Source organism: Nelumbo nucifera, chromosome 4 (genome assembly GCF_055504915.1).
Source record: "Nelumbo nucifera cultivar China Antique chromosome 4, China Antique-T2T, whole genome shotgun sequence".
Taxonomy (NCBI): domain Eukaryota; kingdom Viridiplantae; phylum Streptophyta; class Magnoliopsida; order Proteales; family Nelumbonaceae; genus Nelumbo; species Nelumbo nucifera.
Window position 1 is genome coordinate 1,244,973 of NC_142652.1, and position 128,621 is coordinate 1,373,593.

The 128,621-nt window shown below is 41.7% G+C and overlaps 2 protein-coding genes across 6 annotated transcripts; both read right to left on the reverse strand.

Annotated features, from left to right (window-relative positions):
• Positions 1-20,241: 20,241 nt before the first annotated feature.
• LOC104591922 (xyloglucan endotransglucosylase protein 34) lies at positions 20,242-22,774 on the reverse strand. 2 transcript variants are annotated; one of them, XM_010251073.3, is made up of 5 exons: positions 22,642-22,774; positions 22,323-22,513; positions 22,074-22,174; positions 21,750-21,943; positions 20,242-20,946 (listed from the first exon to the last, which is right to left on the reverse strand). In XM_010251073.3, exons 2-5 carry the CDS (start codon positions 22,507-22,509, stop codon positions 20,547-20,549), a joined length of 882 nt encoding a protein of 293 aa, XP_010249375.1. In that variant the 5' UTR covers positions 22,510-22,513; positions 22,642-22,774; the 3' UTR covers positions 20,242-20,546. The 2 variants fall into 2 exon arrangements, with proteins under 2 accessions (XP_010249375.1, XP_088758983.1); XM_088902857.1 differs by having other exon boundaries at positions 22,637-22,717.
• A 14,855-nt stretch (positions 22,775-37,629) lies between these two features.
• LOC104591921 (Cysteine proteinases superfamily protein) lies at positions 37,630-99,316 on the reverse strand. Of its 4 annotated transcripts, none has more exons than XM_010251070.3 (10): positions 98,945-99,311; positions 97,892-98,106; positions 66,720-66,793; positions 60,732-60,786; positions 60,570-60,644; positions 49,579-49,652; positions 49,206-49,254; positions 38,785-38,869; positions 37,977-38,033; positions 37,630-37,876 (listed from the first exon to the last, which is right to left on the reverse strand). In XM_010251070.3, the coding sequence occupies exons 2-10, from the start codon at positions 98,042-98,044 to the stop codon at positions 37,830-37,832; spliced, it is 669 nt and encodes a 222-aa protein (XP_010249372.1). In that variant the 5' UTR covers positions 98,045-98,106; positions 98,945-99,311; the 3' UTR covers positions 37,630-37,829. The 4 variants fall into 4 exon arrangements, with proteins under 4 accessions (XP_010249372.1, XP_010249373.1, XP_010249374.1 ...); XM_010251071.3 differs by lacking the exon at positions 98,945-99,311 and adding an exon at positions 98,762-98,931; XM_010251072.3 differs by lacking the exon at positions 98,945-99,311 and adding an exon at positions 98,238-98,755.
• Between the last annotated feature and the right edge of the window lie 29,305 nt (positions 99,317-128,621).

Genomic DNA, 128,621 nt, shown 5'->3' on the forward strand with positions numbered 1-128,621 from the left:
CTGATTAATCTTTCTTTTGTTTGCAAATTTTAACAGAAATGGATAATAAATTGCGAAAACATATAAATCAAGGATATAACAGACATATTTTACCTTGTACATGAATAAAAAGGTAAAAGGAAAAAGCTCTTAAATAATTGTGAACCTCTCTATACATGGATTAAGAGAGAGAGAAATTAAAAAATTTTAGGAGTGTAAGAGAAGCGTATCATATTTTGATCTGGATATGTTTTTATCGGATTTTTAAATTGGATCGGATCGGATCGGATAATAGACTTTGAATCTGCCCTATAAAAAGGAGAAAGTAAAAAACAAAAAGGCACGCATGTGAATGTGGATGTGTATTTATGGTTGGGTAAAGAATAAATACAACGGAGGGGCCACGACCACTACTTTCCAGTTTCTAGTGGCGACTGACGAGTGAGACTGAGACGACTCGTCACATTTGGTGGTGAGTACTGAGTACTGAGTAGTATGGTTCTACTCTACCGGCAAGAGCCAGAGGAGACAAAACTTTGGATTGGGGGTCCACACCTGAAACTGATGAAATAACTAGCTAAGCCCAATGAACACGAATTTTAAGTTGATTCCCCCTTTTTCTCTCTCTCTATTTTTAATTCCGGTGGCTTTAGCCTTTACGTATAAAGGCTGTTTACGGAAAAGTACGCCAATAAAAAGGGTAAATTACAAAAGCCCCATTGTACTATTAGGCCAGTGACAACGACCTTATATTTTAATTCGCAATAAAAGACCTCCTAGGCCCGACCGTTATAAATTGGGTTTATTCATAATTTTAAGCCCGTAGGCTCGGGCTTGGGTTTAAAATACTAGGCCTGACTTTTTTTTGATCGGGTTTAAGCTTTTTCAAAAAATTCTGATTGGAGTTTGAGTTCAATTTAATATTATATATTAAATAGTAAAAATATATTTTATTTAATAAAAATATATATACAATATATTTTTTTTTGTTTTCCTTCTATTTTTTTCAAGTAATAGTAAGATATTTATTGTTTTTGAGTTTTGAAGGTTTTTAATATAAATAAAATACTTTTTTATTGAATAAAAAAAGAAAAAAAATTCTGTTTTTAAACTTCTGGCCAGGCTCGGGCTCGGGCTTGGGCTTGGGCCTAAGTATATTCTGTTGATACATATACAAAGCCCAATCCAACCCATAAATAGGTCTATATAGCAGTTTAGTCAGATGATAAAAAACATTAAATTATCAAAATACCCCACTAACCTTTCTTTATTTTCTACCATACTTCTCATAAAACAATCTCTTCATTACTTATCACCGGATGTCATCTCACTGGTGCGTTTAAAAGATTATTCCTTTAAGAGACAATAAAACGAAACTAAGAAAACAGAGTTGGGTAGTTCGTATTCTCGTATTCCCCCCTTTTGTCATACGATCTTGGAATAGTTGAATGAATCGGACCTGCCCAAATGGTTCTATCAGAACCTGAAGGCTGCCCAAATGGAGTTGAGTCGGACCTACCCTTATATAATGCTTACGAGGACTATTATCTGAACATTCTCTCCGATGAGGAGGAGTATGGGAATTGCTACTACGAGAATATCTGAACCTTTTTACTCTTCAAGACTACCAATAAAGTCTATTATAGGGATATTTCGGTCCACAGGCAACCCGACCTTTTGCTTGAAGTGCTACCTCCTTTAGAAGAAGTTTTGCATCCAAAACCTGGAAATGGCAATTTCAGTATATCAGTCCTTGCAACAAGAAACTGTCAACTAAATGGGAGAAGGGGTGGTTTGAAAGTTCCTTATATTACAGTTGGTCTATGATTGGGTTCCACTTCTGAACATCTATGCCATTCACATGCAATACCAGTAATGCTAGTCTTCCGAATTATGTCATCGGCCATCGCCATGGCAAAGTCCCGGCGGAACAAGGCGCTATCGGTTGTGCAGGCATGATCCACCACCATCTGGTTCCATCATCGGTCATCAGTTGCTGGTTGGCATGAAGGATCCCCTCCTCTGCACAATTGTTCCGAATCATTGTCCTGTTCCTTCATACAGAAGCTTTGCTCTTCCCGGTGTTATGACAATTGCCCCAACATTGTTCATCTCTACTTCAATCTGGTTGCCAGAGAAGGCAAAGAACTAAAGATGACGTGTTTAATACTGTAAATTTCAAATATCTAATCAACTACTTTTTTTAAGTTCTAACCCCTTGGCCCATACTCCACATTTAACTCAAGTTGACTGTGAAATCCTTTTAAACGTAGTTGATAGGATCAAGTGATTGTAGTCACATCACATGATCAGTTAGCTTCTGTTCAAGTTAAAATGTGTATGTCTTTTCCCTGAAAAATTAAGGGATTTATAACTGATAAAACGCAACTTTTGAGCTTTAATATCAATAAAAAACAATACTTTTAATATAATTTCTTAATTTTTTAAAGAATAGGGCAAAAATACTATTCATCTTTTTTCTTCTACAAATTTTTCATCAGCACAGCCACCTCCTCCGACAACGCTGCTGCGCTCCACTAGTGGATTTGTCAATATTTTGATTTCTCTTGTGTTGGTGTTTCGTATGGTTGGCAATGCAACTAATTATTTGAGTCACATGATTTCTCTAGCGTTGGTGTTTCTAGTAGTGTAAATTATAAATAAAATTGCGAGAAATATAGAGTTATATAGGAGCAATTTGACATTGTAATTGTTTGAGTCATCACACGATAATTGATGGGATTTTTGGTTTTCTCAGTATTGTTCATTTGATTTTGTTTTGCAAAAACAAATTAAGCCATTCATATTGTTGAACACCGCTGCTAGCTGATATTTGGTAGCCGTTGGCAATGATGTGTAATTCACCTTCAAGTAAAAAGGATTTTTACAAAACATGCATGCACTACTTAACGAGCGGATGAAATTTTGGAATTAGTGCCATTAATTAATGCTGATCGGAAACTTTGATGTCTTATGGCTACATTCTGCAAATAATCACAATTTAATATTTATCATTCAAATTTGCCATGCATGATTCACCTCTGGACCATCTGCTTCCTTGTATTTGGACCATAAACCCTAATTTTATCAAACTACTGATCAGGATAAGGCTGTGTTGTTGGCTTTGAAACAAGTGTGCCTTAATTTCTTGGTTTTCTCTATAAGTTCCAACTGCGGTAGTTTTCACTGTAAACTCCATACCCAATTCCTATTTCCATCCACAAATTCAACAAGAAACTTAATAATTTAGTAGGGGACTAATTAGTAATAAAAATAATCCAAAATTGGATGACCTAAACGATCGAAATTTAGGTTAGAAGCAAATTAGTAATGAAGAAGAGCAAGAGTAGAGCATTGCTGATGGTGATGGTGATGGTCCCATCCATAATGTCTATCATGACCGATCTAAATTTGAATTTTACATGTACAAATTAAATTTTAGGTGGTAAATTATAAATAATTAAAAGAAAGGATGTCTGATGTCTAGAGTTTAAGCCCAACAACAATGTGGTCCAAATAATCCAGCGAATGGGGTGGGGGCATGTTCGAATTGTCCGTCATTAAAAAAATATGTAATTAATATATAGGATAGGATTCCTTATCCATCCTTTCTACTTTGACTCCATCACCACAGTCCACAGGCACAGGCACAGGTACAGGCACAGACCAGACAGAGCACAGGAGTTACGACGATTCACGAGTCATCATTCATTCCTGATGCTGACAAAGACCACTACCAATTTCCAACCCAGCTGCGACTTGCGAGCTTCCTTTGCAAAACAGGCGCAGAATTGAAGATGTGGCCTTTTCTTTTCTCAAGTTTTATTAAATGAATTGAAGTATTTACTCAACTCAAAACAGGCGCAGAAAGGATTAATTAGATGCCTTAACAAACAACCAAATATTATAGATTGTTGGACACATGCATGCAACTGATCAATCTGAATCATCTCACGTACGGTACGGGCAAAGAGGCAACGCCACCGCCACCGCCACGCCACTTGAAATACGGAACTACTGCTCCACCACTCCCACCCCCCGGTTCTTACTGTAATTTTGGGGTTTTAACTGTGCAGTTTATTTCCGGAAATCTTAGCTTTACCTTAAAGGTGGAATAAATCCTAACCGTAGTTTAACTGTAAATTCAGATTTTGAGGGGAAATACATCCCTACTCTTTTTTTAAAGCAATTAATTTACCCTAAAGATAAAAGACAGGCATGCCCCCTAGTTGGGGTTAAGTAGTACGTCTTTGGGTTGCCTCCCAGTACCACTACCAGTAGCACAGACGGTAGCAGTTCCCTACTAAAACCCAATACAAATAAAGACAGAAACAACAAAAGTTGAGGTCCCAATTACAAAAACAACCATAACCAACCATAGACAGAATTCAGACTTTCTCTTTAATTTACACCCACTTTACGGCTTTGTACGTGTATATTTTTATTCGTATTCATGTCACTGCTGCTTTTAAGTGACGACCCATTTCATTTTCCTAATGATAAATCAGTTCTGCAGGTTTGAAAATTTTGGTTTAGCAGATCAGTCAATGGAACTGACCACTCATTAAAATAAATAAGGAAAGAAAGAAAAAGGGATATCATCGATCGATCGCCGATCGGGTAGAGTAGTTTTTCATCCACAACTTTAATTGAGAAATTGAGTTTTAATGATATGATCTTATTAATAAAGAGAGAATTCAAGTAATGTAAAATTGGTCATAAATCATCCTGGGCATGCAAAGGAATCATCGTTTACATATGAACCTAATAAGCTTTATGTCTTCATCCTTTCACATTTCAAATCGTCACTTCGGTCCCAACTGCAGATGCATTAGATTGCTATTTTCTCTCTCAATCATTTTGCTTGATTTGGTAGGTCTATTTTTGGATCCATCAGCCTTTAATTTCAACTAGTCATTCCTCCAAACTCTACTGTCTAAGACGGGACAAAGGACGTCCATCGGTCCATGTCATTGTGTATGAGAGAGAGAGAGAGAGAGAGAGAGAGAGTACCCTACTCTATTCTATTGGTTGCTCCATCTAAAATTTGTGAGTATAAAGGATCTTCCGATTCATTCTGCAAGCAGGATTCATGATTTTCCATGTCCAGATGGTGTGGATGACTTTTGGGGTTTGTCAGGAAGGACATCTCGTCGTCTCAAGGCTGAACCCAGCTCACACCAACCATGGAAATTACTGAGAGTTCATGTTTGGCATGCTCTCTCCATTATTATCACACCTTGTTATTATTCCCATTCCCATTCCCATTCCAATTCCAATTCCAATTCCAATTCTTGTACCAACTGAAATCCTAATATCTTTCCCATGTTTGAGTGTTTTTCTCTTCTCTCCCAAACCCAGCACTAAACGCATCCTCTTTTTCATGCACACCCGCCTTTGGCATGGCAGCCCTAGTTGATTTTTAAATCTTGAAATGGAAAGTACTTCATGACCGACCTAACTAGGTTTTTGCAATAAAAATTGTTGTAGTTGTTTTTACAAGGTATCTTCCAGCATTCATTTTCTGTTTTCAGTTCCCTCAACAGCTCCGCTTATATCACCCTCAAATTAATAATTTGTGGGGGAACCACATCCATGACCAGTGGGCAGTGGCCATGATCCCGCGTTGCACCATTTAATTTCTTTTGGTGCCCACCAAGGCATGCAGCCTATGTGTGGCTTTCGGTTTGAAAGGTTGGATTGATGACCAAATAATACAAATCACTAAACAAAAGAGACTTTTTGTGGATGCATGTTAGGAGAGAAAGAAGGGAGACTTGCATGCATTTTTGTGGGTTTCAGACTTTCAGTAATAATTGATGCATTTAAGTTACTTTTTAAAAAAAAGAAAATTGTTTAGGAGACTAATAAAATGGTTTGATTTACAATTAAGCAACACAAATTATTTAATAGGATGGGATTCAAGCATATATATATATATATATATATATATATATATATATATATATCTTTCGTATATAAAACAAACTAGCTCACCTCTATGAAAAATAGAAAGATATCATGTTCTAGACTATTCTGATGTACAAACTTTGAATTGTTAATAAAACAAGAAATTTGACTAAAAGAAAGATTTTTCACTAAATGGGTTTTTTATTAGGATAAAAAACTGAAAGCATACCCAAGTACCAGAAAAAAGGGACATAAAACATACACATTAACAAAAATCAAAATGTATTCACTTTGTTGCTGATGCTGAACACCACCTTGTAAGACATTGGATTTATATAAATGCATCAATCCGACTGGCCCCACATAAACTTGAGTAAGACCAGACCAATTCAAACAATAGTTGATCGTTTAAACAAAGTTATTTGTATAAATAGTAGAACATTCAGGAATAATAATATAAAATTTCAATCCAAATGTTATAAATAGGAACCCATACGAGACATTCAGATTTTCTCTCTTTCTACTCTCTCTCTCTCATCACCGGCACTGCAACTACCGATTGATCCGACTGCCATTCTCCTCCAAACTTGGAGCCAATTGGCTTATACACCTAAATTTGATTTCATTTGCATTTAAAAGATGTCAACTTTCTGGTTTGAATATCGATCACGATTTTAGAATTAGTGTGGTACTCAACATTACTCTACATGTTTCTTTTTTTTTGAATTAAGATTGATCACCTAAATCCTTTGTTTTGAGTGGGAGGCTTAGCTACTTGATTAAAGAAGGAGCTCCTCCTATCTGAGTTTGCTTTGATATGTAACATATTAGATGAGTTGAACATACATGGGTTATGATGAAGGAAGATTGGGCCCGACCTCGTAATCACTCAATACGTGGCAAAGGCAACAGTTCGGCACAATAACTCGCTAAGGCGCGAGCTCTGAGAGGAGAAACCAGTGGTCCGAACTCCCTGCAAGGAGCCCGAACTCCTAGTAAGGAGCCCGAGGTCTCCCTTAGGTCCCGAGCCTTCTGAACACAAAGGGCAACAACCCGAACTGGCCTGCCCCACGGTAGTTCATACCACACTTCTATCCGAACTCAAGACTTAACCTCGCACACCACTCCAGCACTTCACCCCCGGAACACCGAACTGAACAAACCGTACCTGACACCGAAGGAGTCCGTATCCAGGGGCGGCGCATCTGACTGACTTGGGATCTGACGCTTGATAGCCGCATTCCAACGGCTACCTGCCACTGCCATCTCCAGTTACAGAGACGGCTCCAACAAGGAGCAGTGGCGGTTCTGTCCCAGCAGAGGTGATGACACCCGAACTAGCAGAAGCACAAAAGTAATCATACCCGACCTGACAGAGGCCTCGGAGTGAGTGCGCGAGGTGGTCATAAAAAGGCTCTCTACCCCCCGAGGACGAGGTATGTAAACTTTGCGCCATCTGGTTTTATCTTGCCTTTGAGAGAATACTAACTTGAGCTTCGGAGTAATTTCGCCGGATTCCTCCCCGGAGATTCCCCACTTTCTTCTCCGTTTCAGCCCCCCCCCCCCCCCCCCCCCCCGTTGCTCCAATCAGAGGCAAGATCGTTGACAGCTAGGATCGGCCGGATTGCGCACCATCAATTGGCGCCGTCTGTGGGAATGCTTCTAAAAGCCTCCCTCTAAAACTCTCATAACCTCTTTTCTCCAAAAACCCCAACACTCATGGCTTCTTCCAGTAATGCCGGACGTGGCACGGAGATGAACACCACCGGGGAACAACTTCAAGTCCCCGTGGTGTGCGTCGAACAGTTCACCATTCCCCTTCCGGTGGAAGGGATCCCCAGCTTGAATGCGCCACAAGCAGTGGCGCCCATAAACCTTCCTGCCATGAGCATCCCTTTTCCTCTCCCTATCGAAACAACCTTTACTGAACCAACTGCTGTCCCCCTGGCAACCAGCCAGAACCAGTTGGACGACCTGATGCAATGCATGCGGGCAATGCAAGCCCAAATGCAACAATTCCAGCAAGATCAGCTCCAGCAGCACCAAGTACTGCACCACATCTCCCAGTATCACTATCAGCAGCAGTTCCCTCAACTGCCTCTGAACCAACCACTGCTTCCACCTCGGCACCCTGCTCCAAAGCCGGTTAAGCCCTCCCCTCAGGGTGGACGTCGTCACCGAGGAGAGGCCTCCCAACCTCAGAACCCCCACAAGAGCCTGGTCTCATCCCCGGGCTGAGGGAAAAGAAAAATCACCCCCACCTTGCAGCTCGCCGGCGGGTCGGGCACCTCGCCCGCCAAGTCAATATCCCGACACTCCAAGTTTGAGCTCTCGCAGACAGAGAATCAGTTCAGTGTCCTGGCGGCAGACTACCAACAGTCCGGGCCCATCGAGCTCGGAAACACAGAGGTTAGCAGCGCTAGCACCAGGCCCACTCAACAACGAAGGCACCGACGAAGTTGCCGAACTGCCACCCGTGTCCTGCCCGAGCTCATAGGTAAAGAAGAGACGAGTTCGGACGAAGTAAAAGCTGCCTCAATTCTCTCAGTTCCTTCCCCCCTCGCATCAGAACTCCTGGTAGTCCCCATGCCCAGAGACTTCAAGCTCCCGCCTTTGGACAAGTACGATGGGTCGTTCGACCCCCACGACCACGTCGATGCTTTCCAATTCCAAATGCACCTCGCCAGGGCCAGTGAATCGTGCATGTACATGGCATTCACCACCACCTTCAGGGGGGTAGCCCGCACTTGGTACAGGAATTTGGCCCCTGGGTCAATAAGATGCTGGGCCCAGTTCGTGCAGGTCTTCACCACACACTTTGTCACCAGCAAGTGGTGCCCCAGAACCGAGGAAAGCATCTTCGGAGTAGTCCAGAGAGGAGAATCCATCCGGGGCTACACCAAGCGGTTCAATGAAGCGTGCTTGCAGATACCGCGATTAGACCCCGCGGTGCAGCTCGCGGTGGCCAAGAGAGGAGTAACGAACAAAGAGTTCAAATGGCACATGGTAGCTAACCAGCCCGCAACCGTGGCTGAATTCCTCAAGCTCGCGGATAAGTTCATGAGAATAGAGGAAAAATCAACCAACGGACCGAAAGCAGGAATGAGAAAAGAAAGAGGGAAGGCGAGTCCTCCAACCTAGTCGACAGAAAAAACCCAGCCCGGGAGCCGAAGCCGAACCAGCCATTCCGAGCTCCCTTAGCAGTTCGGACGGATTACACACCGTTAAACACGAGGCGGACCGAGATCTTGATGACGATCAAAGACGCCCCATACGTAAAGTGGCCACCTCACCTAAAGGGGAATTCGAAAGAGAGAAATAAAAATTTGTACTGTAGTTTCCATAGAGACCACGAACATAGTACCGAACAGTGTAATAATCTCCAGGACGAGATAGAGGGACTCATCCATCACGGATACTTGAGGAATTTTGTACAACATGATAATAATAATAACAATAAGGCAGGTCGGCAAGGGGAGCACGGAAAGGATGCCCCCGAATCCAACAGTAGGCCAGCCGAACCGTTGCAGCGACAGCCTCCGGAAGAGATGCCAGTTCGGGGAACCATCCATGTCATAGTGGGAGGTTCGGTGGTAGCAGGGTGTACTTCGGCAGCGGCCCGGATGTCAGTTCGCGAAGTAGCCCGAGTGGAACAGAACCCTCCAAAGAGACCGAAGACTGAATAACCGATCTTCTTCACGGAAGACGATGCGCGAGGGGTCCACTACCCCCACGATGATGTGCTTCTCATAAAACTGAGGATCAACGACTTCGAGGTCAGGCGCGTACTCATGGATTCGGGCAGCACGGTAGACATCCTCTTCAAGTCAACATTTGACCAGCTACAGTTGCAGAAGAGCGAGCTGAAGCCCGCGAACACTCCTCTGGCGGGCTTCAGCGGACAGGAAGTCAGGCCCCTCGGAAAAATAACAGTACCTGTGGAAGTCGGCACATGGCCTTGTGCGGTCAGACTCAACCACGATTTCCTGGTGGTCGCGACCCCCTCCACATACAATGCCATAATAGGGCGGCCAATTACGCATATCCTACGGGCAATGGTCTCCACATACTATTTGGCAATGAAGTTCCCTACAGACTTCGGTGTGGGGGTAGCGCGGGGCGACCAGCTTGAGTCCCGTAAGTGTTTTGTTGCCACCCTGAAGGGAAAAACCAAGGCGGCTGACGACCTTGAACTGGAGCGGCCTACGGAGCAAGGCGATGAATGAGCTTCGCCCACAGAGGAAACGGTCGCAATCCTGACTTCGGCTACAGACCCAACTCGCACGCTACAGATCGGTGCTTCCATCGAGGAACCACTACGAACCGAACTGGTGAGTTTTTTACTTCAAAATTTAGATATTTTTGCCTGGTCCGCGGCCGACATGCCCGGTATTGACCCCAGCCTTATAACTCACAAACTTAATACTGACCTGTAGTCAGACCCGTTAGACAGAAGAAACACAACTTAGCCCCAGAGCACTGGAGGGCGGTCGACGAGGAGGTCGAAAAGCTCCTCGCAGCAGACTTCATAAGAGAAGCTCATTACCCGATCTGGGTAGCCAACCCAGTGTTGGTGAAAAAGGCAAACGGCAAGTGATGCATGTGCGTCGACTACACCGACCTGAACCGAGCTTGCCCGAAAGATTGCTTCCCCCTCCCCAGAATTGACCACCTAGTGGACGCGACCTCGGGACATGAGTTGCTAAGCTTCCTGGACGCCTACGGGCTACAACCAAATCAGGATGGACCAGTCCGATGAGGAAAAAACCAGCTTCATAACCGAGTTCGGCCTGTACTGCTACAAGGTCATGCCCTTCGGATTAAAAAATGCCGAGGCAACCTTCCAATGACTTGTAAATAGGCTGTTTCGGCCCTTAATTGGCACGGAAATAGAATGTTATGTAGACGACATGGTCGTCAAGACGCAGTTTTCACAGGAATTAATACAAGACTTAGATTTTGTCTTCCAAATTCTGCGTCAATTTAGCATGAAACTGAACCCTAACAAGTGTGTCTTCGGTGTCACATCAGGTAAGTTCCTAGGGTACATTGTCAACCGGCGCGGTATTGAGGCCAACCCGGACAAGATAAAGGCCATCCTAGATATGAGACCACCCCAAAAAGTAAAAGAGGTTCAGAGCCTAAACGGTCGCATAGCCGCTCTGAGCCGCTTCATGTCCAAATCAGTAGACCGTTGCCTACCTTTCTTCAAAGCAATCAAAGGCAAAGGGTTTGAGTGGACCCGAGACTGCCAGCTGCGTTCGACGAGCTAAAAAACTACCTCGCTAGTGTGTCGACCTTAGCCCAGCCCGAGGAGGGTGAGGTCTTGGAACTGTACCTGTCGGCAAGCGTCGAGGTGGTCAGTTCGGTACTAATAAAAGAAGTAGATCGGGTCCAATGACCCATCCATTATGTTAGTAAAATTTTGTAGGGAGCAGAGACAAGGTACCCGCAGATAGAAAAGCTAGCATACGCACTGGTGATAGCAGCTCGGAAACTCCGCCCATACTTCCAGGCTCACACTGTCATCGTCTTGACTGACATACCTCTGAGGCAAGTCTTACTCAAGCCTGAGGTTTCCGGTCGACTGACGAAATGGGCCGTCGAACTCAGCGAGTACGACCTCCAATACAAGCCACAAACTGCTATTAAGACCCAAGCCTTAGCAGATTTTATCGCCGAATGCACGTTCATCCTCGAAGTCCCCAGGCCAGTCGAGCCCAAGGTCCCTAGTTCGGGTGAGCACGGAGCCCCCAAGCCAACAGAGTCTGAACCCCGTGAAGTAGCAGCCAGTGTGGCATCTCTCCTGGTTAGGACAAACGCGAACTGGGATGAGGAGCCCTGGATCCTTCACGTAGATGGCTCCTCGAACCATCAGGGACGTGGGGCTGGAATAGTACTACGCGGCCCAGATGACACGAAACTGGAATACGCACTACGCTTTGAGTTCGCGACATCCAACAACGAGGCGGAGTACGAGGCACTGATAGACGGACTGAACCTAGCGCAAAGAGTAAGGGCAAATCAAATAGTTATCTGCAGCGATTCCCAGCTTGTAGTCAACCAAGTTACGGGTGAATACGAAGCACGCGAGCTGACTATGATTGCCTACTTGGCAAAGGTAAAGGAGGCTCTGCTCAACTTCCAGTCACATTTCATCAGGCAAATACCGAGGTCAAAGAACACTGAGGCCGACTCCCTGTCCCGGTTAGCCAGCACGAGTCACAACACCATGAGAACCGTGTACATAGAGGACTTACCTCGGCCTAGTATTCTCGGTGGGGCAGAGGAGGTCGCTCCCGTCCTTGAAGCAGAGCCGAGCTGGATCGACCCACTCGCGAGCTTCTTGCTAGATGGAACCCTCCCTGCGGACCGCAATACAGTCAAGAGGGTGCAGTGCCAGGCAGCCAAATACGTCATAATAGACGAACGGCTGTACCGGCGGTCCTACACGCTGCCCTACCTGCATTGCTTGCGACCTACTGAAGCCGAGCTCGTGCTCTACGACACTCATCAAGGTCTGTGTGGCGGACACTTGGGAGGCAGAGCCCTCGCTCAAAAGGCACTTCAACAAGGATACTATTGGCCAACGATGAAGGCAGAGGCCATCGAGCTCATCAGAAAATGCGACAAGTGTCAGAAGCATGCCAACATCCACCATCAGCCTGCTGCCGACCTCAAGTACCTCACCAGTCCATGGCCCTTTGCGCAATGGGGCATCGACCTCTTGGGGCCATTCCCTCCAGCAACAGGTGGGAGGAAATTCTTAATGGTGGCGGTAGATTACTTTACAAAGTGGATAGAAGCTGAACCTCTGGCAACAGTTACAGCCCGAAACATACAAAACTTCTTTTGGAAGAACATAGTATGTCGCTTCGGTCTATCTCGGGTACTGATCTCCGACAACGACAAGCAGTTCGAGGATATCAAGTTCCAAGAATGGTGCCAAGATATGGGAATTCGTCAGAACTTCACATCGGTCGCACACCTGCAAGCAAACGGTCAGACAGAAGTAATGAACAGAGCCATCCTTCGCGGTCTGAAAGCACGACTAGACCGAGCTAAAGGGCTGTGGGTGGACGAGCTACCAAGTGTTCTATGGGCTCACCGAACTACGGAAAAAACCGCTACGGGAGAGACCCCCTTTAACCTCACTTATGGCACTGAAGCGGTAATCCCGGCGGAGATCGAAATACCCACACTACGACAAGAAGCATATGACGATCAGACAAACGGAGACGAGTTACGTACCAACCTCGACCTATTGGATGAGGTAAGAGACCTCGCGCACATCCGGACAGCAGCCTACCGGCAAAAAGTAGCTCGGTACTACAATACCAGAGTAAAGAAGCGGAGCTTCCGCGTCGGTGACCTGGTTCTCCGTAAGATCATGGTACCCGAATCTGGCATGGGCAAACTTGGACCAAATTGGGAAGGGCCATACACAGTAAAGAGAGTGCTCGGGGGGGCATACGAGCTCGAAACCTTAGAGGGCAAACAAGTACCCCAAGCGTGGAACATCGTCAACTTAAGGCGATACTACCTATAACCACCAAGCGAAGTGGACAACGAACTAATAAGGACATCGGCATCTCAGAGACTAAGTATTAGCACCAAAACAGGCCGCGCGTGTGTAGTAACCCGAGCAAGAAACAGATCAGGCATATGGTCAATTCGACAAATACGGTCAGTTCGGGAGAAAAAACAACCAACACTTAACCAAAAGAGATTCCATTCCAAAATAAGGGAGTGTACATTTCGAACAAAAAAAAATACATATCGAGCTCACAGGCCCGGAGGTGGTTATTCTTCATCAGAAGGCACTTCGACAACACCCGAAGGTCCTGCCTCGCCCTCGGAATCCAGCTCACCATTAGCGGCATCGGCCATCTCCCGAGTAATGCGCGAGGTGGATATCACACTAATATCAAGCTCGGGGTATGTATTCCGGATCATCCACCGGCTTAGTTTAAAGCCCTTTTTGTACGAGTCCACCATCAGGTCATCAAAGCGCGGCGAAGCATTGTACTCATCAACAACCTTCTTCTTGGCGTCCTCAATGCCTTGGGAAAAAATCTGCGTCCTCTCCCTAATATCCTCCTGAAGATATTCAACCTGATGCTGCAAGTCCAGCCTCAGGCTTGCCATATGCTTTACCACAACTCCCATGGCCTCAGCATCTCTTTGAGACCTCGCCTGCCTGGCCTGTGCAGCGTGAGCAGCCGCCTCGGCAGCACGGAAGGCCTCTTCGGCAGCTCGCGCCTGCCTCGAGCTCCTTTCCACCTGGGTCGCCAAGGCATGGATTGAAGAATTCACCTACCAAAAGGGGAAGAACAAAATGATCAAAGGAACGACAGAAGGATAAAAGCAAAGAGCCAGACAAGAAATTTGACTTACCACCATGGCATGAGTGGCAGCACGACAAGCTACTTGGTTCAAAGGAAGCTCGGACCATGCCGCGACCTCTTGAGGATAGATGGCCTCCCTACTCTTCTGCAGAGCGTGGCTCGGTGACAACACGCTCCTGAACTCACCTTGGGCCCCCGAGCCTGAGGGCCCAGCTCGCGTGTAAGCGGATTCAGAGTAAGCAGGAGCCCCCGTATAAGTAGCTTCGGCATAAGGAGCCCCTGCCGCCTCATGGACTGGAGGTGCCATCTCGGGCTCCCTAGGCGGATCCACAGTCGGGTAGTCTGGTACTTCGGGCTCCGCGTCTCGTGGCACCTCGGCACGAGTTCATTTGGCAACCCGCTTCCTCCTCTTCATGCCGTGAAACAAGTGCCCACCACAAGTCCTCTCTAAGTCCATCACACCTGCAAAATGAGTTCGGCATCAGGAAAAAGCGAAAGAACAAAGCAAAACAAAAGACAAACCTAAGTAAGGAACCTACCCGAACTCAAACCGGCCTCAATGAGCTTGGCCTCCGACAGATAAAGATGGCATTTTAGCCCAAGCCGTGCCCATTGCCGGAGGCCCTTCGCCGTCTCTTTATCAAGCGTAACACCGGAGTCAGGGGCAGCCATTCCCCACCCGGTTTGAAACGGCCACTCCAATACACTTCGCACCCCAAAATAGTCTCGCTTCCACGCCGGGACCTTGTTGGGAAGTTCGTGTAAAATCTTAAAACCCGGGCGGGGATACAGGTAATACGCCCGCCTACGCCCGGGAAGGGGACCCGCTTGCTTCTTAAGCATTGAGATGGAAGAGAAGATCTCCAAGTCTAAAGGGAAGCCCTGTTCGCAAAATAGGGAGATTGTCCCCACCAAGTTACGAATGGAGTTCGGGTGAAGCTGGCCGACAGTAACGCCAAAGTGGTTCATGACCTCGACAAGGAGGGGATGAAAAGACAGTCGCAGCCCCGCAGCGAGCTGCTCCCGGAATATCACGATCTCTTCAGGACCGTGTTCCCAAGGAAAGCTACCCGAAGGTATGAAGTAGGCGTACTCCCCAGGCAAGTTGTAATAGTTAATAAGGGATTGGAGCCCCTCAGGCGTCATGGTCGAGGGACCGAACTTGCTAACGTCCAACCTCGACGAGAGGTGGACGCCAAGCTACCCGAGGCGGCTCGACCTACGGGTTCGAACTCTTCCTCGAGCTCTACCTCCGGTTCGCTAGGACCATTAGAGGATGCAACTCGGTTTGTAGAACCTGCATCGGACCCCCTTGAAGAACCGTCTGAGCTATCCGAGTTAGACATCGGGGAGAGAAGATGGATCCCAGGAAAGTACTCACCCAAAAAAATGCTTGAACAAACTACGGGAACTTGAACACGAGCAGAAGACCTTGAAGGCGAACTAAAGGCTTGGACGCGAGCTGAAACTTGGACTCGAGCTCAAGAAGCAAAGCGCTGAAGTGACAAGGAACTAGGGTCCCCCCACTATTTATACCCACAGTAACCAAGAATCAACGTCTCAGATCAAAGCCAATCCGACGGCGCGCAGTCGCGCTGACCGCACGTCTCCTGAGACCAAGACGTGATTGGCCACACGTCTCTCGAAACTGACTGCACGTCTCCTCACATTAAAGGCGGCAGCAGCACGTTTTCAAATTTGAAAAGACGCCCGCTGTCGCATCTCCCAGCGGCGCGCTTTTTTGAATTTTGAAATAAAGCGCGCGCTGTCACGTCTCCCAGCGGCGCGCTTTTTGAATTTTGAAATACGGCGCGCGTTGTCACGTCTGTCAGCATTTGTAGGCAGATCGACGCGTTTCCCGTCTTTTGGGCGCTTGAGAAACCCAAAAAATCATGACGGCGCACCTCGCGCTATCAATCAAACCGAAATATAGGACAAATCCACCCGCCACCTCGCGAACTCCCCGCGCTAGGGCAAGACCCTTAGCACAAGGAGTGGGGTTAATTGATGAAGGAAGATTTGGCCCGACCTCGTAACCACTCAACACGTGGCAAAGGCAATAGTTCGGCACAACAGCTTGCCAAGGCACGAGCTCCAAGAGGAGGAACCAGTGGTCCGAACTCCCCGCAAGGAGCCCGAACTCCCAGTAAGGAGCCCGAACTCTCCCTTAGGCCCCGAGCCTTACGAACACAAAGGGCAACAACCCGAACTGGCTTGCCCCACGGCAGTTCGGGCCACACTTCTATCCGAACTCAAGACTTAACCTCGCATACCACTCCAGCACTTCACCCCCGGAACACCGAACTGAACAAACCGTACCTGACATCGAAGGTGTCTGTATCCAGGGGCGGTGCACCTGACTGACTTGGGATCTGACGCTTGACAGCCGCATTTCAACGGCCACCTGCCACCGCCATCTCCAGTTACAGAGATGGCTCCGACAAGGAGCAGTGGCGGTTCTATCCCAACAGAGGTGATGACACCTGAACTGGCAGAAGCACAGAAGTAATCATACCCGACCTGAAAGAGGCCTCAGAGTGAGTGCGCGAGGTGGTTATAAAAAGGCTCTCTACCCCCCGAGGACGAGGTATGGAAACTTTGCGCCATCTGGTTTTATCTTGCCTTTGAGAGAATACTAAATTGAGCTTCGGAGTGATCTCGCTGGGTTCCTCCCCGGAGATTCCCCACTTTCTTCTCCGTTTCAGGCCCCCCATTGCTCCAATCAGAGGCAAGGTCATTGACAGATAGGATCCGCCGGGTTGCACACCATCAAGTTACTTGTGCATTCTGTCACAAAAAAAATGTAGGAATATACCGGATATTCAACAATGGTGCTCAGCATTACAGACTCAAAGGTGGATTCTTTTTCTTTAAAAGAAAAATAATAATAATAAATGGATATCCAGCAATGGCTCCAAATCGCAGGTAAGCAGCAGACCCGGCCAGGCTCCACAGATACATTAAGGTTGCTTCTTAAGTTAAGAGTTGTTCCGAAAACCCAATGCAGAAAAAATATAGTAATGATGCGTGAACATGCCTTACTCCAATTACTATTTGCGCAGAAAAACAGGGGATTAACGAGAGGGAGCTTCCCATGAATGGTCCCACCAGCTATGATCAAGCCACTAGATTGATCTCATGCTCGATTCCACAACCCAATCGGTTAGAAAATTACTTTTCATAAATATATAAACAGTGGTGAGAGATGAATTGAAAGACAACTTTTTAAGTCCAAACTGTACATGTAAGATTCATGGATCATGTAGAAAAACCACTAAAAGACTTAAGTTGCAAATCCACTTCTACCTAGTGGTGCATCTTCGGTCGTGATATTGTTAAATTTTGGATGGGCCTGATTCCCAAGTTGAAATTATTCAAATCAGGCAACCCAATTTGCATTCCCTACTTTGTTTTTTTTTTTTCATCTTAAATACTGTGTTTTCATTTGAATATTATAGTTACATATATTATGCGTCTTTAGGCTCTGTTTGGTTCGTGGGATGGGGATGAGAAAAAGGAAATATTTCAAAAATATTCATTTTTTTTATTTGTTTTGAGGGAAATAGAGGGATGGGATGAGAAAAGGGTAGGATGCGAGATCCCAAAATCGTAGAATTGGGGTCGCACTTGGAAAAACTCGAGAAACCACTGTTCATTGCCTTTCAGCGACGATGACGAACAACGGCAAACAACGACAATGAACAGTGCGGCCCGACCTATTCTCCACTATTTTCTTCACCAATTATTGGCAAGGAACCACTATTCATTGCCTTCCCCGTTCGAACAGAGGAGGCAGCGATGGCAAGAGAACCAGGCAGCAGCGATCTGCTACCATTGAACAGAAGAGGTGGCGGCGGCAAGAGAACCAGGCAACAGCGATCTGCTACTATCGATCTACTACCTTCTTTATTCTCTATTTCTCCCTCCATCTTCCTCTTCTCTCCTCTCCCACACCTTCTTCTTCTTCCTATTCTTCTCGTCTTCCTCCCTCACCTTCTTCTTCTTCTTCTGGCGAAGAACCAAGCCATCGTGATAATACTTTTCCTATTAGTTTCCTATATATAAAACCAAATATTAGAAAGTTAAAATTTTATATTTTTCCATTCCATCTTATCCCACCCAAATCTTCCCACAAATCAAATGGAGCCTTAAAAGGTTGAGAAATAGGAGAAAGAATTACAGGAAAGAAGAACAGATATGGTATGAAAGAGAATTAGTGGGAAAGATGGATCCTCTACTGGCCCAATGATATATCATCAGGCCAACTCATTTAAGTCTACCCTTAATTTGCTTGGTCTTTAGTGTTGTTACCTTTAGTGTTGTTACCTCATACACAGCTTCCTCCCACCTGACTCCTGTAAGGCTGTAAGTCTGTAACAGAACAACTTATCTTTTATCCCTCAAACTCAAACTTGCTCTTACAATTTTAATTATTGAAAGTAGAAATGTAGAATACCTCCTTTTGAAACTAATCGGGACCTCTTGTGTAACGAAATTGAAGCCAGAAAAGTCTGATGGCATTTCCAACTGGGCCAAGTTGGTTCAAATCCAACCCAAGCATCATTTTTTAATATAAACTCCATTAATTCTCATTATTTAATAATTTTCATAAAAATATTTATGATTTTTATTATATTTATAAACTCCATTAATTTTCACATCTTTAGCCTTGTATAGGTGTCATCCTTTTACCAAACACACACACACGGGAAAAAATCAACTCATGCAATTTAGAAAGTTGCCTACTCTATTTTTTTGCCAGATGGAGAAATCCTGTGGCGGCCAAATATATAAACTAAAACTGTCCATTGGATCGATATTGTCACATGCATTCAGCATATGCCTACTTTGAATATCTATATCTAGTTATGTGGTCCAATCACGTGAATATGATAATCATAATATAGAAGGACAGAAGGCTTTCAGTGTGGCCAAGCAGGGAGTTAAGCTTAGCTCCCTGACCCGACCTGCCATGGAGAGATGACGGCTGGGGTCAATCAGATACGGGTATCAAACAAATAATATTGGCCATTTAAGCTTTTAACTTACAAAAAATAATAAGGCCCATTTGGTTTAATTTGGTTTCAATGGTTTGGTTGGATTGAATCTGAATTTTATTTTTATTCTTGTTGAAATGGTATTCCCTTATTTGAGGGAATAGTTATTTTCTGTCTCTGTCCCTCTTTTGAAAATGAAATTTCATTCTTACTGATTTTAATTTCCATTCCCATTTCCATTCCTATCTAACTAAATAGATTATGAGAATAGACCATTCCAAAAAATTTCGATTCTTATTCTGATTGCAAACCAAACGGACCCTAAGAATTCATTCAGACCAAACGACAAGGGTTCTCAGGCTCCGATTTAACCTATAAATAAGGGGACGATAGTAAATTAAACGATCGAGACTCGCAATAACCTGCAGAGCCATTTGAGTTACCAATTAAAATATGCAAACCACCTACTTTGCCATGTTCCTAGGTTGTTCGGAGTCCTGTCTTCTTCCATAAAACAATTAACTAACTAATTAATCATCCCTACCACCAGCACGGCAGCACCCCTACCCCTACTCTACTCAATCATACTTTTATCAAATTGTAAACTGGGGGCAAAACACTTTGCCAAAACGAATCAAAAACCCCCCAAGTTGGAAGAAAATTAACAAATGTTGATGTCGGCAATATGAAGACTAATATTATTAGTGGCAAGCTCAACACTGATGGCTTCACAACACCAGAGCTATGTCCTATATAATAATTTTTTGGTCTAATATGCAAGCTTTCATTGATGTTCATGGATATTATTCTCATTATACCCACTTTCCTTATGCCTGCCAAATTAAGAAGGTCCATTTTGATTTTTGAACAGCCATCATCATGTTCATTGTTCAGTTAATCTGAATTCCCAAGAGAACCCACTCCCATTATCATTTACGCCCACACACTCAACAAGTCAAGAACAAATATTGCTTAATGCCATCAGGGCCCAGGCCCATCAAATTTAATTTATAAAGACAAATTTCTCTATTTTTTTTTCCATTACAAGAAACAATAATAATAATAACAGTAAGAAGAGAAAGTCATCAAACAGGGTCTGCCACCTTCCCATCTTGCATCCAAGATGGAATCCCATTTTCTATAATACAAGTTGTTACTCCACTCACCATATTGGACCCAACATAACAAAAACAATTACAACATAATTATAATTAATGGAGCTGGTGATGATGATGATGATGAAAACAGAGAATAATTAAAGAAGAAACCCCACAATGCATATCCATATATAGTACCAAAACCTAAATTTATTTTAAACATCTCTGTCCCTTTGGCATTCAGGCGGCATTGAAGGGTACCTCGCTCTATCGGTGCAGTAGTTGTAGATGGTGTATTTGTCACGGACCCACTTAAGCCTTCTGTACTGAAACCCATCAAGATCTTGGAAGTCCCTCTGGTCCCACCATCTCTTGCCTTGGGTGTCACAATACTTTGCATATACAGACGCCTCACAGCCGTCGATGTGAAAGCTCCTGTAGGAGGCCACAAATGGGGCCTTGGACCAGTCAGTCTTCTCTAAACCACCCCTTGTGGCCCAGTCATCTGCGTTCCACAGACTTGAATATATCTTCATGGGTTGGTTGAAAGGGAACCTCACTCCCAGATCCTTGCAGTTCTTGAATACTCTGATTGGAACGTCGTCCACAAAGAATCTGCTCACATCATCATCATCATCATCAAACTGGATTTCAATCATTCTGCTCTGGTCTTAAGTCTTAAGTCTTAACAATACAAAAGATGCCCACCATTACACGTTGTGACCTTGATGAAACAAATTAAATTGAGGTAAACAAAAAAGAAAATAAACAGTGGGAATGGTGCGTTTCTGTTTGGCCCCTTTTTATTTCAAATTGTCACGTGTTTACGCTTTCAACATTGGTGCTGATGATACGAAATACACGGGACAAAAGTTGATTCAGTACATTATGATATTTGATTTAATTATTACAAAGTTCAAGTTCAAGATGAACTAGCTTGATAATCTTAAAGCATCAAGTAGTATCAAGTATCCAAAGAGTATTCATTCTGCAAAGAATTAACAAACTCTTATTCTTAGTAGCCGGGCCCTCTCCTTTGTTGATTAACTCGCCAATATTTTGGTTCAAACTGGTGCCCAAGGAAAACATACTTCTTAGTTCTTGTATCTTATGGTGTATTAGTTATTTGGTGTTAGGGAAGACTGGTGACAATAAGTATTAAGCTCGATCAGACACAGAGACCGACCGGAGTTATTAAAGTGAAATGGGTTTAAGGAAAATATCTCAGCTCAGCTCAGTCTTTGTTTTTATTTTATCGTTTTCTTCTAAAGCTAAAAGCTAAAGCTTTCATAGTGTGTGTGTGTGTGTGTGACTCTAGAAGACTTGAGTAGCTTTGATTGGGTTTGGTTTGGGTGGTCATTGTAATTACCCGATCGATTTGCCAAAAACTGACAAGCAAGTGAGAAAGAGGAACGTACACTATCTGATACATGTTCCATAGAACCGAGTAGGAATGGTACTCTGTGGTTGGATCAAACCAGAGATAGATCCTCTGTTCTCTGTCTCCTTTTCCACCTGTGAAGACATTTGTCTGTAAAATGTAGGGCTGCCCTGTCCTGTTTCCCAGGAACTCGAAGTCTATCTCATCATGCTCTGAGTTTTGAGAAGATAACTGAGGAGAAGCCATAAAATACCCAAGAAATTAAATATTACAATCAGAAGAATAAAATGGATATTGCTGGAAGGAATGAATGAATTAATGGTTTACACTTGACAGTGGAGACGAAAGGGAAGCCACTTACATAGAAGGCAGTTACGGTTCCAGCAGAGTCCCCTGGAACCAACTTTATGTCCATGCTGAAGTGACCAAACAAGTAAGAGCCCTTGGATTGAAAGCCAGTACCTTCACGGAAAAAAGATTCAAAGAACTAAGAACCCTCCCGATGATCAGATTGAGATTGTTGCGAATCCTACTTAACTAGAGTGTAAAGTAAAGAATGAAATTAAAAAATTAGATGGGGGGGGGGGGGGGGGATGTATTAACTATTTACCTGTGTATTTATCCAAAACGAGCTGAACCTCATTACCGCCATTGAAGTATTTGATGTGATCAAAAGCCCATGTAGGCACATAGTTGCGATAAAATGGTACATTCACAGGCCTCCTTGGCGGAGCAGCCAGTGTGGCATGGGTCAGAAACAAGAAAGCAAAACATAGAGTCCAGAGTAATGAAGCCATATTTCTGCAAAACAAAAAGAAAAATCTATTCAAAAACGAGGTTGTGACTGGCTGAACTGAGAAACAAGGTTAGGGGATGCAAATGAAAGAAAGATGATGGGTCTTCTTCTAGTCTCTCGGCACACACATTACCCCGAGCGAGAACGAGAGCGAGAGAGCGAGAGAGAGAGAGAGAGGTTCTCTGATTACTCTGCAGTAAAGTGAGGCAGTGTGCAAATCCTTTTGTAGGCAAAAAATATATATTTAAATATTTATATGTACACTGGAATAATTATTTTTGGACGTTTTCGACTTTTCGTTTTGGGCTGTACAACCACTTTATCTGCGTCTTTGTTTTGTTTTTGAGCTCAAAACAAATTAATAAAGAAGCGTAATTTAATATAGATAGCGTATAGATATATAGTAGTATTACAGCTATACATCTCTACTGGTAGTCTGGTAGAGGTAGAGAGGGAGAGGACTAGAGGATTAATAATCGTTAATGTGTGTCAATAATTTATTTTACGCATTGACATGTTTGGAAGGTATTGATTGGTAAGGGTTGGTTCAGTTGGGGCCGGGAACAATATTGAAATTAATCCAAAGGATGTATTTGATGAAATTAATCCAAAGGGTTGGTTCTGCTGTTGTCTGAATTTTTTCAACGGCCACACGACTGACGCATGGAATTAGTATTTGATGAAACGGGCAAACAAGAGTCCTGCTGGTGAGTGGTGAAATGAAAGCGCTAGCTCTTATCATGTCTTGTTTGGTCGATCACATTCATTTCATTTAATTGCGGCTTGAAAATAAGATTAATGAGTGGTAAACACTAATTAAACAAAGTGGGGTTACGCTAATACTGATATTATTGAACCACAGGGTTGTCTATTGAATCACCATCGGTTTTATTCTTTATTATCATAATTTATGATATTGCACATTATGATTCTGATATGCATATAATAATATTAGTTGAATGGCCTATATAACCTGTGCCGCATCAGAAGAGAGAGATATATATTCGTAGCCTTCTTGATTTGTTTTGTGCTGTATTTATAAGTTATAATTAACCAAAATTAATAATAATAATAATAATAATAGTGAATATATATTTAATTATACGAAACAGCTGTCAATTGGTAACTGTACAACTCAACTCTCAAATTGAAACATCTGTCACACTTTGCTGCAAGAAAAAGAAATTGGAAGTTAAAACATCATCTCATGGTCATGGACATCCAAAATAAAGAGCTTGTTAATTTAGAACTTGGAATTTGCACATGTTTAAATTAAATATTTTTTTAATACTGCATTTAATTTTGTAGTACCAATATTAATATTAAGCCTCGGCCAAGTAACTAACTAATTCAATGTAATTGTGTATGAATTGCCAATCAGCCATATTCATGAGGTACTTAATTAATTGTTACCAAAGAATGAATAAGAGAATAAGGCCATCACTCTTAGGCTGTGTTTAATTTGAAGGAAAAAGTAGGAAAAGAAAAGGGAAGGTAAGAAAATTCATACAAGGTTTGTAAAAATTTTCCTACCTTTATCTTCTTTTTCCTATTTCCTTTAAACTAAACATTAACTTAGGAATAGAAAGGGAAAACCGGTAGAAGGTGCCTGGTCTCGATTCAACTTTGGATTTCAAGTTTCAAGTACGTTGGCATTACTACTCTCTACTGCTCCTCATTTGCTTTAATTTGCTTAGAAATGGCAGGCGCATACACACATACACACAAGTAGATCCTTCCACCACAACTTTTAATAATAGAATAACCATTTGAATCTTCTTTTTATTTTGATTGATCATATCTCTCTCTCTCTCTCTCCATATCTCATCACTTGAAAGGGCCAGTTGGAATATGATGTTTGGTGGAATCATCAGTCATGTGTTGTGCTTTATGGTTGTACCCCCCACCACCAACAGGTGGGCAACCCAGCATGCTACTGTTTGTACTTTGGATAAAGCCTTACTCAAAACTGTTACATTATGGGCATGGGTATAGGTACAGATATGGGCCCCCTTATGAATTATCCACCCACCATCATCTGATTTAGGGATGTTCTATTTCTAATAAACCATCTCATCCAAGATCCAACTGTTAATCAGTAATTATCAAGCGGTTCCCCAGTTCCCACTTTCCACCACTAGGGCCATATATATATATATATATATATATATATATATATATATGTAATTCGAGTTTGGATTAGATAGGTACATCATTGTATTGTAAACAAGTTAAATGAGCACTTTTGAATTTTTTTACATCTGTTCCTTTAAATACCCTAAGCTACCCTTGAAAAAGATTAAATATAACTTATAATGATTGTCAGAATGTTTATAAAGTATTCACTGAATGTATGCTACTGGATCCGATCTCATATTATTCATCAAAGTTCATACCATAAAATCAAGCCAAAGTCTCAACTCATGCGTGTTTTAAGAAAACGAGAAACATGAAAAATCATATCCACAGGAGAAGGTATGTGGAAATAGTGTTTTTTTGTTATGGCATGGGGTCCGTCTTTCTAAGTTGCTGGGGACGGTTTCTTACTTTTTAGGATTATTTGGTCGTTTTCAAAAACAAAACCAAATACATCTCAATATATATATATATAGAGGAAAATAAGCTTGCTTTTGTATCTCTAATTATATTAGCTGTGCATGAGATGAGACACTTGGTAAGACCTACATCATACATGGGATGGGTTCTCCTTTTCCAGTTGTAATAGTAATTAATATACTTGCCAATTATACAAATATGATGAAATCTGTAAGCAGTAGAGCTGTTAATATAATGGCGCCAAATTGAATAAAGAAAATGTAAAAGCATTCAAGTTGACTTACAAATGGACTTTCATTCATTGTTTTTAATTAATGAAACCTATTCATTATATTCCACATGGTGTACCGTGTACGTATGAGTATAATATGTTTAGTCGTTTTTAATTTATAACTCTTTCCCTAATTAAACAACATTAAGGATAACACGTGACTGACAGATTCTCATTCTTGCATTTCACACGCACAGTTAGACTAAGAATCAGTTTATTATTTCTTTTTCTAGTCATTTGTCTGTTAAATTTAGTGGAGATTATAAATAAATAAATGCCCCCCAGCCCCAGCAGCAGCAGGCCAGCTCCACCTTCTTCAATTTTTTTAAAAGAGGGTTTTTTTTTTCTGTTCATTAATGTTTGACGAAATCAGTCCCATCTTTCATTTTACAAACTAAAACAGGTACGTAGAGTGGGCATAATTAAATGGATTATCCAAAACAATATAATTAATATTATGCCATGGATATATAATTAAATAATAAAATTCAATTCAACATCTCAAAATCAAATTTATCAACTTATGAAATTATAATTATATAATAAAATTTTAACAAAGATAAAACACAAAAATATCTAAATATATTTTTATATTTATAGACATGAAAATATAATTATATAGTAAAACATTTGGACATATCTCTATGACCAATAAAAATAATTTTTATAAACATAAAATATAAATTTTGAAAACATATTATAATCATCATCATCATCATCATAAAGTTTGTTACAAACAAAGTATATATATATATATATATATATATATATATATACATACCAATACATATAAATATTATATAATATCAAATTTGGATGGATAATAATTATAATTGAAGTGCTGAGTTAAAATGTGCGTCTGGGGTGGGACTCCTCGATATATTCATCTCTTTTACCGAAAAAGGAAAGCCCAGATATATTTCATATCACACCAGAAAAATAAATAAAATGGAAAGATAAAAGACTTGGTTTGACCACCTCTCAATAAATCTGAAATTAATGTAAGTAGGCCACATGAATGAAATTGAAGGAGAAGAAACTGAGACGGACGGACGCTGACCCTACATTCCATGATTTCCATCCGCATGCACGAAGCATAATATGCTCTACCATATCAAATATATTATGAGGGTAGAGGAAGGAAAAGCCCTTTTAAGATAAAAATAAATTCTCAAATCCCAAGATGTTACGTTCCCTCAACCACACTACAATTGCATTAAATCTCTACATGGGTTGTCTTGTCGTCATTGGGTTCGTGCGAGTCTGCCCATGTTATTGATCAATGACATGAATTGATATGACTGTGTGTTAGTGTTAAATTAAAGGGAAATCACACCCCCCAACCCTAAAGTCCAATGAAACACTACATCAACCCTTGTGAATTCATTCAATCCCATTCCCTATCGAATGCAACCAATAAGTAAAAAAGTTGCAACTTGGAAAGTGGAATAATTCCATTTTAGCTATGTATCCTTCGCCTGCCACTGCTTCTTCAATTCCTTCCTATATTTTGTTTTCTTTTTATCTATATTTGATCACTTTTCATTTTCATTGCACACATATTATCCTGGGAAGGAGGAGACAAACGTTTAGGACGTAGAATATTTTAGGGAAACCCAAATTGAATATTGTTTGGTTGAAATTCGTAACAACTGAGATATCATAAATGTTGCATGCGCCACATCCTCCATGTCATGCAATCTTGTCACATCTTTTCCTTAGCTGTGGAATTTTGGAATTTTGTGGAAAGCTGATGTGGAACACCTATTTAAGTAGTTATGACGTCTATTCTTCCCACAACTTCATCGTCAATCTCGGCGGCATGCTTCTTAGCTGTATGGACCACTCTTTTCAAAACCGGACTGGATCGGAAAAACCGGGAATCATTATCTGATCGGTTTTGTTTTTTTCCAAAACTGTTGATTTTGGTCAATAAACTGCTAAATCAGTTGGTTAATCATTCGAACCATTCTAACCGTTTTGACTGCTTTTCAATTTTTTAATTTTTTTGGTTAAAATGGGCTGGCCATTCAGGTCGAATGATCGGACCATTCGAACCGATAACCAAACCCCTAACCGGTTTGATCATTGTTCGTTTTTAAAAACCATGATCTGAACTGGAGGAGTGATCTCTTGCTCTAAACTGGCCACGTGCCCATTATATTTTATCTATGATATATTGAATGAATGGATACCATAGTCCATGGACATGCATCTATCCATGGGAATGGGATTATATCAAAGTGACGACAGACCAGCAGATCCATATGATCCAAGAATATAATCAGGCGGTCAAAAAGGTTGTAAAAATTGTATCGGATTAATTATTATATATTAAAGACAAAAACTAAAACGGATCACAGCACAGCAGCAAGCACAGAAAGAACAACCTCGATCGATGGCTTCATCATCCTATTATCAATTCTCTGCCATCACAAATCTTCAAACCTAATAGAGCCCACCAATCTCAACCCCATGTCTATTCCAACAAACATCAACAAAAAAAGCCAGAAATCTCATTCTGGCATCGTAACATACAGATAGATGCATGCATGTTTCAGGGGGAGCCTTTACCCATTATACATTTACAACATTAGGGAATGGGAAGAGGTTCAGAGTAGGGACTTGGGAGGGACCAGCACCAGGGGGCCAGGGGCCAGGGGCCAGCTGGGGGTGGTGGGTGACAGACAAATCACATGGGCCAATTTTGGTTTTAGACCTCTCTACCTAGCTAGCTTAGCTTCCACCTCCCAGCTTTCTAACTAGATTATTAGATAAATTGGTAGATAGATGATTATCCAAAAATAATAAAAAAAAAGAAATTAAATTAAGGGAAATTATTTAAAACTCACCATGAGTTTTTAGTATTTCTCTTATACTCACCATATAACTTTTCAAAATGTTTAAAACTCATCATGTCACTAACTTGACGTTAAACAGACTAATGGGTGTTAATATATTACCATTTTAATTTTCATAGAAAAATATAAAATGTATAAAAAATAAATTAACGGGTGTTAATATATTACCATTTTAATATTTAGACATGAGAAAAGGAAAAGTTCAAAAAATAATTTTCAAATATAAAATACATAAAAACATAGAAATTACAAAAAATATAAAAAATTATAGAAATTGCAAACAAAATAAAAATTTATTTTCAAATTATAGAAACTATAGAAATTGAAAAAAAAAATCAGAATATAAAAATTGTAGAAAAATCACCAAAAATTTATAGATTGTAGAAAATAGAAAAATGTAAAAAAAACAAAAATATTAAAAATGCAAAAAAAAAAACAAGAAAATTGAAAACTGAAAAAGACCATTTTTCCTCTAACTCACTATTCAAGGGTAATTTGATCATGAAAATTGATATTTATGTTGACATGGACACCTCTGTTAAGAAATACTAACGGTGCATTAATGGAAAATAAAAAGTTATTAACATGATGAGTTTACATTTTAAAAAGTTATAATGAGTTTAAGAGAAATATAAAAAACTCATAGTGAGTTTTAGACAATTTTCCTTAAATTAATTTGATGAATTTGGTGGGCCTTCTCATGGTATTATTGACTAATTAATTATGAAAGCATCAGAATTGATCAGAAGCCATATAACTTACAGCCGCATCAGAATTAAGTCAGTGCCGTTCAACCAACTGGAAATTAAAATGGAATTTAAATAATTAATATGGCCCACCTCCCAAGTTAATTAACAAGGTCAAAGACTCACTCCAAAACTTAAAAATAAAATAAGACGTACAAACTATAAAATTATTAGAGTGAATGAATGTTGGTTTGGAATTAATCAACAAACATGTTGAGCCTAGTGATGAATTAATTATTACTTTCCAAACCTCCTTTTCCTCTCTTTCATGTTTATGTTTGTGTAGCATCGAAAGGTAGAAAAATTTATATAAGGTTTGTAAAAGTTTTCAACATTTTTCTTCCTTTCCCTATTTTTACTTTCAAACCGAATACAGCCTAATGTAAAATCTCCATGTTTCATTGTATCCCACCTATGGGACAATTCAGTCAATTTATATCACCTCACAGAGCAATTTTGTAACTTTTGTTAGACAACCCGAATGTAACGTGCAGAAATATAACGTTCGACCGTTACACACGGACGGACCTAACGGATCATTGGCACCACACTTAATGCAGGCTAAACCACATGGGCCTGAATCACCTGCCAAGACCATTGCATGCGGAGGAAACAAACCAACCTCATATCCATTAGAGGATCCATTACCCCCATGACTATGATTCCTTCCATAAATAGCATGGTTTTAAATATCAGACAGGAAATGGAATCGTTTTAGCCACCGGTTTTCATGTCAAATGGTCTAATAGTTCAATCCAACCTTAGGTTAAATGATTTTGGGTCCAAAATCGAATCCAGACCCATGACCAGTTCTCAGCTCAACCACATTTCCAGCTCAGTATTAACTTGATTGTCTAAGATTAGAAGTGTAAATTGGGCCGTGCCACCCACGACCCGACACGCCAGCACGCAAGTTGTGCCAGGCCTGGCACAGTCGTGTAGGCTGTGTTGGGCCTGGGGTTTTAGGTCCACGGGCCAGACCGGCATGGCACGACCCATATAGATTATATATATATATATATATATATATATAATATAGTATATTTATATAAATTATAATTATATAATAATATAGTATATAATATATTAATAAAATTAATAATTATTTTCAATTTTATTATATTAATTTATTTAATTATTGTATATATAAGCAATTGTATACATCAAAATTCATATAAAATTAAAATTTTAAGTTTTTTTTTCAATTTTTTAAATAAATAACTTTGGCCCTGTCTACGGCCCGACCTGACCTAAGGCTTGGCCCACAATCCAGCCCGGCCCGTGTAATAGTACGGACTTAGGCCGTGGACTATACCAGGCCGACTCCCTAAATTATCCCAAGGGAAAACAGCACAGCCCGTTTTACACCTCTATCTAAGACTCCACTCATGGGGAAGAACTCCTAGGCCCTTGTAACCTGTTTCTATGACCATAACTAACCTCACAGCTGTGATCTTCGGATAATTTTCCATCTCTAACTGAGCAGCATCATCAATTGTAACCAATATTGCAACAACCCTATGAATCTATTAGTGTCAGCATTATTAATTTTAGATGTTTTCTTTTATATTTCATCATAGATCCCTCCACATGGTAAAAAAATAAAGTTCCATTTACCTTTGTAAGCTGGAAAATTTCCTGGCGGCGAAACTGCAACCCGTACTGGAGATCTAGTAGGCCATGGAAGCCAAGCAAATGAAAAGGCCATCGCCATGGTTTTGTAAACTAGATTGGATCAAACGGTCGGAACGGTTGATTTGGACACTGGTTATAAGTTCAAGTCCGGTTTTGGACCCCAAAACTGTTCAACTCATATTTGGATTAAATGGTCGGATCGTTTGACCCAGAAACATGTGACTAAAACGGTTTCATTTTTGGTCCGATTTTGAAAACTATGGTCATCGCCCAGTGGTTCAAAATGTATCGATATTCACTACTTCCGTTTTTGGTATGAAGATCAAGGTTCAAAGGATCTAGATACTCCCGCAAATGGCTTCTTCAAAATTCAAAAAATCAGCTTGGCTAAAACAAGTCGGCTTAAGTCGTCCTCCCTGTTCCCAAATGAAGCCTGAATCAAGTTTAGTATTTAAAGTTAAACTATTTATGGTAAGGCAAATGCTAGCAAGCAACCCTTGGTGCAGGTTTACCACACCTCCTCAATTCTACGCCCTACTGACATAGTTTGGTACTCTCTCGTGTACCTTTGTTTTCTCATGTGATTTTTTGGTGAACATCACTGTTTGTAGGGTGTACTAGTCGAGACCGGATCTGCTCCTCACGCAGGGTGCCTCACACCGACCTCACAGGCACATTCCACGGTGCATTGGAAATATTTTCCGTACTTATGTGTTATTATTTAGGAGAGAGATGTTCCCAATGCACAATGGGATGTGCTTGTAAGGTTGTGAGGTGCCCTGTGTGAGGAGCAGATCCCAATTCGTACTAGTTGGGATCAGCAATGATAGACCGAGTGTAGCATTCCTCGACCCAATCTGGTATAAAAAAAAAAAGAAAGAAAAGTACCTTTTACTCCTGTCCCCATCCCCTTTCGCACTAGCTGTTGTCCCCGTCCCCTTTAATGTCCCTCCATTAATTTAGCAAGCTGCTACTGCTATTCCGCCAAAGACTAGTATCCCTCCCTTGATGGCCGAAGCCTCACAAGTTCCAGAGCCAAAGCTTGTCTCCTACTAATCAGCAAATTTCTGATTTAGGAAAGGAGTTGGAACAATGTGCCACCATAGTTGGTTCCTGATGATGCCCTATCTGCTCACTCCCTCGTGTTCTATGACTAGGCTCAAACAAGGTCCTGATTTGGCCACACTGAGCTGCATAGCTGAGTTGGTATCTGTGCGTCCGAGCTAGAAAGGGCTATAAAGAAAGAAGAATTAGAGTGCCTAGGTAAGTTTTACCTAGGAGAACACTCCAATGCTCAAGTCAGTATGGGGATTTCGTGAGAATGTGTGAGAGAGCTTGAGCGTTTCAGTGCGCATACCTTTTTGGGATGGATTTGGAGTCATTTTGTAGTCATCTGAGGTTCAGGTGCCTCAGGCAACGTCTCTGAGTCTTTAGTGGAGTTGTTTCTGCAATATGAGGCGTGTTGGCATGTCAGTTGCTAGATTCGCGTGGCGGTTACAGGTCGACCACGGGTCTTGTGGCACACGGTTTGGCAAGTTGCTCCTATGGTCACAGTAATGGCTCCCACGTGGAGGGACCAAAATGCCCCTCATCAGTTCCCATCGAGAAATAAATGTGGAGCCAATACAAGAAGCTGCGAAAGTAGTAAGTAAAACAATAAGAGGAAGAATCTTCCCCTGTATTAAAGTTTCAATAGAGAATGTTCAAGCATTTATTAGGAATGCATGGAATCCAAGTAGCCTGGTAGACGTCGGTCACGATGACAACAAGGACTGGTTCTTCATCTTCGGGAACAAGGAAGATCTTTTGCTTGTTCTTAATGGAGGTCTGTGGTTTATTAGAGGTAGTTGGATGCTCGTGGCTGCTTGGCAGCACGATAGCGCGGGAGAGAAAATAAAACTTCAGCACCAAAAAATCTGGGTGCAATTCATAATATACCACGCAACTACATTTCTGACCATCATTGCAAGCTCTTTGCCTCAGCTACTGGGAAGGTTTTGGAAGATAACACTGTGGTGGAGCCAGGCAAGCCTACGAGAGGTTGTATGGTGCGCATGCATGTCGAGATTGATCCGAGGAAGCCCTTGTTTTGGGTTTCTTCCTCAATAACAACAACAATCCTGTTTGGATAAGATTTACCTATGAAAGTTTAACGAAGCTTTGTATCTACTGTGGTGGAGCCACGTGCAAATCTACTCGACTGCAACGGGTGGATTTGGCATAATTAATCTAGCTACAGGTTCGAAAAGGAGAGGGAGACCTTTTCGGTATGAATCAACTTTAAAAGATCATTTAGACTCCCAATCCTTGTCAGATAATTCTCTAAATGGTTTCAAGGGCGGTCCAACTTTCAAGGCACCTTTTAACTCTCAATTAGCTGACTTTCTAAGGAGATGGATCCACGAAATGAAGAAACCTCTGCTGGCTACTTCGGGTGATAATTCTATCACTAACTCCAGCTCCATTAATCACATACCTATTACTCTAGAGCTCTTGAGCTTGCAAAACCAACCACCAGACTATCTACTAAAGGACTTGGACACGTTCTCCAAACTTGAGGAGTCCTCCTAGATTGAAACATGGGATGGTCTCTCAGTAGAATAACAACAACATGTTGCTTCTTTAACAACTTTTGTATTCCAGGTATTTAATTATCTTTATTCCCTGTTATTTAGTATATTCAGTCAAATAAATTTGTATTTCTCTACTTCGGATTACTTGGTTTGTTATCTTGGCTTGCTCATCATCATTATGATAATCTTGGCTTGGAATGTAGGGGGGGGGGGGGGGGGGAAGCAAGGAGTTCCAACGAACCACCAGGAAGGTGGCGTAAAACTCAGAACCCATACATACTTTTTCTCTCAGAAACAAAAATGTCTGATGAAAAAGCTTCAAAATACTCAAAATCCTTAGGATGCTATAATTATAAATCTGTAGGCTCAATTGGCTTAAGTGGGGGTCTTCTTTGTGTCTAGAAGGATAATTTGGATATTGTAGTAGTAGATCCAGCACAAAGGTTTATAGAGTTATCAGTTAATGCTAGCTCCCCAACTGCTAGTTGGACCATCCTCCTTTATGGTAGCCCAAGTCGTGGAGATAGGGCAGCTATATGGGAAAGCATCATCGCCTCAAAATCCTATCTCAGAGGTGCTCCTTGGCTTCTCCTTGGAGACCTAAATGACTTAGTGCACCTTGACGACTATGTGGGGCTCAATCATCGTGCTAGGTGATCTCAAGACCTCAAGAATTTAATTGACTTCTTTGCTCTCTCGAATCTGGGACACTCAAGACCTTTCTACACTTGGTCAAATAAGCAATCGGGTAAGAGAGGTGTGCGTGAAAGACTGGACAGAGGGCTAGCTAGCTTGGAGTAGCTCAACTGGTTTCCTAAAGTCAAATTGTCTATCCTACCAGCCATCAACTCAGATCATTCCCCAATTATGCTTAATACTAACCCTAATCCCATAGTGGGGAAAAAGCAATTTCATTTTCTTCCCATGTGGGTTCATCATAGAGATTGTGATAAATTGGTAGCTGACAATTGGAATGCTCCAACCGGATCCAAAGCTTTCTCAATTGCAAGGTAATTGAAGTCCCTGAAAAGCCAACTCAAATATTGGAACAAGAACACTTATTGTAACATAAATAACACAATAGTGGAGTTGGAAAAAAATTTCTCTTAGCTCAATCTGATCCAAGTGGAATCAACAACTTAGTAGACCTAGAAGCTCAGTACAATAGATGGCTCCTTGTAGAAGAGCAATTTTGGAGGCTAAAATCCAGAGAGTTATGGATTTCAAAGGGTGATAAGAATAACAAATTCTTTCACCATCAAACAAATTTTAGGAGATGGCTCTCAATTAACTATCTAAAAGGCAACCAAAACAACTGGACCTTTGACCCCCTTACCATAGGAAACCTCCTCAAAAGCCAATTCCTAAACAGTCCAAACCTAGAAGAAAATTTTGACCCTTCACTCCTAGATGGCCTGCAGTTCAACAAAATTTCTCCTGAAGAAAGCCAAAATCTCCTTATCCCCCCTCAAAAAGAAGAGGTCAAGCAAACTGTCTTCCAGATGCATCCCCACAAAGCCCCGGGTCTAGATGGTTTTACTGCTTTCTTCTTCCAGCATTACTGGAATCTTGTGGGTGATGACATTACCTCTATGATTCAAAGCTTTTTTAGAACCAAAAGACTTCTCAAACAAATAAACCATACCAACCTTATCTTTGTTCCAAAAAAGAGGGGTGCAGAAAAGGCTGAACATTTCAAGCCCATTAGTTTAAGCAATGTCCTCTACAAAATCATAGCCAAAGTCCTGGCCAATAGATTAAAACCTCTTCTCCATTCTCTAATTCAACAAAATCAAGCAACCTTCATCAAAGGCAAAAGTATCACATACAATATTATCTTAGCGAAGTAAATTATCCATAAGTTAAGAACCCAAAGAGGGAAAGGGAAATGGGTTGCTCTCAAGATTGATATGGCCAAAGATTTTGATAGAATGGGCTGGAGATTTCTTATAAAAACCATGAAAAGAATGGGATTCCTGATTGGCTAGTGTGAGTTAATTCGGTAGTGTATCTCTACTCCCTCATTCTCAGTAAAATTCAATGGGTCTTCTTTTGATTTATTTACAACTAAAAGAAGTTTGAGGCAAGGTGATCCCCTCTCGCCCTACCTCTTCATTATTGGAATGCAAACTCTCTCAGCTTTGTTGAATAAAGAAGAAAATTCGTCAAAGCTTCAAGGAATCAAGCTTGCAAAGGATGCAGACCCAATCACTCATCTTTTATTTGCTGATGACTGCTTCATTTTTTGTAAGGCAGATCCAGAGTCTTTCCTCCACACTAAAGCCACTCTCCGGTTGTTTGAGCAAATCTCAGGGAAACATATTAACTTTGCTAAATCAGGAGTTTTGTTTAGCAGGAACACTTATAGAATACACCAAAAGTTGCTAAGCAAAACTCTAAGAATGAAAACCATTAATTTCAGTACCAAATACCTTAGGACTTGGTTGGTAGACAGAGAAGGGGGAAAGATGAGTACTCATAAGCAACTTGCAGAAAACATTTCACACATGATAGAACTATGGCAAACTAAAACTCTCTCCCAAGCTGGTCGTACCATACTCATCAAAGCAGTTATTCAAAGTATTCCCTTGTACACCATGCAAACAAGCTCCCTTCCAACTGGCCTCTACAAGAGAATGGATAGACTGCAAAAGAACTTCTGGTGGTCTGGTAGATCGAGCAATGTTGCTAACTGCAACCTGAAATGGAGCATCATGTGTTCACTCAAAGCCCTTGGTGGTTTAGGGATAAGGAAATTCTCCTTTATGAACACAACTCTCCTCCTGAAATCAGTATGGAGGCTACTAAATCACAGTGGTAGTCGCTGGGCTCAGCAAATAGAAGCCAAGTATGTAAAAGGCAAATGTTTCTTCAACTTGAAAGCAAAAGCTTCGGACTCGGGGTGGTGCAAGAGAATTATCAAGTTAAAAAATGAGCTGAAACCTCACTTCTTCAGGAAGCTCAGGGATGGGAAAAAAATCTCAACTTTCTTGGATCCTTGGATTCCCCAGCTAGAGAATAACACCCCTACGAGAACAACTGCAAGCAATGGACCCTCTCAATTGAAGGCCTGCGATCTAATCACTGAGAGCCTTACTTGGGACATAGAATATCTCTACCATTTGTTTGATGATAGCAGTGTAGAAGCCATTCTTAATATCCCCTCTTAGGCCTTTACAACAAAGTGACCATTTGCTATAGAAAAATTCCAAGAATGGTGAATTTTCGGTGAGATCAACTTATCATACTCTCATTAACTCCACGACCCAAAATCAAGCAAATGTAGCAAGATGGTCCATAATTTGGGCAACCCCATACTTGCATAGATGCCAGATTTTTATGTGGAAATTTCTACATAAGGTGATTAGAACAAAAACAATCGTCTGAATTTGCAGAAGAAAAGATGACACCTGGTGCACTTTTTGTTAGTCATCCCCTAAAACTCAAAACCATCTCTTCCTAGAATGTCCTCTAGCTAGGGTTGTTTGGATTCAAGATCAAGTTGGGCTCATGCCAGAGGCTTTTTCTAAATTCAGGTCAAAGTGACTTGTTGGAATGGTGGTGGCAGTATAATAATCATATCAAAGCCCTAAAGTATAATTACCTCGCAAAAATCTTTGCCATCTTCAGAAGCCTTTGGGATGCAAGGAACGATAGTATCTTCAATAATGGTAAACCAGACCCTCCTGTGGAAGGCTGGTAACTACTCTAATTTTAAAGTTTCTAAGCCACAATGCTCATCTCATCCACACCCAAACATTGAATGAGAATCGCAAGATGCTCTACACACAGAACTCCCGATCATCATGGTGGATAGATCATGGAATACTATCACACACAATACATCTATTGGGTTCTTTATGTTCTCACATGGATCTCCTCTTCTCCTTGAAGAAGGACAACATTGCATGGCAAGATCATCATCAACAACTAAGCTCTGGGCAATAATAAGAGGCCTGCACAATTTTTTTTTTTGTATGGGCTACAAAAAAAGGTTTTCTACTATGAGATGCCAAGGATGTTTTGTTGAAGTTAAAAGGAACTGATAAAAATATCACATGGGAAGCTCAAGCGTTATATGATCACATCTTTGACCTATATTCATTTTTTGTTGATGTAAAGTAATTATATGTAAATAGGACGGTGGTTAAGCCGGCCCATGAACTTGCAAAACAAGCTAGGCTTAAAAACACTTTTGTTAGTAGGTCCAACCCCCTACGTACTTACATGCATGTTTTTTTCTGAAAGCTGTAAAAGGGGACTTTTAATGTACCCTTGCTGTTTATATGGTTCCTTTTTTGCCAAAAAAAAAAAAAGAATAAAAATTCCATCTAGCCTGTAAATAAAAAAAAAAGTATCTTCTAGAAATTAGTTGGGGGAACAGCACGGAACCATTAATTTAATCGGACATGTTAGTTGCAAAAGATTTTGGTAATTCATCTCACCAAGATCCTCCAAGAATTCAACAAAACAGAAGATTCACATAAATTTCTTTAAAAAAATAAAATAATTAATGATATAAATGCACTTAATATTGATAGTATAGCTTTATACATAGGTCAGGTTAGGTATATATGGACAACAAAAGATCCCGAATGCCATAATTAGGACTATAATTATGCACAATGACAGGTCTTGACAATCTCTTGAATGCCATAAAGCTACAAACCACCCCATCCTTAGAATAACCAGTGTTTCCTCTTGGGCTTGTTATCAATTGGAACATCTGTAAGAAAGGTACAGCAATTTCTCAGACTTCTCAGATATGAATGTTCTTATCCTCCATTGAGATTACAGAAATACCTTGAAAGAATTTCACAACTGACCTCGGATTTCATATAGTGAATTGTAATGTACCTCAGACCAAAAACTTAACCAAAGCTCTGCACAAAGCCAAAATTAGTTGGTATTCTACCAGTATAATTTCCAATACAAGTCCATAGCCTATGCACAAGTAAATAAATGTTTCAACACTCCCAAGAGCAAACAACACTTGGGGGAGTAATACAAACTAAATGAAGATATACATGTATCCTAACCAATTTTTAGCAGAGTTTTGATTCAAAGCCAAGTTCATTAATAGGTCTTTTTATCCAGCATTTTCCATAAACCTGCAATTCCTAACTCCCATTACTAGTCTGGAGGCATTGACGAACATTATAATGTATCTTGGCCTCTTGCTATATGAGTGTTTATTATGGGAGTATGGGACTTGTGAAAATTGGTTATGTTAAATGGAGAAATCAATACAATCTCAAGTAAAAGCAAATCATATCTACCAAGGAAGATGCATCCTTTAAGTTAGATTAGTCAAAAGGGAGAAAATGTATTCAGCAGCATAATAATATAATCATGATCTAGCAACTGGACCATGAGAACTCCAAATAAAAGAAATGTACCAAAAACAAGGCTTGGCTCAAGAGGCATATATGGTGGATGTTGCATAGAATCAATTTCTAATTCTAACTACTAAAATTTTCCAAAACACGCTTCTGTGGGATAAGGTAGTTGCTGATTCTGATGATGCAAAAAATTATATGTTGAAAATAAACGCATCCATCATCCACACAAGGATAGTGTATAAAATTGAAAAGTATAACATATCACAGCAAAAATTATGTCTGTTGGTTTTACCTCGCTGAGGAGTCTGATGTAGTGGCAAAATTTCAATAAAGCATGTATTTATGAATGAAGTTAGAAGACATATCTTCGCTGCAAACTGCAGACAACCACAAGTCTTAGACTTGATGTCAGGTTAAGTGTGAGATGTTATATCAATATCACAGCAAGACTAAATGTAGAATCACAAATGGAACTAAATGAAAATGCGAAAGTATCTGTTCATTTATGAAGATGATCAAGACTGCTATCAGTCTTGGACACTAAGGAATTTCAGGTTCGAACAGAAGAGAAAGTGAAGAAGAAAGAGGAGAAAGATTAGTGAGAGAGCAGTAGAACATAGGTTTGAAAGGAAGGACAGATTCTGAATAATCTGCCGCCGCCACTTCAATTTAATATTTATATGTTATGCTAGTTACATGAAAGGACATATTTGCCCTTGGTGTTTACATCATAACACTTAACAATATAAAAAACTGAAAAGTAAATAACAGAACTAGAATAACAGAATAACATAACAGATAGACTAGGTATATTCTACCCTACGGACAGAGTGGCCCCACAGCTGTGGGGCCCACATCAGTTTCTCTACACTCCCCCTCAAGTTGGGAGTAAATATTTATCATTCCCAACTTGGATAGATCCGCTTCTAGCTTCTTTCTTGATACAGCTTTAGTGAGGATATCTGCTAGTTGCATACTGGATGTGATGTAAGGGAGGCATATTTCTTGAGATGAGACCCTCTCTCGTACAAAATGTCGGTCAACTTCAATGTGTTTGGTTCTGTCATGCTGCAATGGATTATGTGCTATATTAATGGCTGCTTGATTATCACAATACAGCATCAGAGGCTTCTCATACTCAATACCCAACTCCTCAAGTAGAGATCTTAGCCATAGGATTTCAGCCACTCCGTTGGCCATGGTATTCTGCTTCAGCACAAGACAGGGAGACAACACTTTGTTTCTTACTTCTCCAGGAGACAATGTTTCCTCCCACAAGGGCACAATATCCTGGGGTAGACCGTCTGTCATCAACACTCCCAGCCCAATCCGCATCTGTATAGACCTCCACCTTCATGTGGTTATTGTTCTTGAACAGTATATCCCTACCCGGGCATCTCTTCAAGTAGGCTAAAATTCTTTCTGCCGCAAGAAGATGTGTGGTTCTAGGAGAATGCATGTACTGGCTGACAACACTAACAGCATAAGTAATATCCGGCCGAGTGAGGCAAAGATATAGGAGCTTTCCTACCAACCGCTGGAACATAACTTTGTCTTCAAGCAGCTCCCCACTCTTTGCACTAATCCTGTGGTTCTGTTCAATGGGTGTATCTACAGGTTTGACACCCAGCTTTCCAGTTTCAGCCAATAGATCTAAAACATATTTCCTCTGAGAGACAAAGATCCCCTGTTTAGATCTAGCAACCTCAATGCCCAAAAAATACCGTAGTGTACCCAGATCTTTCACCTCAAACTCTTGATGAAGGAGCTGTTTGAGGGACTCAATCTCATGGCTGTCATTTCCTGTCACCACAATATCATCAACATATACTGCAAGTAGTGTCAGTGAAGACTCCACCCTCTTGATGAACAGTGTATGATCTGACTGGGCCTGTACATAACTGAACTTTCCAAGAGCTAGTCTGAATCTGTCGAACCAAGCTCTAGGTGACTGCTTCAAACCTCTTCTTACCTGTCTCTGTATCATAGTATCCAGGAGGCAACTGCATGTAAACCTCTTCCTGCAAGTCCCCATTCAGGAAGGCATTTTTAACATCCATTTGGTACAAAGGCCAAGTGTGGCTTGCTGCAAGAGATAATAGAACCCGAATGGTGGTCATCTTGGCTACCGGGGCAAATGTCTCCAAGTAATCTATACCATAAGTCTGAGTGAACCCTTTTGCAACTAGCCGAGCTTTGTACCTCTCAATGGATCCATCCGCATTGTGCTTCATAGTAAATATCCATCTGCATCCAACTAGTTTCTTTCCTTTGGGCAAGTCAACTAGCTCCCAGGTATTATTTTTCAACAGGGCATCCATTTCAACTTGCATTGCACCTCTCCACTCCGGGACTGATAGGGCCTCTTGTACTGTTCTTGGAATAGGGACATTGGAAATGGAACTAAGGTAGGACCTGTAGGTAGGAGATAGGTGATCATAGGATAAAAAATGGGAAATACAGTGGGCTGTAGATGTGGTACATGTTGTTTCCCTTTACGGACTGCAATCGGAAGATCAAGTTCATCTGTAGGAGGTGAAATGGCAACAATAGAAGTCTCTGTGGGTCCTGGGACTGTAATGTCTGGACCTGGAGCCGTAGATGAGATTGGAGCTGGCCTGGACTATTGATGATCGGGATCAACCTGCCTGCACCGCCTGTGATAGACCCTCAACTCCTGATCCCTCTGACCACCCTCACCATTGCAGCTCCCCCTCAACTTCTGATCCTTCTGGCCACCCTCACCATTGCAGCTCCCATCACCCAATGGAATAGGTAAAGGAACTACCCCACTCTCACTGCTCTCCCCCTGAAGACAAGGACTTAAACCCCTACTCTCACTGCTCTCCCCCTGAGGAGAAACCCGAGGATAATAGGGTGTCTCTTCAAAGAAAGTGACATCCATGGAGACGAACTTCCTCCCTGTGACAGGATCATAGCAACAATACCCCTTTTGAGTTTGTGCATAACCAAGGAAAATGCATTTGGAGGCCTTGGGTTCAAACTTGGAGTGATGGGGTCCGAGAAGCTGAACAAAGCAGGTACAACCGAATGTTTTAAGGGGAATAGAAAACAACTCCTCATGTGGATATAGAAGGGAAAAAGGAGATCGAAAATCAAGAACCTGGGAAGGAATCCGATTAATAAGATATACCGCCGTGAGGATAGCATCACCCCAGAAGCGAATAGGGACATTGGAGGTAAACATAAGACTTCTAGCCACCTCCAAGATGTGCCTATTCTTCCTTTCTGCAACCCCATTCTGCTGAGGTGTATGAAGGCAAGAGCTCTGATGGATAACCCCATGAGTAAGAAGATAAGATGCCAATGACTTAGCAAAGTATTCCTTTGCATTATCAGATCTAAGAACTTTAATCTTGACATCAAACTGGGTTATGATCATTTGGTGAAAGTTTTGGGTCAGGGCGGGAACCTCATCTCGTGAACGCATAAGATAAACTCAAGAAAACCGGGTATGGTCATCAACAAATAACAAAAAATATCTGTACCCACCCATAGAAGGAATGTGATATGGCCCCCAAACATCCGTATGCACAAGATCAAAAGGACGATTACTCCTTTTATTACTCAATGAATAAGAGTTTCTACAATGTTTAGCAAACTCACAGCTTTCACATTGCAACTGGGACAACTCAACAGACTCAAACAAAGTAGGAAACAAACTCTTTAAGGACCGAAAAGACAGATGACCCAATCGGTTATGCCAAAGCATAACCGAACTCACACTCTGGGAAACAAGTGACCTCTTACCCACTGACTCTTCCCGACGAGAACTCTCCCCGAGCAGATAGATCCCATTTGTCTCACGGCCAGTCCCAATCACCTTCTTCGTCTCCAGGTCCTGAAAAACACACCAGTCAGGGAAGAAAGTTACTGAACAGTTCATGTGTTTGGTAATACTACTGACTGAAAGGAGGTTAGTATCAAGCTTAGGAACATGTAAGACAGAAGACAACTAGATCGTATCTGATAACTTAATGTCCCCCTTCCTAGAAATAGGAACCAGGGAGCCATCAGCAATAGATACTTTATCCCTACCAGATGACAAATGGTAAGAGGTAAACAGTGAAGGCAAGCTAGTCATGTGGTCGGATGCACCTGAATCTATTACCCAACAAGGTTCAGTAGTACCTGGAGCTGAGGCATGGTAGGCTGAAGCTAGAGTACCTGAATTTACGGTTGTAATCTGACCACCCATCTCAGAAACACTGCCATAACTGATGCTTCCAAAGCTACCTTCTGCCTGATTTTTAAACTCCATCTCGGTCAAGTCTTAAAACAGCACTTGGACTACCAATCACAATCAAAAACAATATAGGCCTGATCTGTATTCACAGTGTATGTGCACAAAACTGGGATAACTCTGATCTGAAATCAACTAACAAACACAACAGTGGCTGTCCGTAGAGCTCTAACCCCTTTAAGAGAGTTCGAAAACCCCAAAAAACTCTGAAAAACAGCTTAGAAGGAGGTCTGATTTGCCTTTGCAGAATTAGGGTTTTAATCAGTCCTTAAAGTGATCAATTCAGTTGCACAATCTAATCAGTACAGTATAGATAGACTTGCAGTAGGGTTAATATGAAACCCTAGAATCTGATCAATGCTAACAATAAGTTTGAGGACAGCTCTAGATAGATCACAAGATTCAGTCCAGCACTAGGGCTTGCCGCAAGATCACTTTCAGACTCTAGTGCAGAAAGAAACAAGGCTGAGACAGTTCGGTGTAAAACAGTAGGGTTTTAATCACAGCAGAACAGTAGGGTTTGCTGTAAAACCCTAGTGAATCGAAGTGTAAAACAGTAGGGTTTTAATCACAGCAGAACAGTAGGGTTTGCTGTAAAACCCTAGTGAATCGAAGAGATGAAAACCTAGAACGGTTCAGCCTTCCTCACCAGATAGGTCCAACCTATCTTTTCTTAGAAAAGTAGATGACTTACAAGAAAAGAATTGTTCGCTGCCTTCTAGGGTTACCCGAACCCTAGTCTTCTCTGATCCTTCCTGACCACATAACAAAACTTCCAATAGCTGCTAGCACTTCTGGCGATCTCCAAGAATCAGTCTACGAACTCCACCTTTTCAGCTTCTAGTCCTAGGAGATTCTCATGTGGTCGGCTGGTATTAGACTCACATAAGAAACCCTAACTTGGCTCTGATACCATGAAGATGATCAAGACTGCTATCAGTCTTGGACACTAAGGAATTTCCGGTTCGAACAGAAGAGAAAGTGAAGAAGAAAGAGGAGAAAGATTAGTGAGAGAGCAGTAGAACACAGGTTTGAAAGGAAGGACAGATTCTGAATAATCTGCCGCCGCCACTTCAATTTAATATTTATATGTTATGCTAGTTACATGAAATGACATATTTGCCCTTGGTGTTTACATCATAACACTTAACAATATAAAAAACTAAAAAGTAAATAACAGAACTAGAATAACAGAATAACATAACAAATAGACTAGGTATATTCTACCCTACGGATAGAGTGGCCCCACAGCCATCAGTTTCTCTACAATTTATATGCATTAGCATCTATCTACCTCAAAAGATCTAAATTCCAAGCATGCAGTGATGTTCAAAAATATTTTTTTTTAAAGATTCATCATATACTGATTGAAAGATCAAATCACTTGAAGTAGGACAACATCAAAGGTATTGTACCAATATGAAAGATAAGAGCTGTAAGGGGGAAAGGACAAGAACTTCCATGCATCAAACAATCATTGTTGATTTATGGATATTCCTCCAGTATCCATCTTAGAGAGCATCTATATAATGGACAATGTTGTAATGTAATTGGAAGACATCTTTCAAGATTCCTCAATATAATAGTTGATGTATCAATTAAAATTGAATGGAAAAAGTAGAAATCTGCTGAACTCAAAAAATATGAACAGAAAGTGGTTTCTTGGAGAGAGAAGGAGAAGAAGAGAAGAAGAGATCTTGAAAGAAAAGAGAGCAATAATCTGGCCGCCCCCTTCACTTATTATTTATACTAAAAATAATAGAGCAGTACAAAGACAACTATGCCCTTATAGGGCGGCAAAACATAAAACAACATATATAACACTCAAAAACATAATAAAATTTGGACTCACATAACTCCTGTGGTCCCCACCTCTTATCTAACAACTAACATAAAACATCTACTTAGAAAAACAACATAAAACTGATTAATCTTCAACACTCCCCCTCAAGTTGGGAGTAAATGTCACACATTCCCAACTTGCGTAGATCATGTTCAAGCTTGTTCTTTGCCACTCCTTTAGTGAGAACATCAGCCAACTGCAACTCTGAAGAGACGTAAGGCAAACAGATTTCTCCGGTTGTTACCCTTTCTCTTATGAAGTGTCTATCAACTCCAATGTGTTTTGTCCTGTCATGCTGAATTGGATTGTGGGCAATATTGATTGCAGCCTGATTGTCACAGTACAACATCATAGGTTCCTCTTCTTTTACCCCAATCTCACTCAAAAGAGATCTAACCCAAAGAAGTTCTGAGACACCATGAACCATGGATCTATACTCAGCCTCTGCACTTGACCTTGCCACAACCGCTTGCTTCTTACTCTTCCAGGAGATCAAGTTTCCACCTACAAAGGTACACACTCCTGATGTGGATCTCATGTCATCTAAGCATCCTGCCCAGTCTGCATCTATATAGGATTCTAGCTTCAAATTCTCATGATTTAAGAAAAGAATGCTGTCAGGGTGCTTTTTCAAATATGCAAGTATTCTCTCAATAGCTTCCTAGTGCTGAACCCGAGGTGCATGCATGTACTGACTCACAAACTGACAGCATAAGAAATATCTGATCGTGCCATACACAAATATAATAGTCGACCCACCATTCTTTGATATCTCCCCACATCTTTTATCAACTCACCATCCACAACATTAATTCTGTGATGTGGATCGATAGGAGTGTTTGTCGGCGCTGATATTTCTGAGGCTGCCCGTAGTGGCTCAGGTAATGAAACTAATGGAGGTGTTGGCTGAACTGATGATGGAATTGATGGAGGTGCTGGCTGAACGGATGATGGAACTGATGGAGGTGTTAACTGAACTGATGATGGAACTAATGGAGGCACAAAAGAAACAAGAAGAGGAACAAATTGTAAGTTCTTCTCCCCAAAACTCTCCCCCTGAGGAGAACCACTTGAGAAGAAGAAGGTGGATTCAAAAAAGGTAACATCCATAGTCACAAATCTACTCCTCGACACTAGATCATAACAGCAATACCCCTTTTAGTTTTGAACATACCCAAGAAAAACACATTTCTTGGCCTTAGGATCCAATTTCTTGCAATGGGGGCTGAGAATGTGAACAAAGGAAACACAACCAAAAACCCTCAAAGGTATGTGAAATATCTCCCCATCTGGAAAAAGAAGACTAAATGGCACCTTAAACCTCAAAGTTCGTGAAGGAACATGGTTAATCAAATGCACGGCTGTAAGAACTGCATCTCCCCAGAAATGAACAGGAACTGAAGCACACACCATAAGACTCCTTGCCACCTTCATAATGTGTCTATTCTTCCTCTCAGCAACTTAATTTTGTTGCGGTATATATGCACAACTACTTTGATGAACTACACCATGTTCTAAGAGATACGTGGCCAGGTCCTTCTCAAAGTACTCTCTGGCATTATCTGATCTAAAAGCCTTAGTTCTCACTCCAAATTGTGTGAGAACCATCTGGTGGAATTGTCGTACTAAGTTAGAAACCTCACCACATGATCTCATCAAATATATCCAAGAATATCGTGTATAATCATCCACAAACAAGAGAAAGTAACGGAATCCTCCCATGGAAGGGATTTGATATGGCCCCCATACATCGGTGTGAACAATATTAAAAGCAGAAGTACTTCTTTTATTACTTGGTTTAAAAGACTGTCTACAATGCTTTCCTAACTGACAACTCTCACACTCCAAAGTAGATAATTGAACAGACTCAAATAACTTTGGGAAAAGACATTTTAAAGAACTAAAAGAAAGATGTCCCAAGCGATTGTGCCAAAGCATAATCTGGTTCATTGACTCTGACCCACTACTATTGCTGCTGCTAACATGATGGCCCTAATGTCTCGGAATCTCATCCAGAAGGTAGACTCTGACCCACTACTACTGCTGCTACTAACATGATGGCCCTAATGTCTCGGAATCTCATCCAGAAGGTAGACTCCATTCACCTCACGACCACTCCCAATCATCTTCTTTGACTCCATATCCTGCAAAATACAATTACCAAGAAGAAAGGTCACGGAACAATTCAAATTTTTTGTTAAAGAACTAACATAAAGTAGGTTGGTATGAAGTTTAGGACATGTAAAACAAAAGATAAAGTTATATCAGCGGTCACTCTAACTGTCCCTTTCCCAGCAATGGGAATATGTAAACCATCTGCTATAGAGACTCTGCCTCTACCAGAGCACAACTGATAGGAACTAAAAAGGGTAGGGGCATTAGTCTTGTGCTCAAATACTCCTGAGTCTATAATCCAGGGAGATCCCTCCTTACCTGAAGTGGATGCAAGATTTGTAATTGCATATGAACTACCTGTATGTGCAAAAGAAGTGGTGTAGTTGGCTCCTGCATTCTACTGTCCATCTGGAAGGCCACAACTAAGTGAATCTTTTTTACTCATAAGCTGTCCAAACCTTTCCAATTCTATTCTCACTGCTGCTACTACAATGGATTCCCAATCAGTTTGGGAAAGAGGGGCCAAAGAGTCTCTTGTAGTGGCCACATTTGCATTTCCCTTTCTGTTCCTTATCTGAGCAGGCATCAGATTTGGATGAAGCTTTCAACAAGTGTCCCTGGTATGCTTAGGCTTCTTACAATAATCACACACCAAGTCCTTCTAATCTTCCCTTCTAGTCTCACTACTTCCCCTGTCTCCATTCGACTTAGGTTTGGTTGTACTAACCATAGCCGACTGGTCAATCCTAGGCTGTCTCAGCATTACATTCCTCCTACTCTCCTCTCCAGAGACAAAAGGCATAGGCTTGAGAGAGTCACACCCTCCCTAGAAAGAATATGCTGCCTAGCAATGTCAAATTCAGGGTTCAGCCCTGCCAAGGGTTTTTAGCATGGAGAAATACACAGCAAGGGTTTTTTTTCCCTGTTTCATACTTATCACCTGATTCCTTAATTGATAGGCTCTGGCTTCATTTTGCTTTTGAGAGTAGGTTTTAGTCACTCCATCCCAAATCTCCTTAGCAGTATTAGCCCATAGGAAATTTTTTGCAATATGAGGTAACACAGAATTAAACAACCAGGACATTACCATGTAATTCTCCTGCACCCATCGAGAAGAGTCTATATCAGGTTTCTTCTCCTCCCTAGTGATGTACCCTAATTTTCCACGGGCACCAATAGCCATCTTGGCTGATTGTACCCACTCTAAATAATTTGTACCATCAAGTTTTACTGTAGTAATGATTCCAGACCCAAAAATATAACTACTACCTCCAACACCCATTCCCACAATACCGGTGGATTTCACCTCGGTATTCCAACTCTCCATCTTACTTCAAACAATTCAACAGTAAGAAAAAATAGATTGGAGACCTTCCAAAAACAATTTAATATCACACACACAGAAACCAACCCTTCTAAAAGAAGAAAACCCTATCAGGAGAGAAATCTCTCTCCTCCCCACACCTCCCAATAGAGAGGAGTGAATCGATCACTCCAGGAGGCTCAGAAAAATTCTAGAAACTTAACCACCCTCTTCAGAATATCAAAAGAAAACTAACAATACCTGGGTGCCCAAGATCAGATAAAAAACAAAGAGCCCAACTTTTCTAGGACTCTTCGTCGTATTCCAGTTCTTCTTGATTTTGATGCCGAACAGTAGATCACCTTCCTAATGACTAGATCCCACCAAAAAATCCAAGAACTGGGCAATATATAGTAGATCGATCAGCCCTTTGTTACTTCATGCAGTCGGCCGATCTAGGGCTACATGAGAATACTTCAAGAACCCTAACCTGGCTTTGATACCAAGTAGAATTTTACTGAACTCAAAAAATAGGAACAAAAAGTGGTTTCTTGAAGAGAGAAGGAGAAGAGATCTTGAAAGAAAAGAGAGCAATAATCTAGCCGCCCCCTTCACTTATTATTTATACTAAAAATAATAGAGCAGTACAAAGACAACTATGCCCTTATAGGGCGGCAAAACATAAAAAAGCATATATAAGACTCAAAAACATAATAAAATTTGGACTCACATAACTATTGTGGTCCCCACCTCTTATCTAACAACTAACATAAAACATCTACTCAGAAAAACAACATAAAACTGATTAATCTTCAACAGAAAGTATTCTTTTATCAATGAAGAAGGTTCTGCCTCAAAAAGCAACATTTTGAGCAATCATCGCTATTCGTTATATGATGCATCAGTTAAAGATCAAGGCCTTGGGACAGGAAATTGCTCATGTACCATCTAATAATGTTCAGTATCCATGAGGATCATGACATTGTTTTAATAGATAGCCTAGGTGATACTTGTTAAGAAAGTACGCATATCATGACAAATAAAACTCCTATATATATATATATATATATATATATATATATGTTATGTATGCATTGACCCATCTACTAAATGTATATGTATGTATGTATGTATGTATGTATGTATACGTATGTATGGATAGAATTGTTGTGCCAGAGAAGACTACACCTTGTCAGCTGCTGCTTGTAAGGTGACATGGTCTCCCCATTCCCCAGATCTGCATGATGAAAAAAGGAGCCAGAAACAGAAGTCATTTTTCTTCACATTGATGAAGTACAAATTATTTGACCTATAGCATCAACACCTAAAATGGATTGATTCAGGTTATTAAGAATCTGGAAATGAGCCCATTTTCAGAAAATCAGAATGATCTTGATCAAATACTTTGCTAACAACCTGGAGAGGGTCATTTTAGATGGGTAAAATTCTATAGTAAAATGTAATGGATGACCATAATGAAATATTCCTTTTGGGATGACTTCCAAACAGGGAATAATTGCATGAAAATGATTAAGTAGAAGCCCTCAAGGAGACATCCTACCTGGCCATTTTCTTGCAATAGCTTTTATACTTCATGGGAACATAGCCTTCATACAAAGAACGGTAGTCTTTAAGCTGCAGCAAGCCAGCAACAAGAGGTTAGAGAATGTAGAAAACTTAAAACTAACATCTTCGGGAACCTTAAATAAATGAAGATAGATATAGATATAGATAGAGAGGTTGTATGTGTGAGAGAGAATATTTTGATGCAACATTAACACAAAATAGAGAGAATACGAGGTCCAAGTAATCCCCAAACTCATGATGATTGTTACCTAGGTATGTGGAATAGATACCAAACACTCAGGTGTTAAAGTTTATGGGAAACCAACCTCACAAAATCTTGGAATAGCAACATAGACACAAATAAATGTCAAGTTAAATTAAAAAAAAAAAATATTGACTTGTTCTATCAACAAGGCTTCAAATGATATCCATTTAGTTATTGGGCCGATTTCTAGTTATTGGGCCCAATTATTTATCTTCTATTTTTAAGTTGTTAAGTTAGGAAGTTATTGGGCTTTAGGCCCATTAGTTTATGTTTTTTAAGCTGTGACTGTTCAGCTACGTAGCCGCCCTACTAAGGGCATTCTTGTAATCTCTTATTCTTTTAATTTGAGTATATAATACAAAGAGGAGTTGGTGGCCAGAACTAATTCAGTTCTGGTTGACATCCCACTCCTTTTCTTCTCTTTTCTCTCTACTGCTGAAACTCTCCATCTTCTTCTTCTTTCTCTTCACAAGGAATTCATCTAAAACTGCAATCAGTGATTTCTACTTGGTATCAGAGCTAGGTTTGAAGGTTCCTTGAGCTATTCTGTCATGCAGCCCCAGATCGGCCGACTGCATGGTGATTTGAGAGGCTGATCGAAGATCTCAGGTAAGCCCAGTTTTTGGATTTCTTGTTGGATCTGTTTTGCCTTGTAGCTGGTCTAGGGTTTCCCATCAAATTCAGGAAAAACTGGAGAAAGGGGGAGTCCTGCTTCTGTTGTTCTCTTCAATTTTGACCTAGGAAGTGGTGCCCTAATTTTTTAGGGTTCCTTGGAGTTTTCTGAAGGGGGCGGTTCAAGTCCTGCCTGTTTTGGAAGTCTTTGGAGAGAGCGGCTGCCTCTTCTCTCTTTTCTTCCATCCCGCAGAAAAGGAATCTTTTGTGGAAAGGTCATCTAGGGCACCAGAAGGGTGTCAGTGGTACCAAAAGTGATTTATTTGATATTCTTTCATCCTACAATAACCTTCTAACCCCTTTTTGAGAATTATGGAGGATAACGGAGTTGAAAACAAACCCGGGAGTGAAATGAGACCAGTGGGAGGTGTCAGAGACCTTTTCGGGGTTGGGACCATTAGTACAATTAAGTTTGATAGTTCAAATTACTTAGAATGGTCACAATCTGCAAAGATGGCCATTGGTGCTCGCGGGAAGTTAGGGTATATCACTGGTGAGGAAGTGAAACCCCGAACTAGCAGCTCCCGATGGGTACAGGAAAATTATATGGTGATGACTTAATTGTGTAATTCGATGCTGCCCCATATAAGTAAGAATTTTTTGTCGGCAAATACAGCTAAGGAAATATGGGATGGGGTTGCAGAAACCTACTCACAGAGTGATAATGTTGCTAGTACCTATCAATTGAGGAATCAAATTATTGCTACAAGGCAGGGAGATAGACCTATTGTTGTTTACTTTTCAGCCCTTAAAACCTCGTGGCAGGAGATTGACCATTTGGAGACAGTTGTTTGGGAAACCACTAAGGATGCAGCTGCCTGCCAGAAGCTCCTAGAGAAGTATAGGGTTTTTGAATTTCTTGTTGGCCTTAATCCTGAATATGATATTGCAAGACAGCATATTCTTTCCAGGGACAGTGTTACTCTCCCAGGCATATGCCTTTGTATCAGGGGAAGAGAGCAGGAGAAATGTGATGATGAAAAATTCTGGTTTTGATAAATCAGCCATGGTTAGCACTGTGAAACCTAAACAAGGTGGAGACCGGGGTGGTAGTGAAATTAGGAAGGAAGACAAAAAGAATTTGATTTGTGACTACTGTAAGAAGCCTAAACACACAAGAGATACCTGCTGGAAACTTCTTCCTCATCTTGTGCCGGATAGACTCAAAAACAAGAAGGGAAATGCTCACATGGCAGTCACTGGTGACATACCAGCCCCTCCTACTACATCTACTCTGCAATCTGTTGCAGTTGTCGCAGTGAGGGCCGAACTTGAGAGATATGGGCAGTTCCTGAATCAACAGGATACAGTTAGTCCTAATTCAGTAATAGGTGGACAGCTAGGTACAGGTGGTTCTGGTGGAGCACACTCTACTTCCTTTGCTCACACAGGTAGTTCACATGCCACTGCAAATTATGTTTCTACTACAGGTAAGGAGGAACCTCCTTGGATTATAGATTCTAGAGCCTCAGAGCACATGACCCATAGTTTCACTATTTTTTCTTCTTACCAGCTCTGTTCTGGCAAAGACAGAGTCTCCACAGCTGATGGATCTCATGTTCCCATTGCTGGGAAGGGGTCTGTCAAGATTAATGATTCCATTTCCCTTCCCTCTGTCCTTCATGTTCCCAGATTAAGTACTAGCCTGTTATCTGTTAATAGTTTGACTAAGAACCTGAATTGCTCAGTAATTTTTTCTCTTGGTCATTGTGTCTTGCAGGATCTGGATAAAGAGGACGATTGGGAGTGGTCGTGAAGTGAATGGAATCTACCTCCTGGATGTGCTTCCTCATCATCAGGGTCATCATGTCAACAGGGATAGTGAGTCGGGGTTTGTGAGTCAGATTATGCTTTGGCATAATCGTTTGGGTCATTTGTCTTTTTCTTCATTGAGTTTCTTATTTTCAAGGCTTTTTGAGTCTGTTAATTTGTCCAATCTGGAGTTTGAAGGTTATCAACTTGGAAAACATTGTAGATATTCCTTTAAAGCTAGTAATAAAAGATGTTCATCTCCTTTTAGTGTTATTCATTCTGATGTGTGGGGACCATATCATGCTCCTTCTATGGGTGGCTATCGATATTTTCTCTTATTTATGGATGATTTTTCTCGATATTCTAGGATTTACTTAATGAGATCTTGAGATGAGGTACCATCCTTGGTAAGGCAATTTCATCAGATGGTGCTAACACAGTTTGGAACACGAATAAAGGTGTTCAGATCAGACAATGCCAGGGAATATTTTGAAAAACACCTTGTTTCATATCTGTTAGAATATGGTGTTGTCCATCAGAGCAGCTATTCCTACAGTCCACAACAGAATGGTGTTGCAGAGAGGAAGAACAGACACAATGTTGAGATTGCAAGAAGCATGATGATTGCAGCTACTGTTTCAGTTCGGTTTTGGGGTGATGCAGTTCTCACAGCAATCTTTTTGATTGATAGGGTGCCCTCCCGTATACTTGGATTCAGCACACCATTCAATCTCCTTTTTCTTGAGGGGGAGATGTTCCATATTCCTCTCAAGGTGTTTGAGTGTGTTTGCTTTGCACATATTCTTGGTCTTCACCGCTCGAAGCTTGATTCGAAGGCAGAGAAGTGTGTCTTCCTTGGATATGCAAAAAATCAAAAAGGGTACTGCTGCTATGATCCAGTTTCTGGGAGTCGATATGTTACTATGGATGTCACCTTTTTTGAGTCCACATCCTTCTTCTCGATGAATCCTTCTCAAGGGGAGTGTTTGGGGGAAGTGAGTGAACAGTCTATTCCTCTTCCAGTTCCAGTTCCTGTGTCCACTCCTATGTCTAATCCTCTATGTCACCTACCATACCACCTCCTTGTTAGACAGTGTATGCCCTTAGCTCCAATCAGATTGATGTGCTTGATGACATTTATTGTAAATGAATAAAAGTACATAATTGATTCATGTGTTTTGCTATGTTTCTGTGTAATACCCTTAAACTGGACACCTATGAAACTCGTGTTAGTTTAGAATCTTCACAGACGTTGGATAGATCTGTGGAGATTTATCCTGCCAAGGCTGACACTGATGTGCCGCCAAGTTGGTTGGGGTGGCTTGTCTCAGCTGCCAGGGTGAGACCTGAGGTGCATGCAGTGTGGGTTTTCTTGAAACCTTGAACCGGACCAAAATTCCAGTATTGCCCTAGACCTTAGAGAAAGATGGGCAAAACTGGATTGTTACACCTGACCCCTAGACTCGATTATGGTACTGCACTAGGTGTCGGATTGGGTTGTCTTTGATATGCCAATCAGTGAGATCCTTAAAGGGGGTCAAAACCTGGGTATGTTGGGACAGTCCGAGAATTCATCTGAGTGGATGATCATAGTGACAGGATCAGCCCCTTTGTCGAACAAAGTGAATGATCGGGGATGCACTCTCTCTGATGGAAACCTAAATTGCCGGCAGTTGATTTCAAACGTTGAAATTTATTTTTTGCAAAATATATTTATATAGAGATACACACACACACACACATACACACACACACACACACACACACACACAATGTTTGCAAAATATATTTATGGTTTCAAAATGTTTGCAAAAGGTTTTAATTCCCGGGATCCATGTAAGTAGAGAGTGCAGCACTGTTCCTTGCAGGCGAGGGAGAGGTCCTCTCTTGTCGAGTAGTGTTTGATCATTATGGGCTGAGAGGTTAAGTGTAAGACCATTGAGGGTAATACCTAATGGGCTAATCTTGCATCTGCCCGCAGTCCTTGGGTTTTCATAAGGTGGCTGGACCCAAGGACAATTTAGTGTAAATGTTGGGCCCATTAAGAGCCCATGGTGATAGACTCAGGGGGTCACTGTCTCCTACAGTGAATTCGGCCAGGCCTTATAACAAAGGCTAAGCTAAACCCATGTGGCTGATGTGTAGATCGATGTAAGGGTCCCACACCATACAAAGAGAACCAACTAGGTAGCAGGTTAAAGGTGTAAGTGAGCACATAGGCTTAATGGGCCTAAAGCCCAATTCGAACTAGGCTTAAATTGGTTAATTAAAAGGAGGCAAGAACTTATTTATAATCTGATTAGGATTAGCTGAAAGGATAAGATAAGTCTTATCCATTTAAGAGTCCAGATCCAAATATCAGATTTGGATCAAGAAACTCTCTCCTAATTAGATTAGGAGGCTGATCCAAAGAAGACTATAAATAGGGGGCGAATTCCTCAGTTTTACACACAGCAATCTGTAGAATTCTCTCCTTATTCTTGCTATACCTACCCAATTCGATCTCCACTTGTGGAACTGATCAAGAACAACTCTTGATATTGTTTCTTGGCTGAAGAAACAATCTGAAGTCGTGCTCACCAGCCTTTTACTCCATTCTTGCTGAAGAAGTCGGTTCTTGCTAAAGAGTCATCCTGCTGATCCTGCTTCACTATGCACTGTATCATCTTCAGTGGAAGTGGATTTTGGTTTTCTCCTTGGGCGTGAACACCTTCATTGGGAGTTACTGCTACTTTGTATCAGGTATATCCCTCTCCTCCCTTTGGTTTCAGATCTGGTCCGATTTTGTTTCAAGAATGATCCTTGAAAATGCAGTTTTCTAAAATAGGGAATGCGATTCCCAGACGACGGGAGAGAGAAATTTTTGAAATTTCGCCCAACCTTCCTGTAGGGTTCGGCCATCCATATGATGGATCTCTCATCCCTTCACTCGTTTGCGTCCTGCTTCTCAGTGTTACTCACGACAAAGACTTCACATGGAGGTTGATTCCATTGCAGAAGAACAACTCACATCACTTCTTGTCGGTTCCTTGGAGACTCCAGATTTTGCTGACACGGATTCAGGTATTCCTCTTGATCCCTCTACTGTTTCGGTTCCCATTGATTCTACTAATCCCATTACAGATAACCTGGACCTTCCTATTGCTCTTAGAAAAGGGAAGAGAAAGTGTACTACTCATTGTATTTCACAGTATCTATCCTACATTGGACTTTCTCCTTCCTACCACGCCTTCCTTTCCTCTATACCCAAGGATGTCAGAGAGGCTCTCTCCAAACCTAAGTGGAAGACAGCTATGCAGGAAGAGATGGAAGCCTTAATTAATAACCAGACATGGGAGATTGTGGATCTACCAGAGGGCAAGGAGGTTGTTGGATGCAGATGGGTTTACACAGTCAAAAATAAGGCAGATGAAAGTATAGAAAAGTATAAGGTCAGACTTGTTGCAAAAGGGTACACACAGACCTATGGCATTGATTATTAGAGACCTTTGCACCAGTTGCAAAGATGACTTTTGTCCGGATACTTCTTTCTCTTGCTGCCATATACTCTTGGCCCCGATTTCAACTTGATGTGAAAAATGCTTTTCTAAATGGAGATCTGCAAGAGGAAGTGTATATGGAACTTCCTGTTGGTTTCTATAGTGATGTTGAAAAGGGGAAGGCATGCAAACTTAAGAAATCATTTTATGGTTTAAAGCAGTCTCCCAGAGCATGGTTTGACAAGTTCAGGAAGGCCTTGGTTGCTTTTGGCTACACTCAAACTCAATCTGACCATACCTTGTTTGTGAAGCGGAGGGGATCCTTGGTGACAGTCCTAATTGTTTATGTGGATGATACTGTTGTCACAAGAAATGACCTGAGTGAGATTCACAGTTTGAAGAATAATCTACACAGGGAATTTGAAATTAAGGATCTTGGAGAGCTTAGGTACTTCTTGGGCATTCAAGTTACAAGATCAAAACATGGAATCTTTATTTCTCAAAGGAAGTATGTTCTGGATCTTCTACAAGAAATAGGGAAGCTTGGAACAAAGGCAATTAGTACTCCTACTGATCAGAATCATAGAATTAATGCATAAGAAGGTGAGCTGGTAAAGGACATTGGGAGATATCAGAGACTTGTGGGGTGGCTGTTGTATTTGTGTATAACAAGACCAGACATCTCCTATGTAGTGAGTGTGGTGAGTCAATACATGCATGCCCCACGAGTCTAGCATTGGGAGGACAGGATTCTTGCTTATCTAAAGGGACACCCAAGCAAAGGCATACAAATTTCCTAATCATGGACAGTTGAAGCTAGAGGCTCATACAGATGCTGATTAGGCAGGATGCCTTGATGACAGGAGATCTACTTCAAGAGTCTGCACCCTTGTTGGGAGTAACCTAGTCTCATGGAAAAGTAGGGCCATGGCACATGGAGTTTCAGAACTTCTCTGGATCCGTTCCTTGTTAGGAGAGATTGGTGTAAAGGCAAAAAAACCTATGATGCTGTAATATGATAATCAGGTAGCAATTAACATTGCCCATAACCCAGTTCAGCATGACCGAAAAGCACATTGAAGTGGATAGACATTTCATCAGAGAAATGGTGACTTCTGGGGAAGTTTGTCTCCCATACATTGCTTCTGATTTGCAGTTTGCTGATGTTCTCACAAAAGGTGTTACAAGGAACAAACTAGAGCATGACCTACGCAAGTTGGGAATGTGTGACATTTACTCCCAACTTGAGGGGGAGTGTTGAGTTGGGCCGATCTCTAGTTATTGGGCCCAGTTATTTATCCTTTATTTTTAAGTTGTTAAGTTAGGAAGTTATTGGGCTTTAGGCCCATTAGTTTATGTTTTTTAAGTTGTGACTGTTCAGCTACTTAAGTAGCCGCCCTACTAAGGGCATTCTTGTAATCTCTTATTCTTTTAATTTGAGTATATAATACAAAGAGGGGTTGGCGTCCAGAACTAATTTAATTCTGGTTGGCATCCCACTCCTTTTCTTCTCCTCTCTTCTCTCTACTGCTGAAACTCTTCATCTTCTTTCACAAGGAATTCATCTAAAACTACAATCAATGGTTTCTACTATACTTAAGATTTATATTATATCTATTACTAAAGTTGGTTTGAAAGGCATTGGTTCAAGTCTCAAAAATTTATTTTCAATATATTTGGTTAATGATATACAATATCAAAGTCATTTTTAGTTTATTTTAGTAAAAATATATAACATTTTGATCATTTTTAGTTTAATTTATTAATGCTATTCAATATTTAATTACAATCTGAATTCGATTCAAATCCGAATATAAATGAATCAAACTTGGAACTACCCTATATCTGATCTGATCCAATCCTTCTGCAGCCCTACCTGTCAATTAGTAAGTTGTGGACCACACGAACTGTATCATTACCCATGATGTGGTCACCTACTAGGCTGACTATAACTAATCAACCAAAATATTATTATATATGCATATTTTATATGAACATGTGTTGGTTTAAGTGTTTGTGATGGCATGTGGGTGGATGGAGGCATATAAAATAGAAAGAAGGCATGAAATAGAGGGAAAAATATCAGAGGTCACTATCTTCTTCCAACCTGTGGCATGCTTTTGTAGAGAAGTTTTTATATTGGCTTTATTAAACCAGGGGACTAGACTAGCCAAGCAAGATCTCTCACTCTAGTACACAACCATCCCAGCCCTATCTCAGCCCATTTGGTCTTTGTTTTTAGATAGAAAGTGGTGCATATCCATTGCACAGGGAGGGAAAGACACTAGTGATTGCCTCACATACTGACAATACTGTATATCAGTTCAGTAAAAATAAGAAAACCAAATAAAAACTTTGAAAATATAAGTGTTGGCATCAATAGATCTGTCATCTTTCCTGACATCTTGTTTAAGGGTGCTAAATGCCAATGCTTCTTTTTGATTTATCATGGTATCATCAGCAATTCAGCATTTTGCAATAAGTTTCATGCCAGTAGCCAGAATGGTGTCCAAGGTATAGGGGTTAATGTGATTATGTAACCACCTTATCTATAAGTGAATGAAACCTGGCATCGCACTGAAAGATAAGGGGAGCCGGGCAAAGGATAGTGCTTTAGTTGCCTAAATAGGCTCTTTAGTTAGCCCCAGCCTTCTTTCATAGATGTGGTCAACAATGCACTTAATTGGGTTTTAAATGGGCCTTATCATATCGGTTCATAATAAAGTCCATTCCTTTACTTGATGAAAATAATATTATAAATTTCATTTTCAACAGATATGTATAAACATGTCAAGCAACTGAAAGATAGGTCGGCTTACTCCCACCTAACCCTATTAGTTTAAATTCTACAAGTAGGCCCAAAACAGTTGTTTAGCCAATTTATGAGCCAAACTGTTTGCAGATCTTGGAATCCAACAAAAAATTGATTCTAACCCACCACCACATTGGAATCACCTTCTACTTTCTTAGATTTAATAATTTTCCCATTCTGAGACCTTGTAGGACTGCTAGCAATTCTGCACTTGTAGGGTCTTATCTTTATGTATACTTCTTATTAATCATAAAAAGGGGGCAACTTCATATACAGCACCAATGCACACAAGAGAGCACAATTAAGAAAAACTTTTAAGAATTTGGATCTTCTAACAATTCAAAATACCAAATTACACCCAATTTAGTCATTTGATGAGAGGGTGACGTAGGGTGGCCTTGCAGATGATTCAATCTCTCAAATAGAATTAAATGAAAAATAAGAGAAGATAGATGGTGGATATACATCCCTAATCAAGTATTGAACCACACTGAACTCAATATGGGGCCTTTAATTAAGTCACGTCAAAGAAGGAAACAAAAATCAATATTTTATTCTAAATTTTGCAATCTCTATATACTAAACAACATAGCATATTTCAACCAAAGAATATCATCCAGGCCTTGTAGGGGATAATGGCATCAAAATTTTGGAAGATAAGCAGACAGGACAACAACCTTTTAAAGGCACCTACCCAAATACGCTTAATTTAGTAACTAACAAGGATGCCACTATTCTCCAAAACAAAAACCAATGCTAACTTAAACTATCAAAAAAAAAAAAAAAAAAACACTGAACAATATAAAGATCTCATCTAGACTTCTCTGCTATTTGTAAACTGGCCATCATTAAATCCATATGCAAATTGTGTAACCAATACTAGGCTCGTTGTATATAGGTAACTGAATAACCTATCTAATTATAACAAAACACCAAACAAGCAAGTTTTGTCTCCTCATCTTTAAGTCTCAACTTGAGTGAAAGATTTAAGATGGATCTCTCTCACGTTTATGAGTTTAGGCTCAGTTAATTCACAATAACTTGAGATATTAACTTCTTTGCTTCCTGCATCATAGGCTCTGGTAAACTTCTAGTAAATAAAACATCCTTGATTAGAACAGCATGTAATGACCAAAATACCCCATGATCAAATATCTGCATGTATTATGGGATTTTGAACTCAACTTCAGACCCAATAATTGTATTATGAGATTAAAAAAAAGCAGATTAACTGCTAGCATAGGCAATGGAGTCCCAATGATCAAATATCTGCATGTAAAATTTCTAGTATTTCTTATTATTCCTAACTACATCTGGAGGCTTTTTGTCTTCATTTATGGAATACCCTCAGTGTCCCTTGGACTAATGGTAGTTATTTATTTTCTTTTTACTTAAAAGAATAATAGACTAGCATCATCCAACAGCCTCTATCACCATGCAAAGCCTACACCTATGTCCCAGCAGGTGCTTGTTTTTATGGTAGGCAGCAACCTAGAACCCAATGTCATAATTGGGTGTCTCATCTGGGCAAAAATAAGGAAAATTATTGCCATCATTATACTGTTCAGCTAGAGGACTCAAACTCAAGTAGGGCGTTACAAAGGCCCATTTCCAACTGGATCAAAAATTCAAAGAAATCGGATAAAATATTCTAAACTAATGACACAGTCAAAGTATCTTAACTCAATCTCTTGCTTTAATCATTCTCAGCTTTCAAGCAGTTGGTTAAGTTTCTCCAAGTACTTGGCTAGGTTTTTCAGAAACCCATATAACTCCTTGGTTCAATAAGATTCTTAATCTCATTTAACTAAGAGGTGAGATGCTATAACACAATTTGAATCCAACATAGTAAAGTACTTAATTTAAAAGTACCATTCAAATATGTAAAGGTGCACAGACATGTATCTCTAAAATTTGATCAGAGAGTAGCGCTTGAACATCTAATGGAAGAGAGAAACACAAGAATATGTAATATTGGCACCTTAATGATATTCAGATAAAAATACCTGCTTTGCAATCTCCTTGCGAACAAACTTGTGATGTTCAGGTGACTTGTACAACTGGTCTGAAAGCGCACGGAACTGCAAAACAGGGAAATAAAAACAAAAATACTTAAAGGAATGCAAATTGATTTCATAAAACACCCTTTAGTGATAAAGGACAAGGACCTGACAATTTCCATCCCCAGAGACCTTCACTTCATATAAGCCATAAACATTTAGCCTGTAATGAGAAAATAATGGCTTAGCACATTACCTATCACAGAAAATCAACAAAATAAAATATTAATCAAGGAAGCTAGCATCTTTACAAATAATGAATAATAGAAATGAATTGAACAGTTGCAGCATGTTACTTGAAATGCTTCTGTATATGCCTATAATGCATTAGACAAATGAAGATTGCACATTGAGCAAAAGTTCATTTAGATCATGTAAACTTAAGAATTCCCATTTTATAAAGGTCTATACTTATTGAAACAATTAGACTTAAAAATCTTGATATTTGGAAAAATTGAAAGATGGTTATCTTGCTAACATTAAGATTCAAATCCCACGGAGCATATCTGATCTTCCAACAAGTACAGTGAAAATCTTTCAGTTACCCTCTGAAACCAAAGGGCCTAATAGAGCAAGGGGAAGAGCAAACAAAATGATCTGAGGAGTTACAATTTGACAGAAAGCATAGCTCTCAATGGAGCACAATGGCAGAATGGGATTCATGTAGCCAACCCCAAACAATTAAGATTAGTGTTGAGTTGAGTACTGAAATATTTATCATGTTACTAGAGTGACAATTATTTCTTTGACAATTACAGAGTAAAAATGATACTGATGTTAGATTAAACTTGAAACAAATACATCTTAACACATATAGGGGCTTTACATTTAAATTTTAAACAAAATGTACAGAATGACAGTACATGTAAAGCAGAGAAACATATTTAATAAAAGAAGTAAACTCACTGGAACATTGAACCCCTATGCATCTGTAAAATTGATTTAAACGCAATGCCAATTAAATATTCTTATTTTCATCATTGACACAAATAATGGTTGTTGCTATAAGCCAAACAGTCTTTTGACCGAAAAGGTGAACTTTAAAAAGGCATAAATATTACTTTTAATTTCAAAAGTTGTGTACATAAAAGATTAACAGTCCATGGCTTTTGTTGAAGATTAATTAGTTTTATGATGTTTTTCTGAGTGGATGTTTTATGTTAGCTGTTAGATAGGAGGTGGGGACCACAGTAGTTATGTGAGTCCAAATTTTATTATGTATTTGAGTGTTATATATGCGGTTTTATGTTTTGCCGCCCTATAAGGGCATAGTTGTCTTTGTACTGTTCTATTATTTTAGTATAAATAATAAGTGAAGGGGGCAGCTAGATTATTGCTCTCTTTTCTTTTCAACTTCTCTTCTTCTCCTTCTCTCTTCAAGAAACTACTTTCTTTCATATTTTTTAATTCAGCAGATTCCTACTTGGTATCAGAGCATCGGCTAGGGTTTCTTGAAGCATTCTCATGCAGCCCTAGACCAGCCGACTGCACGAAGTAGTAAAGGGCTGATCGATCTGCTATAGATTGCCCAGTTCTTGGAGTTTTTGGTGGGATCTAGACATCAGGAAGGTGATCTACTGTTCGGCATCAAAATCATGAAGAACTGGAGTACGAGGAAGAGTCCCAGAAAAGTTGGACTCTTTGTTTTTTATCTGATCTTGGGCGCCCAGGTATTGTTAGTTTTCTTTTGATTTTCTGAAGAGGGTGGTTTGGTTTCTGGAATTTTCTAGGCCTCCTGGAGTGATCGATTCACTTTTCTCTCTGTTGGGAGGTGTGGAAAGGAGAGAGATTTCCCTCCAGCTAGGGTTTTCTTCTTCCAGAAGGGTTGGTTTTTGTGTGTGATATTAAATTATTTTTTGAAGGTCTCCAATCTATTTTTTTTCTTACTATTGAACTATTTGAAGTAAAATGGAAAGTTGGAATACCGAGATGAAATCTACCGATACTGTGGGACTGGGTGTTGGAGGTAGTAGTGATATTTTTGGGTCTAGAATCATTACTACAGTAAAACTTGATGGTACAAATTATTTGGAGTGGGCACAATCAGCTAACATGGCTATTGGTGCCCATGGAAAATTAGGGTATCTCACTAGGGAGAAGAAACCTGACACAGACTCTTCCCGATGGGTGCAAGAGAGTTACATGGTAATGTCTTGGCTGTGTAATTCTATGTTACCTCATATTGCAAAAAATTTCCTAAGGGTTAATACTGTTAAGGAAATTTGCGATGGAGTGACTGAAACCTACTCTCAGAAGCAAAATGAAGGCAAAGCCTATTAGTTGAGAAATCAGGTGATAAGTATGAAACAGGGAGAAAAACCTCTTGTTGTGTATTTCTCCATGCTGAAACCCTATGGTAGTAAATAGATCACTTAGAAACTGTGGTATGGGAAAGTGTAAATGATGCAGCAACTTATCACAGACTGGTAGAGAGGAATAAGGTTTTTGAGTTCTTGGTAGGGCTGAACCCTGAATTTGACATTGCTAGGCAGCATATTCTTTCTAGGGAGGGTGTGACACTCTCTCAGGCCTATGCTTTTGTCTCTGGAGAGGAGAGTAGGAGGAATGTAATGCTGAGACAGCCTGGGATTGACCAGTCGGCTATGGTTGGTACAACAAAACCTAAGCCGAATGGAGACAGGAGAGTTGTGAGACTAGAAGGGAAGATAAGAAGGACTTGGTGTGTGATTATTGCAAGAAGCCTAAGCATACCAGGGACACTTGTTGGAAGCTTCATCCAAATCTTATGCCTACTCGGATAAGAAACAAGAAGGGGAATGCAAATATAGCTACTACGGGAGACTCTTCAGCCCCTCTCTCCCAAACTGATTGGAAACCCATTGCAGTAGCAGCAGTGATAACAGAATTGGAGAGGTTTGGACAGCTTATGAGTAAGAAAGATTCACCCAGCTCTAGCCTTCTAGATGGACAGCAAAATGCAGGAGCCAACTATACCACTTCCTTTGCACATACAAGTAGTTCATATGCAACTGCAAATCTTGCATCCACTTCAGGTAAGGAGGGACCTCCTTGGATATATTTGATGAGATCACGTGTTGAGGTTCCTAACTTAGTACGACAATTCCACCAGATGGTTCTCACACATTTGGAGTGAGAACTAAGGCTTTTAGATCAGATAATGCCAGAGAGTACTTTGAGAAGGACCTGACCACGTATCTCTTAGAACATGGTGTAGTTCATCAGAGCAGTTGTGCATATACACCGCAACAAAATGGAGTTGCTGAGAGGAAGAACAGACACATTGTGGAGGTGGCAAAGAGTCTTATGGTGTGTGCTTCAGTTCTTGTGCAGTTCTTACAGCTGTGCATTTGATTAACTGTGTTCCTTCACGGACTTTAGGGTTTAAGGTGCCATTTAGCCTTCTTTTTCCAGATGGAGAGATATTTCATATACCCCTGAGGGTTTTTGGTTGTGTTTCTTTTGTTCACATTCTTGGCCCTCATCGCAAGAAATTGGATCCTAAGGCCAACAAATATGTTTTTCTTGGGTATGCTCAAAACCAAAAGGGGTATTGCTGTTATGACCCAGTGTCGATAAGCAGATTTTCCACTATAGATGTTACCTTTTTTGAATCCACATTCTTCTTCTCGAGTGGTTCTCCTCAGGAGAAGAGTTTTGGGAAGAACTCACAATCTGTTCCTCTTCCTGTTTCTGTGGTGCCTCCATCAGTTCAGCCAGCATCTACATCAGTTCAGCCAACACCTGCACCTCCAGTTTCATTACCTGAGCCACTACCGGCAGCCTCACAACAATATCAACGCTGGAAGATGATGGTTGACTCCACACATCCTCAACCTACACCACTCTCTATCAGTCCTTCTGAAACTCCAGATTCGGCAGATACAGTTCCAAGTATTCCTCTTGAGCCTGAACCTTTGCACTAGTAGCTAAGATGAGTTCAATTCGTATCATTTTATCTCTAGTGCCCACCTATTCATGGCCCTTGTTCCAGCTTGATGTCAAAAATGCTTTCCTCAATGGTGACTTACAGGAGGAGGTATATATGGACATTCCAGTAGGCTTTTATGAAAATGTTGGTAAAGAAAAGGTGTGCAAACTCAGAAAATCTCTGTATGGACTGAAACAATCACCTAGGGCTTGGTTTGACAGGTTCAGAGGGGCACTCATCCGTTTTGGATACACACAAACACAATCTGATCACACCCACTTTGTGAAGAGGAGATATGCTCTGGTGTCAATTCTGATTGTGTATGTGGATGATATAGTGGTGACAGGAAATGATCTGGAGGATATTGATGATCTCAAAAAATCATTGCAGCAAGAATTTGAGATCAAAGATCTTAGTGAGCTCAAATACTTCTTAGGGATTGAAGTTGCAAGATCTAAGCATGGGATCTTAATTTCACAGAGAAAGTATGTACTTGACCTATTGCGAGAGACTAGGAAGCTGGGGATCAAACCAGCAGACACTCCTATTGATCCAAATCATAGAATTAATGGTGTGGATGGTGAATTGGTAAAGGATGTGAGGAGATATCAAAGATTGGTGGGCTGACTGTTGTATTTGTGTATGACACGACCAGATATTTCTTATGTTGTTAGTGTTGTGAGCCAGTACATGCATGCACCTCGGGTTCAGCACTGGGAAGCTATTGAGAGAATACTTGCATATCTGAAAAAGCACCCTGGCAGAGACATTCTTTTCTCAAATCATGAGAATCTAAAGCTAGAATCCTATATAGATGCAGACTGGGCAAGATGCTTAGATGACAGAAGGTCTACATCAGGAGTGTGTACCTTTGTAGGTGGAAACTTGATCTCCTGGAAGAGTAAGAAGCAAGTGGTTGTGGCAAGGTCAAGTGCAGAGGCTGAGTATAGATCCATGGCTCATGGTGTCTCAGAACTTCTTTGGGTTAGATCTCTTTTGAGTGAGATTGGGGTGAAAGCAGAGGAACCTATGATGTTATACTGTAACAATCAGGCTGCAATCAATATTGCCCACAATCCAATTCAGCATGATAGGACAAAACGCATTGAAGTTGATAGACACTTTATAAGAGAAAGGGTAACAATCGGAGAAGTTTGTTTGCCTTATGTCTCTTCAGAGTTGCAGCTGGCTGATGCTCTCACTAAAGGGGTGACAAAGAACAAGCTTGAACATGATCTACGCAAGTTGGGAATGTGTGACATTTACTCCCAACTTGAGGGGAAGTGTTGAAGATTAATTAGTTTTATGATGTTTTTCTGAGTAGATGTTTTATGTTAGTTGTTAGATAGGAGGTGGTGACCACAGTAGTTATGTGAGTCCAAATTTTATTATGTTTTTGAGTGTTATATATGTTGTTTTATGTTTTTCCGCCCTATAAGGGCATAGTTGTCTTTGTACTGTTCTATTATTTTAGTATAAATAATAAGTGAAGGGGGCGGCCAGATTATTGCTCTATTTTCTTTTCAGCTTCTCTTCTTCTCTTCTTCTCTTCTTCTCTCTTCAAGAAACTACTTTCTTTCATATTTTTTAATTCAGCAGATTCCTATTACTTTCTATCCAACATATATGTTTGGATCATCAATATCCAACACCAAAAATGGTGAATTACATAACTTTTAACAATCTTATTTGCAAAATACTTTTTGGAAAATTTGGGAGTATATACAACCATTCAAATTGTTTCATCATCAACAACAAAAGAACCCTCCTTACCCAACCTAACTGAGGTCAGAAGGAAATTTCCTATTTACCAGCCAAGCAAGTTCAGTAAAATATATGGCTTTTTTTGGTAACTAAAATATTTGGCTTCAATCATTTACTAATCTCTCTTTGAAAGGACCCCCACTCATCAAATGGTGGGTCCAGCCCTCCAAACAGAAGATATGTCAAGTTATGGGACCCCTAGACCATTCTATTGGTTCTATTTGTTTACATGCATTCATGTGTATGTATATGCATATGCATATTCTGTGTGCATGTATGGTTGATAAATGGATGCCATAACCTTTTTTTATATTTTGATTAATTTATGTTCACAAGATTTCCATGGGTGGAAACAGAAAACAAAGAAGACACCGTTTATGTTCCCAAGCAATTCCCTAAAAAGAAAATTATAGATGAAATACCTTTGCAGCAGCCTTTGATGATCCAGACCGGCATCATTTAAATTTGGGATATAAGAATTTATCCGTGGAACATGCTGAAATTTTCAAAGTTGGATGTTAGGATTCAGAACGGCTATTCTTTATTTAAGATCATATACTTTAAACTAATGAAAGCTGAAGAAAATTCAAGAATAGGAAGTGGTTTGCCATTCAACTAACAAAATGTTGGAACGAATGCACGGCATCTTAATATGTCAAGAACTCTTAATTGACTACTTAGTTACTCTTTAGGCTGCATTTGGTATCGGTGTAAATCAAGAACGATGTAAAAGTTTACACCAGCTCGGTTTTGTCAGTGTTTGGACGGAGTGTAAATGAAGATCAATGTAAAACTCCACTCCGGTTTAGATTTATTGGCATTTGAATGGAGTGGAGTTTTACATCGTGAATCGATGTAAAACCTCATCAAACATAAAATTTACATCGATTATATCGATGTAAATACTACATCGATTTTATCGATGTAAAACTTTACACTTTTTATCACAATTTACAAAGTGTTAACAGTCACTTGCTACGGTTCGGTGTAAAATGTCATCGGTATACTTTTACACCGATGACGTTTTAAACCAAATCCAAATGCAGCCGTAGTAAATAATGTTGAAAAGGAGATAATCATGCACAAAATGAAATATGCAGCACGGAGGTTGTTTGCCTGAGAGGGGATCTGCAGCTCCATCAAAAGTGAAGTTGATTGCTTGGGTGATAACTTGGGAGAAATGCCTCGTGAAAGAAATGTGGTTGACGAAGGGCTTAAATATTCCAGATTTGATGTGTTCTCTATGCATTTCATCAAGGCAACTTTTTGTTTATTCACTGCAATTTTAGTACAACTTTTTGGCAACATTTCATCAAGGCACAATGTTTTGAAAATCGTAATCGTATTGTAAATCGTGGAGAAAGTTGAATCGAATCGAATCGTGAATCGTGTCATAAATTGTAAGATTATTTCTATTTTTTGCAAACTTGTCAAAAAATTAAATAGATATATTAAAAGGCTAAATATATATAGAAAAATGACCTTACCCTATTTTTAATCTATGTCTACCATATATGTACTTATAAGGCTATGGCGATATAATCAAGTTTGACTTGAAAATCAAACAAATCTACATACAGTGACCCTTTAACTTGCATATGATACACAATAAACTCAATTTCAAGTATTGAATATTGTAAATAAATCATTTTCTAGTAAGGGCTTTAAAAAAAAGTCTCCCATGGCAAAACTAAACATACACAATAAAAAACAAGTAGAGAACTAATTCTTAATTGAATTTATTTGAATCGTAAAAAAGCATATAAATCGTAAGATTTATGAATCAAATCATATGATTCAAACAAAAATCATAAGATTTTTGCAGAAAAATGGTTCAGACATAAGATTCAAATTGAAACCCTTGGGATTCATGATTCAAATTGTGAATCGTATTGTAAATCGTAAGATTTTGACAACATTGTCAAGGCACAAAACCTAAAATGGTGTTTTTTAAGCTCAGTGAAAGCACTTTTACAAGAATGGCAAGTCCTAGGTATGTCTAAAGGAAAAATACTATTGGTCAACCATTCCAATAGCAGTTTTGTGGGCCATTTGGCATGAGAAGAACAATAGAATTGTTTAGCATGAGTAACTCAGAAACTGGTTGCCTATACACAATGTATTTAAACATGATACTATTTTTGCTTCTTTTTTGAGGGATGGTTTTTTTTTTTTTTGTGAAGTCCTCAAGTGGAATATATATGTACAACAACTCATAGTATAATATACACATTTACTTTTAATGCAATTTATATTACCTTTCTCAAAGAAAGAAGAAATTGTAAATGTTAGAAGAATTGGAGATAGAATAATTTTAACTAGACTTGTTTTAAGTGAGGAAATCATTAACATAATTAGTGCTTCTACACTTCAAATGGATTTACAAGAAAACATTAAAAAAACAATTTTGGAAAACTTAGAACAATTAATCAAGAAATACCAAATCAAGAGAAGAGACCTTGTTAGTGTTGAGTATGTAGGGATAATTCTGTCTTTGTGCTTGTGTTTAGGTGCTGATGTGTAAGTTTATGTTAGATTTAATGTCCCTAACTTAAGTAGGGGCATATGTGACTTTTCCACATTATTTTAGTAATATAAAATACATTTGGCCGAATGGGAGAGTGAACTTTTTCTCTCATTCGAACCAGAATCTTTTCTCGTTTCTCTTCTACTCTTCTCCTCTCTCTTTCTCTCTTCTCTTCTCTCTCTCTTCCTTGACTGTTATCAGTCTAACAAGCAGACCGAACACTAACATGGTATCAGAGCTGAACTGGGCAAATCGGATCGGCCCAGAATTCTGTTATCTGCGCACCGAGCCTAGGGTTTTCTCTTATTTTCTTCGCCATCAGCTAGAGATAAGGGACAGGGCTGAAAATGAGTGATTTCCCTCTTCCCTTGGAGGTTTCTATGCCTCCAGTTGTGGTGTTTGTGGTCGGTTGTTGAAGTTTCTAAGAAGCCCTCCCCTAACCGATGAAGAGAAGAGAGCTGATTCATGTAGTGCAGTGGGTGTCTTGTGTGGTCTGATTTTCGGTGATCAAGTAAGAGGTTTTATGCATTTTTTTTGTGTGAATTAAATGAGAAGTCTATTTCAGACTGTATGGTGGGATTTCAGATTGTAGTGTGCTAGGGTTTGTGCACCCTTCAGTGTGATTTGAAGGGGGGGTGTTCCTCAAATAGTGTTGGAAAGTTTCAGGCAGTCGTGGAGTTGAATTTGTGGTGTAAAGAGTGCAATTTGCAGCAGTAGTAAGTGCTGAAATCAGGATGTAGTATGATCTAGTGTGCAGTTTGCCGAATTCAGCAATATCAGAATTCAGCAATGGGAGACAACAGTGATAGCAAGACTAGTGTGACGGTCCCTACTGACTACTTAAACGTTCAAATGACCTCCATTAAGCTGAATGGAAAAAATTATGTACCTTGGGCCAAATCTGTAGAAGTCTTTCTTAAGGCAAAGAAGAAGGTGAAGCACATAAAGGATGAAAAACCTTCCACCGATTCTCCTGAGTATGATGATTGCGAGCAAGCAGATGCACAGATCATCACATGGTTATGGAATAGTATGGAACCCAAGATTAGTGTAAATTTCATGTTCCTTGATACTGCCAAAGAAGTGTGGGACCATGCTAAGAAGTTGTATTCGGGTCAATACAACACAACCAGAGTATATCAGTTGTACCAGGAATACTTTAATCTACAACAGAGTAATCAGTGTCTTGAGTACTATGCTAGTATGAGAAACATTCGTAATGAATTGAATGTTTATCACCCCCTCACTTCTAATGTCAAAATTCAGCAATAACAGAGAGAACTTGATGTGACTCAGTTTTTGGTGGGGCTGAAATCTGAATATGAACCAATGCGGGCTCAGATACTAGAAGGGTCAGCTCTCCCTTCCTTAGAAGAGGTGTTTGCTCAACTCAAGAGGACTTCCATTGGATCTACCGAGAACCCTAATATCTCCGATAGATCAGCCCTAGCAGTATCCAGAGGTCGTGGTGTTAGAGGTGGAGCTCGGGGAGCTCAGTCTGGCCGTAGTGGTAGTAGTGGACCGGCATGTGGCCGGAGTGGTGGTAGTGGACCTACATATAACCGTGGTGGTGGTCGTACTGGAGGTCGAGATTCAGGGGGAGCCCAGGGCAGAGGACGTAGTTCGGGTCCAAGGAGGTGTACACACTGTGGTATGGATGGACATACCATCAATTATTGCTATGACTTGCATGGTCCACATTCAACTTGGGCCAATCATGCTGTGACCAGTGACAGTAGCTTCAGACAGGAGAGCCATTTAACCGATCAGGTACCTCCTACATCCACAGATGTTGCTGGAAGGAGATGATGAGTATTCCCCGTGATGAGTATGAGAGGTTAGTACAGGCCACATCTCAAGAGAACACGACCACTCTCGCACACTCAGGTATGGCTTGTCTGGCATCCACACCCCATCCCTGGATTATTGATTTTGGAGCCTCCGATCACATGACTGGAACTCCAGTGTGTTTTCTTCCCTCTCTCATTGCTCAACATCACAATTTGTTACCCTTGCTAATGGTTCCACATCCTCCATTTGTGGTGTTGGTAATGTTGACCTGGACCCTGTATCCCTATCCTCAGTTTTGTATATCCCTAAATTTCCTTTAAATCTTATGTCTATTAGTAAGTTAACCAAGTCTCTTAATTGCTCCATTACCTTTTACCCCTCTTCGTGTGTTTTTCAGGATCTCAAGACAGTGATGAAGATTGGTGGAGGGCATGAAGCTGGTTGATTGTATTATCTTGATGGTGATGGAAGTACATCAACAGCTCTCCAATAGTTCCTCTCTCCTCTCCAGTGGCACCGTCACTTTGGTCATCCTTCACTGAAAGTTTTGAAGTCTTTGGTTCCTTCATTGAGTCATCTTTCTGTTTTGGATTGTGAGTCGTGTTAGTTGGGGAAACATCATCGTGGTCCATTTAGTCCTAGAGTTGATAATCATGTACTGAGTCATTTTTCTTTGGTTCATCCAGATGTTTGGGGTCCTTATAAAGTGATGTCATACAATGGATATAAATATTTTGTCATTTTTGTTGATGATTATTCAAGGATGGCGTGGCTCTATTTAATAAAAGAAAGAAGTGAATTGTTTACCATTTCCCAAAAATTTTATGCTGAGATTCGCAACCAATTTGGTGTTCACATTAAAATTTTTCGTTCTGATAATGGCCGTCAATATCTCTCTTCATCATTTCAGGACTACCTAGACCAACATGGCATTATCCATCAGACTTCATGTACCTACACCCCACAACAAAATGGGGTGGCTGAGAGAAAGAATCATCACCTCTTGGAAATAGCTCGGTCCCTCATGCATCACATGAATGTTCCCAAATCCTTTTGGAGTGATGCAGTGCTTACTTCCTACTTCTTGGTTAACCGGATGCCCACGTCTATCCTTGATGGTCATTCCACATTCACCACATTGTTTCCTACCTTGTCTCCATTTCCTCTCTCTCCTCAAGTTTTTGGATGTGTTTGTTTTGCTCATAATCTGGGGCCAGGAATGGACAAGTTAGATGCACGGTCTATTAAGTGCATCTTCCTTGGCTATTCCTGGACTCAAAAAGGGTATAAGTGTTATCACCCTAGCTCTCGACGTTCCTTTGTATGTGTTGATGTTACTTTCTTTGAGTCTACTCCATTCTTCTTGGGGTCCAGTGATGTTTCTTCCTCCTCATCACCTCCTCCCCTTCCTCTTCCAATTGTGGACTTTGTTCCTCTTGTTCTCGCAGTGACCAAGTCTTTGCCTCTGGTGCCACCACCTGTCGAACGACCACCGATCCATCATGTGTATACACATCATCACCCACATGTACCGGCGCCTCCTCCAACTTCATCATCGTTGACAGATCCGGCAGCTATTACCACACCAACCCCCACCCCAGTATCTAATCTTAATCTTCCCATTGCCTTGCGGAAAGGTAAGCGTAGTTGTACCCTTCATCCTATTTCTAATTATGTTTCACTAACTCACCTTTCCACTTCCCATCACCAGTTTATCTCTTTGTTATACCTAAGGATGTCCAGGAAGCCCTTGCCTCTCCAGGATGGTGTCGTGCAATGGAAGAAGAACTCTCAGCTCTAGCTCATAATCATACATGGGAACTCACCACTCTTCCTCCTAGTAAGCAGGTTGTTGGCTGTAAGTGGGTTTATATGGTTAAGTACTTACCTGATGGTAGTGTAGAGCGGTTGAAAGCTAGATTGGTTGCCAAATGGTATTCCCAAACCTATGGTATTGATTACACAGAGACTTTCTCCCCGATTGCTAAGATTGGTTCAGTTCGTGTTGTGATTTCTCTTGCTGTGATGTATGATTGGCCCCCCTATCAGCTTGATATCAAGAATACCTTCTTGCATGGTGATCTGCTCAAGGAGGTCTATATGGAGCAACCACCGAGGTTTGTTGCTCAGGGGGAGGATGGTAAGGTGTGCTGGCTACTGAAGGCCATTTATGGGCTTAAACAGTCTCCTCAAGCATGGTTTGGCAGATTTAGTGAGGTAGTAAAGAAGTTTGGTATGAAACAGTGTCAAGTTGACCATTCCGTCTTCAGTCATGACTCTCAGGCAGGGAAGGTCCTATTAGTGGTGTATGTAGATGATATTGTCATTACCGGGAATGATAAAATGGGCATTGACAGGTTGATGATCTTTCTACAAGATCATTTTCAGACAAAGGACCTTGGTAAATTGAAGTATTTCTTGGGGATAGAAGTAGCAAGGTCCAAACATGGTATTAACTTGTGTCAGAGGAAATATTCTCTTGATTTGCTTGAAGAAACAAGTTTGTTAGGTGCTAAACCAACTGAAACTCCTATGGAAACAAACACTAAGCTGAGCAGTGATATGGGTGCAGTGTTTGAAGACCCTAGCAGATACCGGTGGCTGGTAGGTAAACTGAACTACCTAACCATCACTCGGCCAAACATTTCATTCGCAGCTAGTGTGGTAAGTCAGTTCATGCAGAAACCTCTAGTTCCACATTGGGATGCGGTTATAAGGATTGTGAGGTATTTAAAGGGGGCTTCTGGTCGCGGTTTGATATACAAAAGTGGTGGAAATTTTGAAATATAAGGATATACTGATGCTGATTGGGCCGGTTCTGTATCTGATAGGAGATCTACCACAGGCTATTGCACTTTTCTTGGGGGTAATCTAGTGACAAGGAAAAGCAAGAAGTAGACAGTTGTGGCAAGAAGCAATGCAGAAGTAGAATATAGAGCTATGGCACATACTACTTGTGAATTAGTGTGGCTAAAGAACCTTCTACAGGAGATGGGATACACTGTTGATACTCCAATGAAGCTCTATTGTGACTGTTAGTGTAGGGGTATTTCTATCTTTATACCTTGATTGATGTTGCTGATCTGTAATGTTGTGTTGAAACATGTGCTCTTAACTTAAGTAAGGGCACATAGGTCTTTTCAGTCATGTTTTAATAATAATATAAATACTTACTGGCCGACTGGGAGAAGCCAAGTTGACTCTTTCAGTTCGAATCAGAATTCTCTCTTCTCTCTTTCTCTCTCTCTCTTTCTTTATCACTTTTTCTTCTTCTACATAACTGAACTCAGTCAGGCCGAACTCTAAGGCAGACCTGAATTATAACATGGTATCAGAGCTAGGTTAAATCTGCCTAGATTTCTACTTGCCTAGGGTTCATTCTCTGCGCACCCTATCTAGGGTTTTCCTCTTTTTTTCTGTGTTCGATTGGAGATAAGGGAAAGGGCTGAAAAGGAGTGATCGCCCTCTTCCCTTGGGAGTCTCTATGCCTCCAGTCAGGTCGTATGTGGTCGGTTGCTGTGATTTCTGAGATCGCCCTCTCCTAGTAGAGGAAGAATAGAGGGCCGAACTGTGTGGGCAGTGGCTGTTGTGTGTGAAGCGTCTGTTGTGTGTGGACTGCTCTCCTGCTCACATGGGTGTTACTTCAGCGATAAGGTAAGAGATTTCAGTGCATGATATCTGTTATGGATTAAATAGGAGGTGTGTTTCAGACCATTTGCTAGGGTTTCGGCTAGTAAGTGCTAGGGTTTATGCTGGTTTCTTTGTGCATTTTGAAGGAAGAGATATGATCATATAGTGGTGAGATTTCAGGTAGTTGTAGGAGTAGGGTTTGTGGTGTGAGCACACTTTTCAGCAACAACAAGTGCTGAAATCAGTGTGACAGGTGTGATCTAGGGTTTGTGGTGTAAAGAGCACACATTCCATCAACAATTAGTGCTGCAATCAGTGTGACAGGTGTGACCTAGTGGTGTGTACTGTGCAGATCTTAGTGATAATAGAATTCAATTGTGCAGAATTGGTGATAACATAATGGGAGACAATAATGATTATAAACCTAGTGTGATGGTGCCTACAGACTACCTGAATGTTCAGATGACCTCCATTAAGTTAAATGGAGAGAATTATGTGCCTTGGGCTAAATCCGTTGAAGTCTTTCTGAAGGCAAAGAAGAAGGTAAAACACATCAGAGAGGAGAAACCCTCCTCTGACTCTCACGAGTATGAAGACTGGGAGCAAGAGGATGCTCAGATCATCACATGGTTGTGGAACAGTATGGAACCCAGGATTAGTGTGAACTTCATGTTCCTTGATACTGCCAAAGATGTGTGGGACCATGCGAAGAAATTGTATTCGGGGCAGGACAATACAACCAGAGTTTATTAGCTTTATCAAGAGTACTTTAATCTGCAACAGGGCAATCAGAGTCTTGAGGAGTACTATGCCAACATGAGAAACATACGTAATGAGTTGAATGTCTATCATCCTCTCACTTCTGATGTCAAGATTCAGCAACAACAGAGAGAGAAGCTTGATGTGACCAGATTTTTGGTGGGACTAAAGTCTGAATATGAACCAGTACGGGCTCAGATATTAGGGGGATCAGCTCTTCCGTCCCTAGAAGAGGTATTTGCTCGACTTCGGAGGATTTCTATCGGATCTACTGAGAACTCTAATATCTCAGATAGATCTGCCTTTGCTGCATCGAGAGGCCGTGGTGGTAGAGGTGGAGCTTGGGGAGCTCAGTCTGGCCGTGGTGGTGGTAGTGGTTCTGCATATGGCCGAAGTGGCAATGGTGGGTCTACTTATAATCGTGGTGGTGGTCGTACTGGGAGCAGAGATTCAGGGGGAGCCCGTGGTAGAGAACGTAGCTCAGGCCCGAGGAAGTGCACTCATTGTGGTATGGATGGACATACCATCAACTATTGTTATGATTTACATGGTCCTCCCTCAACCTGGGCCAATGATGCCGCGGCCGGTGACTCAAGTTCCAGCTTTAGACTGGAGAATCATTCATCTGACCAGTTGCCTCCTACATCCATAGATGGTTCCATAAAGGAGATGGTGAGTGTTCCCCGTGATGAATATGAGAGGTTTATCCAATCATAGCAGAACACGGCGACTTTTGCTCACTCAGGCATGGCTTGTCTGGCATCTACACCCAATCCCTAGATCATTGACTCTGGAGCCTCCGATCACATGACTGGAACTCCAGGTATGTTTTCCTCCTTATCTCATTGCTCAACATCACAATCTGTCACCCTTGCTAATGGTTCCACATCCTCAATTTGTGGTGTTGGTAATGTTGACCTAGATCCTGTATCCCTCTCATCAGTTCTGTATGTTCCTAAATTGCCTTTTAACCTTATGTCTGTTAGTAAGCTGACCAAATCACTTAACTGCTCCATTACCTTTTATCCTTCTATGTGTGTCTTTCAGGATCTCAAGACGGGGATGAAGATTGGTGGAGGGCATGAAGCAGGTGGACTGTATTATCTTGACGGTGGTGGTGGTAGAACTTCAACAGCTCTTCATTCATCTCTTTCTCCTCTCCAGTGGCACTGCCGATTTGGTCATCCGTCGCTCAAAGTCTTGAAGTCCTTGGTTCCATCCTTGAGTCAGCTTTCTGTTTTGGATTGTGAGTCGTGTCAGTTTGGGAAACACCATCGTGTTCCCTTTAGTTCTAGGGTTGATAACCGTGTGTCGAGTCCTTTTTCTTTAATTCATTCAGATATTTGGGGTCCCTATAAAGTAATGTCATATAATGGATACAGATATTTTGTCATTTTTGTGGATGATTTTTCAAGGATGACATGGCTCTATTTAATGAAAGAAAGAAGTGAATTGTTTACCATTTTTCAAAAATTTTATGCTGAAATTCGTAACCAATTTGGTACCCACATCAAAGTTTTTCGTTCTGATAATGGCCGCGAATATTTATCCTCATCATTTCAGGAATACCTGGACCACCACGGCATTATACATCAGACCTCATGTACCTACACCCCACAACAAAACGGGGTGGCTGAGAGAAAGAATCGCCATCTCCTTGAAACAGCAAGATCCCTAATGCATCACATGCATGTTCCCAAACCTTTTTGGAGTGATGCAGTGCTTACCTCTTGTTTTCTGATTAATCAGATGCCCACGTTCATCCTTGATGGTCAGTCTCCGTTTCAGGTCTTGTTTCCCACTTTGTCTTCGTTCCCTCTTACGCCGAGAGTTTTTGGGTGTGTCTGTTTTGTCCATAATCTGGGTCCCGGGAACGACAAGTTTGATGTCCGTTCTCTCAAGTGCATCTTCCTTGGCTATTCTCGGACCCAGAAAGGGTATAGGTGTTACCATCCTGGTTCTCGACGGTCCTTTGTGTGTGCTGATGTCAGTTTCTTTGAGTCTACTCCGTTCTTTTTGGGGTCTGGTGATGCTTCTTCCTCCTCATCACCTCCTCCTCTTCCACTTCCCGTTGTCGATCCTCCTCCCTTTGTTCCAGTCGTGACCAAATCCTTGCCTCCGGTGCCACCACCTGTTGAACGCCCACCTATCCGTCATGTGTATACACATCGCCCACGTGCACCAGCTACATCTCCGTCGACGGATCCGGCACCAGACCCCCACTTAGCATCTGAGATTGATCTACCCATTGCTTTGCGAAAAGGTAAACGTACTTGCACCCTTCATCCCATTTCTAATTATGTTTCTCTTACTCACCTTTCCGCTTCCCATCGCCAGTTTGTTACCTTGTTATCATCAGTTATTGTTCCTAAAGATGTCCAGGAAGCCCTTGCCTCTCCAGGGTGGTGCCGTGCCATGGAAAAAGAACTCTCAGCCCTTCATCATAATCATACTTGGGACCTCACTACTCTTCCTCCTGGGAAGCAAGCTGTTGGTTGTAAGTGGGTTTATACGGTTAAGTATTTGCCTGATGGTAGTGTTGAACGCTTGAAAGCGCGATTAGTTGCAAAAGGGTACTCCCAAACCTATGGCATTGACTACACAGAGACTTTCTCACCAGTTGCTAAGATAGGGTCAGTTCGTGTTGTGATCTCTCTTGCAGCCATGTATGAGTGGGCACTATATCAGCTTGATATCAAGAATGCCTTTTTGCATGGTGACTTACTCGAGGAGGTCTACATGGAGCAACCTCCAGGGTTTGTTGCTCAGGGGGAGGATGGTAAGGTGTGCAGACTAAGGAAGGCTATATATGGGCTTAAACAGTCTCCTCGAGCATGGTTTGGTAGGTTCAGTGAGGTGGTAAAGAAGTTTGGCATGAAACAGTGCAAAGTTGACCATTCTGTATTTAGTCATGACTCTCCGGGAGGAAAAATACTGTTGGTGGTGTATGTAGATGATATTGTTATTACTGGGAATGGTAACATTGGTATTGACAGGCTGAGGACTTATCTATAGGATCACTTTCAGACAAAGGATCTGGGTAAACTAAAATACTTCTTGGGGATAGAGGTAGCGAGATCCAAGTATGGGATTAACCTGTGCCAGAGGAAGTATGTGCTTGATTTGCTGGAAGAAACAGGCTTGTTGGGTGCCAAACCAGCTGAAACACCCATGGACACAAATACCAAGCTAAGCAGTGATATGGGTGAAGTATTTGAAGACCCTGGTAGATACCGACGACTTGTGGGCAAACTGAACTACCTAACCATTACCAGACTAGACATCTCATTTGCAGTTAGTGTGGTAAGCCAGTTCATGCAAAAACCTCTGATTCCTCATTGGAATGCGGTTCTGAGAATTGTGAAGTATCTAAAAGGGGCCCCGGGTCGCGGTCTGATATACAAGAGTGGGGGAAAACTTGAAATAGAAGGGTATTTTGATGCTGATTAGGCCGGTTCTATGTCTGATAGGCGGTCTACTACAAGCTATTGCACGTTTCTGGGAGGTAACCTGGTGACATGGAAAAGTAAGAAGCAGACGGTTGTGGCAAGAAGCAGTGCAGAAGCAAAATATAGGGCTATGGCGCATACCGCTTGTGAATTAGTGTGGCTAAGGAACCTTCTACAGGAAATAGGGTACAACATTAACACTCCAATGAAGCTCTATTGTAATAATTAGGCTGCAGTTCATATCTCCTCTAATCCAGTGTTTCATGAAAGAACCAAGCACATTGAGGTTGACTGTCACTTTGTGAGGGAGAAGGTGCTGAATGGAGAGCTAGACACTACACATGTTAATACAGGAAATCAGTGGGCTGACTTATTTACAAAAGGCTTGAGTCGGGGAAGAGTGGACTACATATGTAACAAGTTGGGAGTATATGATATATACTCACCAGCTTGAGGGGAAGTGTTAGCGTCGAGTATGTAGGGGTAATTTTGTCTTTGTGCTTGTGTTTAGGTGTTGATGTGTAAGTTTATGTTAGATTTAATGTCCCTAACTTAAGTAGGGGCATATGTGACTTTTCCACATTATTTTAGTAATATAAAATACATCTGGCCAAATGGGAGAGTGAATTTTTTCTCTCATTCGAACCAAAATCTTTTCTCCTTGTTTCTCTTCTGCTCTTCTCCTCTCTCTCCTCTCTTCTCTCTCTCTTCCTTGACTGTTATCAATCTAACAGGTAGACCGAACACTAACAGACCTAAATGAGCATGTAGGGAAAAGAAGTGTAGGATACGATATGGTGCATGAAGATTTGAATTTGGGGAGAGGAATGAAATGGGAGATACAATCTTAGAATTTCTAGTAGCTTAGGATATAAGTCAAATAGATTTTTTCCTTGGGCTCAATTTGGGAAGAGTGCAAATACAAATATGTTCAATGCAAAACCTTGTTTCTAAACCTTGTATTTGCACTGTACATATTTGTATTTGTACTCTTCCCAAACTAAGCCTTACTAGGAGAGCAAAACAAATTATGTATAAGGATTGCAAAGTTATTCCAAATGGAAAGTCTAACCAACGACATAGATTAGTAGCGATAAATGTGTGCATTAAAGAGACGGAAGAGAAATAGGGAAGAAAATAGGTATCCAAGAATTAGGTGAGAAAATATAAAAGGAGAAAAATTAGCACAATTTAGAGATAAGTTGATGGTAGAAGAAAAATGAAATTTAGATGGAGAGGCTAATGATATAAAGGGCATCCCAGTGCAGAAGGCTCCCGCCAATGTGGGGTCTAGGGAGGGACAGATGCACACAACCTTACCCTTGGACATACAAAGAAGTTGTTTCCAACATTTGAACCCTGGTCACCTAAGTCACAATAGAGCAACACAACTATTGCGCCAAGACCCACCCTCATGCAAAGACCAATGATATGTGACTTGAAATGGCAAACTGCATAAAGAAAGTAGCAAAGATAGGGGTGATCATTCTTATCCCAGCCCAACCCTCAAATTTCGAAGCCCTATCCCAAGTTTTTGTGTTTAGGACTGACCAGCTTAGGCCCACAAACTTTTAGTCTAGGCTTGGGCCCAATACTTCAAGCCTGGCCCACAATATTTATATATTAAATATATTTGCTATTATATACATATACAACATTTCATTCCATTTTAGGGTATGTTATATGTATGAATATTATATATAATATTTTATATTTATACACATTATAACATTTATTTTATAAATATAATATATGTATTATAATATACAACATTATGCATATTAGATATAGTATAAGTTTATTTAAAGGCATATGTCCAATGCCTAGCTTGGCCCATGATTACCCCCAAGGACATTTTAGGAGAACCTAAAGGGAAAGAAAAAGAGCTAAAGAAATTTGATGATGGAATAAATAAGTTTAAAATATAATTAAATTAAAATGAGCATGTTATAAAGATTGGCAAAATACTAAAAATGGAGAAAACTTCGAAAAATATAAAACCATAAGAATGGAAGTTAAAAATAAGGTAAACGAAGTTAAGTTTAAGGCATATATTGATCTCTAGGGGGTTCATTGATAGAGGAGTTTACAAGTTACAACATGAAACAAGTATATCTAAGAACCAATTTGGGTTTATGCCAAGGAAACCAAACATGGAACAATCTTTCTTTTGAGACAATTGATAGAAAAGTTTAGAAAGAAAAGAGGAGATCTTCATATGGTGTTCATTTATCTAGAGAAAGCATATGATAGAGTTCTTAGAGAGATGAATCTTGGGAATGAAAGGAGTTCCAAATAGGTATATAGACCTAATTAAGGATATGTACGAAGGTGCAACAACCAATGTTAGAACACCTATGGGAGAGACATCAGATTTTATAGTTGCAATGGGTCATCACCAAGGCTTAGTACTAAGTAGTGTTTTAAAAGGCGTGGGAGGTGTAAACACCCTAAGGTGATGCCAGAGGCACTGACACCTCTGAGGGATACACCTAATAAGCTTTTTTCATGAGGCGTGCTAGAGGTGTATGCCTCATGCACATCTTATATAAAAAGATAGAAAAAAAAAAGAAAAAAGAAAAAATAAGGAAAGGAAAGGAAAAGAAAGGGAAGGGAAAGAAAAAGAAAGAGAAGAAAAAAAAAAAGAGAGAGAAAAGGAAAGAAAAGAAAAGGAAAGGGAAGGGAAGGGAAGAAAAGTTAAGGGGAAAGAAAGTGGTTTGCCCCCTGCCCCTTCGACAAGACCCCCCCTTTCAACTAATGTTATGCATCTTTATTCTTCTTAACATAAAAGATTTTTATTAAAAATAAAGAAAATATGAGATCCCCCCTTCCTTCTTCCTCTTAACCCCACTCCTCTTAAGGAGGCGAGGCTTACGCCTCTTGAATTCTGAATTACACCTCAGGCCTCTAGGTAATGGAACGCCTCGCGTCACACCTCCGCATTTTAAAACATTGGTATTGAGTCCTTATTTCTTTGCACTAATCATAGATGAATTGACTAAAAATATTTTGGAGGTCCCATGTATGTTGTTTGCTGATGACATTGTTTTAATTGATGAAACTAATTAAGGATTAAATGCAAAATTAAGTTTATAGATGAATACCTTAGAAACAAAAGGTTTTAAGATAAGTAGAAATTAAACAGAATATATGATATATAATTTTGATAATAATAATAATAATAATAATAATAATAACAGTGCAAATCAAGGTGCACCTAGGATTGGAGAGCAAGATATAACTCAATGTGAACTTTTCCGGTACATTGGTTCGATAATTTATAACAAGAGAGAGATTGAGAAGGATGTCCTTTTTTTTTTTTGCTGCTTTGAATTCACCTCCAATATCCATTTTCCCTTTGATGATGACGAATAAGATAACAAAATAGAGGGAAAGTTTAGAGGAGGATGTCACCCATAGAATTAGAGCTAAATGGGAAAATGGAGGGGTGCACCCAGAATCTTATGTGATAGGCAAATAATACTTGTATTAAAAGGAAAATTCCATAAAATAGTTGTAAAGCCAGCTAGGCTGTGTGGGGCAGAGTGTCAGGAAGCCAAGAAACAAAATGTCCAAAAAATGAAATGTGGTAGAAATGTTTATGTTGAGATGGATGGTTGGGGAAACTATAATGGATAGGGTTAGAAATAAAGTCATTCAAAGGAACCTAGGAGTGGCCCCACTAAGTGATAAAATGAGAGTAAGTAAGCTAAGATTGTTTGTTTACATGAATACTCAAAAAAAAAGGATTGTTTGTTTACATGCATAGACAACCTTTCATACCACCCATAGGACATGGATCAAAGAAGTAAGAAATGATTTAAGTGCTAATAATTTAACAATGGATATGACATTAAATAGAATGAAATGGTGAACAGGATTCATGTAGTTGAAGACAAGTCTAGAAGACATTTACCAAAAAAAAAATAGTGTAAAAAACAATGTGGCAGGAAAAGGGGAGTGTAATCCTAGTCAAAGAAAAATAAAAAGAAATAGCATGCATACTAGACAGAGTTGAGACCATATTTAACAGTTCTAATCTCTGTTTTATCTAAATGTGTTCAAGCTTGGCATGAGAAATTTCCTAGGAGAGATGTATTAAAATTATGTTTACCTTACTCTGCAATTAGACCACTACCCGTATTTATTCTCACAAGTTATGGGCCTTCAGGCTCTAAAAATGACATAACCAGAGGAGTAACCTAAGAAAAACCTAGAAGCTTGGCTGTTAGTTCCCAGTTCTTTAAGAATAAAATTTGATACATGAAAAACCTTGTGGTCCTGAGAACACATTTCCCGAGGGGAGAAACAAACAGGATCCATCTCCAGGCACTATTTGAATTATGGAATACTTTGGAATTCTTGCTTCATGCATGTAACCTTGCTCCCTTCTATAAATAGGGAAACCACCCTCTATGAAGGGGATCTAGTTTTCATTCCACTTGGAGCTAAGTCATGTTCCCTATTCTCCCTAGTGACATCTTCCTTCTTGCTTCCAAGACTCTAAGTCCATCCTTATTTCTGTTGGCTTACAACTAGGAAGGGTGGGACTTGTTGCTTATAAACTTGAATTACCAGAATACAAAGCTTCATCTTGTTTTTCATGTTTCCCTTCTGATGCCTTGCCGAGTAGGAACAATTACCGCCAGCCAGAACTTAATGGCAAGACGGTAGCAGTTGCAAGAGAAGGGTTCGAGGGTTTCTCACCGGCCGGTAAGTGGAGAGAAGCTATGAGAATAGAAAGAAAAGTTATTCTGCTGGAGGAGTTATTCTACCAAAAAGACTTCATGGTTAAGATTAGAGAAGGAAAGAGAGGAACGGTGCTGTTAGTGGGAGATGCTGTTCCTTGGTTTCAAAGCTTCTTGGATGGAGCTGCTCAGGTTTTCTGGAGGAAAGTTTGGAGAGGTACATTCAGGCAAGTAAGGAGAGAATATGAAGCCGAGAGAAGAAAGAACGACGGGGGTTGGTATGTTACTCTGGAAGAAAAATTCGATAAAAAGAAAAAGCAAACAGTAGTTATTCCTTAAGGCATTCGGCTGCAGGGTTGATCAGGGGTGGCTAATGCTCTTCACCGGAGATTAGTCATTAAGGAGTCTGTAACAGTGAAGGTACAAGCTGAGGAAGTCGTTGGCGGACAGAGTAAAAAAGAGGTGATGACAGAAAGAAGAAAGAGATTGGAGAAGTTGGGCTTAGAAGAAACAGTAGAAGACCAAGAAAATCCAACAGTGGCATTCACAAATCTAGAACCAAAAATTGCCTTGGTTGGGGAAAAGGGCGCATGGGAGAAGAAATCCATTGTAACTGCGAGGGAGGAGGTGAAAGACTGGAAAGGACTGCTAGAGGAGGTGACAAGGAAGCTCAGGTTGAACCAGACAGTCATCCTCATTCCATTCACTGATAGAAAAGCAGTCCTTGATGCGGGGGAGGTTTCAATAGATTTCACCTTGCTGGCAACGTCTGTAGGACCTGTAAGAATCGAAAAATGGTGTCCTCTTTCAAATGAAGTGGCGGGTGTAGACGGCAGCTTCAAACTGAAGATGTTGGGTTTACCCTTTCACCTCTGGCAAAAAACAACACTGGAGAGAATGGTGCAGGCGATGGGCAGTGTTCTCCTGTCGTGTAAAACTACAGATTTGAGAGCAGTTCAACTGAGAGTAGCCGGAGTTAAGCCTGAAGAAGTCCCAAGAGTTTTTCACCTTTGCACAGAAGGTAGTTGGTACAAGATTTGGGTGAGTTCGGAAGTTGAAGCGTCGCACTGGATGGGGAAGTCGAAGCTTGAAGAAGATGACGACGTGGAAAGATGGGTTCCAGTTGGTGGGCTAGAACGAAGGAAGTCTGGACACGTGGTCGTGGCTGGGGGAAAGAGTTCTCCTATTATGGAAGCTGAAAAGTCGGTTGCTAAAAGCAAAGGTGTTTTTTTTGGAAATATTTTCAAATGCTTTTGAAAACAAAAACTCTTTTCCCACCGGTTGGTCTTATGCGGATATGGTCAAAGGTGAGTCCCGGTCAGACCAAGGGGTGTTCGTATCAGGTCTAAGATAGAGTTACCTGCCACTCGATCTGAACCGGCCAACTCAAGGTGGGATCGGTTTGTTCATGTTAAGCCAAAGGTCCAAGACTTTTCGTTGGACTCATGTGACCACACGTGAGTCGAACCTCTTTGCATCCGACGATAGACAAATTCAAGCGTCTATCTTCTTCCTCACACGGCCCAAGTGTTGGGGTCAAAAATCATTCTCAGGTAGCCAGATTTCCCCGAAGATGCCCCTGCGCTGGATTCCGGTGGCGAAGCATGGAGATGGCGACCAGAACGGGGCGGAAGGGGATAAGCCAAATCCTAGATATTCTAAGGGGAGTAGAGAAGATGGTGAGGATGAGGACGAAGGTTGGGTTAATTGTGACAGCTCGGAGGAGGCGTCAGATTCTGGCGGCGAAGATGAAACCCAGTGTGATGAACATCCAGGAATGGTGGAAAACACTTTCAACACAGAGATATTGTTCTCAGAGAGTGTAGAAGAGGACTTTTTCTTGCACAAATCCTCCGCTGGGTGTGGAGAACTGAATGGAGCCGAGCATGCTTTGGAAGACAAGGGGGGAAATCGACATCCAAGTAGAGAAGAACCAAACCAGGAGAGTAACTTAAGACAAGGAATCTGTAAATGGTTTTCGGCTGCCCACCAGTTTTCGGGCAGAAAGTGCGCAGGCGGGGATGAACAACAGAGCCTCGGAAGTACAAACAAGGGTGAAGTAAGTCTAGGTAGCGATCAGATAAGCCCTATCCAGCGAGTGAAAGGCCTAACCCATTCGGTTGCCATGTCTCCATTTGCCTCTATCCCAGGTATGGCTGTGTTTTCGGTTTTTGATACTAATGTCTGCTTTGCCTGTGGTGTTTGTCCTTCAGATTCCAGCTGTGCCCCAGTGCTGTGTATAAAGGGTTAGAGGACAATATTGGGGAGATCGAGGAGTTACAGATGGGGGGTGAGAAGGAGTTGAGGGTGGGGGAAGCAGTTCCAATTGCTGTGGTTAAGAACCTGGCTAGGGTGGAATCTAGGGAGAATAGTGGTAAGACGGAGAAGGAAAAGGAGGGGAAGAGGAGCAGTGAGATAGGGGGGAAATGTTTGTCATGGGAGTGGATGAAGAGGAGTCCATAGCTGAATTTGTGGCAAAGCTAGGTTGCAAGGCTAGAGACTTGAATGAGCTGAAAGGATATTTACAGACTGAGAGAGAAGGTGGGACTAGGAGGAATAGAAAGTTAAGTGAAGCGGAGAAATTGAAGCTGGAAGTGATGGGGGTAAGGAGGCTAGAGAAATGAGAGGGAGGGGGAGAAAAGGAGGATCCTAGGAAGAAAGGGAGTGGGGCTAAGCAGAGGTGTTGAAGAAATGAAGATAGTAAGTTGGAATGTTAGATGGTTGGGGAGTGCTAGGAAGAGAGCTTTAGTAAAGGAGGTATTAAAGAAAGAAAATCCAGACATTGTTCTAATTCAGGAATCTAAGCTTATGACATTTTATAAAAAGTGGGCTAGGAGTGTGTGGAGAGTGAATGGTCTAAGTTGGGCTATGAGTCCATCTTGGGGCTCATCTGGTGGCCTAATTATTTTGTGGAAGGATGAAGTAGTGGAGAGAGTGGAAGAATTAGTGGGAAGGTTCTCAATCTCGGTTAAATTTAAGCATGTGTCAGATGGTTTTGAATGGGCCCTTACCAATGTATATGGCCCCAATAGTTATAAACAGAGGAATGAGTTGTGGGAGGAACTAGAAGATGTTAGAGGACTGTGGGAGGGGACTTTAATGTGATTAGATTCATTGAAGAGAGTAACAAAGAAAGACAAAGGAGTACTACCAGCATGAAGAAGTTCAATGAGTTCATTAATGCTTTTGAGCTAAAGGAACTAAATCTCCAACACAATAGCTCCACTTGGTCCAATCTCCAAGCTGAACCTATTTGCTCAAAACTAGACAGGTTCTTGTTCACCACAGACTGGGAGGAGCATTGGGGAGATTTGGTGTCAAGGACCTTACCCAAAGTTACTTCCAACCATAGGCCAATAATGATTTGTAAGTCTGATTTTAGTGGTAGTGGACCCTCCCCCTTTAGGTTTGAAAACATGTGGTTACTTCACCCGGACATCAAAAACAAGGTGAAAAGTTGGTGGAATGAAAGTAACCCGAAAGTTAATTGGGCAGGGATGAAATTCCATTGGAAGCTAAAAGAACTGAAAGTCAAAATTAAGGAATGGAATATTCTCCACTTTGGTAGGTTAGAGGAGAGGAAGCAACAATTGATAAGCTAGATAGAGGAGTTAGATGCTAAGAAAGGGGTTGTTTTGGGGAAAGTGATAAAGAACAGAGGTGGGAGTTAAGGAAGAGCCTGGAGGACACAATTTTCCAAGAAGAGATCAGTTGGAGGCAGAAATCTAGACATAAATGGGTGAAGGAAGGAGATAGGAACACAAAATTTTTCCATGCAATTGCCAATAGCAGAAGAAAGAAAAACACCATATCTAAGTTGGTAATTGATGGGACAATTTTGACTCAACAGCATGAGATTGCCAAGGCTTTTGTGGAGCACTTTAAATCCATCTTCAATAAGCCTCTGTTTAAGAGATTAAGGATTGATGGACTGGATTGGCCTAAGCTCCCTGATGAGTTGATTGTGTGGTTGGAAAGAGAGTTTGACCTGGAAGAAATCAGGGATGCCATTTTTTCCATGGATAGATCTAAAGCCCCGAGCCCTGATAGTTTCACGTTGGATTTTTATCAGGATTGTTGGGAGATAATTAAGGATGATATTCAAGTTGTGTTCTCTGAATTCTTCGAAAGAGGTGTGATAAACCCGGGCCTGAACTCTACTTTTATAGCTTTAATTCCAAAGACTGAAGGAGCCTGTCACCCTAAAGAATTCAGACCCATCAGTTTGACTAATAGCCTCTACAAGATTATTGCTAAGGTGCTTTCTAGAAGAATTAGAGAGGTGCTCCCCTCAATTATTTCCCACAATCAAGGTGCTTTTGTGATGAATCGACAAATTGTGGACCAAATCTTGATTGCCGATGAGAGCGTGGAAGACTATAGAAGTAGAGGTGAGAAGGGGTTGGTGTGTAAGCTAGATTTGGAGAAGGCATACGACATGGTGGATTGGTCTTTGCTATTGGAGGTTTTAGAGTCTTTTCGGATTTGGGAAAAGATGGTGCAAGTGGATAAAAGGGTGCATTAGGACTTATCATTATTCTGTGTTAGTGAATGGCAGGGTGGTGGATCACTTTCCAGCTGTTCGAGGTATTAAGCAAGGGGACCCTCTATCCCCCTTCCTCTTTACCCTAATTGCTGAAGTGTTAGGGAGGCTGATTAAGAGGGCAGATTCAAGTGTTTGAACTGCCTACAATATGAAGAATGATGGAGAGTGGGGAGGGATAGGGTTCCAGTCACTCACCTACAATTTGAAGACGACACAATTCTGTTTTGTGATGGAGAGGAGATTAGTTGGGTGAGAAACTTGAAGAAGGTGATTAAGGTGTTTGAACTAAAGACCAACCTCAAAGTTAACCTTGGTAAGAGCTGTGTGATTGGTATTAATATGAGCGAGGGAGAGGTGGAGGAAAGGGCTCGAGTGCCAGGTTGTAAAATAGCTTATTGGCCACTGAAATATCTAGGGCTTCCTTTAGGAGATAATCCTAGAAAAAGAAGTTTCTGGAATCCGGGGATTGACAAATTCACTAAAAGGCTAGCTTCCTGGAAGAAGAATTACTTGTCTTTGGGGGGTAGGATTACACTGATTAAGTCAACATTGGCAAACCTTCTAGTCTATTTCATGTCTGTGTTCAAAATGCCTGAAGGAGTCTGTAGGGTGTTGGAAAAACTGATGAGGGATTTCTTATAGGAACCCGGGGAAGAAAAAAGGGACCATAGAGTTAGGTGGGATCTAGTTACAAGACCCAAAAGTGAAGGGGGTCTGGGGCTGGGAAACATCCAGAAGAGGAATGTAGCTCTTTTAGGGAAATGGTTATGGAGGTGGTCTAAAGAAAGGGAGAACCTGTGGGCCAAAATAATCCTAAGTATTCATGGGCAAGAGGCAACTGGTTGGGATCCAGGATTCTCATCTAGGGCTTCAAGAGCTTCTCCGTGGAAGTCGATCCACGCCATCCTTCAATCTTTTCTTCCCTTCATCAGGTATGGTCTTGGTTCTAGCTTGTCAGTTAATTTTTTGGAACACATTTGGGTGGGGGATTCCCCCTTGAAAGAGTAGTTTCCCTCTTTGTTTGCTCTGTCTAGGTTTAAAAGTGAACCTGTAGCCACCTTTGCTACCGTGTCTAACTCTGCTATAGGTTGGAACCTAGGTTTTAGAAGGGCACTTAGAGATCTTGAATTGGAACCCATTTTGAATTTGCTTAAGATCCTGGATGAGGTAGTCCTTGAGCCTTCAATTGGGGACTCCAGGGTATGGTTGTCCCTTCGGGTATCTTTTCTTGCTCCTCCTTTTTCAAAGCACTGACATAGCCTAGTCCGGTTCCGGGGTTTTCTTTTCCAGTCCGAGAAATCTGGGGTAATCCAATCCCTCCTAGGGTAGGCGCTTTTTGCTGGGAAGCATGCCTAGAAAAGTGTAACACTTGTGACCTACTTCAAAAGAAAAGGCCTAATTGGTGTTTATCCCCGCACTGGTGCATCTTATGTAAGAAGAATGGTGAAAGCTGTTATCACTTGTTTGTTTCTTGCCCTTTTGTTTCAGATATCTGGTGTTGGTTTTTTTCTCTATTTGGTTGCAGGTGGACCTCCCCTTCTAATGTGCAAAGCTTGTTTAGCTCCACAACAGTGAGGGGATTAAAAAAGAGAGGGAAAATATTGTGGAGTTATGCTAGAGCTGCTGTTTGTTAGATAGTTTGGGAAGAAAGAAATCAAAGAGTTTTTCATGATAAAGAAAAAAGTAAGGAAGCCATAATAGAACTTATTTATGTTAGGGTGGCTCTTTGGGTCAAGCCTTTGAAGATTATTCAGTAGGAGACATCATTAGAAAGTGGAATGAAGTGGCTCGGTCAGCTCCCATGTCCACAGCTCTTAGACCTGTTTGGACTCCACCAGATCCGGGTTTCATCAAATTGAACTTCGATGGTAGCAGCAAAGGAAATCCAGGCCATTCTGGTATAGGCGGTATCTTCAGGGATGAGGAAGGTAGAACCATTGCTATGTTCTCAGGACCTATAGGCTGGGGGGACTCATTGAGAGCTGAAATCTTGGCAGCTCTAGAAGGATTTAAAAGAGCTAAACAACTGAATATTAGTAAGTTGTTGGTGGAAGGAGATTCTCAGTTGACTATTAAATGGTTGCAGAAGGAAGTGTCCAGCTTGTGGAAGTTCTCTAATGAAAGAAAGAAAATTACTCAGTTAACTCAGAATATGTCTGTAAGGGTTCAATGGGCCAAGAGGTGCACTAACTCCATGGCTGATACCTTGGCCAAACAGGGGGTGGGAAGAACAAATCTTTTTTGGGCTATATTGTAATATATTTTTTCAGTTTGTTAGGGAGGGTTAAGTCTTTTTACCCCTCCCTCCTGGTTGTAATTTCTATATCTCTTTTTATAAAATTTCTGTTATTGATCAAAAAAAAAAAAACATGAAACAATGACCTCAGTGTGGAAAATCCATATCAATGAATTCAAGCAACATTTATTACTCTAAGTGACCAATCTTACATTTTCTGGATGACTTTGAGTAATCATCACTCAGCAGTAAAAAAACAAAGACGCACAAGCCTCTAGTGGTATCAATCACTATTTTTTATTGAGATCATTTTTATACTGTAACGGACCAAATAACTGTATGCAACATCAAAATCCAATTAAATTCAGAGCTTTGATGGAATAGAAACAAAAGAGGCTTATGTGTTCTTTTATCAGGTGACTACCATACCATGTGCTACCCAATAAATATCAGTCATTATCATGAAGATAAGAAGCAAATGATTGTAAAAGTATATTATTATAGCAGATCCATTTGTACAGAAGATCTCATATAAGCCATGCGTGTGGACTTGTTATACAGTGTAGAGAACATTGATGTGGGCCCCACAGCTGTGGTCCCACTCTGTCCATAGGGTAGAATGTATCTAGTCACAGCTGTGGTTATTTTGCTATTCTGTTATTTCTAGTTTCAGTTTTATATTGTTTGTTATTTGTTAGCAGTTATGATGTAAACACCAAGGGCAGATATGTCCTTTCATGTAACTAGCATAACCTATATATATTAACTTAAAGTGGCGGCGGCAGAATATTGACATTCTGTTCTTCTCCTCAAAATCTGTGTTCTATTACTCTTCCATCACTCTTTCTTCTACATCTTCTTCACTTTCTCTTCTCATCGAACCTGAAATCTCTTAGTGGTCAAGACTGAATAGCAGTCTTGAAAACCTGCATGGTATCAGAGCCAAGTTAGGGTTTTTCATGTGGGTCTAATACCAGCCGACCACATGAGAATCTCCTAGGACTGAAAGCTGAAAAGGAGGAGTTCGCAGACTGATTCTTGGAGATCGCCAGAGGTACTAGCAGCTGTTGGAAACTTGCTAGGGTTGCAGAGTGTTGGTGGTCAGGAAGGATCAGAGAAGACTAGGGTTCAGGTAACCCTAGAAGGCAGCGAACTATTTTTTCCTTGTAAGTTGCTTACTTTTTAATAGAAGTTCTTTCAGAGAAGATAGGTTGGACCTATATGGAGGGGAAGGCCGAACCATTCTAGCTCTTTCTCTCTTCGATTTCCTAGGGTTTCACAGCAAACCCTGGTCCGAATTGTGTTTCTCTCTACTCTAGGGTTTGAAAGTGATCTGCGGCAAGCCCTAGTGGTTGACTGAACCCTGTGATCTACCTAGAGCTACTCTTAAGTTGATTGGTAGGTCCGATCAGATTCTAGGGTTTCTTATTAACCCTACTGCAAGCCCATCTATACAGTTTGGACTGTACGACTGAATTGCTTCCTTTCAGGACTGATTAAAACCCTAATTTTCCCCAGCATATCAGTTTTGTTTTAAAGCTGTTCTCAGAGTTCTAAGGGGGTTAGAGATCTACGAACAGCTACTGCTGTGTTGGCTAGTTGGTTTCAGATCAGAATTACTTCGGTTTTGTGCACATACACTGAGAATACAGATCAGGCCTATACTGTTTTTGATTGTGATCGGTGATTCAAGTACTGTTTTGAGACTTGACAGAAATGGAGTCTAAAATTCAGGCAGAAGGCAGTCTTGGGAACACCAGTTATAGTGGTATTTCTGAGATGGGTGGTCAGATTACGACCGTAAAGTTTGATGGATCAAACTATTTGGAATGGGCCCAATCAGCCATGATGGCTATTGGTGGAAGAGGTAAATTAGGGTACCTCCTGGGAGATATGAAAGAACCTTCCAAGGGAGACCCGACATATACCAAGTGGATGCAAGAAAACTACTTGGTTATGACATGGTTGTGTAATTCTATGCAGCCTCATATTAGCCGGAATTATTTGTGGGCAAAGACAGCTAAGGAGATATGGGATGTTATGAAAGAAACTTACTCCCAACCCCTTAATGTTGCCAGAGCATATGAATTGAAATGTGAGGTGAACACCCTTAAACAAGGAGAGAAACCGGTATCGGCCTACTTCTCTACCTTGAAGTCCCTGTGGCATGAGATTGATCACTTAGAGACTCTTGAGTGGGAGAGTCCCAAAGATGCTCAGACCCATAGAAAGCACATCGAGACAAACAGAGTATTTGAGTTCCTGGCGGGACTGAACTCAGAATATGATATTGTGAGGCAGTAGATTTTGACTAGAGACAGTGTGACTCTCTCTCAAGCTTACTCATTTGTACACAGTGAAGAAACCAGAAGGAAGGTTATGATGCAACCCATATCAGCCTTTGTAGCGGCTACACCCAAATCAGGGGGTGATTCAGAGAAGGACAGGAGGAAGGAAGACAAGAAGGATGTAGTATGTGAACATTGTAAGAAACCCAAACATACAAAAGAGACATGTTGGAAACTGCATCCCCACTTGGTTCCCGCGAAGTTAAGAAACAAGAAGGGCACTGCTCATGTAGCCATGAACACTGATTCAGCATCCTCATCTGGCACAAAAGGAACATCTTTGGAGACCTTAGCTGCAGTTCGGGCTGCCCTAATACAGCTAGAAAAGGAGGTTGGAAATTCAGCTCAGCCACCGCAGCCTCCATCAGCCCCTGTCACATCTGCCTTCGTCCATTCAGGTACTCGAGCTTCAGCCTATCATGCCTCAGCTCCAGGTACTACTGAACCTTGTTGGGTAATAGACTCAGGTGCATCCAATCACATGACTAGCTTGTCTTCACTATTTACTACTTACCATTTGTCTTCTGTAGGGATAAGGTATCTATTGTTGATGGCTCCCTGGTTCCTATTTCTGGGAAGGGTGACATCAAGCTTTCAGATACTATCTCCCTATCATCTGTTTTGCATGTGCCTAAGCTTGATACCAACCTTCTTTCAATCAGTAGTATTACCAAGCATATGAATTGCTCAGTAACCTTCTTCCCTGACCGATGTGTTTTTCAGGACTTGGAGACGCAGAAGGTGATTGGAACTGGCCGTGAGACGAATGGGATCTATCTGCTCGATGAGCGGTTCCGTCAGGGAGAATCAGTAGAGAAGTTGTCTTTTGTTTCTCAGAGTGTGAGTCCGGTTATGCTTTGGCATAACCGATTAGGTCATTTGTCTTTTCGATCTTTACAGAGTCTGTTTCCTACTTTATTTGAGTCTATTGAGTTGTCTCAGCTACAGTGTGAAAGTTGTGAATTTGCTAAGCATTGTAGAAAGCCTTATTTATTGAGTAATAAAAGGAGTGATAATTTTTTTGATATTGTGCATACTGACGTTTAGGGGCCTTATCATATCCCTTCCATGGGTGGGTACAGATATTTTTTGTTATTTGTTGATGACCATACCCGCTTTTCTTGGGTTTATCTCATGCGTTCACGAGATGAGGTACCTTCCCTTACCCAAAATTTCCACCAAATGATCCTAACCCAGTTTGATGCCAAGATCAAAGTTCTCCGATCTGATAACGCAAAGGAATACTTTGCTAAATCATTGACATCTTATCTTCTTCATCATGGGGTTATCCACCAGAGCTCTTGCCCTCATACACCCCAGCAGAATGGAGTTGCCGAGAGGAAGAATAGGCACATTTTGGAAGTGGCTAGAAGCCTCATGTTTACTTCCAATGTCCCTATTCGCTTCTGGGGGGATGCTATCCTCACGGCGGTATACCTTATTAATCGGGTCCCTTCCAGGGTCCTTGATATGCGATCTCCTTTTTCGCTTCTACACCCACGTGAGGATTTGTTTTCTATTCCCCTTAAGACATTCGGTTGCACTTGCTTTGTTCAACTTCTCGGACCCCATCCCTCCAAGTTCGAACCCAAAGCCTCCAAATGCATCCTCCTTGGTTATGCACAAACTCAAAAGGGTTATTGTTGTTATGATCCTGTCTCCGGGAGGAAGTTTGTCTCCATGGATGTCACTTTCTTTGAGGGGACACCCTATTATCCTCGGGTTGCCCCTCAGGGGGAGAGTAGTGAGAGTGGGGGTTTGAGTTCTTGTCTTCAGGGGGAGAGCAGTGAGAGTGGGGCAGTTCCTTTACCTATTCCATTGGGTGATGAGAACTGCAATGGTGAGGGTGGTCAGAGGGATCAGGAGTTGAGGGAAAGCTGCAATGGTGAGGGTGGTCAGAGGGATCAGGAGTTGAGGGTTTATCACAGGCGGTGCAGGCAGGTTGATCCTGATCATCAGCAGTCCAGACCAGCTCCAATCTCATCTGCAGTTCCAGGTCCAGATACTTCAGTCCCAGAGCCCACAAAGATTTCCCCTACAGATGATCTTGACCTTCCAATTGCAGTCCGTAAAGGGAAACGACATTGTACCACATCCACAGCCCACTGTATTTCCCATTTTTTATCCTATGATCGCCTATCTCCTACCTACAGGTCCTACCTTAGCTCCATTTCCAATGTCCCTATTCTAAGAACAGTGCAAGAAGCCCTATCCATCCCTAAATGGAAAGATGCAATGCAAGTTGAGATGGATGCTCTGTTGAAGAACAACACCTGGGAGGTAGTTGATTTGCCAAAAGGAAAGAAACCAGTTGGATGCAGATGGGTATTTACGGTGAAGCATAAGGCAAATGGATCTATTGAGAGGTATAAAGCTCGGTTAGTTGCAAGAGGGTTTACACAGACTTATGGCATAGATTACTTGGAGACATTTGCACCGGTAGCCAAGATGACTACTATTCGAGTTCTCTTGTCCCTTGCAGCAAGTCACACTTGGCCTTTATACCAAATGGATGTGAAAAATGCCTTTCTGAATGGAGATCTGCAGGAAGAAGTTTACATGCGTTTGCCTCCTGGATTCTATGATGCAGAAGTAGGTAAGAAGGTCTGCCAGCTCAACAAGGCTTTGTATGGTTTGAAACGGTCACCTAGGGCTTGGTTTGATAGATTCAGACTAGCACTTGTGAAGTTTGGATATGTACAGGCCCAGTCAGATCATACTCTATTCATCAAGAGGGTGGAGTCCTCTTTGACACTATTGGCAGTATATGTTGATGATATTGTGGTCACAGGGAATGATAGCCATGAGATTGAGTCTCTTAAACAGCTTCTTCACCAAGAATTTGAGGTGAAAGACCTTGGTGTACTCCGGTATTTTTTGGGTATTGAGGTTGCTAGATCCAAACAGGGGATCTTTATATCTCAGAGGAAATATGTCCTAGACCTGTTGACATAAACTGAAAAGTTAGGTGTCAAGCCTGCAGATACACCAATTGAGCAGAATCACAGGATTAGTGCCGAGAGTGGGGAGCTTCTTGAAGACAAAGTTATGTTCTAGCAACTGGTAGGAAAGCTCCTATATCTCTGCCTCACTCGGCCAGATATTACTTATGCTGTTAGTGTTGTCAGCCAGTACATACATTCTCCTACAACCACACATCTTCTTGCGGCAGAAAGAATCTTATCCTACTTGAAGAGATGCCCAGGTAGGGGTATACTTTTCAAGAACAACAATCACATGAAGGTGGAGGTTTATACTGATGCAGATTGGGCTGGGAGTGTTGATGACAGAAGGTCTACCTCGGGATATTGTGCCCTTGTGGGAGGAAACCTTGTCTCCTGGAGAAGTAAGAAACAAAGTGTTGTCTCCCGGTCAAGTGCTGAAACAGAATACAGGTCCATGGCCAATGGAGTGGCTGAAATCCTATGGCTAAGATCTCTACTTGAGGAGTTGGGTATTGAGTATGAGAAGCCCTTGATGTTGTACTGTGATAACCAAGCCACCATTAATATAACACATAATCCAGTACAGCATGACAGAACCAAACACATTGAAGTTGACTGCCATTTTGTGCGAGAGAGGGTCTCATCTCAAGAAGTATGCCTCCCTTACATCACATCCAGTATGCAACTTGCAGACATTCTTACTAAAGCCGTATCAAGAAAGAAGCTAGAGGTGGATCTATCCAAGTTGGGAATGATGAACATATACTCCCAACTTGAGGGGAAGTGTAGAGAATATTGATGTGGGCCCCACAGCTGTGGTCCCACTCTGTCCATAGGGTAGAATGTATCTAGTCACAGCTGTGGTTATTTTGCTATTCTGTTATTTCTAGTTTCAGTTTTATATTGTTTGTTATTTGTTAGCAGTTATGATGTAAACATCAAGGGCAGATATGTCCTTTCATGTAACTAGCATAACCTATATATATTAACTTAAAGTGGCGGCGGCAGAATATTGACATTCTGTTCTTCTCCTCAAAATCTGTGTTCTATTACTCTTCCATCACTCTTTCTTCTACATCTTCTTCACTTTCTCTTCTCATCGAACCTGAAATCTCTTAGTGATCAAGACTGAATAGCAGTCTTGAAAACCTACATACAGATTTATCCCTTTTCTCCTTACAAATACTTCTCACTTGCCAAAGTGTACAATTATAGCTTATCAGTATATAAGACAAGCTGCACAAATGGATAATCAAAGTATTATAAGCTTCAACAATAATATTTTACATGCACTTCTTCTCAAAAGCAATGTGATTTCAGATCTACTGGATTGTCCAACAAATTACAATAAGAAGAAGGTTCTTTAGAATGTAGCCCCATCTAATGAAGTCCTGATAGGCCAAGAAAGGATCAACACATCAAGACTCCATGAATGGCCTAACTCAGAATGAAAGCTTCCAAAAACAAATAAAGTAAAATCACACTTTCAGGACAAAAGGAAAATGAGAAGCAAGCAGCAACCAACCCTTTTCCCTCCTGGCACAAAGAACAGACATTTTAGATGGGCAAGTTGTAGGATACAAGATGGTTGACTGTAAGAATCTTACCCTAGAAAGCAGTCCATAGCTAGAAAGGCTAATTTAGCCAGGATGTGAAGCTCTAAATAAAATTTGGCCGGGAATGATATTGAGAAAATATATCTTGGGAAAACTCTCTAGAGCCATTTCCTGCCCTAGAATTTGAGGAGGAATTTCACCAAGGGTGTAGAGCAAGATCATTAGGCAATTGGTCTGCCAATCATTAACATCTTTCCCAACCTTGGGACACAAACCACATTGTCAGCTACACACTCACAGGAATTTCTGATTAACTGCCTTATCCACCATGAACTGGAAAAGCTTAGGAAAGAAAAACAAATGTGGTCTTTGACCATATGTAATATTTCTTTTCTTTTTGAAAAATAATAATATGGAAATCAGGAAATGTTTTAATAACTCGATGTATGTTTAACTTTGTTTACCAATAGATGACCCATAGTTAATTCTAAACCTAATCATCAGAGATATTAGTTTATTTATTGATGAGAAGAAACGGTTTATTTGTTATTAAGCAATGATTCATCATCATCATCACCACTTAAGCCTTGTACTAACTATATGGGGTCAGCTATATGAATCCTATTTCTCCATTCCGCTCTGTTCAGTGCCATATAATTCATATATGGAAATATGCATATCTGTTTTTTTGGATCATGACCAATTTAGAGGGTGTTCAACAACATGGCTGGTTTTGTTATTGAAAACAAAACAACTGCCAAGTCGGCAAAAAAATACAATTTTTATGACATGGCAGTTGTTTTTGTTTTCAAAAATAAAACCAACCGTGTTGCTGAACATCCCCTTAATGGGCAATATGGATAAACTTCAAAATTTTAATAGCCATTTCAATATAATCATTGGATGAGCAGTGAGTTGGCAAAAACATTCCTCTATTAGATTATCTTACAACTAACAGTAGCACAATTTATGATCTTAGCAGAAAGAATAAAAAATATATATTTCTTTTGGATGTATAAGTTCAAAACAATAGGAAGAAGTCTTAAAAGTGAAAAAAAAAAAAAGGTATTCATATGATTAAGACCCAAGGTGCAAAGATTTAGTAACCAAGTAGCTTACAGGCACATGTGCCAAGTTAGAGAGGCGTCTTCCTATGGCACCATCTAATTTTGCGTATTCTTCTGTTAGTACAAGAGCAATCATCCTATCATCCTCGACACTCTCGCAAGTGTTTGTTGACATGGAACTGGAACATTCACTGAAATTCCGCATTATGTAACCTAGCAACTGCAGACCGCTTCTTTACAAGACTAAATCAACAACAGCGGCCCACCCTGGTGAAATTTAAAGTAGAAAAGGTCGTAGTGTATCAGCAATGCCATTAAATGGAAGTTATCACATATAAAAACATTTTAGTAACATATGACAAGTTAGAAAGGAAACATGCATCAATTGATAAACAGACCTATTGGCATTGCCAATCAAACCAATTACTTCTTGCAAATTAGTTGTCTACCTCGAGTAAGCATAAACAATGGTACGCGACAAATATGGTAACTGTCAACTCAGGAAGTTCATAGAAAAAAAAAAGAGGGGAAGAAGAACAGAGCAATGATCACGGGTATTATGTAAAAGAAAAATATTGATCATGGGTCGGGATAAATTCTAAGCGTTTGCTAAACTAGAAGAATCACGGATAATAATCAGTAAAAGGGTTACAAGTGTTATGCACGTTAGACCAGCCATAAACCCCGATTATATAGATCCATCTTCCCCCGCAAGCAGAACACCAAAAATAACAATTCGAGCACTTCGAAAATCCTAGGTTCAGAGATTTCCTACCCATTTCAGCCATAAATTAGGCAGAAACGGATGAGAGGAAGCGGAAATAATTGAAAGAGAAAGCAGAAACAAAATTCAATTTGCAGGTTTCAAATTTCATCAAAACATCTAAAGAAATGCACAAGGACAGAATTCAGAATCACATACAGGTACGAAGGGAAGGATCCCGTAATCAAGAACGCAAGATGAATCAATAATCAACAATATTAAAAAAAAAAAAAACTAACAATTTATACCAAAAGATAAAAACCCAAAGGAACCCAGAAAAAGTAAAGCTATAATAATAATAACAGCAACAACAATATAGATAGAAAGGTTGATCTTCCTGACCTGCAATTACTTATCTTCAAATGCTCACAAAAATACGTTTACATGCAATAATTAAATCAATAGTCAATGAGGAGAAGAATTTGCAACTGTGTTTGATTTTGTTTTTAGACATATAACTGTCACTCCACCAAAAACATCGCAGAAGGGAACACCCCCGAAATCAACGGGATTGGTAATATTAACTTTTTTTTCGAATGATCGGTATATTACAGAACCCAGAAGGCAATTAGTGAGCTACAAACAGGATTATATGTTTTTAATTTATTCACGGTCACGGAGAGGGAGAGGGAGAGGGATGGATGTTTAGTGCTGTGAGGTGGGTGTAAGGACCATTCTGTGAGAAGAAAATCCGGATTCGAAACAGGCAAACACGAAGTTACCACGCGGACTACGTAACCAACCGCGTTTTAATACATCACTAAAAGCATGTGAAGCGTGTAAGGCCAAACACAAGGGAAAATAAGGAGTTATTTCTTCAAAAGCAAAATCTACAAATTTATGGAGAAATCTATGATGCGGAATGATATTTATACTATCTATAAAAGAGAGAATGCCTCCTTTTTCTACAATTTTGATTGGACGTTTTCTATTCTTTTTGTCTAAACATACAATGGGAATAAAGAGGGTATGTCTTATATTCTTATTTTAAAAACTGTCAACTTATAAATGTTTAGAAATTATTCATGAATTATAAATAGTTTTATCTTAGAGATACTATCGTATGAAAATGTACGTACATATTTACTAGTGATATGAAAAGAGTTTTGACCAATCAAAACCCATTTATGAATTTTGATAAATAATATCTTATTTGCTATCACGTTTATGATTCCAATTTATTGGTTAGTTATTTTTCAGATATCATATTTTTTTCATATTATAGCCGAACCCATAAATAAAAGGATTAAATAAGTAATCTTAAGTTTTATGACAATAGGCAACGTCAACCTGTAAAATGTCGAATTTGCCTTCTTCAATTTTTTAAAATAAAACTTAACTGATGAAAATTTCAAAATTCTTAAGAGAGTTTAAGGAAAGAAGCTCCACCTATATAGTCCACCTGGTTCAACCTCACCATCCATCATCTTACTAGAAACACTTATGTTAACATAAAAAACAATCACCGTCCATCATCTAACTTGAGATCCATTCTTTTTAATCTCTTTTACTTTATTTTTCTCTGTTAATTTATGGGCACTTTGTTTATGCTAGAGTTCTAGCTCACACCCTTGCATCAAATCTATTTCCTCCCACCCTCAACATTTAATTCTGTCTAACACCACTTGGATTAATGTAATAAAATGGCAACTTTTTTTATTTTCTTTAGGCTGCGTTTGATTGCGGTGTAAATGCGAATCAACGTAAAACTCCATTATTGACATTTACATGCGTTTATTTCCAGTGTAAAAGCATATCAATGTAAAACTCCACACCCAATTCACTTTTCCAGGCATTTGTCAAGATGTAACTTTTTCAATTGACATTTTCATCTTAAATCAATGTTTGATTCTCATAACAAAAAGCCTCCAACGATCTAGAAAAATTTTAAACCGATGAAGCATCTTTTTCATTTGACTCTCTTTTACGTAGAGGATTCCCCCACAATCAAACGCAGCCTTAATAATTTTTATTGGTTGTACAAAACAAAAAGAATTGCAGGAATGTTATCGCCTTGGCCTTTAAAAGAAGAAGAAAAAGTGGAGGCAAAGGTCCTCTCAACACAAAGCTCACAAGTACCTCCTCCCCCTCTCCTTTCTCACACATGTGCATATTTATTTTTATATGGAATTATTAAAAATCTCATGGGTCTTTATTGTTTCTCATAAAATCCATATTTACTCTCTAATTAATCTCTCTCTCTCTCTCTCTCTCTCTCTCTCTCTCACACACACACACACACACACACACACACACACACCCCTTAACGGTCAATGTTTGTAGCATATCCCCTCTTAAATATCTCTTAATTCCTTTTGGCTCTTTCTAATAAAGTAGGGCGTAAATTAGATGGTAGGGGGTGCAAATGGATCGGATCATGATTCGATGTGATTCTATTTTGTTGAATTCTGATCTCCCCAGTTTAGATCTTCGAATTGGATTGGATAATAGGGCCTGATTAGAAAATAGGATTGGATTCGAATCACCCCTATCCGATCTGATCCGATCCAACATATATGTCACTAATTTATTTATATAAATATATATAACATATATGTTATTTATTTATTTATTTATATATATTATTTTTATTGATTATTTGTAATTTTATTATATTATTTATTTTTTATAAAAAACATGTATATATATGATCAAAATAATTGAAAAGATACTTGTATTTTTTTGTTTCTTTATTTAAATTGTTATATTTTATTTTTCTTTTAATAACTTATTTTTTTAAATCAGATCCGAAGATTCAACGGTCTCATTGGATTCGAATTCAAATTCATATTTATGAGATCTTTGGATCAGATCTCGATCCCCTAAACAATGTCATATCGGATTCAAATATACCTTGATTTGAATCCAATATGATCCACTTGCATCCCTATTAGATGGGTTGGATTAGGTTATGGGTAAACCTAAATATGAACCTTAGCTTGGACCCAAATTAGTGTCTAAAAACCCAAATTTGCCCACCAGTACATGGGGTGAACCAATTTAAACAAATCATTGTTCCTTTCCTTGGGTTATTAGGTTTTCCCTCCATTTTTCTTCTTTCTTTGTTTATTTTAATGTAGATTTGTTTAATAGATTTTTCTGGTTCAATAATAAAATGTAGTAAGAAAGAACTTAATGCGAGTTTTTGGTTATCTTCATCAGTTCAATTCTAAAATAGTTTTTTTCTTTTTTATTTTTTAATTTGGTTATTCATCTCATGCTAAGCATATTTTTGGCTTTATAGGGCTACACAATGAGAAGTAATATGTTGCCCCAACCTAGGTCTATGCTACAACTAACTAGATAAGGTATCAAGTGAGCCACCATCACTTGGCTTATGTGCTTCTCATAATGTATCATCTATATAAAAAGGAAAGCTTAAAGTTCAATAACTAAAAAAGAAAATAATTTTTTCTACTATTCTGCATATAAAAAAAGTAGAAATACAGCATCCCGTGCATTGCATGGGTCACCGCTAGTACATACAGAAATGGCGGAAGAAAGAGTTTGAGTCATTCAAATCGTTAACAGAAAAAATCAACATTTTATTAATTTTATAATGCATATTTTTCCTATTTTCTTGATTTTCATTTTTTTTTGAATTTTGTATTTTTTATCTTGTTTCCTGTTTTTCGCCAACCATGTTCTCCAAAGATTCACATTATCGCTTCTTTCATATTTTGTTTTTTCTAGTTGGGTTTGTGTGAATTTGGCAGATATTTATTGTGCTTTTTTCTTTCTAAAATTTTCAATGTAGAATTTAGAGAAAAAACCAATAGAAAATCAAATGAGTATCTCTTTTCTTTTCATCTTGGGCTAGGACTCCTATAACAATCAACGAGTAAATAGATTAGACCCCAAAAAAACGGTTTTTCTTTTCATCTTGGGTCAACTTTATTACTAGATGTCTCTATAGTTTCCAGATTAGGAATTGATAGATTCATGAGATAGCTCTAAACCTGGACCATCTCTTGATATCTTTACGAAAGTATTATGGGAAATTGTTCAAAATTCACATGAGTTTTCTTCATTTCTCTTAAACTCACCACAACTTTTCAAAATGTCTAAAACTCACCATGTTATTAACTTGACGTTAAACAGACTAACAGGTGTTAATATATTATCATTTTAACCTTAACTATAAAATATATACAAAATAAATTAATGAGTGTTAATATATTATCATTTTAATATTTAGACATGAAAAAGGAAAAAATTCAAAAATTATTTTCAAATTATAGAAACTATAGAAATTGAAAAACAAAATCAGAAAATAAAAGTTGTAGAAAAAACACCAAAAATTATAGAAAAACACAGAAATTACAAATAAATAACAAAAAATACAGGAAAATTTATAGATTGTAGAAAATAGGAAATGTAAAAAAAACAGAAATTATAAAACACTAGAAATTAAAACAAAATACTAAAAATGCAAAAAAAACAAGAAAATTGAAAACTGAAAAATACCATTTCTCCTCTAACTTGCCATTCAAGGGTAATTTGGCCATGAAAATTGTTATTTATGCTGACATGGACACCTCTGTTAAGAAGCATTAACAATGCACTGACTAAAGGTGAGTTTTGGAAAATAAAAACTTACTGACATGGTGAGTTTAAGGGAAATGTTGAAAACTCATGGTGAGTTTTAGACAATTTCCCAAGTATTATTGATTCCGATGATTATTCGTGGTTTTGAGCATTGTAAATGAACTCTAATTTCTAAGTGCAATCCTGAACTAAAATGAGGATATGGAGATAAAAAAGAACAACTGTCATTTGGTTTTATTTTGAAAATTTGAAGAACAACTAAACAGTGAAGGGCAAAATCAATTATAAAAGGGTAATTTTGGAATTAGAAAAATTATATGAATCACATCATCATATGTGAACGGATTGTAACTGCATGCTAGTGGTGGGGGAGGATTTTGTTCATTGCCAAAAAACTTAAGAATACTTTTTTAAATTATTTTTTAAAGAATAGGGTAAGTTATGGTCCATTTGCTAAATCATAGGGTACTTTTAAGTATTTAACCCTAAATAAAAAGAGAAAATATGAAATAAAAGGATAAATTTCTTAAGCTACCCTTATGGTTTAGCTAATTGACTAAGTATACCCCTATTGTTTGTCTAATACTACATTTACTATTTCGAAAAATTACCATTGTAATATATTGCCCAAAGGGCTGAAATGTTTCTTTTGACCTTAATTCAAATTGAAAGCTCCTCCAAGTCCAGGTCCAGTCACCTCGCCTCCAATTCCGACACTGCTGGGTCCCGATAGGCTGTTCAGCTTTACACCGCTTGAGATATGGCATTCTCTATTTCAATATAGCTCTTTGATGGAGTGAAAACACAAGCTGTTCAGCTTTGTTGGAGTGAGAGCCAAGCGGAACTGTTTTGCACCGCTGATGTTGGTTTGTTGCTGCGTCCAGTGAGATGAAGGGAGAACAGGGCCAGTCAAAGGTGGAAGAAGAAGAAGAAAGAAAGAAAGAAAAGAAGGAGATAGATTGAGAGGAGTAAGAGAAAGAGAGTGAGAGAAAAAGAGGTCGAAGGGGAAGGGAGTGTTGCTGCTCCGCCACTGCGTTGAGATTGGGAGGGTACAGAGCGTTGGAGCAAATCGAAACCAAGAAATTGTCCCCGGCGTCAAGGATTCGATCCCCTGGTTTGACTTGCAATAGATTGACAGCCATCTCTTCATGGAGATGGGTAGCGGTCGATAGATCCTCAAGACCTTCAACAACCTCGTTGAGATTCATTCTAACAATGACTCTTCCAACCCAGATGATCCTGCCCAGACCGAGATAAATCCTAACATCACCAACACCCTTGGCCACAAGATCTCAAATTGGAACGGAGAGCGGAAGACCTGGCTCGACAACATGGTGGCAGAAGGCTTGGCTCGAATCTTGCCCATAATAGGGTCTCCTTTGAACCCATGTGGCAATTCAATTGGGGATCCAACGACTTTGAGATTGTTTACAATTTGGCACATCTTGACAAGGAGTTCGTTGGGTATCGGGAAAAGCTACTATTAATCCGACAGCTTATGTTGTCGCATCTAGAGGTGGAATGGATCTGGTGGACGGATTGCGATGCACAATTCATTGATATGGTATTTGAAATCCCGCTTTCCAACTATAGCACGATCAAATCAAGGAATCAGATGTGAGTATCTCTCAGGGGAGGTGGAGAGGGAGAACAAAGAAGGGAAGGGGGTGGAGGAAGAAGATCACCGCGGTGATTTTGATCAATAAGGGTGAGCGAGTAAGGGGCTGGAGGTGGAGGGGTCTGCTGCTGCAATTCGAGTTGCATTGGTGGTGATGAAACATGGGAGAGAGAACGAAGGGGAGGGAGGGAGGGAGGGAGAGATAAGAGAGAGAGAGAGGCTAAAGGTGGAAGGGGCTATCGCAACCACTGGTTAAGGACCGAGTAAGCTCGGTTTGCCACTGTTGAAAGTAAGAAGAGAGGGACGAAGGGTAAAAGTGGGTTTAAAAAAAACATACATCACATACATACGAGTTTTGATGGAATATTCGTGGATGCTAATGGTAAGGGTAGAGTTAATCAATTGTTGAAAACAATAGGGGTAGCGTTAGATAATAGTCAAATAGGAGGTGTGTACTTAGTCAATTAGCTAAACCATAAGGGTAGTTTAAGAAATTTACCCACTTTAGTATCTTGAACTTTGGGGGTAGTGTCAAGTTAATACCCGAACTTTAAAACGTGTCACTGCAGTACTTGAACTTTCAAAAAGTATCAAGTTGGTCCCTGCCATTAATCGACCGTCAATTATTTGTTGAAAAGGTCAAAACTACCCTTCAAAAGAAGACATTGTTCATTGTCTTCTACCTTGATTTTCAATAATAATGATATATAGTCCAAAACTTATCATTATGATTTAAATTTTGTAAATATTACATTTTACATTATTTATTATACACATTCAAATATTAAATTGACGAAAATTTATCAATTCACTTGGGTTAAAATCTTCACCAAGGCCAACAAAGGTCGGTTTTTCGAGTCAGTTAACAACGTAAATCCCTAGATCCTATAACCAACCTATGTGGGGGTGGTTCCAAGTCAGTTCCAAAACTAGTTTGAGGTCGATTCAAGACTAACTAGACCATACTCAATGACATATTGGGTAAGGTCGATTCAAGACTAGTTTAAGGTTGGTTTCATTCGGTTCTGACTTCTAAGTAAAACCTACCCATTTACCCACCTCTACCAAACATGACATTTGTATCACTAGTTAATCCAAACCCAATTTGAATAACTCTCATTAGTTAAACGCAATGGTTGTTTGACAATTTATGGAACCAATGATAACGCCCCATGCCAATCATAAAATATATGGGCCCACAAAGTAAGAGATTGAATGATGTAGGTCCCATGTATTTTATGGCTGGTATGGAACACTATCATTGGTTCTACAGCCTACTAAATAACCACTACATTCAACTAATCTAATCTCCAGTTTGAAAGGGTTGAAGCACAATGGCTTCTGGTTTTCTGAGATGATATGAACAACCTTGAAGCTTTAAACTATGTTTCATAAAAAATCCTACAGAAAGCTCGACAGTACTTGTTAGTCAACGTTTTGGGTTTCACTTTTTTTTCAAAAAAAGGTTCATTAAGGATAATACATCCATTACATCCATCCCCTGATCATCATATAGCTATATATAAATTCTTCATACATGCCACATTTGGAAAGAGTACAAATACAAATGTGTACAATGCAAATAGAAGTTTAGAAATACAAAATACAAGGCTTTGCATTATACGTATTTGTATTTGTATTTTTTCCAAGCTGAGATTTAGGTTGTATTTGTTATGGACACATCACCCGGCAGCACGCTGCGGCGCAATCATAGGCAGCAGCACACACAGCGGGCCGCCCAGCAGCACGCACCGCCCGGCAGTGCCGCACAGCAGGTGGACAGTGCGCGGCACATACCGCCCGACAGAGCGCTGCACGCACACGCCCGACGCCGCACGGCAACGGCACCATGGCGCGCAGCATGCACCGCCAGGCAGCAGCACGCACTGCACGGCAACACGCACCGCGCACACGCCGGCACCGCACGACAACGGCACCATGAGCCGTGCGCACGCACTGCGCGGCAGCAGCACTGCGCGCACGCACCGCGCAGTAGCGACACCATGAGCCGCGCGCACGCACCCGACAACAGCAGCAGAGCGGGGCCCACACGACAACTCATAGGGGTGGGCCCACCCTTATCTAGACACGTCAACTCACCGCCAGCTTAATCCTATCCCTTATCCCTTATCCCTTATCCTTATCTTATTTTATCTTCTTATGAGTTATGAGTTTTAGTTTAAGTAGGAAATTAGGAGTTTTAGTTTGAGTTGGATTACCCTAGCCTAGCCAAATCCAACAAGGAATTCCCTTCTGTAATCTCCTATTTAAGGAGCTACGAATTGAAATAAAGTATTCAGTTTTCCAGTCAAGAAAATAGTGAGGAGAGTTCGGGTGGTCTCTTGGACAAATCACCCACGCGATTGCCACAATAGGGTCTGTACGCAAGGCCAAAGGCAAGGGAAGATCAGGGGTTCCTATCGTGGAACGACCCGTGACGCGATCCTATGCTCGGGCCCATAACATTTTGGTATCAAAGCCTACCGTCATGGGGGAACAGGAGTCGCTGTCTTCCAGGATCCACGAGCTAGAACATAGGCTCGCCGAAACCAGCTTGGAAGTTCGTGAGGTCAAGGATGATGTCCGGGAGCTGCGACTCCTTTTGGAAGCGTTTCTCTCCAACAACGAAAGAAGCTCGGAGGGAACCGCCACCACCAACAGCCGCCGTCCGGACAGGGCGGAGACGTCCAGCAAACAACAAAACGCTGCCCTAACAGCCGTTGTTATTCCGAAGTACAGCCGACTGGAATTTCCATCCTACAACGGCGCTGGAGACCCACTAGGATGGTTACACCGCTGTGAACAGTTCTTCCGCAACCAGCGCACCGATGACAAGGACAAGGTCAGCTTGGCCGCGTTCCACCTGACCGAAGAAGCGCAGCTCTGGTTCTACCGAGTGGAGCAGGAGGAACCAGGTCTTAGTTGGGGGCAGTTCAAGTCATACTGCCTCCTTCGGTTCGGACCCCCACTAACAAACAACCCTTTGGGGGAACTCATTAATCTCAAGCAGACCGGTACCGTAGCAGAGTATCAACGGCAGTTCCAGACCCTTCTCACCAGGGCCTCTTCAATACGCCCAGACCAGCAGGTTGATATGTTCACAACTGGTCTAGCTGAACCCCTGAGAGTTGATGTAGAGATGCAAAGCCCACCTAACCTGGTCACGACAATGAATTTAGCCCGAGCCTTCGAACGCAAACTGCAGATTAGCCAAGGGCCGTTCAGCATGGGATGCCCAGCAGCGGCTTGGACAAACCCGAAGCCTACTAGAGGAGGGTCTTCTCTGAAAGACAACAGGGAACCACTCGGAATGGCTCCATATCTAGCAGCCAACCCAGAACGGAAGCCACAGACGAGCACCAATTCCAGATCAACATCCAGTGTGGGAGCAGCGGCGGTACACCCCCTATCAAGCACTTGTCAAGGGCTAAGATGGCAGAACGCAGGGCGAGGGGGCAATGTTTAATTGCGATGAACTCTACTCGGCAGGGCACAGGTGCAAGGGACTTTTCTGCCTCCTAGTGAAACAAGAGGGAGATGAGGATGAACCCCCTCCATGGGAACCAGATCCAGGAGGGCAAAGCCACCCAGGATTCCCTTGAGGGTGTTTCGACACCCAATTCGAGCTTGGGGACAAGCTCGTAGTCTAGGAGGGGTGTGATGTTATGGACACACCACCCGGCAGCACGCTGCGGCACAATCATAGGCAGCAGCACACACAGCGGGCCGTCCAGCAGCACGCACTGCCCGGCAGCGCCACACAGCAGGCGGACAGCGCGCGGCACATACCGCCTGACAGAGCACTGCACGCACACGCCCGGCACCGCACGGCAGCGGCACCATGGCGCGCAACATGCACCGCCAGGCAGCAGCGCGCATTGCACGGCAGCACGCACCGCGCACATGCCGGCACCGCACGGCAGCGGCACCATGAGCCGCACGCACGCACTGCGTGGCAGCAGCACTGCGTGCACGCATCACGCGGCAGCGGCACCATGAGCCGCACGCACGCACTGCGCGGCAGCAGCACTATGCGCACGCACCGCGTGGCAACGGCACCATGAGCCGCGCGCACGCACCCGACAGCAGTAGCAGAGCGGGGCCCACACGACAACTCATAGGGGTGGGCCCACCCTTATCTGGACACATCAACTCACCGCCAGCTTAATCCTATCCCTTATCCCTTATCTTATTCTATCTTTTTAAGTAAGAGTTATGAGTTTTAGTTTAAGTAGGAAATAGGAGTTTTAGTTTGATTTGGATTACCCTAGCCTAGCCGAATCCAACAAGGAATTCCCTTCTGTAATCTCCTATTTAAGGAGCTACGAATTGAAATAAAGTATTCAGTTTTCCAGTCAAGAAAATAGTGAGGAGAGTTCGGGTGGTCTCTTGGACAAATCACCCCAAGGGAGAGTTCGGGTGGTTTCTTGGACAAATCACCCACACGATTGCCACAATAGGGTCTGTACGCAAGGCCAAAGGCAAGGGAAGATCAGGGGTTCCGGCTGTGGAACGACCCGTGACGCGATCCTACGCTCGGGCCCATAACAGTATTTGATTGCAATGCAATTTTATTTGCACTAGTACAAATGCATGCAAGTGCAAATGAAAGAATGCAATACATAAGAATTATATATATTGTTTTTTTAATAGAAATAAATACAAAAACAAAAAAACAAAAAAAATTGTAGAAAAATTTGGATACATCTCTAATATTTTCTACTTATCATATTAAGAAAAACAAGTTTGATGAAAAGAATTTTTTATTAATAATGAAAATTAAATATAAAAGTTGAAACGCACCCAAAAATGAAATTGTTTTCCTATTTGGTTGTAAATAAATAATCTTTTGCATTGATATGAGATTATCTCTAATATTTTATGATGAGAATAAAATTTATCATATTTTTATCACCTAATATTCTGTCTTTTATACTGAATTATTACTTAATTAGACTCATAATTCTTGTATTTCGGTGCAGGGCAAGGAAATAAGTCGCAAGAAGGAAAACAAGGCTAATCGGATGGGTTTGAACAGTTTTGGTAGCGATCAGTAATCTGGGCCTAACTTTCATATCCGGGCTCTGATTGGGATGATTCAAGATTCATTGGAAAGACAAGAGATAAAGCTACAACTTTCATGTTTTCGGATTTCGCAGATTCGGCCTACATTGAAGTCAAATCCGGGCCCGAAGATGGAATAATTTCATAGTGAGGCCTAGTTTCCAGCTGAATCCCATTTCGCAGAAAAACCTTGAAGCGGCCCAAGTTATTAAAGCAGCCCATTCGAATTCAAGAATTTCAAGAGTCCTCTTAGATTTAAATTTTAAATGTAATTCCATAAAGATTAGGAAAGATTTAGATCATGAGATAGGAGATAAGATAGGATAGGATAGGAGGAGTTTGGATCATGGCTGAATTATCCATTCTTGAGATAACTCCAAATAGTTGTAAGCTATATCAGAGCTGGGTGTACCACCCCTAGGGCATCACGAATTGCATTGAACTATCTATCAAGAAAGGAGAAAACAAGTCAAGAAACTTGGGGAAGGTGATCAAGAACTCAAGAAACTTCAAGAAGAAGGTGGCGACAAGAAGAGGAGATCTCAGCACCATGGGCGAATTCATGAGTTCTTTCTTTCCCTTTGTTTGCTTTAATTCTTTTATCATGAACTGATTTGTTTTTAGCTAGGGCTGTGGAAAGCCTAACCCTGTTAATGAATATATTTTTATATTTATGATTTATCCAAGATTGTAATTTCCATACAGTCTATGAATTATTTTGCTTAATGCCATTAAGAGCTTGACCACCCCTTAATTTATTTGGTTTATGTGAATGAATCGAGAGAGGAATTCACATAATTGACTGAATAGTTCATAGTGTAAATTGAATGGTATATAGAGATATATATACATGATTCATCTGAATATAATGGTTTTTCCTCGGACTTAATGCACTCACATGTTGAGAACTCTACTCGAGAGATCGAAGGGTTACCTGATGGGCATAGTTTTAGTATATCTCGAGAGATAATATTAAATAAAATTGGAGAGACTTCAGCTTATGGGAATGACAAATAATCTTGGTTAATCGAATCCATTAATATTCATTACATTGGTTAGGTGGACCAAAAGCCCTAGCGATTTCATCCATTGCATATTCGGTTAGTGATCACCCTTGTTTCTATTTTCTTTCTCTAGTTTTATTTTCAGTAGTTTTTACTCTTAAATCTGAAATTCGATTGTCCAAATAATTATGGAAGGCTGTAGTTCTATTAGTTATTTTGTTAAATCCCCGTGAGAACGATATTTTTATACTACTTGATAACTAGTGCATCTGCTAGGGTTATATTTATAGCTATCATTTTATATTAATCATATTAAAGAAAAATAAATGCAATACACAATAATTGTTTTAATTGATGATGAAAAATTTAAATTGGCCCAAAAATGAAATTATTTTCTATTTGGTTGGTGGTAAGTCAATAGTTCAGCCTCTTGGGTCAAATGTAATTACAACCCTGATGTCATAACTAAATAATAAAAATTACAAAAAAAATATAAAATAATTATAAAATACATTTAGACACATCTCTAATATTATAAACCTATCATATTAAACAAAAATAAATGTGATATATAAGAATTATGTTGTATAAAAAATTGTGAAAAATTTTAAATACACACTATTACTATTATCATAATCACCATCATCTAAAATTATCATGTGTAAAACAAATACATATTTGATAGTATATATATACACACAACTACACTGTTGGGGCTCATGACAACGTACACTGCCTAGGGGTTGGCTCTTCTTATAATCTAATACAAAAAAAAAAGGTGAAAAAACTCAAAAAGTGCTATAACTAGATAATTTAATATTGGATTATAACTAAACCAATGGCTATAATTGAAATCCTCACACAATAAAATTAAGAAAAGAAGGTTACTCTAGATTCTGGATGCTCGGTGCCTGTATTTGCATTAACCCTACCTAGGCTAAGTGGGCAGCCAAATATATAATGACTGGTCATTATAATAAGGGAAATTATCTAAAATTCATCATGGTTTTTTAGCATTTCTATTAAACTCACCATAACTTTTCAAAATGTCCATGAGACCCCATGTCAAGACTTATTGTTTTTCACAATTCACCATCCCTTTGAGCATTGTTAATGTTTATTAACAGAAGTTGTCCACGTAAGCATAAATGCATTTTTTTTACCAAATTGCCCTTGAAAGGTGATGCTGCACGATTTGGGCACTCCTAGCTAGCTGTGACCTAGCTTCTGGCTGGAACGAACGACACCTAAGAGGAAGGAGGAAGTGAAGGGTTCCCGGGGAGATATCCCGGTGGGAACACTCCGATGGCTAAGTTAGAACTAAACGAAATCTCAAAGAGAGTAGAGAGTAAGAGTGCTCCAAGTGCTTAAGCTTCAATACCTTTTCTCTGTGTGGGTTCGGGTTCTTTTATGTTGGAGTCAGGTCATACCTGGCATAACTGCCCTCGCCCTTGCCGTTACTGCCAGGGCAAGTGTGGCAGGCGTAGGTTGCCGCCATAAACTTCCATTGCCAGGTACGAGCCTGACAAACGTGTCATGCCCTCCAAAGGAGGCAAATAGAACGTCGCCTGGCAGGCGGAACGTCGCTTGGCGAGAGATCAGAGCCCTTCCACTGGGTTAGTGGGTACGGATGTCAGACATGGCTCCCCACAGCTTACCGAGCTACCGCGCACCGGACTGTCTGGGGCAGGTTTGTCCCTGTACCGAGGTGCCGACACTGGGGGAGGGAGGACGATGCTGCCCTGAGGTGCAGTCAGGACACTTAATCATGAGCCAGGGTGCTCCCCTTTCGGGAAGGGAGAGCTTCGGGCCCCTGGGAGAGCTCAGGACCTTCCATACTTGGTGGGAGTTCAAATTGGCCAGGCGTCGGTCCCCAACGAGTTGCTTAACTCACCAAGTGGCCAGCGTTGGACTCGGCGTGTTTCTCCCGTCGAGTTGCGGTCGTGTTGTCAAGCTGAGCTGTACACTGGGCCAGGTCATGTACACGTGTCCCCAAGCTACGAAGTCGGGCCAAATCGCCCTTCATCAATTGCCCCCCACTCCCCGTGCTGGCGGTGGCGACCCAGCGCGGAGAGTTCATGACGCGCCGGGTGGATTTGACTTGGTTCTCGTGCCATTCTGTCGGGTGGCTCGTTGGTCAGACCTCTCCGGCACTCAGTTCGTTCGGAAGGAAGACATGGGTCACGTACAGCTTACGCGCGGACGTCACGCGATCTGGACTTCGCGGACGCCAAAAAACGTGCTAAACTGATTTCGCCTTGAGAGTCTCGCAACCGGTTTTCTTGAGAACCGTTAGATCGCTTCGATCCTAGTCGTTGGTGTGCGGGCCCATCGGCTATAAATATTAGGGGACCTTGGTCATTTTCTTTCGCCGCTAAGTACCTTTCGTCTACCGTAAGCTCGTGTCTGGGGTCTTCAGCTTGGGTCTCCCAGTCCGGTTGCGTCGTTTTCCTGGTGAGTCCCCGAGTTTACCTTTCTCCTTTTTTCCTCAGTTCATTCCCTTCCATGTTTAGCGGGGACAGTCTTTTAGACAAACCCGAGGTGGGTACCTCGGGTCGGGGTGACCCTGCCGTCGCCCGTCCTTTCCACGAGGCTCGGGTGACCTCGGGCAAACTAGCGTCTACCTATCGTCGAGGTTGGGTGCCGGATCAGTTCGGTCCATCCGTCATGACGCAGGAGAGACTTCAGCACCTCATCCAGCAATTCAACCTACCCCAGGAGTACTCGTACAGTCTTCCCACCGGCAACTTCCCTTGGGAGCACGGTCCAGATGAGATCGTGATCTTCAGGGAACAACTAGTTGGCGGGCTTCGTCTCCCGCTCCACCGCCTTATTCTCGAGGTGTTGAGGCGCTTCAGCATCATGCTGAACCAACTCCACCCCAATTCTATTCGGAACCTGGCCGGGACTATCTCCCGTTGTTCCGAGCAAAACTTTTCTCTGGACGCGGATATCCTCTGCTCCATCCTGCTAATAAAAAAGAGTGCCTCTGGCGCTCCACCCGAGCACGGGCAAACCTACTACCTGTCCCCTCGTCCGGGCTTCAAAATGCTACACAAGTTCCCAAGCAAGGTCCCGCCCTGGAAGCGGGACTACTTTGTAGTCCAGAGCAGCACGGAGTGGCCATTCCTTACCAACTAGAGGGTGGCCACTCAAGCTCCCAGCATTGCTCTTAACCGAAAGACGTGGGAGACCTTTCATTCATGGGCACAGGCCGGGTTCGATCACAGGGACTACATTGCTGAAGAAAAGCTCATTCAGGCCAGTTTGAGCCCGGGTAGGTCGATTTCCACTTTAGCATTTTGTTCAATCCGTCTAGTGTCTTCTAATTTTACTAACGCCAAGCTCTGTTGCAGGTCCTATGGAGGAAGAGAGGATTACTGGTCCGAGGCTCCTCCGTCAGATGAAGAAGAGAAAGAAGCGGGTTGCCAAGAAGGCGCGCGTGGAACCCTCAAGGACCCCTACCCATGAACCCGATCTCCCGCAGGTCCCCTCCTCGGAGCCCGAGCTCCCTAATACCCTCCTGTGATAGACTTGGAGGGGGACTTACCACCTCGGGGGCCTGAAATGGCGGCAGAGTCAATTGCTGAGCCAGCCGGGGCTGCCGCTGAAGTCCCAAATCCCGCCGGGGCTGCTGCCGAGGTCCCAAATCCTGCCGAGGCTGCTGTCGAGGTCCCAAATCCTGTCGGGGCTGCTACCGAGGTTTCTGAGGGATCGTCCCATCGTGCCGCGAATAAGGCAGCGTCCAGCTCGGGGACTGAGGAGGAGGCAGAGAGCATTATGAATCCCGATATAAGCCTCGAAAGAAGTAAGGGGGTTGTTATCACCGCGGAGGTTGTGGATTGGGTCGAACTCTCTCCTGGTCAGCTCGGGGCCCGCACTGCAACCCATGCCATGGTGGTGAATTCACTCCCTAATAGCCACCTCTCTCTCTCACTTCTTTCCTTCTGCTTTCTTTAATACTGACCAACCCCCTTCTACCAGGTGAACACCGCTGTGCACGCGCTGACCTTTCAGTTTGACAAACACTTGAGGCGTGCTCTGGCTGCTAAGGAGTCATCTCACACGGCTTACACAGAGCTGAGGGAAGCTTGGGGCAAGATTCACTAGTTGGAAAGTGATGCTACTGCCCAGAAGAGCTCTATCGAAGCCCTGCTGCTGGAGAAGGAGGAGCTGGCCCGCGAGAGGGATAGGCTGAAGGCCGAGGTGAACGGGCTCAGAGCGGGTCAATAAGCCTTGAAGCTCGAGGTGGAGAGTCTCAAGGCGTGTCAGAGGGCTTCGCAGCTCGAGGTGCAGGGGCTCAAGGAAGCAAAGGGGGCCTTGGAGCACGAGGTGGAGTACCTCAAGGCCGACATTAAGGAGAAGACCGAGATCTTCGACGAAGCTCTCGGAGAGGCAAAGGCCCAGGCCATTATCGACTATGTCAAGTCGTCTAGATTTGACAACGTAATGTCGAAGGCCTACCGTAGGGGGTTCAAGCTCTACAGGTGGTGGATAAGGCGCGCATACCCTAACCTTGACATAAGTGCCTTCACCACCTATAATATTACAGACAACATGGCCCGTCAGGCCGCGGATGACTCAGATTCTGACGATGAGGGCGGCGACGAGGAGGCCGATACTACCGACCTGGCTGTCACCCCCAAGGAGGCCCCCGAAGAGGCCCCGAGTAAGGCTGATAAGCCTTCTAAATAGTTGTTTGCTCCTTGTATTCCCCTTTTCTTGTTTCTTTGTATTTGGGATTCTGTAATGAAATCACGTTTATGACCTGGATTTTGTAACGAAATCACATTTGTAATGAAATCACATTTCTTGTTTCTTTGTATTCTCCTTTGTGTGATTCACTTCTGCCGGAGTGTTTGCTTTATCTGAGTTGTTGAGTTAGTAAATTCAGTCCTTGAGGTGAGCGACCCTTTACCGCTGTCACTGAGCTGTCTTCCTGCACTTAGTAGGGGTGATCATCAGGTTTTAGCGACGTACGCCGAGGTAGGCATAGTAAGGTGCGTGCCCGACCTGCCTGCTTAGCTATTTAGGTTTACCTCTAGCCGCGTATACCGAGGTAGGCTAGGAGTCAGAAGGTCTGTTCTCGAGGCGCCTTTGGTCTTTGTCATGCTAAGCCTATGCTGGCGAGGCGGTAGAGTCATGTATAGCGTCGAGGTCTTCAGTTAACCTAGCGTGTTGACCCTTAGGCTGGAGGGAGTGACTCGTGATCACACCAAACCGTTTTCCTGGAGTCTGCCCCTGTTGAAGGGGTGACTGGACCTCGTGTTGCCATGGTTGTCGCTTTTTTGGCAAATTGGCCCTAAGGATAGAAGGGAGTGACTCATGGTTCACTCAGTTTGGTGGTTCACGGGTAATATAGTCTTAGGTTGACGATATTCCACGCCCGAGGCACTTGTTTCCCTTCTAGGGTTTTGAGTTCGTATGTTCCTTCCCCGAGTACTTGCTTTACTCGGTAGGGTCCTTCCCAGTTTGGACCGAGCTTGCCAATGCCGGGCTCAGGCACCATAACCTTGCGGAGAACCAGGTCGCCAACGCGGAGAGTTCGCTTTTTGACCTTGGCGTTATAGTACCAAGCTATCCTTTGTTGGTAGGCCGCGATCCTGATGTATGTGAGGTCCCGTACTTCGTCTAGCAGGTCGAGGTTGGCACGTAGCTCATCTTCGTTTGCTCTATCTTCATATGCTTCTAGTCTCAGCGAGGGGAATTCAATCTTAGCTGGGATGACTACTTTAGTGCCGTATGTAAGGTTAAAGGGAGTTTCTCCCGTGGCAGTCCTTTCCGTGGTACGGTAGGCCCAAAGTACGCTGGGCGCTTTCAGTCCTCGAAGGATAGCCCTGTTCATAACTTCCGTTTGGCCATTCGCCTGAGGGTGCGACACCGAGGTGAAGTTCTGCTGAATTCCCATGTTTCGGCACCAGTTTTGGAACTTGATGTCTTTGAACTGCTTGCCATTATCAGAGATCAGTACCCGAGGTAATCCGAAACGACACACTATGTTCTTCTAGAAGAAGTTCTGCACGTTCTGAGCTGTGATTATCGTGAGAGGTTCGGCTTTGACCCACTTTATGAAATAGTCCACTGCCACCACTAGGAACCTTCTTTGCCCTGTTGCAGGCGGGAATAGCCCGAGTAGGTCAATCCCCCATTGTGCAAATGGCCAAGGGCAAGTGAGGTATTTTAGGTCGGCGGCAGGGCGGTGGTGGATGTTAGCGTGCTTTTGGCACTTGTCGCATTTTTTGACATGCTCGATCGCATCTGCTTTCATGGTTGGCCAGTAGTACCCCTGTCGTAGTGCTTTCTGAGTGAGGGCCCTGCCCCCCAAATGTCCACCGCACAGGCCTTCATGAGGGTCGTGGAGGACGAGCTCGGCTACCGAGGGTCGCAGGCAGCGTAGGTAGGGGAGTGTGTAGGACCTTCGGTACAGCCGTCCATCTATCATGACGTATTTGGCTGCTTGACACTCTACCCTCCTGGCAGCATTACGATCTGCGGGGAGGCTCCCGTGTAGCAGAAAGCTCGTGAGTGGATCAATCCAGTTCGGCTCTGCTTGAACGACGGGAGCGACCTCTTCTACCCCCCTGAGAATGCTAGGCCGAGGTAAGTTCTCTATATACATAGTCCTCATGGTGTTGTCTCCTGTGCTGGCTAGCCGTGACAGGGCATCGGCCTCAGCATTCTCTGATCTCGGGATTTGCCGGATGAAGTGTGAGCGGAAGTTGAGTAGAGTCTCTCTCACTTTGGCTAAGTATGCTACCATAGTCGGTTCGCGAGCTTCGTACTCACCCAGGACTAGATTTACCAGGAGCTGAGAGTCACTACAGACGACGATGTGCTTGGCTTTCACTTCCTTTGCAAGGTCCAGCCCGGCTAGCAATGCCTCGTATTCTGCTTCATTGTTGGATGCCACGAACTCAATGCGTAGTGCATACTCCAACTTCACACCGCTTGGTCCATACAGAACGATCCCAGCCCCACTGCCCTGCCGATTTGATGAGCCATTTACGTGAAGGATCCAGGGTTCATCATCCCAGTTCGGGCTTAGCCTAACTAGGAGAGAAGTCGTGCAGGTTGCTACTTCACGGTGCTCATGTTCAATCGGTCCAAGAACTCCGAGCTCTCTCGTACTGGGGGCCTCGTGTTCTACCGGCTTGGGAACTTCGGAGCTGAAGGTTTATTCTGTGACGAAATCTGCCAAGGCTTGGGCCATGATAGCGGTTCACGGTTTGTACTGGAGCTCATACTCACTGAGCTCAATGGCCCACTTTGTCAACCTTCCTGAGACCTCGGGCTTGAGCAAAACTTGCCTCAAAGGTTTGTTGGTGATGACAACGATGGTGTGAGCTTGGAAGTATGGGCGGAGCTTTCGTGCTGCTATAACCAGTGCATAGGCTAACTTTTCTATCTCCGGGTACCTCGTCTCTGCTCCCTGCAGCACTTTACTAACATAAAAGACGGGTCATTGGACTCGATCTACTTCTCTTACTAGTACCGAGCTGACCACCTCATCACTCGCCGAGAGGTATAGCTCTAAAACGTCACCCACTTTGGGCCGAGTCAAGACTGGGATGCTGGCGAGGTGCCTTTTAAGCTCATCGAACGCGAGCTGGAACCCTTTAGTCCATTCAAAGCCTTTGCTTTTTATGGCTTTAAAGAAAGGTAGACAACGGTCTGCGGACTTGGACAAAAAGCGACTTAGGGCGGCCAACCGGCCATTTAGCTTCTGGACCTCTTTTAACTTTCGGGGTGGTCTCATTTCTAGGATGGCCTTGATTTTGTCCGGATTGGCCTCAATGCCTTGCCGGTTGACGATGAACCCCAGGAATTTACCCGAGGTGACACCGAAGACGCACTTATTCGGGTTAAACTTCATATTAAATCTTCGCAAGATTTCAAAGACTGAGTGTAAATCTGGTATTAATTCATTTGAAAATTGGGTATTGATGACCATGTCGTCTACATAATACTTTACTTTCGTGCCAACAAGTGGCTCAAACAGCTTATTTACAAGTCTCTGAAAAGTAGCCCCAGCGTTCTTCAGCCCGAAGGGCAATGACCTTGTAGCGGTACATGCCAAACTCGGTTATTAAGGCGGTCTTTTCCTCGTCAACTGGGTCCATTTTTATTTGGTTATATCCCGAATAGGCGTCCAAGAAGCTCAGCAACTCGTGCCCCGAGGTTGCGTCCACTAGGCGGTCGATCTTGGGAATTGGGAAGCAGTCTTATGGGCAAGCCCGATTCAGGTCGGTGTAGTCGACGCACATGCGCCACTAACCGTTTGCCTTTTTCACCAGAACAGGGTTGGCTACCCAGCTCGGGTAATGGGCTTCCCTGATAAAATCGGATGCAAGGAGTTTCCCGACTTCCTCGTCGACTGCCCTCCATCGCTCTGGGGCTAGGTTGCGCTTCTTTTGTCTAACGGGCCTAACTGAAGGATCAGTATTAAGTCTATGAGTGATAATGTTGGGGTCTATGCCGGGCATTTCTACCGCCGACCACGCGAAAACATCTAAATTTTCGAGTAAGAAGCTTACCAACTGAGACCATAGGGGCTCCTCGACAGAAGCGCCGATCTGAACTGCCCGTGCTAGATCGTTTGTCGAGGTCGGGACGGGGATGGTCTCTTCAGTAGGTGTGGCCCGCTCTGCGAACTGCTCTGTGGGTCATCTCAGCTCGAGGTTGTCAGCTACCTTGGCCTTTCTTTTCAGGGCAGCTATGTAGCATTTGCGGGATTCGAGATGATCTCCCTGCGCCACTCCGACTCCGAAGCCTGTAGGGAACTTCATCGCTAGGTGGTAGGTGGAGACTACTGCTCGCAGGACGTGGGTGATGGGTTGGCCCACTATCACATTGTATGGAGAGGGGGTTGCAACCACCAGGAACTCGTGATTGAGCCTTACCATACTGGGCCAAGTACCGGCCTCCACCGGCACAATGACTTTCCCTAACGGCCTGACCTCCTCGCCGCTGAATCCCACTAGTGGAGTGCTTGCGGACTTCACGTCACCCTCTGGGATCTGAAGCTGATCGAAGGCTACCTTGAAAAGGATGTCTGCCGAACTGCCCGAATCTACCAAGACATGTTTGACTTCGAAGTCGTTGACCTTGATCTTGATAACGAGCGCGTCATCGTGGGGGTAGTGGACTCCTCGCGCGTCGTCTTCAGTCAAGAAGATCGGTTCCTCCACCCCCGGCCGCTTTGGGGGGTTTAACTCCTCTCTGGCGGTTTTGTAGGCTGATGACCGAGCTACTGCCGAGGTGCAGCCCGCGACAATTGATCCCCCCATGATTACGTGGATGGTTCCTCGGACTGCTCTCTCATCTGGAGGTTGTCTCTACAGTTGCTCCGCCTGTCTGCTGGACTCGGGGGTTTCTTTATTCTGCCCCCCGTGCCGAACTGCTTTATTATTATTATTATTGCCATGCTGTACATAATTTCTCAAATATCCGCGATGGATGAGCTCTTCTATCTCATCGCGGAGGTTATTACAATTTTCGGTGTGGTGACAGTGATCTCTATGGAAACTACAGTACAAGTTCTTGTTCCTAACATTAGGATCGGCCATGAGCCGAGGTGACCACTTTATATACGGGGGGCGTCCTTGATCGCCATGAGGATCTCTGCCCGCTTTGTGTTGAGGGGTGTAAACACCCTTTCTGCTGCTGGAGCTCGAAAAGGCTGAATCAGGCTCACCCTCAGGCTTGATCCTTCTTCTTCTTGTAGTCATTAGGAGCCGGGGGTTCTGGTTCCCTCCTTTTTTGGGGGGCGTGCTCGCCCTTCTGGTTGATCTCTTCCTTTGTCCCTATGAACCGATCTGCCAGTTCGAGAAACTCGGTCACGGTCTTCGGTTGGTTGACAACCACGTGCCATCTAAACTCCTTGTGGGTGATGCCCCGCTTGGCCGCAGTGAGCCGAACTGCAGGGTCTAGGTCGGGTATCTGCAGGCAAGCGTCATTAAACCGTTTGATATAGTTCTGAATGGATTCTCCATCTCTCTGGACTATGCTGAGGAGGCTTTCTTGGGTCTTCGGGCACCTCTTGCTAGTGACGAAGTGGGAGGTGAAGACCTTCACGAACTGCGCCCAACTCCTTATTGAGCCCGATGAGAGGTTTCGGTACCAAGTGTGGGCCACCCCTTTGAATGTAGTAGAGAAGGCCACGCACATGCAAGATTCACTTGCCCTGGCCAAATGCATCTGGGACTGGAAGGCGTCGACGTGGTCGTTGGGGTCGAAGGACCCATCATATTTGTCCAACGGTGGGAGCTTGATGTCTTTGGACATGGGGACCGCAAGGAGCTCGGGCAGAGAGGGGACCGAGAGAAGTGGTGCGGCTCTTACCTCCCCTGAGCTTATTTTTATTTTGCCCTTGAGCTCGGGCAGGTTGTGGGCGGTGGTGGTTCGGCGAGCCCGGCGACGTCTTCGCTTCTTCTTGGCCGGCTCGGCGTTGGTGCTACTGGCTTCTGTATTGCTGAGCTCGATGGGCCCAAGGGGAGGCAGGGACGGCTGCCGGTAGTTGCGGACAGAAGGACCTTGCTCCAGGTCCTCAGCTAGCACCTCAAACCTATTCCCCGCGAGCAAAGGCTCGAACTGCGAGTGTTGGGGTGATGCTGGCCTAACCGGCTTGGAAGCCACTTCGGCGGTAGGGAGTCTTCCCTTCCTTCCGTGAGATGATGCCGAAGTCTCTCCCCAGCGGGAAGGGAGTTCACTGCGGCGCTGAGGTTTAGCTGGCTGCGCCGCCGGATGCCGGGGAGGGAGTGACGGTAACTGTTGCTGGTATTGGTACAGGGATACTTGGTGCAACACTTGCTGCTGGTGAAACTGGAGTTGTTGAAACTGCTGCATCCGAGCCTGCATGGCCCGCACACACTGCATCAGGTCTTCGAGTCGGCCTTGGCTGACCACTGGAGGGAGAATGGTGGGTTCGGCAAAGGTCGTCCCAACTGCAGGGGGCAGCGGGACAGTTACGGCTGCCACCGTTGCAGGCATGTTCAGGCTAGGAGCCCCGTCCGCCGAGAAGGGGACGGTGAACTATCCATGCAAACGGTGGGCATTTGGAGCTTCTCTTCTAGGGCGTTCCTGCGCTCGGAGTTGCTAGAAGAAGCCATGGACATTGGTGAGTAAGAAAGAGAAGTTTCGTAGAGGTTAGAGGGAGGCTTTTCGAAGCGTATTCCCACAGACGACGTCAAATGATGCTGCATGATTTGGGCACTCCTAGCTAGCTGTGACCTGGCTTCTGACTGGAATGAATGGCACCTGAGAGGAAGGAGGAAGTGAAGGGTTCCCGGGGAGATATCCTAGTGGGAACACTCCGATGGCTAAGTTAGAACTAAAGGAAATCTCAAAGTGAGTAGAGAGTAAGAGTGCTCCAAGTGCTTAAGCTTCAATAACTTTTCCCTGTGTGGGTTCGGGTTCTTGTATGTTGGAGTCAGGTCATACCTGGCATAACCGCCCTCGCCCTTTCCGTTACTGTCAGGGCAGGTGTGGCAGGCGCAGGTTGCCGCCACAAACTGCCATTGGCAGGTATGGGCCTGGAAGACGTGTCATGCCCTCCAAAGGAGGCAAACAGAACGCTGCCTGGCAGGTGGAACGCCGCTTGGCGAGAGATTAGAGCCCTGCCACTGGGTTCGGTGGGTACGGATGTCAGACAGGGCTCCCCACAACTTACCAAGCTATCGCGCACTGGACTGTCTGGGGCAGGTTTGTCCCTATACCGAGGTGCCGAGGTGCCGGCACTAGGGGGAGGGAGGACGATGCTGCCCCGAGGTGCAGTCGAGGCACTTAATCACGAGCCAGGGTGCTCCCCTTTCGGGAAGGGAGAGCTTCGGGCCCCTTAGGGGGAGTTCGGGATCTTCCATACTTGGTAGGAGTCCAAATTGGCTAGGCGTCGGCCCTCGGCGAGTTGCTTAACTCGCCAAGTGGCCAACGTTGGACTCGGCGTGTTTCTCCCGTCGAGTTGCGGTCGTGTTGTCAGGATGATCTGTACACTGGGCCAGGTCATGTACACGTGTCCCCGGATTACGAGGTCGAGCCAAATCGCCCTTCATCAAAAGGCATGTAATCAACCTTGTTAAACGTATTTTTATGTCAATCTAAAGTGTTTTTGTTGAATTTGAAATTAAAAGGGATAAAGTGATAGTTGTGTTGTGCAAGTAGATATGAAGTGTCAAATGAATTTGATTTGAATCAAAAACTTTTTTTTTTTTTAATTTGAATCTCCCCTTTTAGTTAAACATGTAAAATGGGCAGAAAATTTTTTAGATTGGAATACTTGAGATATATTTTTGTTGTTTTTTATCAAAGGTTTGCTTTATTTTCCAATTGACAACAGAACAAGGGGTAAAATAATAATCTACCAACTTCCCTTTGTCTATTTAGCATCAACTTATTGACATGGGTTTGTTGAACATTTTAAAATAGTATCACGAGTTTTAAGAGAAATACTGAAAAGTCATGGCCAATTTTAGACAATTTCCTTTATAATAAATAATAATGGCTTAATTAGGACCCTCAGGACTAGGGGTGATCATGAGCTGTGTTGAGCTGGGCTTTGCACTTATGATAAGGGCTATAGTTTAGGCCCGGGCCTGATTCCGAGCTAATGTCACTCATATATAAAACATTACATATCCATATATTAAATGACATAATATACATAAAAACTTATTTTATACATTATATAATATAAAATATTACATATAATATAAATTATATATATCATGCTATAATATTTATATATAAAATATATAATATAATATAAAATAACATGTATATATATGTGTACATTATATACAAAATGTGTAAGTTTAAATATATATGAATCGGGTGGGGCCCAGGCTAAGCTTGAAATATTAAGCACAAGCCCGGCCCTAAAATTTACAGACCTGATGTGGACTCGGGCTGAGGCCGGGCCTGAACACAAAACCTAAACCCAAGCCCTAAATTTTCAAACCAGGCCGAGCCAGACTGAAATGATACTCAGGACATAAAATAAACCGGCAGGAAAAGGGCCACGTGGTTTCAGCAAAGGAAAAACAAATAGTCCGTATTTTGGAGTTTTTTTGACTTTTGAAAGCAGGATACCGCGTCCAGTCCAGTTCCAGTTATCCGTCCACCAATTTAGAAAGTAAGAAACTAAAAACATAACAAACGTGAAAGTTGAAATTAAAAACTTAAAAGGTGGAGGCCCCACCCACTTGGCCACTTTGGAAAGATGCATTATAACCCCCTGTCCTCAACCTTTTGAGCTCATTTTTCAGCTGTATCCACCTACCCACGCGCAAACAAGAATATCATTAATTGATTTTTGTGTTATTGAAAAATAAAAATAAAGTATTACATAATTAATAAAAGTGGTAGTTGTTTTTGCAATAATCCAGATTTAAAATACAATATATAAATTATTCAAATATTCAAGAGATATAAAAGTAGTTTGGATGGAGACCGAATCAGCCCCTCACAAGACTGCCCCCACACATCCCGCCACCATGTATTAAGAATACTTTCCAATAATAATATAAAAGATAATGACATCATCATTGGAAGATATTTCCAATACACAGAGGGAATGGGGCTGACTTAAACCCGTTTCGGTGTTTTGAACGTTGAACATCCGTTCCATAGTCCCCTTCGTGGACATGGGATATATTAGCAGGGTCGGATGGATGGCAGGCACGTGCACATGTAGAATTCTCATGCGCTGTGGGGCCCCAATCTAAAATTCATTGATGTAATAAAGTGTGGACGGGAGAGGTAGGGAGACATTCACAAATTGATTTAGACGAGGTCGAGGTCGAGGTCGAGGTCGATCATCTCAGTTCTCATTTCTCATCGTATCATATCAGCTGCCATCATTCATAATCAAGTCATAAGTACCATTTGATGATTTCTTGGGTTTGGGTTATGGAAGATGAATGAAACAAAACACACTATCATGCTTCGTACGCCACGCTGGATTAAATCAGTCCAAATCAAAATTTTATTACCCTAAAGTACAGGGATCTTGCACATTGATCATGTCATTTATTGTCGAGAATCGGCACTACTTAGACCGTGATAAGTTGTTTTAATTAAGCACTATTCAGTCTCTCATGCCATGTCGTTCGTCCTTGTTGCTGTGTCGTGGTTGGAGTACTGAGTACTGACCACCATCTCCAATAGCAACTTCATTTGTTTTTGTACCACGTGCATTTTGTAAAAGTAGAATTAATTAATTTCCTATAAAGCTAGCTTATCAATAAAGAAAAGCCATTATGCGTTTAATTAATCATTAGTGACCAAACAAAATAACCATGACTGCGACTGCATCTTTACCTTTTGTCACCCCACCACTTAATCTGTATTAAAAACAAGTAAACCGTTGTTGCAGTTGGATTACCACTTCATCAGTATGCACTAAAATTACCTTTTCATTACTCATACATTAATTAATGAAGTTTTCGCACAATGAAATTAAAAAGAAAAAAAAAAAAAAAGAAGCTAAAGTTTCAAAACTATGTCCTAGTGAGCTTTTTTATCCTTCCTCTACTAACAGGGTCGAATCTACTATAACAGGCGCTGCACCATCGTTCCTCTTTTTAGTCCTTCCTTTTTTTTCTCTATGGGGGTACCACCCCATCCCAACCCTAGTGTAGAACTGTCAACGGGTTGAGTATAGGCTGGGACCAGCTAAAACCGGAAACTAACCCGACATGAAATATAAAATATTGAGGACTTGGAACCGAATTAGATTTGATAGGGTCAGTAATTTTTAGACCTATAATCCAACCAATTGATGATCGTCCCAATGGACCATATTATAATATAAATATATAGCGGTCGAATCTGAATCGATTCAGGACTAGATAGAAGCGATTTTAAACCGATAATAATCTGGACAATATATTAGAATCCGGATTCGATTAATCGGTTCTAGTTCTTGGAACTAGAACCGGCCCAATTGGTTTGGGTCCGTCAGCTCCCTTGGGTCAAACTCAACCCATTGACATCCCTACACTAGTGGTAACGAGATTTGATCCCGGATCTCCTTTGCATCAAAACAGCAACCCACCTTTTATTTTTTTAGTTTTTGCCTTTTTTTTTTTTTATGAGTCTACACAAATGGGAGATGACATTGGAGCCTAACATAGCGCATCCCAAAAGTGCCCAACAGCACATCCAAACCGTATATTAAAAAGATGTTTCCAATGCATGGTGAGATGTGACTGTGTGATGCCCTCTGTTGGGTGCCAATGTCATCTCACCCCAGTGGTAACTGGATTTGATCCTGGGTTTCCTTTGCAACAATAAAGCAACCCTACCAATTGGGCCACCGATGCTCCTCTGCAACAGTAAAGTGATGTTGCAGAAAAATTCAAGAAAACATATTCGAATGACACTCAAATGAAAGTAAAACAGAGGTAAAGAGAAACAAGTACAGAGAACACACATAAATTTATGTGGTTCGGCTTATAGCCTACATCCACGAGCAAAGGAGGAATAGAAATCCATTATGAAGTTGGTAATGGAGAAGAAATACAGAGTTGTGCTCTCACAGAAAATCCTAAGCCCCAAAATACACCTAATGTCTCACTTGTCTCTCATAAGACTCAAATTCTGTGTACAAAAGAGAAAGCCCCCGAAATACATAACTCTTCGTATTCAGTTTGGACCTATAAGATGAATATGGGTCGGGTCCAAACCGTTGCACGGGCTACACTCTTGCACCCCCAATGGTGATTTGTGGTGGGCTACGGGCTTGGACCTATGCATCCACCACAAACCACTATGAAAATTTGTCTTCGGGTTTTTCTCAAATTAATTCAGAATGGATTAATGAAACGGATCGCCACAAAGAATTCAAGGGACAAACATAACAAATGACCCTACCAATTGGGCCACCGAAGAAATTTTTTTTTTGGTCAACAGGCCATATACCTGGCATGGGGATCTGATCCTAAAGTATCGGGCACAACCAACCAAAGAATGAACTTGTTGACTGTTCCAAATATCAATTGATAAATAGCTGAGGATCTGGACGTGAAGCCAAGGCATGCACCAGCAGCATTACAGCGGTAAGCAATCAATGGCACGAGCATTGCGTTGGGACTTGGGAGTTGGTGACGCGTGATTTGGCCCGACCTAGCGAGAAATGGACACGTGGACACAACCTGACTAAGGGATGACAGCTCAGCCTAGCAAGCCTAGTTCACAGCGTTTAAGCTTGGGTATTCAGCCACCTCGGCCTAAAACTCACCTCGGCATCGAAGCACCTCGGCATCCAATCTAGTTCGGAACTAAAGAACCAAAGTATCAGCTCGGGGCTAACAACCCAAATCGCCACGTAATTGACTCCAGAGGTCTCTCCAACAGATCCCGAATCTCTCGAGATCACGATGAGGTAACAGATCCTGACTCTCCCGGGATCATGATGAGGACTCGTCTCAGCTCCGTCAGAGTCGAAGTGAAACGATAAGCCTTATCTACGTAGTGCTCCTTCGGAAGTGGAACGAACCATATCTCCACACCCCAGAGATCCCAGAGCTCTTTCGAGAGACCCACGACAACTCCAGTATATAAAGACGGGAACCTCAAGTCAAAGGTATGCGTGATTACTCTACTCTCTAGCTCTCAAGCTCTCAAACTCACAAGCATTCAGCTCGCATTACAATATACTAACTTAAGCATCGGAGCGACCTCGCTGGGTTAGCCACCCTGGGTTCTCTGATCCACTGTCTTACAGATATATCTAGCTCGCTGCTCGACTGGAAGCCAGACCGCCCTCCAGCTGGGAGTAGTCAGATCGTGCAACAACAATTGGCGCCATCTGTGGGAGATGATCGAAAGGGCATACCCATTCTTCAGAGTTACCAACCTCGGTTTCTACATCAATGGCATCTTCCAGTCATACCGGGAAAAGCAACGAGATGAACGTCTCCGGGGGCAACCCCAACACCCTACGGTGTGCATCGACCAATTCACCATCCCGCTTACTGCGTCTGGAGTTCCAACACTGACCGCAACACCAAACACCACACAGGTGAGCGCCCCACTTCCCCTAGTGGTAAGCGCAACTTTTTCTAAGCTTTCTCTGGTTCCCCTTAGAGTCGGGCAATCCCAATTCAATGACCTGGTTCAGTGCGTCCGGGCTATCCAGATCTAGATGCAGCAGGTCCAGCAGTTTCAACAGTACCAACAACACTATTTCTACCAGCAGTACCGGCATCAGTTCCCTCCACTGCCACAGAACCAACAGTCGGTTCCACCTCGACACCCAGGGGCCAATCAAAATCAGAACATCAGCCAATCTCCCCACCGAGGCGAAGAGACCTCACAAGTACCGATTCCTCTTAAGAGTCAGGTCTCGCCCCGTGGGAGAGGAGAGACGATCAGCTTACTCCACCGGCCTCGCAAGGGAACCTCGAAAATAGGTCCGGGGATACTCAGCCAAACAGGACCAATCCTCCTCGGCATTCACAGCTAGAAAATGGCGGTTCACTAGCAGGTAACCAGTTCGGGGTTCGAGGTGTGAATTCGAGACAGAGCCTCTCTGTCCCTCGTGATAACCAGCCCCAGAATCCCACAAGGAACCAGGAGTTACCTCGCGATAGAGCGGTATCGGAGCACACTGAAGTCAGCAGCACCAATGCCGAGCCAATGAAGAAACAACAACGGAGACGTCGCAAGGCACGTCGTACCTCAACTCAGAACAGCCAGCTAGCAAAGCCAAGCCAACGAGAAGGGCAAGCCAAAGGTAAGGAAGAAGCGAGCTCGGTGGATACAAAGGCCACTCCTCCATTACTTTCCA

Coding starts and splice junctions, on each gene's coding strand:
- LOC104591922 (XM_010251073.3), bottom strand. CDS start 22,509: ATGGCTTCATTACTCTGGACTCTATGTTTTGCTTTCTTGTTTCTGACC. Junction 22,175..22,322: donor CGTTTTGGATAAATACACAG/GTAAATAGTTAA, acceptor TTTTCCGTGAAG/GTACTGGCTTTCAATCCAAG. Junction 20,947..21,749: donor TGGAACATGTATCAGATAGT/GTACGTTCCTCT, acceptor TGATGTGAGCAG/ATTCTTTGTGGACGACGTTC.
- LOC104591921 (XM_010251070.3), bottom strand. CDS start 98,044: ATGCGGAATTTCAGTGAATGTTCCAGTTCCATGTCAACAAACACTTGC. Junction 38,870..49,205: donor TACAAGCAGCAGCTGACAAG/GTGTAGTCTTCT, acceptor GGTTGTCTGCAG/TTTGCAGCGAAGATATGTCT. Junction 38,034..38,784: donor ACATCAGACTCCTCAGCGAG/GTAAAACCAACA, acceptor GGCTTTGTGCAG/AGCTTTGGTTAAGTTTTTGG.